This window comes from Triturus cristatus, chromosome 4_1 (genome assembly GCF_964204655.1).
Source record: "Triturus cristatus chromosome 4_1, aTriCri1.1, whole genome shotgun sequence".
In the NCBI taxonomy this organism is placed as follows: domain Eukaryota; kingdom Metazoa; phylum Chordata; class Amphibia; order Caudata; family Salamandridae; genus Triturus; species Triturus cristatus.
In genome coordinates, this window is record NC_140585.1 from 191,378,832 (window position 1) to 191,523,010 (window position 144,179).

Below are 144,179 nucleotides of genomic sequence, written 5' to 3' on the forward strand. Positions count from 1 at the left end.
TAGAGTAGTAGAGAGTGAGCAGTAGACAGTAGTAGAGTGAGTAGTAGAGTGAGTAGCGAGTGAGTAGTAGAGTGAGTAGTAGAGTGAGTAGTAGAGAGTAGCAGAGTTAGTAGAGAGTAGTAGAGAGTGAGTAGTAGAGAGTAGTAGAGAGTGAGTAGTAGAGAGTGAGTAGTAGAGAGTGAGTAGTAGAGAGTGAGTCGTAGAGAGTGAGTCGTAGAGAGTAGTAGAGTGAGTAGTAGGGAGTAAGAGAGTAGTAGAGAGCAGGAGAGAGAGTGGTAGAGTAGTAGAGAGTGAGTAGTAGATAGTAGAGAGTGAGTAGTAGAGTAGTAGAGTGAGTAGTAGAGAGTGAGTAGTAGAGAGTGAGTAGTAAAGAGTGAGTAGAGTAGAGTAGTAGAGAGAGTAGTAGAGAGAGTAGTAGAGAGTAAGTAGTAGAGAGTGAGGAGTAGAGAGTAGAGTAGTAGAGAGTGAGTAGAGTAGAGAATAGTAGAGTGAGTAGTACAGAGGGAGTAGTAGAGAGTAGTAGAGTGAGTACTCGAGAGTAGTAGAGCGAGTAGTAGAGCGAGTAGTAGAGAGAGTAGTAGAGAGTGAGTAGTAGAGAGTAGTAGAGAATGAGTAGTAAACATACCATAAACATTGAAGGACTACCATTAAAAGTGAAAGTTTTCATTATTTTTCTTAATCCAAACGTTTGCGTGTTTTATAACCTGCAGGAGATTGGTTTAATTAGAACACGTCATGCAGAGAGACATTTTCTAGTCAACCCGGTAGCTCCTGTGACTTTTCTTGGGGAGTTATACTCTTGCAGAGATATTTGCAGGATCACTGGAATGTATTTCACAGTGTAATATTGCAAACGTTCTCCACATATCATTACAAAAAAATCGGATACCTATTTCTAAACAAATGTGATAATCATTTATGTATTTTCATTGTGTCGCATTTTAAGCTTGGTGAGAGCATTGATGTGGCAGGAATGGGCCTTCATGCATCTATTTATACATAAACTTTTGCTATTGTTCGATTTCAGTGTGAACAGAGTTCTTTCAGCTGCTCGGTGCCAAAGACAGGATGTAAATATTTGAGCAGATGACAAAAAAAGCGGATGTATCTTTCCAGAATGTGCACAATTTGCGTGTTGGAAAAGCAGTAGCTGCGAGCCCGGGCACAATACATAGCACGAGCAAACAAGACCTTTCACTTTCCTCAATTAGCATTTGTTGATTTGGAAATTTAAAAAAGAAAGATCTAGATTAGCTCCTTGTCATCAGAAACATCCCACTCAAGTACAGTTTTTGTTGGACAAACCAGTGTAATGTGGCACTTTCACTCAATGATGGTGAACAGGGACTACGACTTCCAGATAGGAAGTCTTTGCTACTTGCAAATCCTTGTAAAACAAGCGCGGGCTCTTTACAGGGTGGACAGAAGATGTGCACGAGGGTACTGGCTTTACTGGTGGCGAAAAAAAAAGTCCCCAGAGTGTCACGCCGCCAGTAAAGCATCCAATCCCCACATGCATATCCTTTGTCTTGTTTGTCTCCCCGCATGCACGCTGGAATCGTATAGATTCCAAAAGGTTCTCTGCATGGCAGAGCAGCGCATGCGCTGCTTTTCGCCAGACCGAGACCTAAAAAGGAAGGTTTAGGCCTGGCAAAAGGTATATTTTGGCAAGTCTAAAAGGCAGTTAAAAATTGCACATACAGCCTGCAAAGGCAGGCCTGAAACAGGTTTAAAAGGCTACTTAAGTAGGCTGAACAATCATTTCTGCAGACCCAATAGTAGCAATTAATTTACAGACCCTAGGTATAAATAGTGCCACCCTACTGGGGACTTATAGTTAAATAAAAAGTGGCAATTGGGTGTAAGCCAATCTTACCATGTTTTAGGAGTAGAGCACAAGCACTTTAGCACTGGTTAGCCGTGGTAAAATGCACAAAATAAAGACAGCAAAAACAGAAGAGTGAAGGCAAAATGTTTGGGGGTAACACTGCAGAGACTGCCAAGACCAACAAGGCCTAAATCTATATTGATGTGTATTTAAATCATCCTAGATGTCCAAAAGTGATTTAAGCTAAGACCATTCTCACCTTTACATAATGTTTGATAGCTAAGGTATGTTGGTAATGCCTTTTAATATGGGGGCGGGGGTCAGACTGACTCTTAAAGACATCTAGAAAGCTCTCCTAAGAGGAGGGGTGATATATCAACTGGGTAAAACAAGGTGTAATAAGTAATAAAACAAGCCATGTTTTTAACAACCACTCTAGAAAGTGATGGCCAGTGGGTTTTACTTTTATTTAGGACACTTTCAAAAGTAACGTCATCCACATCCTTAATAAAGAGCCTGGGTTGAGGGAGTTGGTGCTCAGTTTTTGTGTTGCAAATTGTGATGGACTCTCTTTGCCTCTCCCCAGTCACTTAACGTTGCCTGCATGTTAATAACTTAATGGGTGTCATTTAGATTTAAGTCCGAGATCAGACTTTTACGTAAAAGCTGCTAGTTAATAAAGGTTCATTTGGGATTAGTACATGCCTGTATGGTGTAAGACATCCCTTTAGGTTTATTAACTGCCACCTCATTTTTAGGCCTCGCAGACCTAGCGCTGGAGCGCACATGCGCTCCTCGCTCTGCAAGACATATTGGGCTAGAAGAGATTTTAGTAAAGGACTCAAAGCCCCTCCCATCGTTATGATTGGCTAACGTCATCATTTGTGTTAAACGCAAGCATCTGATTCAGGATCAGGGTTTGTTGTTACCGCCCTGTCTCTATTCAGCTCCGCCCATCTGGATTTGATCTTTTACTGGCGGAAAAATACAAGGTGGCTTTATCTGTGGAGTATGCACTATTTTATTTCATTCGTCTTTTTCAAAGGCAGCCGCGTGATCATTTTTTGCATCGCGCTTTCACTAAAGTGAAAGCACAAAGCAAATATAAACAAGCAGCTACTTTTGTTTAATTAAAGTGAAAGCGCGATGGAGCCCTGTGGTTGTACCGCTTAGTCTGGTTGCCGTGTACTTTCAAGTCCACTCATTGAAAGCCCTTTGGTAAATGCGTGCACACACAGCGCTCTCGCCTATAGACTACAGGGCTGAATACCCGGGCAGCGCTTCCACCAGCCTTTAAATGACATGCCTGCTGGGCAGCGCTGCAGGTCCAGACTGCTTCTACAGGGCAGAGTGAGCTTCCGGAGGCGACTGCCTTTGGCACAGAGCTCTCCACAACGCAAAACCAATGTTGGGGCTCGTCCCTCACACAAAATGAACCTAGCGTGCTGGTGATCAAAGAAACTAGGACGTGCTGATTAATAAAAAAGCCATTTAAATCTAAGAACAAGCTGTTCATGTGTTTTCTTTTCATTTAAGGCCAGCATGTCAGTAACCATGTAGTTTTAGACACTAGGTCAACATCCTCCCCATGTGTTATTTTTTTTACTAAAATATTACAGTATTTCAGAAAGACCCGTCACGCTAGCTGGTTGTGTCCGCCCCAGCTGTTCTTCGGGACCCAGCTGCCACAGAGTTTCATTCCTTCCCAGAGGCCGCAGCCGACCTTCCTCCAATCTCTGCTGCCCGGTATAAGCTTCCTCCCTTCGATGTTTCGACCCAGAGGAGTGCATGATTTGCGATGGAGTCACTGCGGGTTTTCATTCAGCGAGCTGCCCTGACTGAGCCCTTGACTCAAGAAATAGGATTTCTTTGAATGATGCGATTCATTTCCATCACCCTTAAGAATCCAACCATTGGTGGATTACACCTTGAAGACTTAAAGTGGTATTCCATACCACCTCCACTGGCTGTTCACTCCCCCCCCCCCCCCCCCCCCCCGGCCTGAAGACCTGCCGTGACTCCATCGCAAATCACGCACTCCTCTGGGTCGAAACGTCGACGTGCCTGTACAATCCATACCCTACCCTCTTCACCTGACGCAAAAAGCAGATTAGGCAATAGGCAGATTGGAGTTTCATGTATTTAGGGACGAATGTCCACTGATTTGAATATTTTAGATACTTCTTGTACAGAACTGTATATATTTCGCTCACTTACAGCACCTTGTCACTTCCAGATGACCTAATCACTTATAAGCTACTTTTGCGTCGTTTTTCAATAATTCTTGTTTGTTTGTGACAGCCATACTATACTATGTTATGTTATGATCAAACTGAAAGAAAATAAGATGTCAATATAGTGATTTTGATTGACTCAATTCCGGTGTGTTTCCTTTCCTTCTGTACATATATTGATGCAACTGTAAAGCAATTCATGTCCTTCTATGGTTCTGCTGTTGTGGGAGTCCCATTAGCAGGTGCCCCTGTTCCTGCTTGGGCCTATGGCTCGGATATTCTACATTACATGACAGCCTCATTCATTGAGTCATTAAGACAAAGGAACCAAATATATATTTTTGCAGCATCCCCTTTGGTTTGGTGACCCCCTGATTTCCTTCATATCTAAGTCCAGCAGGAGCCGCCACATTTACGGTGATGCTACACTCTTTCAGGATGATGCCATCCGGTCTTACACAGGTATGGCTTCTTGTCCCGTGGCTCATCTTACAATCCTCGTGTGTGGTGTTCACTATGTGAGTTGAGTGTATCAGTCTCACCCAGGAGTTGATGTTACTGATGTTAAACATGTGGAAGGCAGACTTCTGAAACACTGGTACAATGCCAGACTGACAGGTGAGACAAACATTTTGAGCTCTCGAGAAGTCAGGTCCAGTTCCAGCTTGCCTGCTTACAATGCCACCTGTGGGTCTGGATAGCACTAGAATTTGGTGGCATAATGCACAGGAGGTAAATGATGGATAATGGTAATGGGGGTTGGCAAGGTGCTTAGGCGCCTGTGTGGAGCGATGCCTGCAGCTGCCTGTGGAGGCAACTGTAATGTATAGTTTATCAGAGCAGTTAAAAGGGTGTTGTGGTGAAGGGCCTTATAAGGATCAACATTGTTTCAAAGTCCCCTGCTAAATACCCATCTGCTGCAATTCATTTAACTCCAGTGGGTCGAAAGCAACAGGAAATAAAGACGAACAAACAAGTAGATGAAAGGGACTGGTAAAGGGCCTGTACCCTACTCATGTGTCCCAGGATTCATGGCACTAATAGCAAAGTCAGTTGTAAATCTGGCTCAGAATGTGAAAGCAAATTGTAGTGATGTCCCTTCTGGGCCCACTTTGGCTCTCATTTAGCTTAGCGTACTAGATGTTTTAGGCTGCTTCTTGTTGCACAGACACACATAACATTTTTGTTTTTGTGACATTATTTTAGAAATACGCTGAACATGTTGTTCTGTTATTCAATGAATCTTCTTGGAATTCAGTCTGCACATTGCATACAAGGACATTTAGAATACATAACACCATGGTGTACTGTTTTCTGCTTGGTCAGCAGCAGCTCCTAACATTTTTGACTTAACACGCTAGCACAGCTGCAGCCTTCCAACACAGCAGTGTTATCTTTTAAACTGTGCCTTGTACCTTTGTGGGCAGAGAGGAGAACTCTATCAGAGAGACCTGCCCGGTAAAGAATGCACGCCAGGTATGGGGTCCTTTGCTGATCCCAGAGATCACTAATATATCCCTTTGCTTACACAGCAGGAATGGGCCTTAACAGATAGATAATGTGCCACGGTTGGGTTGTTAATTGTTTATAGTCTGCTAGTAATGTTGATTACTTTGCTTAGTTGTATTAGTTGTATTTGTCTACTAATCACAGAACATCTGCTAAGGGCATGCATGAGTGAGATACAAAAGGTGATGATCTGTTTCAACGGTTCCCTGGGGGATGAGAGGTTCATGTTCTAAATTTACCAAAATCACCTGATACTCTGGGAAGGTTAGGAGTTCAGGTGAGGCACAGTGAGCTAGCCAGATGTGGGCTGCCAGGTACTGACGTGGTAGAGAGAGACAGTCCCTACATTCTGACATCCTGACATCCCAAGGCACAGTTCTGCTTGCCAGTAGAATCCCTTCGACAAAAAATTGTTTGCCTAATCAATACCCTGGGAAAAACTGCAACTCCTAGGAACTACACTCTTTACTAAGAAAATTAGACCACAAGAAAGACTGAAGTAATGATGTGCATGAAGGGAACTTGCGAGTCAACACAGTAGACCTAAAAGAAGAGATTGCCTGTATATGTGGAGCCAAGAAACCCTAAAACCGGAAGTGCTTCAAATTAATAGTTTGTGAGATGCTCTAATCCAAGCACAAGAACAGATGAGGTGATGGGCGTGCAACTAAAGCTTCCATACAAAAGGAGGCAGATGATAATGAAGCGAAAAAGTAAGTGGAGTACATTTAAGAGTACCAGGCATTTTCACTACCATTTCGGACAGAAGTTAACAGAGAATCCAATCACTGTTAGAAAAGAGAAATGTAGAGAAGGCTCTTTTGCTGTTAGGTGGTGCCAAAATAGTATACAGTTTACTTATTTCAAATCAACCAACTCAACGAAATGTACCAACCAGAGCGTCCCTACTGGATGTATATTTTATGGAAAAGTGCACTGTTTCCTTGAACAGAGAGCAGGAATCCACTAAAAGCGACAGTCCTTGCAATTCTCCCTGGCACAGGAAACCTTGTGCTCCCCCATTTACAGATCACACAACCTAAACCTCTTTTGTAGTGAGTTGACGCCTTATGCTGAACTCGCATTCAATGCTGAATCATTGCAAGAGTCTCAACCAACACATAAAAGAGGGGAGACATTAATGGAAAATTACACCACACCAAAATTGTACAAATCATAATTCTTCCAGGCCACAATGTGAGAGCGTCCTCAGCCACTGAGTCATAGACAGATCCTCCAGCTCCCCCTGCACAATTGCAGGCAGTATGTGATCCTTGCGGAAGGCCTGTGTCGCTGGCGCTGCATCCTCCCATGTGAGCGAAGAGTGCAGACCATCCCCACCAAAGCGCTGGTTGTACCACTTGAAATAGGTCTGCTCTAATACCAGCCCCAGCCCGGGGGCAGTCCGGATCCTCAACCTGTTCTCTGCAGCCACAGATGCAGGCAGAACGTCCTCCGGCACAGCTCCCCGGGACACTGCGAGTGCCAGACCCACCATCTTGCGGATCTGATGCAACAGGAAGCTCTGCCCTGTGAGCTCGATGGTGAGGAACTCATGGCCCCTGTCCAAGTACGGCTCCTGTAAGGTCGCCCTAAAAATGTGGCGGCACACACTGGGGTCCTCAGCAGTCTTGTGTGAGGTGAAATTGTGGTATCGGTGGGTGCCTTGATAGAAAGTGAGAATGTGGTGGAAACGATGAAAGTCCTCTCGGGATAGGCGGAAGCTGGAGTCTGGTTCAGTGCCATGGGCAAGCGCGAAGGTCGGCAGGGTGTATGAATAGGTCCTTGCCTCACACATACTCTTGGAGTTGAAACCTTGGGTGACTTGCTTCACACCTGAAATAAGCAATTAAAGTAAGAATCAGATAAATAATTGGTTACTCCCAAAATTTAGTGCTGGCAAAGGCAAACGGCAATCTTAAAGTCCACAAATAAAGAGGAAAATATTAACAGTAAAATGCAGCAAAAAGTGCACATTCCACAAGATAGGCTGCACAACTTCTCCGTGCATCCCATGTGGGGAATATTCAGCCCAAAACTCTGAACATCATGGCTAAATGTTGTAGAGACGAGGATGTGAAGGTCTAGGCGGGATGGCTTGGAGATTTATATTTATTGGGATTTAGTAAGTTGTTGATACTAAGAGCCATAAAACATATACTCAAAGATTTGTATAGAAAATACACACAATAACATAAAACTGGGCTGTACAAAACATCCTTCCACTAACATATTGAACGACACCTTAACATAATCTCTTAGAGCAGATACAACTTCTTATATTAAACGTTATATTACAGATCATTTAACTATACTTTTCTTTAAAGATATACATCTAATAAATCAATTTCTAAACAACAGTATTATTTTTAAAACTCTAAAAGGGTGACAATGGTTCCTCAAATGAGCAACAATGCTCTGACTAAAGACGCGTGCCTACACTTGTGACTTCCAGTCTTACGCCAACCTTCAGCGCTGATGGACTTTTCCAATGCTGAAGCGGCAGCTTCCAAGGTGCTGTTAAAGTGCTCAACCAAGCAATTTTTCATATAACAATAACCTCCTTGAAGTGTTTTGCACTTCCCACCACTGTGAAATCATAAAAACTGTGTACGATTTTCAGCAGAATCTTACAATGTCAAACGTGGCTTTCCAAAGATAAGGCAAAAGGTCAGACCCTCCAAGCATGTGCCTAAAATCTCCCACTTGATTTCTGCAGATCTAACAGATAATTAATTTTAGTTCAGAAGTCCTTAAAATCGTTTTCTGATGCAGATATATATATAAAAAAAAAAAAAATTAATAATGCCGTAAATGCCACTTAAGGTAATCCAGGCTTGGTCTCCATCCTCTTTCCACACATAGTTTACTTTAATAATCAGATCTCTATCCGTATCCTGAAGGCAACTGTAAAGCAATTTAAATGAATTCTTCTGATCTAGACACAGGAGCGATTTTCTTCTTTTAATTACAGCAATGAACTTTACTCAACTGTAATATACATAACGACCACAAGATGGAAGCAGAGTAAACGAAATCTAAGTGGAAGCAGAGTAAACGAAATCTAAGTGGAAGCAGAGTAAACGAAATCTAAGTGAAAGCATCAGCGGCAAAAAAATGGCAAACCTGTTCGATATATCTCCTCTATTGTAAGGATCACTGCAACCCTGTGTGAGTGCAGGGCCGGCTTTAGAGCAGTGCGGCCGCACCATGGGTGGATGAGTGGGTACACCCACGCTCCACCCATGAAACGCCTCCCTCGGGCAGAGTACCGCAAGGCAGCGATTTACGCAGTCTTGCTTTACTCTAGATTTATTAAGCTATGCAGGGCCACGCAATGTGGCCTCGCGTGACTTGATAAATTTCACTTGGGTTTTGCGACACCTTTCCGCCCTCATGCGTGGCACAAGGGTGATGCAAAACCTTGATAAATCAGGCCCCCAGTTCCTGCACGGGTGTGGAGCACAATTCAGTTTCTCTTAGATATTCATTGGGCTTGGGTGGGACGGGGCCCTTCTGAAGGGTTTGGGGGCCCCATGAAGAGTCACCCCCACAATCCCCCCGACACACACACGCACAAGGCCTGCTTTAGCACTGGTGGCACCCGGTGCGACAATCAGTTTTGGCGCCCCCATGTCCCATGACTGCCTCCTTGGATTCCCTCACTACCACCTGCAAAAGGGCCCCTCATTTTTGCTATCATAAGATATTGCTAAGCACCCCCCGAGGTCACAGTGCCCCCCCTCCACAGGTCAGCGGCCAGATTCCTATATTAACCATTAGTGCTAGACATGGTAATACTCAAAATGCTACGCCTCTCCAGGTGAGGTGTAATGAGGAGCAATATCTTTATTTCTCTTAGTCGTTTCCTCTTTCTACGTATACTGCATCCTGCAGCGCACATAGAGAGAGGAAAATGCCTCTGAGGCTTATTTTGTGCAGAAAGGTGTCCCTTCCTGCACAAAAACAATCCTGCCTACAACACAGGCCCCCGTGCACCATGACGCAAGGGTGTCTGCGTTAATACTGAGCAGCCAAAAGTGCGCCAACTCTAGAAAAGGACAGGTATGCACTGTATAATGTCACATATGGTGCATTCCCGCCCTTTCTCTCTCACGAAGCACAGCAAGGTGGCTTGCTGGTGAAACTGAAAAGATAAGTATAGGCCTGGATTTTTGCGTACGACTTAAATGGTATGACCGCCACTGAATGCAATTTTCATAAACAGCCATCAGCACACAGCCCCTCGACCAATTAGCCTTTAAAGAGAGGAACCTATTTGCAAATATGCAGCCAGCAACCAGTATGCGGTAGTCCGTGGGCAAACCAGCACCTGGACTCAACAGAGCTGCGCTTGAAGGGCTCGTGGGGCCACGGAGCATGCATCACTCAGCACGTGCATGCCAGCTCGCAACCAACAAGCAGAGCTGCCAAGTGTTTAGATTGCTTTGTGTGATGTTTCCATGGGTTCGGTGTGCATGAGTGACAATCTATTGAAATAGAGTGACACTTCGAGTGACACTTTCTTGCGAGTAAAACCAAGCAATGAAGCCCACGTAAAGAAAGAAATGTGCCACTTTTGGGCAATCACTTGAAACTACTGCAAAATGCCTTGAAAGGAAGGTCACTGGCCTCAGTGCTGCACTCACTGAGCCATTTACGGACACTGGCTGCCAATTGGACAGTGCTCCAGCCAGCCTCAACACACTGAGTGTCATTGGCTGCTCTCTGCTGAGGCCCGATAGAAGACGCAAGCTTGAGCCACGGGCTTCATCATTCTGCCCTAAGGGCTCCCGGGCACTATGCCGGTCCGAGGTCCTAATCTCGTGCCTCGAGTCGATGTTCTAATAGTAAGTGTCCGTGCCCCCGGAGTGCTGCTGTGACCGACCGGTCGATGGCAAGTGCCCACTGACTGCCGGTCTGAGTCCTGCAGTCTGTCAGCCTGACTGGACTGCAAGCCATTGATCTGAGGCTCGGTAGAGGAGGCACTCCAGAGAGGTTCATGTCAGACAGGGCCAGAGCCGCGAATGGCCACTCATCACTCAGATGTCCCTTCAGTCTCACCAAACTGCCCATGTTGCTGCTCTCTTTTCAGCTGTCACAGTCGGGCACTCGCCTTGCGACACCAGCCAGTAAGCCCGAGATAGGGACGGCTCTTGTCGTGCCGGCCGGAGGAGGTAGGTACCCTATGCCGCTGATGGTAGGTGTCAGGCTGGTCACACTGGCCTCAGCGGCACCAGTTCATCGCTCCGTCCAGGATGCCACAGAAGGTGCTTTTTGTGCTGCTGCTTGCAGAACTGAGCTCGGGGGCTGCTGGGTTGCAGGTGTGCAGGGCACTTCTTTTAACTCCGGTTTAGACCCCTTATGCACAGAGAGACCTGGCTGTTTCCCTGCTTGCGTGGGGTCTGAAAACAACAGAAGGGGGAGGATCAAAGTGAAGTTGGGTCTGTATTCCAGCTGTTTGTTTTCTGGCAAAAGACGCACAGAGAGGCTACTCCTTCCTGGTGCAAATGTGTCTTTCAAGACTTGGGAGTTAGTGCTTTGGAATATTTTTACACTTCTTACCCCTCCAGATACTCATCCCTCCCTGCCCGGCTGACTCAGTGCGCTCAGAATGTCAGAGCTGGGCAGCAAGCAGTGCAGCATGCTGGCAGTGGCTGCTTTTGTTTTTATACAATGCAGTGCCTCGTCGGTCCTTCCAGGAGCTATAATATGCGTGAATAATGCATCTTAGTGCTGTGATGCGGGCACCAGCCATAATGTGCGCTAGTTTAACCCCTAACGACTGGTACACTGCAGGGCTGAACAAGGGGTTGCTACCCCTAAAAATCCTGCTGCATCAGCCATGGAGCTGCACCAGATGGGCAGACTACAGAAGCAGGTGCAAACTGAGGAGTATCCTTGGTGCAGCCCATTCTTAAAAAGTCACAAACATACAAGGGGAGCCAAGGTTACCGTGGTGTGGCACTAGCACGCATATTCGCGTTTAACACTCTGCTCATAGATGCTCAAAACGTTAATAGAACTGAAATTGAAGCGACAGTCCAATCATTATTTGATTAGAGACTGACTTGCCTCTTTCCCTGAGCTGAGTGATGGACCACATGCCATTTACCAATGCTTTAAAGTTCTTGCTTTTTACTGAATACATGCCGACACGCAAGGAACCTTGACTTACTTGCCCTCTAAATGGAATTGCCCGTGTGGCACCTGTGTTCCTATAAATGCAATGTATATTGGAAGAGCTGTTGATGTGGACATACCTCCACTGATAGACGGGATGCTTTGATTTTAAACACCAGTCTAACCTCCATGCCAAGGGGAAAGCGAGACTGGTTAAGAAGGTAGGGGAGAAGATCTTTGTGAGGTTGGGTTTTATATCACCAGGATATTCCTATCGTAATTTTGATCGACTGTTTATAAACATCTGTGGTTTCTAAGGGCTATTTCAGTTGAATTAGAGCCCAAAGTAGCAGGCGTGGGGGTGAGAAAGTCATATGAGCCTTCGGACGCTTGGCACTCAGCGTGGGGCTCTCAAGCTCGGCTTCCATTCATTGGTTCTGCCTCTTTAGGCCCTGAGGTGAATGGGACCACCTTCTGTTTATAGACACAGCTGGCCACAACTGCCTCACACACAGCAAATTCTATTATGACGATGGGAAGGACACAGCTCAATAAATGAAGCGGTGGGAGCTCCTTGACCAGCACCACAAAGGGAAGAAGAGGCCAAAAGAGAAGTGAAAGCCAATCTCAGAGCCCTGCTGCTGATCACCATTCTGTTTTGAAACCCAACATCTGTACAATGTGACCTGAGCACATCTGGCCAGAGGAGCAGGCACCATCATGCAGGTGTAGGCAGGCAGGGAGGAGGCAGAGGTCGAGCAAAGGTCCATACAAATGTGAGAGCTCGAAGGATAGAACATAAAAAAGGCAGAATGTGGCATGTGTAAAGGGATAAGAAGAGGGTTCAAGGCGCCTGCAGGATGCAGAACTATCTGCACTGACTGACGTCAGCAGTATTGCAGCATCACTTCTAGCTACTGCAATCTTGCATTCCACACGTTATTGTGAAAAATGCAAAGGGCACTTCCACAAAGTGGCCAAATATGCCACCTCTGCAATGATTTCACACTTCCGAGTCCAAGAATTGAAATCAAAGGCAAAATATAAAACAGAGATGGCTTGTGGACTTAACTAGCTGCTGCACCAGACACATGGCCATAGGCCAGGCCAATCACAGAAGTCCAAGGTGCAGCTGTATTAACCTAGCTTGCAGACTCTGATGTTCAAAATCATAATGTTTGCTATCACAAAATAGATATTTCCTATGTACGAAACCCATTTTAGGGTGAGGTAACCTTTTACAGACTTCTAAAACAGGTTTGCCAAATGTTTGCTTATTCGCAATGTAGAAAGTATGTGTTGTGGCATCCCTTCTAATTTGCGAGTCGATACTATAGGTATATTCGGTGTGCTACCGGAATTCTGGTTGCAAACCATTGAAATGTTACAGACTCCCAAGTTGGGATGGTAACATATTTGCAAAAAGGGAAGTAGTCCCCTTTGATCATTTTCCCCTTTGTAAATGTGGGTAAATGTTTCAGGGGCAGTGGTTCAGAGGACCACTGTCAACTCTCTATGTAACTTTATTAAAATATATATATTTAAAGACAGTATTATATATCAATATTGATAATGGTGATAGGCTGCACAATTATGCACTATTTTGCACTTTTTCAGCACTGGCACTTTATTACATGTAATGTTTTTATCTGTCAGCAAATAGGACTTTTATTATGTAAATTAGGAACTTCAGGCGTTGTAATGGACTACAAATGCACTATGAGTTATATGGTCACTTAGAAAGTACTGTATGGTATCTGTGACAATGAGTTTCATGGTACCTGTCAATGAGTATAGTTATGGCAATGAAGATATGCTATTTTATAGTATTTCATGCTAATAATTGGAGACCCCTGAGGTGATTATTTTTATATGATAATCCAAAGAACCACAGTATTTCTTTCATGTCTATTGCTGGTCAGTTATGTTCTCATGAGAAATCCTATTGGTTACTGCACTATTTAATGATCCTAACTGTCCAGCGCGTCATGTGATCAAGACCGCTGTAGCGCGGTCAAAACACGTCAGGCAGGGCACTCGCTATTTTTATTTCAGGAATGCACTAATTTGGCAACAAAAGCACAGCATTAACAATCCACGACGTGGTCTGTACCTGTTTTGTTGCTGAGGGAGAAGGCGACACAAAGATTTTGATTATTTTATTTATTTATTTTTTAAACAGCCCTGTTTTCTTTAAGGATGTTGACTTTATTCAAATTAGTCACACACATGGTAGTCCTTGCAGGCCAGTATCCCAATGATTTTCACCAATATGAGCGAGTCGCAATTTGTATAGTCAATAGCCTGGCTGTAGGGAAGAAATTTTAAGTAAACACCCCTGCTTCTACTGTATCAATCGGAATGCTGCTCAAATTTTGAACGACCCTTTATTTTTTCAGCAATCAAAAAACGTGGATGAGCAGTCCAGAGGAGGACACCTGTCAATGCTACTCATGATTTTGTTGTGTCATCTTCACAATAATTTGTATACTGTATGTGCTTTAGATAACATTTCATTTAATCTAATAATATGAAGTTAAAGTTGTGTACTAATAAGTTTAGGCCATCAACCTAGGACCCATAACACAAAAAACACCATCAAACACTGCGAGTTGCAAAAAAACAGTGAGTGGGTCATGAAATTGCCCAATAACGAGGCTAGAGCAGATGATTTCGTATTGTAAGTAGAACTATTGAGAAAGATAACTACGAGAATTAATTCTAGCTATTTTTGAGCAACAGGCCTTAGAAGAATATGGAACGCACGCTATTGAGAAAACGGATCCACATTTTCTTGGATGTCATACTCTCCTCCAACCACACGATGGCGCGAGAAACCTACAAACCCATTTAAGTTTAAGTCAATGATGCAGTGGTTGACAGCAAAGAACAGATAAAGAATACAATGTGCCGAGGGGTGCGGCACATTGGAGAGACTTAGCAAAAGACCACAGGGTGGCAGACAGGGTCTTCAAGCCACCATTTTACTAATAAATTGCAAAGAAAGGATTGTAGAATATCTCCAAAGGAGTGACGTGAGGAATATTACATTACAGATTGCTACAGGATGCTCAGGTCGAAAACATCTGGTTCTGGTGATCAGGGGTTCGGAGCGATGCCTGCGGCCTGATTTGGTATAAACGCTACTGCTCGGTTAAAGGAGCTGACGCGTTTTTTTGTGAAAAGAAGATGCCATTCTGGAGTTGAATGCAGGGGGCGAGAATTAAGGCACACGGAAATCCCATATACAATAAGTACACAGGGGCTAGAGGTAGCTAGCTAAACCTGCTCTACCTACACCTAGCAAATCTGCTTCAATCTCCAGATTACAAACCCGTGAATTAATAACCTTTAAAATGGGTAACAAAAACGCATGCAGTTCTTTTTTTCACATTTGTAAAGCGCGAACATGTAAGGGTATCACGGCCCCCGGGGAGATTACATGAGCTATTGCCCAGAGTCACATGACGCTGAGCTAAGCTCGAACCGTGAACCCCGTGGTCGGAGTCAACTGCTCTAGCCGCTGCGCCACACCTCTCCCCTTAGCAGGAGCATAATTAAGAAATGCAGCTCCATAAATTGTCGTCATTACTCCAACATGTTTTCAAGAGAATGTCACTTTACCCTAAGTAAAATGGGTTAATCCTGGATGCAGCACCCCCCCCCTTTTCCCCCCCATGCCACACACGACCCCCGGTTTCATACCTAGTATGCGGATGTCAGCAGGGAGGTGGGTGTTGATCCTCTCCATCAGGTCATCGGACTTGAAGAGCCGAACAGAGACCAGCTGCCCCAATGCGGAGACGCCCTGGAGAGAAATGGGTCAAATTAAGGCTCAGGCACCATGCTATCAGGTGGAACTTTAACTCGGCAGTCAACTCTTTTAGTTTCTTCTGCTACATACCCATGCTTTCCATTCCTTCACTCTCCATTCCCTCAATTTGTGTTCTCTCCATTATCCAACAGTTCTCCTAGAAAGCTACCCCATCCGCAATGAGATCCTTTAACCAGCCTCCGGTACCCCATCCTCTCTGAGATCCTTTAACCAGCCTCCTGTACCCCATCCGCTCTGAGATCCTTTAACCAGCCTCCTGTACCCCATCCGCTCTGAGATCCTTTAACCAGCCTCCTGTACCCCATCCGCTGAGATCCTTTAACCAGCCTCCTGTACCCCATCCGCTCTGAGATCCTTTAACCAGCCTCCTGTACCCCATCCTCTCTGAGATCCTTTAACCAGCCTCCTGTACCCCATCCGCTCTGAGATCCTTTAACCAGCCTCCTGTACCCCATCCGCTCTGAGATCATTTAACCAGCCTCCTGTACCCCATCCGCTGAGATCCTTTAACCAGCCTCCTGTACCCCATCCGCTCTGAGATCCTTTAACCAGCCTCCTGTACCCCATCCGCTCTGAGATCATTTAACCAGCCTCCTGTACCCCATCCGCTGAGATCCTTTAACCAGCCTCCTGTACCCCATCCGCTCTGAGATCCTTTAACCAGCCTCCTGTACCCCATCCGCTCTGAGATCCTTTAACCAGCCTCCTGTACCCCATCCGCTCTGAGATCCTTTAACCAGCCTCCTGTACCCCATCTGCTCTGATATCATTTAACCAGCCTCCTGTACCCTATCCGCTCTGAGATCCTTTAATCAGCCTCCTGTAGCCCATCCGCTGAGAGAAATGGGTCAAATTAAGGCTCAGGCACCATGCTATCAGGTGGAACTTTAACTCGGCAGTCAACTCTTTTAGTTTCTTCTGCTACATACCCATGCTTTCCATTCCTTCACTCTCCATTCCCTCAATTTGTGTTCTCTCCATTATCCAACAGTTCTCCTAGAAAGCTACCCCATCCGCAATGAGATCCTTTAACCAGCCTCCTGTACCCCATCCTCTCTGAGATCCTTTAACCAGCCTCCTGTACCCCATCCGCTCTGAGATCCTTTAACCAGCCTCCTGTACCCCATCCGCTCTGAGATCCTTTAACCAGCCTCCTGTACCCCATCCGCTGAGATCCTTTAACCAGCCTCCTGTACCCCATCCGCTCTGAGATCCTTTAACCAGCCTCCTGTATCCCATCCTCTCTGAGATCCTTTAACCAGCCTCCTGTACCCCATCCGCTCTGAGATCCTTTAACCAGCCTCCTGTACCCCATCTGCTCTGAGATCATTTAACCAGCCTCCTGTACCCCATCCGCTGAGATCCTTTAACCAGCCTCCTGTACCCCATCCGCTCTGAGATCCTTTAACCAGCCTCCTGTACCCCATCCGCTCTGAGATCATTTAACCAGCCTCCTGTACCCCATCCGCTGAGATCCTTTAACCAGCCTCCTGTACCCCATCCGCTCTGAGATCCTTTAACCAGCCTCCTGTACCCCATCCGCTCTGAGATCCTTTAACCAGCCTCCTGTACCCCATCTGCTCTGAGATCATTTAACCAGCCTCCTGTACCCCATCTGCTGAGATCCTTTAACCAGCCTCCTGTACCCCATCCGCTCTGAGATCCTTTAACCAGCCTCCTGTACCCCATCCGCTCTGAGATCCTTTAACCAGCCTCCTGTACCCCATCTGCTCTGATATCATTTAACCAGCCTCCTGTACCCTATCCGCTCTGAGATCCTTTAATCAGCCTCCTGTAGCCCATCCGCTGAGAGAAATGGGTCAAATTAAGGCTCAGGCACCATGCTATCAGGTGGAACTTTAACTCGGCAGTCAACTCTTTTAGTTTCTTCTGCTACATACCCATGCTTTCCATTCCTTCACTCTCCATTCCCTCAATTTGTGTTCTCTCCATTATCCAACAGTTCTCCTAGAAAGCTACCCCATCCGCAATGAGATCCTTTAACCAGCCTCCTGTACCCCATCCTCTCTGAGATCCTTTAACCAGCCTCCTGTACCCCATCCGCTCTGAGATCCTTTAACCAGCCTCCTGTACCCCATCCGCTCTGAGATCCTTTAACCAGCCTCCTGTACCCCATCCGCTCTGAGATCCTTTAACCAGCCTCCTGTACCCCATCTGCTCTGATATCATTTAACCAGCCTCCTGTACCCTATCCGCTCTGAGATCCTTTAATCAGCCTCCTTCATCCCATCCAGTCAACAAGTATCTTATGCAAACTATACTCCAATGAAGCAGTCCCACTTCCATGCTGGCTCTCCTGCACCAATCTAATCACCCACAGAAGCAGCGCGGTCACGTTGACCCTTGCACCTTCTCCCCATGATTCTAGGGAATGGGGTGTTGCAGTCGCAGAGTGCACAGTTTGGGTTATAAATGAGTGTCTGATCCAGCAGGGGGGCCAGGCCCACCCAAGGGATCCCAAAGGCCCGCTCAAGAACCAGGCTCTGCTATTTAAGCTTCATGTTTGCTTAATTTCAACACAGTGGCCTACGGCTTAATTTGTCTGCCTAATCACTTCAAGCCCATCTTTAAGGGCTACGAAGAAGTCCATGATAAAGCGGGGTTCAAACACTGACTTTGAAAAAATATATATATTTTTAAATGCCTTTGATAGAGCGTTCATGAGTGATCCAAACGTACATCCGCGAGAACGAAATGTATCCAACATAAAAACAATAAACATTCTCTGCCCTTCCACTCCCTACACACTATGCTATGGACACCTCTTTCCCCAGAATAATCACACATAGTTTCTGCGAGTTCTGCGTCCTCCTTGGTACCACGTCCTCCCTCGTTCCTTATCTCAGCGTTGCAGTGTCACCAAGACACTACTGTAGCGCTGGTAACCTAGGTGGGCAATTCTCCTCGAATCCCCCACCCCCATATCGATAATACTCCACTCCACGTCACTCTGGGTGTCATCTTGGATTCGCTTTCTGTTTCCAGAGTTTAGCAATTACCATTCGTGCTCCGAGTAGTAATTGAAAAGTTAATCTCTGTTTGCCGAGGATGCCACCTTATCATCTCAAAGGTCGCGTGCCCAAAATCATCACATCTGAGTCTTCTGGTATAGGGCGTTCTATGATCTTTTCAGGCTGCCAAGACTTCCTTCTGAAATCTTTGCATCTTGAATAATTCCCATCACACATGTATGGGTGTGCCCACATGCCCACAATCGCTACGTGTGTTTGCAACAGTATGGGCAAGCATCCTATAACGTTTAACTGGTGTTAGATACCACCCCTTCATGAGTGTTTCTGTGTTCCTGTTTTATTTCCTATGTATTGTCTGTATGTTTTAAACATTTATAAGGTTGGCTCATGCAATAATGTGAGCGGAGCCAGTTTTCTGTAAAAGAATGTATATGCAGAACACTTTTATGAAAGGGGAAGTTGGAGCTGAGCAGGAATGAGACAAGCTGCTCAGGGCAGTCATGGAAATCAATCAATCAATCAGGGGTTTTATGAAGCGCCCTACTCACCCATGAGGGTCCCAAGGCGCTGGATCATCCGAGTGGTTGAAGCCCATTGGGATAGAGTGACAACCTGATCAATTAATCGACACATTTCTGGGGAGGGGTAGAATATTTTAGTAAAAAGATGGCACCATCTACTGGTCCACCTTGGTATAGCTATCTTCTAAATAAAAGAAGTGTGAACAGCGAGTGATACGCTTACGAGTATGTTGTGGCATTTTTAACTTGACATACAAAATAGTAGCGTTTTTCACACATTAAAACTTGGGTGCAGATCATTATTAAAGCGATTGACAGGCTTTAAGCCACAGTATAGGATGGAATTCTCCTGCACTGTCAGTAATCGCCACATTTACAAAAGGACAGTGGAAGTTACTGGTGCAGCTTGTGAAATCCGGGCATTTTTAGTGATTAGCACACATGAAAGGCAACACAAGTCATCGTATACAAGTTAACCCCTTCGCCGCGGCGGGAATTCCGCCGCGGCGCTGTGGGGGGGGGGGTTTGGGGGCACTGCGGTGGCGCCGTGTTCATGACGGAACCACTCCGTCATGAGTCACAGTTGAGCTGTGCTCATGACAGAGTGGCTCCGTCATGACTCCGCCCACGGCGCTAATCGCCCGCACAGGCGGGGAATTAGCGCCACGTGGGCGGAGCGGCCGCCAACGGCCGCAGCATGACGGAACCACTCCGTCATGAGCACACGGCACCCGTGGCTCATGACGGAGTGGTTCCGTCATGAGCAGGGAAGGGGTTAATGGTGCACAGCTTAAAGCACAGTATTATTGGAGCAGCTGCTTTAAATGGGGCAGTAATAACATTAGTGCATACACTGTACTGGTTGTATCAGTTCCGCCAATGGTTTTACCTAATCCAGGTGATCCTGCAACTCCATGCGAGGAGTGGATTGATGGTTTTAAAATCTTTATGTTGGCTACTGGCAAGTAAAGAACAGCTGACGATAAAGGGGTCAAAAAAGATCATGTGTGAGGTGTGGCAGTATGAGTCATTGGGCACATGATAAGTCATGTCCTGCACGCAATGTTACATGCAAGAAATTTGTGAGTGACACGAGGTATGGTGACTCAGAGAATGAAGATGGGTATGATGATAACATTTTGTGCATTATTGAGGTCGATGGGGAAGAATACAATGAAGAAGTACTTTGGTCAGTCACTGATTATGATAAAGAGAGACGCTTGGGAGTAAGGGACCCTAAGAGTGTTATTTAAATTGATGGGAATCCTTTCCATATGTTGGTGGAGCTCGATATACCATTATTTCAGAGGAAGATTTTAGGAAGTTTGAGATGTTTAAAGCCCAGCAATTGTGCAAACCAGATGTAAAACTTAAATCATATGGTGGTAAATGCTTAGAAAATGTGGGATTTTTTAGTGCTGAAATTGTGTGTAAGAACAAAATAATTTCAGGAAAAGTGTATGTTGGAAAGAAAGGCGTACCCTTATTTGGTTCGATTCGCCAAACAGCCAAGGGAATGCGGTTACATACTGGCGCCAAGGAACAGATGGTTTTAGCGGGGACTACTGCACAAGAAGGAAGTATAATACCAATGTTTCAAGAGAAATTTGGGCAGTTAAAATGCTTTAAACATCAAATTGTACTACGTAAAGGTTGTAATCAAAAAGTTCATAAGGTACATAGATTACCATTGGCTGACAGGGGTGATATTAAAGCTGAATTAAACAAATTGATTGATGCAGTTATTATTGAGGAAATTGAATCATCCGCGTGGTTGGCGTCCAATGTGGTAGTGCAAAAACGTGATCACTCCATCAGAATGTGCATTGAGTTGAGAGATTTCCACCATGTCATATGGATTGACAGACACCCGCTGCAAAACATCAATGAGATGAATGCCACCACTGGAAAGAACAAATGGTTTTTAACAATTGCCCTATCATCTGCTTACCACCAGATTGAATTGCACAGTGACTACAAACACCTAACATCTTTTGTTACACCTTTGGGGCCATATCATTTTAAGTTTATGCCGTTTGGGTTAGCCTTTGAGGCTTCATAGTTTCAGAGGTTAATGCAAAAAATGTTTGTTTTCAGGATGACATATTGATATGTGGGGAAGATGAGAAAGATGACAGTAAACTAAAAAATTTCCTGGAAAAGTTAAAAAGCAGTGGTCTCGGGGTGAAATCGAAAAAGTGCCAAAATTAAGGTCAATAGCGTGACTTATCTGGAACACACTATTGATGTCAATGGGATAAGACCTCATGAAAAACTGGTAGATAGTATTGTTAAAAGTATGGGACCTAGCAACAAGAATGATGTGAAGTCATTTTTAGGTGTAATCGAATTTAATGCCAAATGTATACAAATAATGTCAAACAAGACCAAGCCAATCAGGAGTTGACTCAAGAAACATTCCAAATTTGAATGGTGTGAAGGGTGTCTAAAGAGATTTGACATCAGGTTGGAAATTACAAATACACCCCATTAAGGTAGTTTTGGTAGGTCCTGCAAGACTCTACTTTCCACTGGTGCCAATGCATATGGATTAGGAGCAGTCCCTTCAAAAATTCAGGAAGGTGAAGAAATTATAATGGCTTATGCTCTTGCATGCTATCTGAAATGGAACAACGCCATTCAGTGATCGAAGGGGAAGCATTAGCTCTTTTTTGGGCAGCCAGATACTATAGAACTTATTTCTGGAACATACATTTTGAAATTAGATCGGATCATAAGCCGTTAATAAATGTTTTTTGAACAAAGGGTTCGAGCATATTGTCACCTAGAATTGCAAGATGGTTGGTCAATCTGGAAGAATTACATTTTGTGATGCAATTTTTTCCAGGTTTGAGAAATATTTTAGCTGATGCTCTATCTAGGAACAAAGCATGCAACTTTTCTGGGGACGATTTGCAGTAATTTTGGTTGGGTTTCAGACTTAGAATGTTTTGATGAAGAATCCATCACAATGAAAGTATGAGCATTCCTTATCGGATCGGTGTTTTGGTGGCAGCCCTCTGGATAGTATGTGTTTGCATTTGTAGATACATAAGAGCTTCCTACACTATCCTACCCCTATGAACTGTCTTTAACTGAACTAGATTGGCTTCTTCCTGTGACAGGTGCCCCCTACTCTAGACTGCATACTCACCTCCAAAGAGAGGAGATTTCTGGTTTTTCACATAGACATGAACCTTGCACCAGTCTGCCAAAGACCAGTTATATCCTAGACCCCACCTTTGTATGGACTGAAACTCTCTACACTCGACTGCAGAGAGGTATTTTTTGTTTTTGTTTATTGCACACATGTATCCTTTGGTTCATGGTGCGGACTCCTCTTAATTACAATTTGAAAAAGCTTACAGAAGTAAAAGAGAATAGATTCCTTGCTCATGGAACAAACAGTACAGCATTCAATGATGTGGAAGCTAAAATAGAAAAACTTCACTCAACTTTATGGAAGATTTACAAGAAATGGTTGAGGCATAACAGAAAAAAACACTATCACCAACATTTGTTATTTTCATTCAAATTAGGTGGTCCAAGAAAGGCAGCCATTACACCTTCCCCCTTAACTGAGAAAACCTCAAGACACATCTTTGCATGACCCAGCATTCTAATTAAAGTTGTTCTTTTCTCTCAAATGTAAAATCAAACCGAATACAGTCTCCAGAAGTATCACGATGATCCACAATCTGAATCAATGACCCATCCTTTACTCACGAATACAATTCCAAACATGATTTTCATTTGTAGCCAAAGCCTATCGCTATATATTGACATATCGCTAGCATAATGTTTTGAGATGAGAAAAACTGTAAGTAGAGTTCTGGGGCACACTTGGATGTCCACCCAACTTCATGTTTCTTCCAAGCAGGAGAACCACCAGCAAATTATATTTAGGAAAGCAGAGAGTAAGAGCAGGGAAATATCTCTGCACTCGATCATTAAGACAGGGGGGAGCAGTGCTGTGCGACAAGCGATGAATTAAGCAAAATAAATTGCATGCTTTTGAGGTAAGTAGCCAACGCAGACCACTAATATAATGAGATGATTGATCAATTTTGTTTGGCTATGGTTTGACCATCGTGGTAGCATTATAAACATGAGTGAGGCTCCAGATCAAATGGAACATGAAACACAACACTTCAAGAATACAAAACTCAACTTATAAAGTGGTTTTCTGAACTGTTTTGAGAAACATCATCGTCGTAGGCACCTTTGAAAAAAAACATAAAATCCTTTTGAATATTTATCAAAAATTTAATAGAAAATGTTGGGATGATTAAAGCCTGGATGGGAATGGCACTCACTAGATGCGGTAAGTATTTAGTGGTGTGAATCACAATATGGTGCTCAGGGAAGAGGCAATCATCCAACACCTCACAAATCAGATCAACATGTTGTAAATTGAAACTACGATGTGATTAAGCATTTACTAAAGACATGAATTCTCCTCCCATAGAACATGTCTCTTTCGTTATGTTGACTGAAGTTTGGACTCCATTTTGTATTGTCATGTCTCCACGTGCTCAACACGAGAAGAGTCCTATCTTCGTGTTAGTTGCTCTTGTAATCTGCCTAGTAACAGTCTATAAATAGTTCCTTTGTCCGCCTGGCGCATGCCCAGGCTTGACCACCATCTGTTATCAGTTAGCCCTTGCTTGACCATGTTTTCGCGGGCTCAAGGAGTATGTCAGCTCCGCCCACATATTGATCTTGTATCGAAAATGTCCATAAAAGGTAACATTCCTTGCCTCATGCTGTATCCACCCACTTATGAGCCCCTCTGTTGTGTATAAAAGGGGACTGTGTACGCAAGTTCTTTGTGCTACTCTATGCAATACTGAAGGGTATTGTATGGATTGTAGGACCACCCTTAAGGGTTAATAAACCTTGTCTTTGTACTTTGCAGTTTCCGTGCCAACTTCCTTATAGATTCCATTGCAGGAGAGCGAACCCTTGTGTCCTGCGGGCCTAGCTGGGGCCTGTATTCATCAATTGGCGCCCGTCACGTGGGGCTCATCGGCGACTCGGATGCTCGAAGGATTGGTCGCGACGAAGGTGAGGAATTTGGCCGGGGATGTGATCACTGCCAGAGGCATTTTAGTCCTGGCATCCCGAGGTTTTTCTTCCTTCCCTTCCGAGCTGACCATCTGGGTGGCGCCGGTCCTCGACTGAGACCTCGTCTGTCGGTCCTGCCGTGACAGCCGTTTGGGCGAATTTTGGAGCTTGGCAGTTAGAATCTGGACTCTTGATTGGTAAGAACCGTTGTACGGTACTTGCTCCGAGTTTTTGAAGCCTGGTTTGGCTATTTGAGTTTGATTTGTGATGACCGGTCATATCTTGTATTGATTATTGTGAGAATATATGCGTTGCAACACATATAGGCAGGTAATGTGGAGATATTTCTCCGGAACTGTGTAACTTTGAACGGCACAACGTTTAAGTGCCATTTTTTTGATAATACTGCATATTCTGCATTATTTTTGAGCATGCCTGCTTTTAGCGCACTCCGTAAGTGGTGCTGCTGCTTTGGAAACCGGTTAAACCTCGAGGAATCTGCTCCAGCTCCCCCAGAAGGGTCTCCTAATAGGGATATGTATGTGAAGCATGGTCTTTCTTCCATAATGTACAGCACAGTATGGAGGAAATATACCAGAAAGGATCCTGAGTTACGGTGGCCGTTGTATGGGTCGTTTGATATGCGTAAGATTGAGTATGTGGAACAGTGTATGTGTAAACGGCGTGCTCGTCAAGACATGTTTGAATGTGTGCGATTGTGGGTGAAGGAAGTGCGTGAGCGAGAGAAACGTGAGAAAGCGCTGTTTGATAAAGAGCAACGGAAGAATGATCATGCAAGAGCACAGGAAGCAAAGCGTCGGGAGGAGAAAGAACAGACGGAGAGGCAAGAGAAAGAGCGTAGGTTGCAAGTCTCGGGTCAATATGCTGTTCGTCAGTCACTTTATCCTGTCCTTGATAATCATGACGATGATTTTTATTTATTAGATCGTTCTCCGCCTCCTTATGTCGGCGCGTCTGCCCCGAGGCCACAAGATTCTGGATCGGGCAAGGTAGACACGCGGTCCATGTTATCGGCTGAGCGAATGGGTGAGCTTCGGCAAGTTTCCTATCATGCACTTAAGGGCAAGTTATCCCTTGCTGAGTTGTTGGATTCTTGGGAGTTGTGGCAGGATAGAGAAAGGTTGTATTTTTTAGGACACTTTTCTGATGAAGTGATTGCTGCTTTCCGGAAATATTCCAGTGTCTTTGAACCGGACGATGTGGTATTAGATGCTAAAGCATTGCGTAATGGTGTTTTCTCTCCCTCTAAGGCGCCTGATGCGGTTCGGCGACTGTTTGCGTTGCGGGATGCGGCGAAAGACCTTAAAGAGAAAGCACGCCAACAACTCGAGGAGGAGAAGCGGTCGGCTTCGCGTACCGGAGATGGCCATTCATCCACCTCTCAATCAGATAAGAGCGAGCTAGTGCATGCTAAACCAATGCGAGAGGCGGCGCCTTTGTATGTTCCTCCTAAAGGAACGGGGACTAGCTCGGATATTACCTCCGCCGATGCTAAGGGATATTTTGTGTATAATTGGGTTTATACTCCCTGGCACAGGGCTGACGTCATGGCGTTAAAGAATGCGTTGCCTGATCCCCGCAAGAATCCAGCGGCCTTTTACGAAGAAGTCGAGGGGGCCTTGAATTCTTGTACTATGACCTTAGCAGATATAGATTTGTTCTTTGGGCTTATTCTACCACCAGATATGTGGCGATCTGTGCGGAAGGTGGACGATGTTGCCGCTTTTAAGGCTCGGTGGTCTGAGCTTGAGGATGAGGATAGGGAGAGAAAGCCCGCGCAGAAACCACCTCAGATTATCTTAGATCTCCCTGCTGCTATTCTGGCTAAGTTGAAGACAATCATTCCCCCTAAAAAGATTGACTGGAATATGCTAGCCTCGTGCAAACAGAAAGTCGATGAATCAGTTGCAGATTTCTTTACGCGCTTTGAGGAGACGTTTCATGATTTTAGTGGTCAGTCACTTACGGATGATACGGGTCGACACCTCTTTGCTGATAAATATGTGGCGAATTTATTACCGGCGATCGCAGCCCGCCTAAAAGCGAGTGAAAGTTCTTGGTCTACTGCGACCCCGACAGCCCTCCTGACTATAGCTCAGTACTATGAGCGCCAGGAGCAAGAAGCGAAGGGGCAGGAGGAGAAGAAATCGAAGGATTTAAAAACGAAGGTGATGTTAGCACAAGTATACGGTCCGCCCCGACGGGGTGTAAATAGAGGTAGGGGAGGAGTTTATGGTCCTCCCTCGGGCCGATCTGATTTGAACAGGAATCAATGTGCGTATTGTAAGCAATCGGGACACTGGGCCAGAGATTGCCCAGCGTTGCATGCTTCGCGTCAGGGACACAATCAGGGTGGCCCGAGAGGTAGAGGGGGTTTCTCGAATTTTAGAGGGAATTCTAATGATCACGCTCGTTTTGACCCTGCCGGGCAGCAACGAGATAGGCCTAATGTTTTCGATCGACAAAACCAGTATCAAGTGTCGGGGACTGACTGTTCTGGGTACCATGATTCTCAGCATGCATAGGAATGCGTTGGATGGGGGTTAGAATCAGTTGAGGTGCCGGTTGATCAGAAGGGTCCTTACGTATCAGCTGAGGTTTTGGGTTCTACTGATCAGTTCCTAGTGGATACAGGAGCGACTCGTAGTGCGCTGTCTAAACAATTGGTTCCGAGGGCTCCCCCATCTGGCTTAATGGTTACATCGGTAGGGTTTGATGGTACACTCTCCCGAAGCCCTCTTTCGCGGCCCCTCACATTTCAGGTTGATTCTTTTTCTGCACCCTGTCCGTTTCTGCTTGCCCCGAACACGCCGGACAATATTATGGGCCTTGATATGTTGAAGCACTTCAGAGCTACGATCCGCTGCTCCCCTGCTGGAGTGCGGGTGATATTAAACGACAATTACCCCCTGTCTGGACGGATGTGTGTGGTTGCAGAAGATGCTGTGTTAGCTACCCTCCCTTGCGCTTTGTGGGCCACCTCGGATACTGATGTGGGACAGATGGTGATTCCGCCTGTTCACATTAGTGTCCAGGAGGGGGCGGTGTTACCACGCCTTCCACAGTATCGTATTTCGCAGGAGGGGGAAGAGGCTCTTATACAGATTGTGCAGGATTTGATTAAGGTGGGAGTAGTGGAAGAAGTTCCCTATAACGTCTGTAATAGCCCGATTCTACCCATTTTGAAAAAGGATACGGATGCCAAAGTCTATCGGTTTATCATTGATTTGAGAGAAGTAAACAAGATCGTGATACCTCAGTACCCAGTGGTTTCTGATATCACGACGTTGCTTACTTTGGTCCCGCCTACGGCGACCACGTTTTCAGTTATTGATTTGAAAAATGCCTTCTTTTCAATTCCTATTCATCCCGATAGTCGATACCTCTTTGGTTTCACTCTCAATAATAGGTCTTACCGATTTTGTAGAATCCCTCAGGGCTACACAGAAAGCCCTAGCATTTACAGTCAAGCTTTGAAAAGACAATTGGACTCCTTTGTTCTGCCTGAGGGTGTCGCCCTCATTCAATATGTCGATGACATCTTGCTGGCGGCCGACACTCCGGAGTTGTGTGAAACGAGTACGTTGTCTTTGCTTTCCTTTTTGGCATCCCACAATCACAAAGTATCTCGGAAAAAGTTGCAATTCTGTAGACCAAAGGTGACTTATCTGGGTCACCTTTTGTCTAAGGAGGGGCGTGCACTCACACCAGATCGTGTCCAAGTAATTCTGGACACGCCGACGCCGTCCACGCAGAAGGACGTGCGTGCATTTTTGGGTCTCGTGTCGTTTTGTAGGCAATGGATACTAGGGTTTTCACACATAGCTAAGCCATTGTTAGCCCTTTTGACAAAAGACACACCTATCCCGCTTCCTTGGACGAATGAGTGTGACACTGCCTTTCAGAAATTGCGACAGGCCCTCTGTTCAGCACCAGTGTTAGGGACTCCTGATTATACCAAACCTTTTTCGCTGTATGTGCATGAGAAAGATGGATGTGCATTATCAGTTTTAGTACAGATGCACGGCGACAAGCAGCGCCCTTGTGCATATTTTTCGGCTGTACTTGATCCTGTTGCCCGAGCATTGCCTGGTTGTTTTCGCTCGGTTGCGGCAACAGCTGTGTCAATACGCCAAAGCGAGGGAATTGTGTTATCTCATAAGCTGTTGGTATTAGTCCCCCATGCTGTTGACGCCTTGCTTAATCAGACAAAGACGCAGCATTTGACCAGTGCCCGTTTAACGGGATATGAGCTGACGCTTTTGGCTCCTCATATTACGTTAAAGAGGTGCGTGACGTTAAATCCGGCCACATTGTTGTCATACCCCGAGACTCAGTCTGAGGCACGGAAAGCACATGATTGTATCCTTGTGACTGAGGAACAAACAAAGGGTCGTATTGATCTCCAGGATACGCCCTTCTCAGATGTAGATGGAGAACTGTGGGTGGACGGGTCATGCCTGAAGCTACCAGATGGTACGACTTCAGCAGCGTATGCAATTACCACATTGCAAACAATAGTGGAGACAGCACGCATACCACAGAAATCAGCTCAAGCAGCGGAACTGATAGCATTAACACGAGCATGTGAGCTCAGTACAGGATTGTGTGTGAATGTTTATACAGATAGCCGCTATGCCTTCGGAGTAGCGCACGATTTCGGCCTGCTCTGGAAGGAGAGAGGGTTTTTAACGTCACATGGAGTACAAATAATGCATGGGGAGTTAGTTCATAATCTTTTAACTGCATTGACATATCCAAAGAAAATTGCCATCATTAAATGTAGCGCCCATAGGAAGGTAGTCGATAAAGTTGGAGAAGGGAATGCGTTAGCAGACCGGGTGGCACGGGAGACTGCGATGCAGCCCGGTGCTACTGCCATGTATGTAGTGAAGTCGCAAGTAGAAAGATGGCACGATGCGAAGGAAGAAGTGCGAGAAATACAGAGGACCGCTTCTGATAAAGAACGGGAGCAATGGTCCAGTGAGGGAGAATTGGATGATGAGGGTTGCTGGAGAAATAAGCAGATGGATAGATGGAAATTACCCACGGCTTTTGTACAACCTATGGTTCAGATGGCACATGGGCTAGCACATGTTGGAGCTTCCGCAATTGTAAAATTGCTTACCCAAGTCTGGGAGCATCCAGAGATTGCTAGCACGGCAAAGAGGGTGGTGCAGACCTGTATGATCTGCCTGAGGTACAACCCAGGAAAGGGTACTCGAACCCCAGCAGGAGGATTTGTAACACCTACTGCACCCTTTGAGGTTCTGCAGATGGATTACATCCAGCTTGAGCGCTGTAACAATTTGAAGTATGTTCTAGTAGTGGTTTGTGCCTTTAGCAAATGGGTTGAGGCATACCCTACGAAAGACAATACTGCAATGACTACCGCCAAGATGCTGTTGAAGGAGTTCTTCCCTCGATATGGCGTTTGTAGACTTCTGTGGAGTGATAACGGACCCCATTTTATAGCGGATGTTATAAAGTATGTTTTGAAGGGTCTGGGCATCACCTAGAAGTTCCACGCAGTATTCCACCCTCAATCTGCAGGACTAGTCGAGAAGTATAATGGTACACTGAAGCTCAAGATCGCTAAAATCACCTGGGGAGCGGGGTAACCGACGCCAAGTTGCATGTTCTGCACCTCAAGCAGGCGGCCTATAGGGCCCTCGTCACGGGGGCGGCCAGGGGCCTCAGTAGAGAGCAACAGGGGCGACTGTATGATGTGGGTGATAAGGCTGGTAAATTGATTGCGTGGTTGGACAAGAGGGAGAGAGCGAGTCGTGTGGTTCCTTTGCTTGAGGGGATGGATGGTGTGCCTGTTACCGAGCCGGAAGCCATTGTCTCCTGCTTCGCGGATTACTTCCGCGAGGTGTACTCCCCGGTTTCTCCCTGCTCGGAGGAAGATTCCCATGCCCTGCTTCGGGACATCGCGCTGCCCTCCCTTACGGTGGAGGACAGGGATTTGCTGGACGCTCCTCCCACCTCGGACGAAATTGCCCTGGCTATTCGCTCGGTCGCATCCGGCAAGGCCATGGGCCCCAATGGTATCCCCATCGAGCTCTACAAGCTACGACCGGATGTACTGGCGCCCCACCTGCGCGCCATGTTCCTGGCGGCCCACTCGCAGGGTTCCCTCCCGCCGGACCAGCGTCTGGCCACAATCGTGGTGATCCACAAGGAGGGGAGACCCCGTGAGCGGGTTACATCCTATAGGCCTATCTCGCTCTTGAACGCGGAGCCCAAAATCCTCGCCAAAGTACTGGCCAACCGGCTGGTTGGCGTGGTGGGCGATTTGGTCCACCAAGACCAATCTGGCTTTATACCCCATCGCAACACGGCTCTTAATCTGCGACGCTTGCATGGGGTGCTCGCGCGTGTCCCGTTCGTGCGGGAGCCGGCCATCTTGGCGTCCTTAGACGCCACCATGGCGTTTGACACGCTTGAATGGCCATACATCTGGGCGATGCTGGCGAAATTTGGATTTGGACCGGGATTCATTAGCTGGGTCAAATTGTTGTATTCGGGCCCATTGGCGCAGGTGGTGGTGAATGGGCGAGTCTCGGCCCCCTTCGCGCTGGGGCGGGGCACGCGTCAGGGTTGCCCCTTGTCACCGCTCCTGTTTGCATTGGCCTTGGAGCCCTTGGCGGAGTGGCTGCGGTGGCACCCCTCCATCCGTGGTCTCCGCTGGACCCCCGAGCATGAGGACCGCGTGTCCCTCTACGCCGATGATATCCTTTTGTATCTCGCCTCCCCGCGTAACTCGCTGATTGTCCTGGTTGATGTTTTGCGCTCCTTCGGTCGTAACTCAGGCCTTGTCATCAACTGGGCGAAATCCTGCGTGTATGTGCTCTCCGGGGAGGCTCCGGCCCTACCACGGGACTGCCCGATCCAGATTGCCTCCCAGGGGTTCCGGTACCTGGGTATATATATTACTCTAGACCCGGAGGTCCGCTACGAGCGGAACTTGCTGCCCCCCCTCCAGCGCTTGCGGGAGGACGTTGCGCGCTGGCGGCGTCTTCCGCTTTCGCCGCTTGGCCGAGCGGCCTTGTTTAAGATGATGTCCTTGCCGCGCTTTCTGTATGCGCTTCAGAATACTATGGACTTGGTTCCGGCGCGCTACTTCCGTGAGGTGGAGAGCCTTCAGCGGCGCCTGTTCTGGGACGGGAGGCCGCGTATTGCTCTGGCTAAATTGACGCTCCCGTGGTACGATGGGGGGGTTGCCCTCCCGGACATTAAACGGTATTACTGGGCCTCCCAGCTAGCTGCAATTAATCATGGCCTTTACGGGCCCGCCTTGAACCCGGCATTTGAAATGGACAAGATGCTCCTGCCCGGTGGCGACTACAATCGAGCGCTCTACTCTGGCGCGCCCGACTCCCGTCTGACGGGACCGACGCGTGTCATGGTGCGTGTCTGGCACGCGGCTAATGCAGCGATGGGGTGGAAGGACCGTTTGACCCGGGCGACACCGCTATATGCGTCTGAGAGGTTGGGCTCCCTGTGGACATCGAAGGGCTTCGAGAAGTGGGACACGATCGGAATCAGCACAGTGGGAGATCTCTGGACGAGGGGGGGATTCAAAACTTTTGAGACGCTGCAGACGGAGTTTCAGCTGCAAGGCAGTGAGTACTTTCGGTACTTACAAGTCCGCCATGCGCTGGGCTCCGTCTTCCCGGATGTCGCGTCCATTCCGGAGTCTTCCCCCCTGGAGGACCGAGTGCTGGATGGCCATGTCCCAGACAGCACGATCTCCCTTATATATAAAAAGCTGATCAACGACAGATCGTGCCTGCTGACTAGTCTCCGCGAGGCCTGGGTTGCCGACGGGTTGGAACTGGACGACGAGGACTGGATCTCCGCGGTGGCCTCTCCGAAGGAGGTGGCCATCCCGGCTCGCCTTCGCTTCGTCCAGCTTAAGATCCTCCACCGGGTTTACGTGACGGGGCCAAGGCTTCTACGTATGGGCTTTGCTGGTGACGGATTGTGTAAGCGTGGCTGTGGTGCTTTGGCAACTTTCATGCATATTCTGTGGGAGTGCCCAAAGGTGGAGCGATTCTGGCGTGGTGTGCATGAGGTCCTGCGTGTGGTTACGCGTGTCGCGCTGTTGCCTGAAGCGAGGAGATGCTTGCTGAATGTGTGGGAACCAAATGACTATTCGGTCCCGCAGAAGCGGTGGGTGACTCTGGGATACATGATAGCTAAGCGTGACATTGCTCAATTGTGGGGATCCCAGAGGCCCCCGGCGGTGTTGGCCTGGAAAGAACATATGGATTGGTGTATGTTTCGTGAAAAGGTAGTGTATGTGGCGAGGGGTAAGCCTGGGGCGTGGGTGAAAATCTGGGGCCCCTGGAACGCCTACCGCGGGGGTATTTGTGAGCTGCCACCGGCCGCCTCACCAGCTCCGTCCCCCTAGCCGACCCCCTCCCCCAGCCGCGGGCATGTGGTTCCCCTGTCCCTGATCTATTCCCATCCCCCTCTTCAGAGTTTGGCTGCTGGTTGGGATCCCCCACTTAAGGAGCACGTGCCGTCACTTTGGATTGCGGATTGCCTTGCGGGTGTGGTTTTTTGTGTTGTTCTGTTTTGAAAAAAAAGGAAACCGTATTGTGGGCTTGGGGTTATGTGGCCTGCGCTATTGATATCTCCTGATTTACCGATCTGCACCGCCAAGAGACTCTTACTGTAGGTATGTCATATGCTTCTGCCACTCTAGCGGCCGGCCGGATGGTTGTAGGCCCATACCTGTAACCTTTTTAACATGTAATAAACGGTTTCAAAAAAAAAAAAAAAAAAAAAGGAAGTGAATTCTTCAGTATCGGGACATGTTGTCAGAACGGCCCTTGGGTTAGTGAAACGGAGAGCCAATGAGGCAAGGGGGGGGGGATCAGCCCTGCATTAGTGTAGTGACACCCGTCTTGGCCCGTTGGTGAAGAAATCGACCGCTGCCCAAGGGGAAGAGTTCTGACAAGCCTTTAGTTTCAGGAAGATATTGATTCTTTATTCTGACATGGAGAAAAAGAAAATTCTTTGTGCAACAGGCTTTATGCTCACAGTAGCTATTGTTGGGATAACCACATGGTTTGTGGAGGATGTGACTCCTGCTCGAGAGTTACTTGTGCTGACCACTCCAGTGCCTGAGGAGCACTACTTCTATACCCTTCAGTATCAAGAATTGAAGCATCGTCAGTCTTATTTGAATAACACTTTCATCCAGATGTTGCATCATACCCACGTTGCCACGAATGCTACGAACTGTTGGATATGTGGTATGATGCCAGCTCATCAGAAGAAAGGAGGAACGCCATTCATACCTCTTCCTTTCTCTCATAATGGCTCTTGTAGAGCATGGTACACTTTGCTTTTTGCCACTCGGAAACCCACAGTGGGACGATTACTCTTCAGACTCAATAAAGAATGTCATCAGGATAAAGATGGATATCCGCAAGCGAATGGGACAATTTGGGAATGGGAAGAGTATCGACCAGACAATGAATCGATTCCTTATGTTTTCACGAACACCAGAGACACTGTGGGAAAAGACAAATTTGTGATTCAAGTGGCACAAGCTCAAGCGGACCTGTGTGTCCAAAGTGTGGGTTATATTCCTGTTGGTGTTAGCGATTGTATTACCATATTAAACATCGACGGGTTGAATAACAGTACCTTCTTAGCATCCCATAATACATACTTCGTATGCGGAAATAAAGGTTATTACCGTTTGCCAGCCGGTTGGTCCGGAGTATGTTATGTAGCATTTCTATTGCCTCCTGTATTTTTGGCACCTGCATCCTATCATAAGGATTTGAAGTTGTTAAATAATGTGACTGTAAATAGGTATAAACGTACTCTATCAATTGATGACGTGGATCAGACTGACACCAGTCTGCAGCAGTACATTGATTTTAATTTAGGATTGTTTTTCTTCGTTGGAGCTGCCCTAAATAGTAGGAAGGTTCGAAGATTAACAAGAGTGGTAGAGGCTGTGACAAACCAAACCGCTGCTGCTCTTGGGAATCTTACGGAAGAATTGCAGATTACCAGAATTGTTGCATTGCAGAATCGTATGGTGTTAGATGTTATGTTAGCTGATCGAGGTGGAGCTTGTAAAATTATTGGGAGTAGTTGCTGTGTGTTTATCCCTGACCACACACCGTCAGTCTATAATGCAATCAACAGGTTGCATAAAATTGCAGCTGAAATCCATACAGAAAACGGCACTTGGTCCTTTTCTGGATGGTTTTGGGCATTGATCACTGCTTGGGGTTGGAAGGTTTTAACTGGTCTCTGTATAATTATAGCAGTTCTGTTTTCTTGCTGCATCTGTGTCCAATGTGGTCCCTTGCTCTGTTCCTTATGTGTATCATTCTGTATCCCCGATAAGAAAGCTATTTCCAATGTCACTTATCAGAAACGTTTAGCCAAAGAAGTGGAAGAAATGATGACAATTGACTTATACGATGATTATCCTAACAAGCCGGATGTCTTCAGTAAATGCTGAAAGGGTCGTCTGTTGTAAATTGAAACTACGATGTGATTAAGCATTTACTAAAGACATGAATTCTCCTCCCATAGAACATGTCTCTTTCGTTATGTTGACTGAAGTTTGGACTCCATTTTGTATTGTCATGTCTCCACGTGCTCAACACGAGAAGAGTCCTATCTTCGTGTTAGTTGCTCTTGTAATCTGCCTAGTAACAGTCTATAAATAGTTCCTTTGTCCGCCTGGCGCATGCCCAGGCTTGACCACCATCTGTTATCAGTTAGCCCTTGCTTGACCATGTTTTCGCGGGCTCAAGGAGTATGTCAGCTCCGCCCACATATTGATCTTGTATCGAAAATGTCCATAAAAGGTAACATTCCTTGCCTCATGCTGTATCCACCCACTTATGAGCCCCTCTGTTGTGTATAAAAGGGAACTGTGTACGCAAGTTCTTTGTGCTACTCTATGCAATACTGAAGGGTATTGTATGGATTGTAGGACCACCCTTAAGGGTTAATAAACCTTGTCTTTGTACTTTGCAGTTTCCGTGCCAACTTCCTTATAGATTCCATTGCAGGAGAGCGAACCCTTGTGTCCTGCGGGCCTAGCTGGGGCCTGTATTCATCAAACAGATCTATAAACAATTTTGAGTCATGCCCCGGCACGCATACATAATCATTGTAGCAAGTAAATAACTTGGAATATCAATATGGATACATGCAAATATGAGTAATTTTAATGCATTTCTTGTTGAGACTCGAGCCAACACGTGTTTCGTCGCTCAGGATAAGACACCGCGACTTCCTCAGGGCTTCCAAAAAGTGCATGAATCTATGCTCCTTCTGACTGGTTATAATTCCATCCCAGCCTAATTGTGGCCGGGCAAAGCAAGAAATATCACAGAAAGTCCAAAAATTATTTAGCATATATCAAGGTCGCACGAGATGAAATAAACTCATGCCAAAAGGAGGGTTTCTTTATCTGAATGACCCCCGACGAGCTGTAAGTAACAACGACAGAGCCTCAATCCGACTCCCGGCTCCTCCGTACGGCCATAGCCGTACGGAGGAGCCGGGAGTCGGATTGAGGCACTGTCGTTGTTACTTCCATCCCAGCCTAATTGTGGCCGGGCAAAGCAAGAACTATCACAGAAAGTCCAAAAATTATTTCGCATATATCAAGGTCGCACAAGATGAAATAAACTCATGCCAAAAGGAGGGTTTCTTTATTTGAATGACCCCCGACGAGCTGTAAGTAACAACGACAGAGCCTCAATCCGGAGGAGCCGGGAGTCGGATTGAGGCTCTGTCGTTGTTACTTACAGCTCGTCGGGGTTCATTCAAATAAAGAAACCCTCCTTTTGGCATGAGTTTATTTCATCTCGTGCGACCTTGATATATGCGAAATAATTATTGGACTTTCTGTGATATTTTTTGCTTTGCCCGGCCACAATTAGGCTAGGATGGAATTATAACCAGTCAGAAGGCGCATAGAATCATGCACTTTTTGGAAGCCCTGAGGAAGTCGCGGGTGTCTTGTCCCGAGCGACAAAACACGTGTTGGCTGGAGTCTCAACAAGAAATGCATTAAAATTACTCATATTTGCATGTATCCATATTGATATTCAAGTTATTTACTTGCTATAATGATTATGTATGTGTGCCGGGGCATGACTCAAAATTTATCAAAATTTGAGCCACTATATAGCCTTGGTGGAGTCTAATGCTCTTGAGGGAGAAGTAGATAGGACGTATGTGGGACTAGTGACAGAAATTACTGTACAGTGATCTACAGTGAACGAAGAAGGCAAACTTTTATGTTCCAGAAACAAATAGTTGTCCCGGAAATAAAATCATAATGATTTACAGAATAGTTCAGAAAACCATCTCACAGACTTAAGAGTTGATATTGTGAATATACACAATGCCCTGCAAGAAATAGTACTTTTTCACCACTCCCCTTGAAGAAAATACCCATAAGAAAAAAAAGTAGAAACATTTTGTCTCTATAATCACCCTTATATGATTCTGGACAAGCGCTTTAAAATTGGCTGACAAAAAAATAATGGATTGTTCTGAAGATGGCCTGTGCAAGTAGCTGGGGGGCTGAAATTGTGTAGCCACAATCCCTCAAGAATCTCCGATTCTACATAGGTAAACTATGGTGTTGTTGTTGGAAGTGTATGTAACAGGTGTCTGGCCAGCAGCCCTCACTACTCCTTGCCACTGTAATGTCTCTATCATCCAAATAAAGTGTCAGCCATTTAATAGTCATTCACCTCCGAACTGTTACAATGCACACCCAAAAAGGAGAGCCAACTTCCACCATGTCGCTTTCAAGGGTCGAAAGAATCTGAGTATTTTGGGCACATGTTTAGGAAGATGAGGCTGTGGGTGGGCAGCAAGAGCTTGAATATAGGTAATATGAATGGAGGAACAAGATGAGTCCTGAGAAATATCAATCTTAATAGAGGTTAGAGGAAGAAAATCGGGGCAAAGAATTAACTTTCCATCAGTCCTCATGGCCACTCGATAGGACAACTAGGTATACTGTCTGAAAATCAGCTTACAGATAGGAGCGCAAAGACATTGACCAAAATGTGATGACTATTTAAGGTTGCCAGGCACAGACACAAACTGTGGATAAACCGAAGCATTAGTAAGGAAGAGGCTAACCTCAGCTGACTTAAGAGTACTCAGCAGAGATCTACAGGCAATATAATAATTAGAGGCGTGAGAACACCTACAATCTGAACCAAAATATTAAGTAACAAAAAAAGATCGGGATTTGACAGGGGTTAGGAATCAATGGCAGATCCTAAGAAACAGTCCCAAGTGAAACAGGTCCATGTTTATTTTACACCACTATTCTTTAATTACTCACTGAAGCATTTAGAATAGATATTATTCAAGTATAGTTATCTTGTTCTCCTGCTGCTCCTGATCTTACTTTATACCAATGCTGACCTTGTGGCTCACCTATCTGTGAATTGCTTAATAATTCCCTAATGTAAGGGTTTGAGCTCTCTATGATGAAATGTACGCAAGTTCTTCAATTGAGAAGTTCACCTAGTCAGTCAGTGCAAGGACCAACATGAGACACAGATCGGTCAGATAGTGATTTTTTTCTGGGACCTACTGATTTATTCTAGTTTGGCTAACAACTTTGCACAGTGGAAGGATTCATATCTATGAAAGCTTTCAGATCTACTTCCTCCCGCCAGTTGATTTCATAAAAGACTTTGTTTGGTGATACCTATCAGTCCTGATGAAGATTCCTTTAAGATACAGTAGGGGGGGTCGAAACATAGACACTATGACATGAAGACTGTCACTAATTGCCATTTGCTCAGATTGTCCTGAATAAATGAGTCAATGTTGAAAATGGTATTGCAAATACGTCTGCATTGCTTTTGTTTTGTACTCTTAATTTAGGGCAGTTATACTCACTTATGTCATGTTCAAAGGAGCACCGATTGTACAATTACTGAGATACACTTTTGTATTTGGATCATTTCTTTATATGCAACTAAAAGTTCATTCTTCTCCGATATTTGTGTGTATGATAATTGTTTAAACAAGGGAGCATATGCTTATGGTTTCCTCCAAGGGAAGCATTGTTTATTGAGTTTAATGTTTACCCAGGTTCTCAGGAATACAGGGGTGCCCCATATTGAGGTCTGGATGATTCCATGTATGACGTTACCTTATTTATGCATGGATTTATAAATAATAACCCACATACATGCCACCCCACATCCTCAGCTAAAGGGAGCACTATTCCATTCAACAGTGTTTCCGAACAAAGAAAAACAACCTTCAGTAAAATTGATACTTATTGGGTGGGTTAGATGGGGGAGTGTTAGACCTAGCATATCTTGGCGTGATTACCCCCGACTTGTTGCCTCTGCCTCCTTTGCAATCTAGATGCTTTGGGTACTTTGCCACTGCGGATCAGTGTCAAAGTACAAGTGTTCCCTATGTAAAATGTAATGGTAATTGGGTGGCCATGATTGGTATGTTTGCCTTACTAGCAAAGTCCCTAGTGATGTGCACTGTGTGTGCCAGGGCTAGTAATGCAAAGGCGCGTGAAGAAGGGAACTCAGGCCTGCAGTGTAGGGCCTGCGTGCAGAATGCTAAGTTAGCATGTTGTCCTGATAAGTGCAACCACTTGTCAGGCCTGACTTTCCGTTTTACATACACATTGGGCACCCCTGTGGTAGGTCCCGGGTAATCCCTGGGCAGGGTGCAGTGTAGGTAAAAGGCAGGACATATCCTAAGGTGTGTGTTATGCTCTGACAGTGAAAAAACATTTTGTTTTTTCACTGCTAAAAGGCCATCCTGCCCATAGGACAGAATGGGGGAGGCTGGGTGTTGTGTTTGTTAGCCTAGTTTCCTGTAAGTTTATAATGGAGAGGTGAAGTTTAGTATATATGAACTCAGTGTCATAACACATCTTTCTGTGAATGTGGTTTTGTCACTGTGTTTTCAGGAACCACTCTTTTAGAAAGTGGCTGAGATTTTTGCTAGGCATTTCTGTGCGTCTCTGCTGACATGTGGATTTTCTGTCAGGATCTGAAAGGTGAGAGGAGCTGGGAGAGGTCTTGACTCAGGGAGGGGTTGAGATGGCACCAGGATGCCCTGCATGTGGAGAGTAGGGGGGAGGAGAAGCCCGGGAGGGGAAAAGGCCTGGGCTGGTGCTATAAACAAATTGACCCACCTCCTGCTGAGTGATTAAGGATCCAGACCCCCAGTATCAAAGGGAGGGAGGTGACACTTGGAGGGAGACACCCAGAACTGATTTAGGGAAGGGTCAGGGACTCCTGAGCACAAACGAACTTCAAAGACAGTAAGGGGTTGTGAGAAATTGGCCTGGCATATGCTGGTCACTAGTTATAGTGGCCACCTTGCACCAGTCCAATTCGACTCTTATGGTAGATAGGTTTAAGACAACCTTTTAAAGAAAGCTATCCTAGTGGTAGCTGTGGAGAGCAGCCTTCAGGCTAAGTCTCAGAGGAATGTAAAGCAGCTTGTTTTACCTTATAATCTCTTGAATTACCAAATGAAAGGATACCACACAGGTATATATATCAAATATATATGTATTTATTTCTAGACACACTCTACTAATCTCTTTATGAGATTAGAAGTCAGGAACACATTCAAATATCAACGTTTCACAATAAGTTAAGCACAAATATGGCTGGGGCCCTAGGGGCGTACCAGACCATATACTAAAAAAGAGGGTTAGGAAAGTCGACTTCCAAAATGACAAGGCCTAGGGCCTGTAGAATCGCTGGGGCTTCACTACTGCAGTGAAAGCAGGTAAGTAACAGACCCACGGGAGACACATGCAGTGTGTGAACACAGCCGCGGGTTCCCTATTGATTATAATGGAGCAAGTCGCGGTTTGATTTTTAAAGTTTTAGGGTACTTCGAGGAAGTCTACAAGCAAGCCACTTACAAGGTAAGTAATTCGAGGGCCAACACACACTAGGGCACCGAAGTGCACAAGTTACCTCACCCAGGGAAGCCGGGAGCATAGGTGTCTTTTGGTGTCGGGTCGCGTCACTGTTTTCTAAGGAGACCAAAGAAGACTTGCTGCTTGCGTCGACTGAAGAAGTGTCCGGTGGAATCCAAGGGTGGATTCAAGATGCAGATGACCTGAAAATTGAAGGGACAGTGTTCACAGTCACTTGCCAGTGACCCGGGGCCAGGAAGATGGATGCCCACGGATGTCGGGTGATTTCAGGTGATCAAGGGTGTTTTGACTCTTCGCTCACGAGGTCTAGGAAGGATTGACAATGACCAGCAGCTGGATTCGGAGTGTCCCACGACGTATGCAGCTGACTGAGGTGTCGGTAACCGGATTAGAGCCAACAAGCCTTGGCAACAGCAAGTCTCGTGTAGAGTGAAGAAAGTCGATGGTGCAGACCAGCAAGGTCTGAGGGACTCACCCAGCGAGGGTGAGTGCGGGCAGGCCTGGAGCAACCAGGGGAGCCCTTTGAGTTGATAAGAAAGTCTTTGGGGGACCCACCAGCCAATGAGCAAGGGATCGCGAAGACACCTCTTGAGGAAATGCTGCACAGGAGCCCACGGTCACTCGGGACGGGGTAGGCCTCTGAATTTCGCTGCAAAACCTGCTGGAGGCTTGGGCCACAAATGGTCCAAAGCACAAGTTCGTAGAACGTCGTGAAGGGGTTGCACTCGACAATAGTGCACGGTACCTGGGTATTGCTGTTCTTCGTCACTCGTGGGGTCCACTCGCCTGAGCTTTGCTGGGGATTCACAATGGCCATCGAGAAGTCAGGAAATCCACTTCCGGGGCTGCTGGGACTTCGAACTCCGGCGGGAGCGGGAAAGTTTGCGACCGTTGATTAGAGTTTCTGGTGCCTGCCAAGCAGGGGAGTCACTCCTTGACTCCAAGGGAGATTCTTCTGTCTTCCAAAGGTAGTGGATCATCGAAGGGCCAGGAGTCTTCTTTGTAGAGCGTCGTCCAGGGTTATCTGTTTTGCAATGGCAAAGATTGCTATCTTATACTGAAGATAGGGGAGGGACTAGCTCTATGACCACTCCTCTGGGAGGGTCAGGGTAGGGGGTGGTTACACCCAATTCCCTTTGTCCAGTTTTGCACCAGAGCAGGGATAGGTAGCCCCTGAACAGGTTTGAGCTGGCATATGCACAGAGGAGCCTACTGCTCCCCCAGTGCAGGACTTCAAAGCACTCTAGAAGTGCACCCACCCAGCTCCAATACACGAAATCCTATCTGGAAGGTGGTGACACCTCCCGGTGACAGGATGCCGATTGTTGGGCCTCCTCCACTGCGAGTGTCAGTCAGCAGCAGGAGGGCAGCCCAGTGTCTGTGCTGGTGGCATCCATTTTGTGATGCCAGGGCTCTTTCAGATTTCTACCGTGTTACCACAGTAGGCACATGTTGTCCCCCCCGAGAAGGGTGGGATCACACTCCCACATCATGGACTGATGTGGGGGTATGATTCCAAGTTGTTTGACACCAAACACGACATGTTTTGATGCAGTCATTCCAAAGTTAGCATTATAATGCACTTAAGAGTATATGGTTTAACCGCATCCACAAACAGCCACAGAGAATAGACTCTGCCAGCTGCAGAGGGGCCCTGCTCATGCAGAGGCACCCCCTCACATTGTAAACCAAGCACCCTGCCCTCAGGATTGATAGGGCCTGCCATAGGGGTGGCTGATAGGTTTATATATGTGTGTGTATGGTGTAATATAGAAACCTATACCTCAGTGAGGAGTGCTAACACTAGCTCACCCAGGCTGCAGTAGCAGGCCTGTGGTGTCAGATTGAGTCTGCTTCCCAGGGGTGGCATAATACATGCTGCAGCCCCTGGTAGGCCTGTGAAGTGCCTATGCCCTAGGTACCTAAGGTACCATATACTAGGGGCTCATAAGATACCACAGTATCCAATCACTAGTGCATCTAATATACACACCAAGTCGTTTAGAGCGAACAGAGAGACTGGGGCCCTGATTAGCAGGGACCCAGCCAGACTATAGCCAGAAACCAGTGTATACATCAGAAAAAAAGTGGGGGCAACATAAGTGCAGATCCTACTCTCCTACAGGGGTATAACTATGAGAGCTGAAACCCCTGAATGTTGGAATAAACAGAAATGGATTGAGACTGAAAAGACTTGGATCTATTCTGTGGTCAAGAGGAACCTCGGCTAAAGAAGGAGCAACTGAAGAGACTGCTGTGGAAAGACCAATCCTTGCTTCGTGATCTGTGGCTGGTCTGCAGTTTGCTGTTCTAACCAAGGGAGAGGCTGTTGGGACTGTGCTTGGAGGCGCTGGATCCCCCTGCTTGAAGAAGACTGTGCTTTGTGCTGTGTTTTGTAATCCCAAGGGCCTGAGGTGAGCTGGCTTCCTGTTTGGAAATACAGGATCATAAACGTTTCCGGAGAAGTCCCAAGCAACGCGGTGTGCATGTGCTTTTGCAGCTTGAAACCCTCAGAAGTTGTGCCTTGTGATCGTGGGCACACAGGAGAAAGCGGAGTCTCAGACTCGCTGGGTGCGTGTCGTGGTGCAGGCCAGGGTGTTGGTGAGGAGTGCCTGGTCGTTGTGTGCACTAAAAGAAGAAGTGAGCCTCAGACGTGCAGCGTGCATGTCGTGGTGCAGCCAGGGCATTGGTGAGGAGCGCCTGGTCATCGTGTGCACCGGGAGAAGAGATGAGACTAGGACACGCAGAGTGCGTGTCGTGGTGCAGGCCAGGGCGTTGGTGAGGAGCGCCTGGTCGGTGTGTGCACCAAAAGAAGAAGGGAGCCTCAGACGTGCAGCGTGTGTCGTGGTGCAGCCAGGGCGTTGGTGAGGAGCGCCTGGACATTGTGTGCACCGGGAGAAGAGGAGAGACTCGGACGCGCAGGGTGTCTGTCGTGGTGCAAGCAGACGCGCTGGTGAAGAGCGCCGGGTCATCGTGAGCACCAGAGAAGAGCCGAGTCTCGGACGTGCAGTGTGCGTGTTGAGGTGCAACCCGAGGCGCTGGTGAGGAGTGCCAGGTAGGGTGTGCACTGAATTTGATGTAAAGTCTCCACAGTGCTGAGGGCGGGTGTCGGGCGTCACTCAGACCGCCGGAAGGAGGGCAAAGTCATTGGGCCCTCGGAGGAAACCAGCAGCAGCCCGGACCGGCAGCCCCAGAGGAGCTGAGCCGCCGGCCTGAGGTCGCCGCACCCCGCGATTGAGTTCTGGATCAAGGCCCAAGTTGCTGATGTCGGAGAGGAGAGTGGGGTCACACCCCCCCAGGTAACGTGGATCACCACTTGAGGTGGGGTGCGGGCCTGGAGCGACACTCTCTCGGCCTCTTGCTTCTGTCAGCTGCGCGAGCCTGTTGCTTCGGCTCGGATCTCAGCCCGTGCTTACCCAAGGAGGGCCAGTACTCTTGCCGGAGTGGGAAGCAGTACTTTTGTGTTATCATTGATCCATATTGGGGGCACTGTAACGGAGCACCTAAACTGTCGTATTACACTTTGCATTATTGCTGCTAACGAACTATCGAACTGTCGTATGACGCCTGACCTCATTTGTGCCGGACGAACTACATGCTTGGTGCGCTACGCACTGCGTTATTTTTCCCTTGCAGATTACCTGATTGTAACGTGGCGCATTGCATTATTTCTTCATTGCACAGTACAGGATTGTAGCATGACGCAATGCTTTGTTTCTTCCTGGTACAGGGCATGCTGGTAGTGATACGCATTGCATTATTCCTTCTATTGCAAAGTACATGACTATGGCGCTACGTATGGCATTGTTTCTCTGTTTCACAGTACAAGAGAATATTGTTACGCAGTGCAGTATTTGTTTTCTTTTGCAACGTGTGTGATTCTAGCAATACGACTGGCCTAACCTCTTGGAAATGGTTAGAAGTGAGGTTAACTGTTGTTTAGAAGCGGTGGGTGGGATTAGAACCCCCACCATAAAGAATACTACCCATTCTTGTATGTTGATTTTGTATCGTGTGGTCATAGCGTATAACCTCTTATTTAAAGTTTATACTCATTTTATAAAAACTTGTGTGGAGTCTATATGTGGTGACATCGTTGGGTTACTGTGAGCGTGGTTGCACATACTGTACACTTGTGCCTTGGAGATAAGCCTGGCTGCTCGTGCCAAGCTACTAAGGGGGTGAGCGGGGCTATCTCAGACAGTGTCCTTAGTTAGCCTAATCTTGAAGCGAGTGGTCGGGGACTCCCTCCTCCAGCATTTAGTGGTGGCGGTAAGCGATAAGGACCCCCACTTCAAACAGAGAGCAACTGTTCTTTCTTAGTCCACATATAAGACACATAAAAGGGGAAACACAACTAGAGCATGAGGACAATAAACTCTTTCAATTTCATCTCTTACTACAAATTGTATGATTCACTATATTATCTATTATCCTATATAGCTACTAAGACACCTATCATTGCACTCATTCAAGGAATGCATCTCACACCTGATGAATCTGACTAATTAAAAAGAGACTGGGTAACTAAAGTCATCCACAGTATAGAATCCAAAGCTGAAATGAACCCAAAAAGGAAGGCAGAGTATCGGCTACATCAAGAAAGTTTGGGGTATCTATTCTCATACATAAATCCATGCAGATCATGATACTAAATATATGGATAGAGCCACTGGAGAGGTACAAATTTGCTAAAGTCAATCAATGCACAGGGATCAATCAAGCTAGTGGGTTCTAAAAATGTCCCAAATAGCTCTAGGGCAACCTTTTCCTCCCCCTTATCGAGACTACTAACAGACTTTGGACCCTCAAGAGTGATAATGGGTGGGGATTGGAATCTAACAACGGACACAGTCATAGATAAACTAATGGGATATATAGAACATTCTTTCATGACCTTGTAAGTGAAAGCAACTCGGTAGAAACTGGGAAAAATATACATCCCAGAGACAAAGAATACACATTTATTTTCTGTGCACACATTACCTGTTCCCAAAGAGATTGTGTCCACATTACATCACTCTTGTGATCTACAAACAAAAGTATAGAAGGAGAGATATCTGCCCCGCCTCATCTGCTACATGTGGTGCCAAACGCTTTTCTACTACCTAACATTGAACAAAGACTCTAACTTTCCCCCAGTCTTTCTGGACTATTGGAAAAGCAGTTTTAAAAAGGATATGATGAGGAACTCGGTACAAAGAAGGTCAAAGAACTTCAGAATACATTAGAAAATTAAATCAAAACCCTCACAGACTATATCCAAAGACATCAACAAGGGAATAAGAGAACAATTGGAAAAGAAAAGGTTTGACGTTAATGCATTATTCAATAGAATGGCATAACATGCCTTCACAAACAAGGATGATGCCATTATGAACAGGGAGAAAAGGTGGGGAGACTCCTACCTGCCCAGCTGAAGTAAAGAAACTCTCAATCGGCTACACCGGCTATTTCCAATGACTCAGACACTATTGTTACACACCCAGTAAAAATTACCACAGCCTTTGCCAGCTTTTCAAAAAGACTATGCAAATGAGACATTATGGGTAGCATCCACACAGAATCCAATTTTATGGATAAGGTACATCTCCTGACCCTTTTAGAAGAAGGGTGAGCACTAACTGTAGGAAAAGTACCATTTGAGAAAATTGGCAAAGTAATTACCGGCCTACCTTAGAGTAAAGCACTGGGAGACAATGGCCTACTGTGCAACTTTTACAAAATCACTAGATCTTTAGCCTCCGGATCCTCAACAATGTTTTAGGCATAGAAGATCTCTGCAGAAAATTTAATAAAGGCATAATCACAATTATTCCAAAACCAGACTGGCACAGATCAGCTAAAACAGGAAACTATAGACCAATTTCCTTTCTCAACATAAATTACGCGATCCTTGCTAGGCTACTAGAGAAGAGTTTCAAAAAGATCATCTCAAGTGAAATACACAAGTCCTAAGCAGGGTTCGACTACAACAAGAGATCATCTACAGTTACTCTCAAATATACTATAGGTGTGAAAGATGACCCAGTCGAAACATTCTCATTTTGATTGGATGCAGCAACTGAGTCAAGTGGGAATACATTTTTTGAGCAATCACCAAGTTTGGGACAGGAACCAAGTTTTTATCTTAAATGAAATGATTATACAAATACCAATAAGCACAAAAAGAGTGTGGAGGTTTTCTATTAAGAATCTTTTCAGTATATAAGGGAACCAGATACAGGTGACCAGTGACTTATTTTGAATAAAATCACTGATAACAATACTAGATGGTATGACTTTTTTTGATATGTTCATCACTGATATGAAGTTGTACTCATGCCTCAGTTAATTTATGAATATAATAATAATGAAATCAGTATAAAAAATAGGAATAAGTAAATTCTTAAAAAAATTATTAACCTATTGCTCCGTTCGTCTATCCACGCATATCCTTGCCTTCTAATCAATCACCTGGGCAATAAAAGCATCTTCCAATAATTTCTTTACACACTAAGCTTTTCATCTCTCAATCCACCAATTTTCCTTCATCTGTTTATTCAGAAACACATCACATTAATCCAAGCAACCAACAATACACAATATGTATTTCGAACTTCACATCTCAACCAATGTATCCATCTACAATTCTTCACAATGTAATCACCATTTGAAAACAAACCGATCCATCCACCAATCTTCCTGCAAAATTAGGCACACAAGCATCCAGTTATCATATAAACCATACTTCCTCACTCACCTTGTCTGTCCTGGCACAACGCTGGAGATGAAGCCATGCACGCTCAGTGGTTGTACAGTCCTTCGGGACACACTGAGCATTTATGAGGGCAGAAATCAGCACCGACTCAACAGTGTGTACCCCAGGGTTTATCTGTAGGTAACACAAAGACAAATTATGAGGCGCTTGGGAGAAAACAAAATAATATTGTCTCTCACTAAAAGGCAATCATAGAGCTTATTAGGTTTGAAACTTATCAATACTTTACATGTTCTGCACTGTTTTCTAAGTCACATGCATATGCCAACAACGTGCGCCATGGAATGAATGGTTCATCTAATTAAGTATTTCAGAGAAAAATGAAATTGGTGGCTAAACGTATATTCGGAACAAGTGAATACATTAGCTTGATTTTCCTTTCAGATAAGGAATGTCCCACTTTACCTCTAATTCCAATACCCCCTGTTGAGTATTCGTGATTTCCCATCGGAAAAGAAATAGACAGATCATTGGTGTATCTAGTAGAGGAGGCACCAAGGGATGGTAGTTGCATGGTTGGACCCAAAAAAACTTCTCCCTCAAGGGAATGATAGAACCGTGCTCTTGACAGGTTCTAGATGAATATAGGAAATTTCAAAGCTGTATGGCATGAAACACAAGACAATGCTATCTATGTGGGCAACTTATTCAGGTAAAAAGTGATCAGCTCTTTCACATTTTTTCCAGAGAGAGAATCAAGGCGGTAATGCAGTGCTACCACACGGGGCTGCCATGCAAAGACAAGACAAGCACTGTTGTACAATTTGCCATTCTATCAGGTCTGACCAGGTACAGGCCTGGAGAGATCTTGACCAGGTTCTGGGATCGACATGGGGGAGATCTAATCACTCGTCATACTTCTGTCAACAGTCCTTACCTCATGCAAAAATAAAGATAGGGATGTAGAACCACCCTTTACTATTCTACCGAAATCCCTGATCAGATACAACCATTTAGTGGGGAATGACATAAACACCTTTAGCCATTATTTCCTAAGGCCTCATCATGTCCTGGCATGGAGAGAGAGGGGAGGATATCTGGATCCCTAGCAGTGGTGGTTCTTTTCTAGAGCATTTGAGAGGTGCCTTGCCACTTCAGACCTGCAACAGACGCTATCAAATGAACCTTTGAACCCATCAAATGTCAGCATTAATTGTCCATATTTACTTTTGGCTGAGTCTGCACATATTGTATGAAGAGTAGCCTTCCTCCTCGCACTGCTAAGGTGAATCAAAGCGGCTTCTGCAAGAAGGTCATGTCAGGCTGGCAAGCATTTGGGCATTACCAAACATGCATGCGTACATTGAAATGGCTTAACTGTCTCCAAGAGCCAGGTGGACAATCACGGCAGCCCCCATTGACCGATGAAGCAATGAGGGGCCCTGGCCCTCAAAATCCAAGGCCGTTCTCATACACTGTTGAAAGGACCTCTTGCTCTTTATTTTAAAGGTCTGCATCAGGATTGGCTGGGCAGGTGGAAAGCAAAAGCTGCGGATCCACGATCAGAAAGAATGAATATCAGCCCAGGTTTGTTCTGCTCATGAGCAAACAGTACTTGTGTCCAACATAAAAGCAGAGTTTGGAAGCACAGCTCCAGAGTCACAGCAGTAAACATATGCCCTCCTAAAAATCTTTCATTTTTAGTATGATGATGTGGTTTTATGTGAACTCATTAACAGGGGAACCAGGGTCGAGTCCCTGCGTCAGCTGAACATCCTGTGATTCTGGGCAAATCCCTTAAGCACTTTATGTCTATAAAGACCAATTTGGACCTTCTATAATTTAACTGGTGCTCATGTAAAGCGCTCCAGTCCAATGTACTTGGTTGGAGTTTGCCCTATATATACAAAATATAGTCATGTTTGCTTGCTCCTTGAACTTTAGAATATTCACCCCACCACTTAAATCTCATCGACCACCACTGATTCCTATTTTTCAGCATTGGCGAATACCGATCATGCATGTGCACTAGGAGTTAAGCCTGCAGTCTTGTTACATCAGGAAGAGGTGCACAAAGCGTTAACCAGGTAGTTGTACAGGGCTTTTGCCATTTCCCACTATTAAGTAGCAAAAGCACGGTGGCTGCAGCATAGAGTGAAAAGGCCTTTTTACTTGTGTCACAGGAGTGAAAATATTGGGCCAATCATGTGAAGTTCTGCACCTCTTTACTTAACTTGCCCTATATCACATTAGTGTGTATTGCAGTGCAGCAAGTGTATGATTGGGTATGTGTCCTACAATGCATGCATGCATCTGTGTGGTAAAGTAGATAGAAAACTGTGGTATTCATATTGGAAGCCAAGGACCTTGAAGAGCCATGTGGAGGCGCCATCCCAGATAGATTTCAGGATTGCCTGCATTCCTGAGAGCTGGGTGGGACACACACTGGAGGAAGAGGGAGCCAGGCTCTCTTGTGCAATTCACAAGGGTTCTTTGATTTTGACAAGTTCACTGGGACCCAGGCTCATCTCAGGAAAGAGATGGGGCTGATACCGGAATCATAAAGAGCAGGGCTGGCTTGGGAACTTTGTAATCTTTCATAGGCATATATCAGTAAGGCTGAAATCCAGGTGGGATCCTCTAGTCACTTGCATGGCCTGTGGCGGGGCTCTGAAGTTTGAAGTAACTCCTGCTGTGACAGACAGCTTCCTGGACAAAGGACAGGACAGAAGAGTGGACATGTCAAAGGAAGCAGGCCACATAACAGGAACTTAAAAAATTCAGACACTAAATCACATCTGTGCCTGGCAATGGATTACAAAAAGGGGAGTTGAGTCTCCCAAACGTTTTAAACTGAAGGTTTACATTAGGGTGAAGAAGCTCAGCAGGATTTCTGTCTGAGATTACCAGAATTGAAGATTATGGTCGCTTATCTCTCTACCAGGTGAGGGGACATCTATAAGAATCAAACCCACTCACCATGGAGCCGGGAGCACCTGCAAATGCCTGCATGTTGAGAGCAGAGGATTCTGGAAGGTGGAGGAGAGCAGAACCTGGAGGGAGTGAGGTCCTGTGGGGATACTGTTGAGTGGATCCCTGAAACAGAGTGAGAAATTCTGGGTCCACTTTAAGTACTGTGGCACTGATCGGTTCATCCGCCTGAGAGCTGTTTGCTACACCCAATACCAGGTAGGGCTGTGGTGAAAACAAGGGCTGTCGCCCTGCTGCCGCACTGTGACAAGAAAGAGATCCATCGCCCCGTGCAGTGTTGTGCCCTTAAGGGACAATCACCCAGTATGCATTGTTCGTGACCCCCGTATGCCTGGAGGAGCCGAGGTGAAAAGAAGAGCCATAGTCCTCGAGCAGCGTACACCACAATAGTGTAGTGGGTTATGACTCATGGGGTAAGAGCATAGATTCAAGCCCCTGAACCCAGTAGCTTCCAGGATCAGCCACCGGACACAGGAAAACTTACCAAACGATCAGAAGAGCTTCGAGGAGGTTTGCGCCTTGCCCGCAACATCCAGACTTCTGCTCACCATCGGGTTGCTGACAAGGTCCTACACCTACCAAACCACAGCTCCAATGAAAGTGAGTAAGAATGACTGACAGAGCACTGAGCCTCTTGGAGAACGTGCTCTGACTACAAGTGCTACGGCGCTGGTACACTAAGTTTTTCAGAAGACACTAGGGAACTGTTAAGACTAGTACTTTCTAGCGGGCCTGACCAGTATGAGTACCTCACGTGACGGGGGATAACTGCTGTCCTTACATAGGAAAGTGAGTAAGGGCCTTGCCCAAATAACACTGAAGAGACACCCTTACGAAGACTGTGTATTATTTATGGTGCGTCTTATTTCACTTTGTGTTCAAACATAAATACAATTTTTCTATATCTAGCTAGAAATTAATTTAATGGGGTTGCTGGGCATGATTTGAGTGGTGAATCAGGGTACACCTCGCATCTACCTACCCCAGCCAAGAAATTTTGGACTGCTCGGCTGGCACTACCATGGAGAGTCAAGTGCTTAAAGGGTTGTTCTTGTGCCAGTTACTCTATCAATATTCTCGCAGTACCTAGGATAACGAGGACCAAGAATGGCAGCTGATCATATGCCTATATAGTACCTAAACTCTGGAATGGACTTCTGCTGAATCTAAGGTAAATTAGATCTGAACCAGCTTTCAGGAAAATGTTAATAAACACCCAGTTCCAATCATTCACTCCGCTGTAGAGTACCTGGTTGTTCTAGTGCGGGGAAGCCTTTACGGGTAGCCATGCACTTTAGAAATCTTTAAGAATAGAATAGAAAAGAATAAAGAGCATGTGGAGTTCTCGGAGGTAGGGGGTAACGAGGGTTCATCTAGGCAGATTCAGGATTGGCTGCGACATTCTGTATGGTCTGTAGTCGTCGTCGGAGGTGAGCTGCGATTAATGCGTAGAGAGTGTTGTTGTAGTCTAGTCGGCTAGAGATGAGGGCCTGGGTAATGGTGTGTCTTGAGCTTTGGGGTAGCCATTTGAATATCTTATGAAGCATGCCTTGGATGAAGAAGCAGGAGGAGGACACTGACTTGACCCGAGTCGTCATGGTTAGCTTGTTGTTAAGAATAATGCCTAGGTTCCTAGCGTGGTCATTGGGGGTAGGAATAGGTCAGAGTTCCCAAGGGCCACCATGATGCGTCCCATGAGAAGCTTTTTGTTTCAGAAAATCAGTAACTCTCTCTTGTCCGCGTTGAGCTTCAGGCAGTTGGCAATGTCTGTCATGCAGTGGTGGAAGTTGGTGCTGATCGCGCCTCTGGAGAGGGAGAAGATGAATTTTGTGTCATCAGTGTAGAATATGATGTTGAGTCGGTGGCTTTTGGTGATGCCGGCCAGAGGTGTCATGTAAGTGTTGAGGAGTGTGGGGCTGAGCGAGGATCCTTGGGGTACTCCAGAGAAGCTTTCCTTGGGTTCAGAGGTGAAAAGGTGAAGGTGGACTTTTTAATCTTCTTTTTCTAGTGAGGAAAGAGGCGATCCATCTGAGAGTGGCTCCTTGGATGCCTATGTTGTGCATCCTTGTGATGAGTGTCTGGTGGGACACCGTTTCGAAGGCTGTGAGATGTCTAGGAGGATCAGAGCCGCGGTCTCTCCTCAGTCGAGTAGGGCTTGGATGTCAATGGCCGGAATGAGGGCTGTCTCGGTGCTGTGGTTGCTGTGGAATCCAGATTGCAAGGAGTCGAGTAGGAGGTTCCTTTTCAGATGTGAGGAGAGTTGCTGGTAATGGCTTCTTCTTATACTTTAGCCGGGAATGGGAGCAGGGAGATTGTTGACTACTCGGGATCCATATTAAGTCGGCTCCCGGGACATCAGGAGTAAATGAAGAATACCCCGCTGTGTGGTCCAGTAGCTCCTGGTTGCCCAATAGCAATTTGGCAGGGGTTCTGACAAAGATATGCTAACTACTTACAGTACAAAATTCTCTTATAAGTAGTTGCCCAAAGGTGAGCTGACCACTTTTAAAGAACTCTCAAAGGTCATAAATGGAGTCAGTCTTCATTAACAAGTTAAGTATTTACCATAGGATATATATAATATATCCTTATTGCTCCCTGACCAGCTTTTGATAAACTTGCCCATGGTAAATACAGAACTTGTTAATCCAGAAATTCACCAGAGCCAACTATAAATTGTGCCCCGCCATGCACTGCTTATGACCTCACATATTACATCACTCATGACATGTTCTATGACATCTTTTATCCCCATATTTATTAAATCAGGCCTCGGGGATGGGGTCCCGAGCGCCAAACACGGTTCAGGGAGGGGGCCATGCGCACCCCTACTTCCCCAAATTAATAAATTGGGACCCACGGGGATGGGGTCCCTAGAGCCAAATACAGCGTGGGAAGGAAGGCTGTGTGCCCCTTCCCCATATTAATACATTCGGGACTCCGGCGATGATTTCTCCTGGGGCAAAAATGTCTCAGGGGATATGTGGATTTTGCGATTTGGGGCCCCTTTTTCTTTCCTCAGCTCCCACTTGATGGATCACCCTGAAATGTTCCATGCACAAACCAGTCTAAAGGTAGCACCTTTTAAAAAGTTTTGTGAAGATTCGTCAAACAGGGACAAAGTTATCAACACAAAAAATGCTTTTCCTATGGAACATTGAAAATTGAATTTTATATCCCCAACAGGAATCTAAGATCCAACAACTCAGCTCTGGCGAAACCCAAGCGCATTTACAAAGTAAGGACTGGTGGACGCGCCTTCTCATACTTGGCGGCTAAAAGATGGAATGAGTTACCTGTGGACCTCAGACATACCACTAACTACCTCCAATTCCGCCAAAAATTAAAAACTCACCTCTTTCCCAAAAACTAACCCCCCAGCACAGTTTCAGTACTCTTCTTTTCTTACAGCGCCGTGATATCCCATGGGATGAGTGTTGCGCTTTATAAATACCAAAAATAAATAAATAAATAAACAGCTGACTTAACTATGACTACCCAGTGGTGACCGCCACTTAGTAATACATATATTTAAAAAAACCAAAAGGTCCAAAGGTTCAAGTGAAGTTATTGTTATAGTTAGATAAAAATCAGTTAAAATATGGCATTTCAGCTAACAAAACTAATTAAATTCACCAGTTATAGTTATCTCAAGTAACTATATCTCATTACCTAAAATAACTACAACTAGCCATGACTTATGTCAATTCAGATGTCATTAAAAATATTATCAATGTAGTCATTCAATATGTCATAAGTGATGTAATATGTGAGGGTACAAGCAGTGCCTGGAGAGACAGTTATAATTATTTTAGAGCACTAGGGTTTGTTCCTAAAAATCTTATTCTTAAATTCTTATTCTTAAAATTGTACATATATATATATATATATATATATATATATATATATATATATATATATATATATATATATATATATATATATATATGTCGAGGGGCTTAGACAAAGCAATTAAAAATTTTGACCCTGGGAAAAAAAAAGTTGGGGAAAACGGAGTTCTGAAGCACTGTGCAAATTATCTTAAGAATTTAATAAGAACTGCCAGGGATTAGATGGAGTTATCACACTAAGCAATTTTATGAAAGGAACGTATTGGATGCTTGTAGGAAGAGCAGACATAATCACACTGAAGAGTTTATATGAAAGCCTGATCGAATGCTGGGAGGGAGAGAGGAGTTATGATCACAATTTGCTGTTTATTTTGGGGATAATCAGAAGCAGGCTAAGAGGGGTATTCAGTCACTATCTGAAAGTCTGGCACGTCTTCATCATACACAGCCAATAACTGATTAAGGAAGTAAAACATTTAAAGAAAGAACAACAATATGAGCAGAAAAATAAATGAAGTCACTCAACGGCAGACCCACAGGAAGATCCTTTTACCTGCATCCCATAATAATCTTTGCCATTATATGCCATCAAGAGGGCATACTTCCTCTTTGGCACTTTGACCTCTTTGATTTCACTTCCTTCTGCACCTGAACATACATCTTGTTTCTCTGGCTCTAGGACATCTGTCTTCAGCAAATCTTCAGCACTCTGTGTAGACTGGAAGAAGGAGCAACAAGAGTATATCTTTTAGAGAGCTACAAAAAGGTCACTTTTCAATGCTTCTGCTCTTTGGCACACAAAAATATGTTTCCTTGTTGCTCCCAAAAATCAAAACTCATTTAAAAGGGAAAACATGGCTTTATCTTTGAAGAGAAATTCTTTACTGCTATAACGCTTGTGAACCTATTATAAGTTATAAAATGGAGTTTAGCCTAATTTTCTCGAGCAAACATTTAATTCCAGAGAATTTGATTGAAAGTCTTAGCGATTATTATTTTATTTGAAGCATATTTAATATTTATTTAATTATATTTATTAAGTATTTAATTTTAAGTTATTCATATTTTTTTCCTGAAAGGGCATGTTATCTTTTGATATGAATGCCATTCATTGACGAACCCACAGTTCCTGAGAACAAAATGACCAATATTCAAAGAGACACATCACACCAAAAGACTAGCACAGCCAACGGCATGTTGAGTCTATCACTGTTGCAGAGGAAGGGATCTGTAGACTGCAATGGATGATTAAAGTCTAGGTGCACATACCACTGCTCTCCTTTGTACTCCATCCGAAACAGATGAGTATGTATGTGCCAAGCTCTGATGTGCTCGTATCCATCTCTGGCATGACCAGATGTTCAACATGCGAACTACCTTCATCTTTTCTTTCATGTTGGTATCATACCACGATACTTCATCTCAAGAAACTTCTACCTAAAAAGAGAAAATAGAATAGATTTACAACTGTGACTTTCTACTGTACTCTTACTTGACTCAGGAAACGCAAGATAGGTCAAATCTCATCTCAGGAGCATTCAGTAACTTATGACCAGAGTTCAGCCTCTGCATAAGTCCATTCTCCTCCACCTTTCCAGGATCCTGCAGGCTGGACTTTAAACTACCTATATCAACGCGCTCCAATTATGGGAAGGGACATAAACCTCCATGGGTTCGGATTTATATTTTCGATGACCAAGGTTGAGCCCATCTTGGCTCATCCATGTCTTCCTCCCAAAGAATTTAGGCTCAAAGATTGTAAAAGGTACACGAATATGACGGACGCATGGTGGACTGCGGGTACCAAGCCAGATGTCTAGATCCAAATTAGTTATTTGACACATGACATAAGCCAGACCGTCACAGCAGTAAAACTTAACAACAAGGAAAACAGATGGTAATTCTCAGTCTGTTTTGCACAAATACCCATCTCAAAGCAAGCAAAGATTCTTGTTCCATTTTATTTTATATACAGAGTGTATACTTGGCAAGGACTGCTTGCAAGGAGGAGTAAAACAGTAATCAAAGGTGATCAGTAACCAACCGCAAGTATTAAATGCAATGCATCGCGGAGACCGGAGCACAAAGGATGCTATTTGAGTAGGACAAGTAAAATGACAGAGTAGAAAAGCAACTGTAAATCTAAAGGCAGCAGCAACAATAGCAAGAACATTTACAAGAGGCTAATGTAGATTCCAAGGTCTTTCTCATCCCAATATGCTCTCAAATATCGTTACATCGTGCTGAATTAGATGAACTCCAGCATGGAGCTCTGAGCATAGCTCCACTTTGGAGGCTACGTATGCTGCCATAATCATTATCTACTGGCAATGATTCATGTCTTTCATCCCTCTTCGTGGAGTGGTCTAACAATCTTTGTAGGGCACCGATAATATTTCAAGGAGAATGCGTCTCACTGTGAGGAAAACCACCCAGCCTGGCAAAAATAACTTCTTAACGGTGAATAAAATCTGCCCACATTTCAAAGTTGACATGGTGCAGCCAAGAACCTTGGATATGTTTCATTGGTTCTGTTAGACCTGATGGCCTTAGGATGGTCTTTGCCCTAATTTTTGCCTGTCACCCCCCATTTATTTGTACTTGTTCTCCAAAGACCTCGCAACTACTAATCAGTGGTAAAGTGCATTTGTTCTCTTTCCATAAATATGCTATGATTGACTAACACCTGGTTGGTATATTTAATTTACCTGTAAGTCCCTTGTAAAGTGGTATACCATATGCCTGGGGCCTATAAATTAAATGCTGCAAGAGGGCCTGCAGCACTGATTGTGCAACCCACACAAGCAGCCTTTCAAACTGTCCCAGACCTGTTATTGCAGGGCCTGTGTGTGCAGTTTACTGCCACTTCGACTTGGCATTTAAAATTACTTACCAAGCCTTAAACTCCCCTTGTATTACATATAAGTCACCCATAAGGAAGGCCCTTGGTAATCCAAAGGAGAGGGTGCTATGTAAGTAAAAGGTAGGACATATACTATTATGTTTTACATGTCCTGGTAGTGACAAACAGCCTATTTTGTTTTTCACTACGGTGAGGTCTACTCCGCTCATAGGCTGGCATTGGGAATTCCCTAATACACTTTTAAGCTGTAATTTAGCTTTTTCAGGTTTCATATGTTTGGAATGATCTTGATAATTCCTCTTTACTAATGAAGTTGGATTTAACATTACTGTTTTAGAAATGCCACTTTTAGAAAGTGGACATTTCTCTGCGCTTAGCTCTTTTGAACCGTACAGCCTGTCTCCAATACACGTCTGGGTTGGGTGACAGCCACAAACACAGGAAGGTGAGCAGGCCTCGAAAAATCTTAAAATGTTACTAGACCTACAAGTCCAGTGACTTAAATAATCTACTCGACCCATTTGTAATGCTCTTGACTCATAAAATGATTTCAAATGATCTGAATGTGGGCAACTATTTCAATTCTTTGAGCTGCCATTTTCTTCAGTATCACATATGAGAGCACCTTCAAATGTGCGAGCTCAGCATGCCTGCTGTACAAAAGACTCTTTTGTTTGATTTAATAGACTAAACTTTTTTTGATATATAATACAAATCTAGCCACAGGATACACATGACCCCTGACTTGCCTCCTAGTTCATTAACAGCATTATTATCATGGCGGGGGCAGGAATATTTCTCAAATCATGTTTAAAAACTATCACTTTTAATGAATACATATTTAAAGCACTGTCATTTGTAATCAGCAGTTTTTACATTGAAATGGCCACAAACTTTCCCACTGACATGCAGATTTAGTGATAAAACTATAAAGTGTACAAACAATAATGTTTGGAAATAGAGATTCTGCAAAGCAAATATGTGTCATTTGCATATCACCAAGTAACGTTTTCTGGTTTGTTTTGCTCCTATTTAACTCTTTGTTTGCATCACACTTCATAATTACAAAAAAAATTGCTTTTATAATTCCCCGATATATTTTGAAATAATTGTAATATTAATTAACAGACTATTTATTTAAATGTCATGTGTTAGAGAAAAATAACTGACATCTTCAGACAGCTCACTTGACAAAAACCTCTAACTCTGGTACGAGAGAGAAACATAGACTCCATTTTCCAAGCAGAGGTTAGTAAAAAGACAAACTGACATTTGACCTCTTTCCTTGAACAGACAGCAAATGTGTCAAGAAAAAAACAAAATGTTATGGTATCTTTATTGCTCATTCACTTTCTGAATGAACAGAACTCCTGCTCCTTTCCAGTCTGAATTCACTCGCCAGATGGGACTAGTACGTGCTAAAAATAGCTCGACCTGATAAAATATTACTCGCAATTGTGAGTGAGCGAGTAGATTTTATGAGGCCTAGTGAGCACACATCTGCTTTCTGAGCACTCAAATGCATTCTTGTGAGACTTCCCGGGCAGAGAAGAATGCGAGGGGCTGGCACTAGGTAGTGTCCTGTCCAAACACAAAGCACTGATTTACACCCCCCTTGGTTAGCCTGGCAGACAGGATTGGGCTGAAAGGGATTGGGTCAGTGCCGGCCTTAGGGGTGTGCAAACTGTGCGGTTGCACAGGGCCCGCAACTTAGGAGGACCCGAAAATGTCCCCGAAAATTTCAGAGAAATTTACTAGCAACGTCACAGTGCTCTAAACTGAAAAAGAGATGGGTGCAGTCAGCTGTGGAGGCAAAAAAAGCACAATGGAGCGAGGAGGCAGAGGGGAGTGTTTGCACCTCAGAAGCCCTGTAAACTGATACGTCTCACAGAAAGCAGGAGGCTTTTTATGGTTTCTGTAAACATTGGCAATGCCACTGCTAGCTCCAAGATTTCAGAACAGTAGCAGGTAATGTAAGGGCACAGTGCATCCATGATTACTGTCAGAACGTGTGCTGGATGCAATGTCATTGTCGTAATCTGCTGCAACGCAGGAAAGGCTGCTGCCTTCCCTACATTGGTCTGTGTGTGTTTTCAAACGCGCATAGAAGGAAAAAAAGCTGCGTACGTGATACATTGTGTTTGGAAGTGGTCAAGGTTATGACAACGGGGCTAATACATTCCAGTGTGTAGAAAAGAATGCTTGTCAGGAACCCCAAAGCAATGTTCATTCCTTATGCTGGTCATTCTCTTAATCCAGTCTTATATGATGCAGCGAAGTCATCAACTACAGAACTGTCTTTCTTTGGGTATTTATAGAGAATATACCACATGTTTGCAGCATCAACAAAAAGATGGGCCATACTTACCTATTGTGTTAGTACGGCAGTTGTAATGAGGCCATCATACACAAGATGGGAGACCAGAATTGAGAGTCTGAAAGTTCAGTTCAACTATGCACCTGATGTTCACAGAGCATTGGTAAAAGTTCTGAATGTGCCTTATCTTGATGGACAGACATTTTCCGAGACACAGAGTTTACAGATTAAGGTTCACTCATTTCCATTTCTTATCACCATTGTTATCTGGCATGAACCTTTAAGCCAAATTAATAAAGTTAACAAAATAATACAAAGTACTGACATGTAGTTAGATGTTGCCATACCTCTGCTGAAAAGTACTGGGGATTACATGAGACAGTATTGTGACACAGGATTTGATAAAGCTACTGAAGTAGCCTCTGAGATAGCCTCAAGGTCTGATGATGCAGTGGAGACCACCTTTGAGATTAAGAAGATGACAAGAAGAAAGAAACGACATTTTAATTATGAAGGAGAAGATGATCTAAAAATTGGAGCATAAAAAAACCTCAAAATTGAATACTTCAATGTCATTGTTGATCAGGCAATCAGCAAACTCGAAGAACGCCATGAATAAATGGTAACATTTAATGACAAATACGGGTTTGTGCACCAAGTCATATCAGGTAAACCCTTGGAAACCGGAGAGTTCGAGAAAAAGTAAGAAAGTTGCAGCTAAATATTTTGAAGAAGACATTGGAGGGGATGAACTCATCACAGAAATTAAAAGCTTTCAGAGTCTGTACAAGAAAAGCCGTCCTGAAACAGAGGCAGCATGTACTGCACCTGCTCGCTCTGTTATCAAATACATGTATGACAACTGCTTGTATGAAATTTATCCCAATTTACACATCATTCTTAGACTATTTTTGACAGTTCCTGTCACAGAAACCTCTGGGGAACAATCCTTCTGAAAGTTGAAAATTGTTAAGAGTTTGTTGGAAAATTGGTTATTAGTAGTGATTAGCAGGGCCTTGCCACTAGTAATAAGGACACAAACACATTAAAAGATTCAGTCAAGGTCTCAATAAATTATTCCCTAGTTAAACCTTGTGTAAAGCATATAAAAACACCAATACTTTAAATAAGTAAGACACAAAACACAATAGAAGTCCATCACCAATTTATAAAAAATAGATTATATTTTTATGAACAGACACCAAAATGGCAAAAATCCAATGTAGGGAACCGGAGATATGAATTTTGAAAGAATAAACACTTTCTAGTGCTTAAGAAATCTATAGCGCCAAATTGGAACATCTGGTCGCGCTTGACCGGAACAAAGTGAAAGTTTGAGGCCAATCTGATGGCGATCCGATACACTAAGCGGGAGTACTCAGTAAAAATATTGCCTTTGAACTTAGTAGTTTTTCTGAAGCTTTTTCACTGGACGTCAAGCGAGGCTCCTCTTCAGGCCGGATTCGCTTCGACATCAGCGGCTTGGTTTTCTGCAAGGCCTCGGTGAAATCCTGGAAGTCTGAAGCTTTCAGGGGGACAAACCCGATATCCAGACCGGGTCGCAGTTGAAAGTCGCCGGCTTGACTCGCGACGTTGAGTTGGTCACCTTATGGAACTTTGTACCAAAAAGTTCCAAAACTTCTGGATCTTCTTCCAGAAGGTCTCCATGAGGGTTCAACGTGTCGACAACACCAATTCAGATGTCTAGAAGTTCAGAGATGGTCCATAGGATGTTGGGACTACAATGCACCTGGCCAAATTCTTAAAAGTCCACTGGACGCACTCCATGATGCGGACTTCTTGGTGGAGGTGATGCAGGTGGGCTCAGTTAACCTGTAGCTTACAGGGAGTTCACTTCTTAATCCTTCTTGAAGCAAGGCAAAGTCCTTAGGGCTGTAGTCCCAGAATGTGCAGCAGGTGCAGTCCTTCACAGTGCAGATCTTTGCGGTGCTGATCAGGTTTCCAGCAGGTCAGTCCTTCTTCTTGAAGTTTCAGGAAGCAGATCTGAGTTGCTTCACAACTGTTCCATATTTATGCTGTGTTCCTGGGCATCAAGCAGGGGGCACCCTTGACCAATGGGATGCAGGGTACCACCCAAGTGTATGACCACTACATATCTACTACTTGTCCCAGAAAGCAATATTCTTTCAAAATTTAACATGGAGGAATTCTCTCCTTGGAGGTTAGATCAGGCTAAGCCAACCCACTGGCGTGACTAAGATTCCCTAACACTCCTCTCCCTAATCTAATTACATGGGCTCCTGTGTGGCTGATGTTGCTGGATGGGGGAGTGAGCCTGTACTGTCCTAAATTGTCATTCTCCCTTTGAAGATCAGTTTGGCCACCCCTCCCTAATCCTGCCTTTTGCTTGTGCAGCTGCAGATCTCCAACCACAGGAAATCCTTTATCTATCCAGCAGATCACCTCAAACCTCATTAAGACAGCTTGGCTCAGCATGGCAGAAACTAGCCAATCGGGAGAGGACAGCTGGAAGGCTGGATTTTAGCTTACAGAAAACAAAATGTAATAAATTATTTTCTGTGATAGTTATAAATCTAACAGTGGCAAGTTGATTTATCATAACTATCATTTGAAGTCCTTGAATGGCATTTTACCTCGCTCCTGTCAATTTTTATATGAAATATTCCAATTTTTGCATATTGAGCTAGTAACCTACAATGGGGAAAACTAATTGGACAGTTGTTCCCTCACCCGGGCTTTTAAACATATTTCATAATGTCTCTGCCTATAGTTACCTGGCACGTTACTCCTGGGGTACCTAGGTGAGACCTTAGGGCTGACATAAGTAAAATTAAGGTAGATTACTACTTTGGAAGTACTTTTAATTCCAAAGACAGATTTGTATATAATGTAATTCTAAAGACAGCCTGCAAAGCAGAGCTGCTTTTAAAATGACAGCAGGTACTACAGCAGTGCACACACCAGTGCAGGAAATCTACTGGGCCTCTAAACCTCCCTGCTCTATCATATACTAGGGACTTATAGGTAGTTTGAATCCCCTTTGCCTTATCTACTAGGGACTTACGAGGGGTTGTCAGTACCAATTGTAATTAGACCTAATTACCATGTATTTTTTAATCACAGCACAGGGCCTGGGTCTGGTTAGCAGAGCACAGGGCACAATCAGAGTCAGAAAACCATCACTTAGTAGTCAAAGAGTAAACAAAAAGAAGGGGGGACATTGAAAACGGATCCAGATTTCTCACAGAATTACTTGCACTCTTCAATGGCCCAGGATCGGCTTGGCACTGATATCAGTTTAATATGAAGTTGGATGAACTCTTGATTACAGTGAATTAATAAATTCATTTGCAGGACAGAAAGCAAGGAAAGTTCCCTTTTTGTGAAGAAGTGTCATTATACATTACTCTATTATAGGTGCACTTGTATAGTTAAATTGTACTTGTTGTATTTGTTAACAATCTATTAAATTAAAATGATTAGCAATGAAAAACGATTTGACTTATGTTCATGGGGGGCCAGTACAGTATTCTCTGCCCAGGGCCCCAAAAATCCTAAGGCTGTACTAATTGGATGCACTCCAGAGGCCCGCCTTTGGTGTCACCTCCACTTCAAAGGCACTTTGGAGAATATGAATTCGGCCCCTGACACTTCTTGATCTTGAACTGAACCTCTCTCAGAAGGACTGCTGCTGGAGCGGGTTTTGCAAAATGTTGTATACCCACCCCATTTTGCATGTCGTTTTATTAATGAGATTAATTAATTAATTATAATCGTACTAATGGTTTGGAGTGATGTGGAAATAATTATTCAACCTTATTAATGACTGAAATACACGTGGAATTTGCATCTGCATGGCCTAATTAATTACGTAAACTAAATTTCGTACGCATATTAATGATAGATAATTAGAACATCGCATGATATATATTGCTTTAGTGATGTAATTGTGATTCGTGCTTTATTTAGTAAGTATAAACCGCATTGAGTGTTGCTTTTGGCTAGATAAATACACACACATATGGGTATTAGCGAGGGAATATCATTTAATTAGTCATTTCTATGTATTAATTACGTTTTTGTGTTTCTTTGGTTAAGTTGACTATTCTGGCCTATCGAATGATGGCTGCTTTTGGTGCCTAACCCGACTGCCAACGCTGAACCAGGCTTGGATGAAGTGCGCCTGCGCTAAGATGAGCAACAATGGCCCCGTCTTGACCCCAGGCAAGCTGTACTTATCAAGGCCACTGGGAATGGTGCCAACGCTACAGACAAAAGACTTTATTAAAGAACCGGAACCAGCAAGTATGCTGACACCATAGACAAAAACCTTATGGGAACGGAGAGGTTGACCCCTGATCAGCCAATCAGAACAATTTAAAACTCAATTTTGTTACATTTTGTTATTGAAATTGTTATAAAACCCCATAGAATAGAGAGGTCGAGAGTCGCTCCTTCGATTTCCTGATGATATGCTGACGGAGAGGACGGTGACACTGCAGGACAGCTGTTAGCCTGAATCTTTGACGGACTGAATTAATGCCCAAGATCCTGATGAACTTAACCTGCTTAAAATTGATGGGCATAGATTTGCGAGACTTCCAGATTTGACATGGAGGACGACTTTAGCCAGAATAGGTAAATATGAATGGCAACTTGATCAAATGAATGATTTAATCTGCAATATTAATGTAAATTTGGATTTGAACATCTACAGAAATGAGTTGGGTTGTTTATTCATTGAAATGTGTTAATGGAAAGGTTAATTAGAGTATTAGAAATTCACTTAAATCTACAACTAACAGATCCGTCCCGGTTATGAGGGAAATACCAAATGTGAAATCCTGGGCCTAATGAGTATAAGAAAGGTTTGTAGGTTTGCTGCTCATTAGGGTAAAGTGGTATCTTCCTCCCTCATTATTCAGCGCTTGGAAGGATAATCGCCTCTCGCACGGACTGATGGTGAGTGTATGTTGGTCTTATGGGCCCCACCAGCGAATGTATGGCTAGTGTGCGTGTGTGAGATCTTTTAGTCCGTGACAGTAGGGAGGGATTTTGCATTCCGCACTGCATCAGTTTTTCTGGTAGCAGAATGATGGTTAGTTATTGTTTGGTTTAGTGATTATTGCTTGTACATCGCTAATTGATTTTGGTTATTGATTGGTATTGATTTATGTACTAACACTCTATGTTGAGTTACGTTGAGTTTAATGTTGTTTGCACGGCTTCTGGGATGTAGGAAGTCGGAAGTTTGTAATGGTTCCGTAGTAGAGCAGAGGTAAGCGCTGCTCTCGGGAAAGACGGAATTGTTGTTGCCCTGTAGGTACACAGGGGAAACGTGTGACAAGTGAAGTTGCACGGCGCATTGTCTGGGTTCGATTCGGTAGCATCGTCGTGTGTTGCATTTAGAGACATTTATTGTGTGAGAGAAGTGTGAATGATAGCGAAGGTTACCTGTGAAGTTCTGGTCTTAGGTACCAGGGATCCAACTGGCATTCCGATAACGCTTATCACTGGAAAGGTAATAGGTACTCTCTGAGCTTGTTAGAAGGACAAAGGAAAGGTAAGCGCTGCTTTGTTAACGCATGACATAATTCTGTAGCAGGAGAGACTGTTCGCTGTTCTCGGGAAAGACAGGATTCTGTGTGAATGTACTAAATTTTTCTTGTGTGAACGAGTGTGAATGCAAAGGCATTTGGGTTGATTGCGAAGCTCTAGGTTTATTTCTCAGGAGCATTGGGTCTCCAACTATGTGTCTTAAATACTAGAGAAACTGTTAGCTAACGCTTGTTAGAAGGGTGAAGTAGAGGGATGTGCTACTTTATCAACGGAAGTAACGATTCCGTAGAAGGGCAGAGGTAAGCGCTGCTCTCGGGAAAGACGGAATTCTCGTGAGAAAGGTCTATTGCTATTCTTTGGTTAGCGAAGCGGACAATGGAGATGTTTTTATGTTGTTACTAACAGAAGTGTAGAAATTGAAACAAAAACTTACTGAGCGGATTTGTAAAGGAGGGGTAGACAGAAGCAGGAGCTGCCGTAGCGGCTGCTGACGTCAGAACGACCGCGCTGGGATTGGACAGTCGGTCAGAACTGTGAAACGCCCCGGATTGGTGCGTTAGTGTACGCCGCGCTAGGATTAGAGAAGAAACAGGGTGACGTAGACGCTCCTTTTTGGTGCGTTAGTGAGAGTCGCGCTAGGATTCGAGGACTGTGACAGTGACATGGACGCTCTGAATAGGTGCGTTAGTGTGAAGTCGCGCTGTGATTGGATAGATTAGCGGTACAGTTGTAAAGAGGGACTAGCGTTGCGCGAAAGACAAGAAAATGTATTACGACCCACCAGAGAAGGAGAAGAAAACCTGGTTAGGGAGAATTAAGAAGTGGTTTAAGAAAGACAAACCATTCAAGACTAGGGAAGGACAGTTACTTCCTCCACCGAAAACCCCTGCATCCTTTATGATTGCGAAATATGGGTATCATACTTGTATTTGGTGAGATAACTGGGTGAGATACACCAAGGACGACTGGCTTTTCCAGAGCATGGTTCATTTAAGTTGGCTGTTTTAAGAAATTTACGGGAAAAGATGATGAATTTGGAACCAAGACCTAGACCGACACAATTTGAGGCTTTGACAGAATGGGAAGACGAAATGTATGAACGAGAAAGACAAAGAAGTGGTAGAGGATATAGGTACTGGTTTGGAAGACCATACGGACACGAAACGCATAGCGATCGAATGAAAAGATGGCGAGATGCGAGCATGACTGAGTGTGTGTTCCCTGTAAGAACTGTAGGAGAGAATGAAGGTCGAAAGTGTGTAGAAAAGAGGCATAATTTAGAATCGAGAGGGTATGGAGCGAATGAGTCTGAGGATGATGTTCTTGATTATATGTTTTATAAAAATCCACCACCGTATCGATCAGAACCAGAAATGTTAACTCCAAGTGCCCCAATGAGAGAAACAATGCGAATTATAAAATCGGAACCAGAATCCCAAAGAAGGAGTAACATATCCAAATGTTCCACAGTATAGATTGACACCTGAAATAATTGAAGGTGTAACTCCTATAATAGAGAAAATGATCAGACAAGGAATCTTGAGATAACTAATGAGTAGTCCATGTAATTCACCGATAATGGGACTGAAAAAGCCTAATGGGAAATTCAGGATAGTGCAAGATTTGAGAAAGGTGAATAAAATTGTGGTATTATGTTGTCCCATTGTACCAAATCCATCAGTGATTTTATATCAGATTCCCCATGATGCAGAATGGTACACAGTAATTGATCTGTGCCATGCTTTCTTTTCCATCCCATTGCACTATGACAGTCAGCAAATTTTTGCATTTCGTTTTGGTGAGCGTATTTTGGCATGGTGCCGAATCCCACAGGGGTATAAAGAGAGCCCCTCCATATTTAATCAGTTATTAAAGAAGTCTTTGGAGAGTCTAGAAATGCCAGAAAGCTCTGTATTGGTTCAATATATGGATAACCTTTTAGTAGCGTCAAAAACACGTGAAGCCTGTGAGGTAGATACAATAGCCTTGCTGAATCATTTGGCAGATGGAGGACTTAAAGTGTCACCCACAAAACTACAGTTTTGTAAAAAGGAAGTGCAGTATCTGGGACACAACATTGAGAAAGGACTAAGGAAAATAACCATAGACAGAATCAGAATAATAAAAGGAATGAGAGCTCCCATGACTCAAAGAGAAGTGAGAATGTTTTTGGGAATGGTAGGGTACTGCCGTCAGTGGATTGGTAACTTTTCCTTGATCGCAAAGCCTTTGGTGCGAATAACGAAAAGTGATGTAAAAGATCCCCTTGAATTAAACAGAGAATAATTGGCAGCATTTAGACAATTGAGAGATGGTTTGTGTGGAGCACCTGCATTAGGCATGCCTGACTATGAAAAAGAATTAGAGTTGTAGTGCAGTGAGAGGAATGGATGTGCACTTTCGGTGTTGACCCAGAAACATGGAAAAATGAGAAGACCAATTGCATATTTTTCATCGATGCTAGAACCAGTAGCTGTAGGTTTACCTGGATGTTTGAAAGCGGTGGCTGCAACATGTCGGAGTTTGGAGCAGAGTGAAGGAATTGTGATGGGATATCCATTGAAAGTGTTTGTACCTCATGATGTAGCGATTCTGTTGGCAAGGAGTCGTACTCAGTATATGACACACAGTCGGCTGACTAAGTATGAGAAGGTCATATTAGGTGCAACTAATGTGAGTCTTGCAAGATGTGTGAATGTGAATCCTGCAACTTTGTTGCCTGATGCTGAGATTGTGGAAGTAAGAGATGAAGTGGATCATGATTGTCTGGATGTACTTGATTTTTGTACAAAACCACGACCAGACATAAAGGATGTACCTTTGCTAGAAAGTGATTTTGTGATGTTCGTTGATGGGTCATGTTTGAGAACAGATGAAGGAGTGCCGAGTGCAGCGTATGCAGTATGCACAGTCGCAGCAGTAATTGAAGCATCATATTTGAAAGGAGTGAAATCAGCCCAGGTAGCTGAACTAGTGGCTTTGACTAGAGCATGCAAGATTGGAAAAAGTGTGAGAGTGACTGTGATAACTGACAGCCAGTATGGCTTTGGAGTCGTCCACGACTTCGGCCAACTATGGCTACAAAGAGGTTTCCTGACCTCGAGTGGAACTCCCATTAAGAATGCAGAAGTGGTTGGAAAATTGCTTGAGGCGATACAGCTGCCTAAACAATTGGCTGTTGTAAAATGTGCTGCACATAGTCAAGGTGGTGATTATATTGCCACTGGGAATAGGTATGCAAATGACATGGCGCAGTATTGAGCACGAAATCAGAATTCGGTCAATCGGGCTAACGAAAGAGAAATGTCTTCTTGCTCATTGATGTTCACTAACATTGTGGGAACTTGGGAAGAGGTAAAACAATTGTAGGATGAGGCAGGAGATGAAGAAATGAGACAGTGGGTAAAAGCAGGATGTGCCCCAAGGGAAAAGGCTCATGTGTGGGTCTATCGAGATGGAAGACCAGTTATGCCTGATAGCATGATGTCTACCATGGCACGGATGTATCATGGTCAGGGACATATTGGGAGAGATGCCATGATCAGGTCATTTAAGCAGACCCGGTACAATGCAAAATTCAGACTTGTGGCAGAAAGTCTTTGTCAGAGATGCTTAATATGTCAGCAGTACAATCCTGGAAGGAAGACAGTAGTGAGTCTGGGAACAATAGGTCGAGAAGGAGGGCCTTTCACCAGAATGCAAGTAGATTTCATTGAGATGCCTCCCTGTAACAGACTGAGGTATGTTTTGGTAGTGGTCTGCCTATTCTCCAGGTGGGTGGAAGCATTCCCAACAAGAAGAAATGATGGGTTGACAGTAGCCAAGCTACTGTTGAGAGAATTCATCCCCAGGTTTGGGTTCCCAGTGACAATTGAGTCAGACCGAGGAGGACATTTCCATAATGATATTGTAGGATTAATTTGTGAAGCATTGAATGTACAACAAAAACTACATTATGCCTACCGACCAGAAGCTTCTGGTGTGGTTGAGCAGATGAATGGTACTATTAAAAATAGAATAGGGAAAATGTGTTTGGCTACAGGTATGAAATGGCCTCATGTCTTGCCTCTAGTACTCATGACATTAAGGGCCATTCCAGACAGAACTACAGGATTGAGTCCTCATGAAATAATCATGGGACGTGCAATGAGACATGTGTTTATACCAGTCAACAAGCTGATGAATATTTCTGATGACATGGTGTTGGAATACTGTAAAGGCCTCTGGCTGACGCAGTTCATTCTGTGTTTCATCAGGTTGGACCAGATGCCACCACACTTGAAAAGAAGCAAGCCCATGATCTGAGCCCAGGTGATTGGGTAAGGATAAAAGTCCACAGAAGAAGAAATTGTCTGGTTCCAAGGTGGGGAAAACCACGACAAGTCATTTTGACCACGACCACAGCTGTGAAGTGTGCTGGACTGAAAAACTGGATTCATGCCAGTCATACATTGAGAATTCCAAATCCGGTGGACAGCACAGGAAAAGAATACTTTGATGAATCAGAATCAAGCACTGAATCAGATGACGAAGGGTCAAAGACACAAGGAAACTCTGAAAGGGGGGAAACAGAACAAAGATCAGCTTTAGTCCCCAGAAGTATCGCTCTGAGAAGAAGATTGCAGATTTCCGAATCCAGCGATTCTGGAAATGAGCAAGAAGCGCAGGGTTCCAAGAAGGAACACAGGAAGAAAAGAGGAAAAAGTACTGAAGACGCAACAAAAGAAATTCGTGAAAAGGAAGTACCAGATGAGAGACTGAGAGAAATTCCACCTGAAATAACAAATCTAAGTGAACAAGGGACAGGTACAGAGAGAGAGGGACAGATTTCTGTGGAAGACCCCCGAGGAGGTGTAGGGAACTGCAACATCCAGTTAGGTGAAGGGACAAGTAGCCAGCAGGAAGATTGCGTGCCGGAGACCCGAGGAGGGACAGAAGTAGGGAAAACAAAACAAGTGGTGGAAGAAGAAGTTGCTGAAAAGACAAAGCAAGTTGAGACAGAGTCTGAAGAGAGTGAAAATGAAATACATGAAGGTCGAGTTCTAAGAAAGAGATATTGGAGGAATGAAAAGAATGACAAAGGAAGTAAAGTAAAAAGGGTTGCAAGAGATGATGTTTGGCCCAATAAAATAAGGAAACTGAGATATCGATTGACAAGAGTGAATTCACCGAGAGCTGAACAGGTGAATGAAGTGACAAGTCAAGAAAAATCAAAAGAAGACGAATTAACTGAAGACAAAGAGAGTAGAAGAACAAGGAAACCTAACCAGAAGTATAAGTCACCAGAATGGACGTACGTGGCTCTGTCTGAACAGGGAGAAGAGGCAGATAGTCAAGGAAATCCAGAGGAGACTGTACTGAAAGTGGTTGAGGATGAAATAAAATCGGAAATCCTGAGAGTTCTCTTGTCCGACATTGGAGAAGAAGAAACGGAAGTTCAGGAAAATCCATTTTTGGAAGATGAGAAGAGAGTGAAGAACGATGAGATGCCAAACTGAATAAGTTAAGAAAACTATTGATGAAGAAAACAGGATATTGAATTAAAGATAGAGACTGGTAGAACCAAATAGGTGTTAGAACCTTAGGTTAGAAAAACTAGTTGTGAAGTAAAAGAGGCTAAGTCAAAAGACACGGTCCATTTTAACAAGATGACTAACATAGAAAGTAGTAAAGGTAGATGTACATTCATGAAAAGATGGTGTAAAATGTGTTGTTGTTGTACAGGATTATTAATGCTTTTATGGAGCATCCTTGCTCTTGTCATTTCCTTTAAGGCTACTATAGACACATTAGAAGGACATAGTGAGAATAAAACTAATATAAGGAAGATTCCAAAAGTAGTTCCAACTAGAATAGATAAAAATTATTTGCATAAAGACAGGTCAATAACAGATTTTTCTAATAATGTGTTTTCAAAATTATTGTATGAATATGTAAAGACAATGGACGTACGGGACTGCTACGTATGTATGCAGTTACCTGCATCTGTTTCTGAGGGAGTGACATATCATCACCTTCCGGCAACGTATGGTATAACATGTAGTGTAATAGCTAGTTTGTTGTATGAGACAGGGAAATTAGAATATTATTTTTCAGATGTAGATAACATTTTTGCGCAAGTGCCTTCTTATAATAAATTGAACAAAGTAAAACCTGCTAAGGTATTAGGTGAATTCTTTTTAGAAACTAAGGAACTAACATTAGAGTACATTTTTAGAAACAATTTAACATGCAGTTTGAAGAAGGAGGAAAAGACATTCCTAGACATTGTTGAGGAAAGGAGATTGAAAATGCAAGGAAAGGCAGCAGAAGGGAAAGTGGAGAAAACAATCTGGGATATAGAGAAAGAAAAACATTTGAAAGGAGAAGCTAGTCCAACTATAGCTTTAGATTGGCCTCAGAAACGAAAATTTTGCATTCGAAGGAATGAAACTGCGTATGATAATAATTTTCTAGGTAATAGTGAGTGCTATGATACATATCGAATCATGGGTGGATGGGGATTCAAAGGTGGAAGAGATCCAGTCTTTCCTGGATTATATTTTATTTGTGGGAACAGGGTATATTATCGTTTGCCAGACCATTGGTATGGCACATGTTATGTAGGCCTGGTCTTTCGGAAAATCTTTCATATGGATAGAGGAGAAGATGGTGTACATAGCTTAAGTAATCATTTAGCTAGAACCAAGAGAGAATCTTGGGCAGAAATTGTAGGTGACATTTTTCAGGCATTGATACCAGCAGTGGGAATAACTCTGAATGCAAACAAATTAGAAAATTATCAACAGTAGTGGATCGCTTGTCAACAAGCACCGCTGGAGGATTTTTATTGGTTAACACTGAGATGGTTGCCATGCGTGCTATGGTAATGCAAAATCAACTTGCCCTTGATATTTTATTGGCAAAAGAGGGGGGAGTCTGTGGAATGCTGAAAGTTCATCATTGTTGTACTTACATTCCTGATGAAAGCAAAGATCTGAAAACTTATATTAAGAATATTACTGAATTGCATGATGAACTTGCACCACTGGAGGTTGAAGGTGTTTGGGATAGAATTGGAAAGAAAATAGCTGCTATTAAGAATTTCTTAGTAAAAATAGGTAGTACTCTTATAGGTAACATTTTGTTTCCATTAACATGTGTAATCTGCATAGTTTTAATGATAAGATTATGTTGTATGTGCTGTAGAAACAAGAAAAATAAGAAAAGAATAAAAAGAGAAAATTCAAAAAGAAAAGATGAGAAACAAGAAAGAGAAATTGAAGAAATAGAATTGGAGGAGTGGAAGGAGAGTATGTATGAATCAGTAAAAAGAGAAGACGTAGGTGAAACTGAATTATGATTAAGAGCAAGAAAACATTTTAAAGATTTCGTAAAGACAGAACAAAATTTTGGGTGTGGTGGTGATAAAATCACCAAAGGGGGGATTGCTGGAGCGGGTTATGCAAAATGTTGTATACCCACCCCATTTTGCACGTTGTTTTATTAATGAGATTAATTAATTAATTATAATCGTACTAATAGTTTGGAGTGATGTGGAAATAATTAATCAACCTTATTAATGACTGAAATACATGTCGGATTTGCATCTGCATGGCCTAATTAATTACGTAAACTAAATTTCGTACGCATATTAATGATAGATAATTAGAACATCGCATGATATATGTTGCTTTAGTGATGTAATTGTGATTCGTGCTTTATTTAGTAAGTATAAACCGCATTGAGTGTTGCTTTTGGCTAGATAAATACACACACATATGGGTATTAGCGAGGGAACATAATTTAATTAGTCATTTCTATGTATTAATTACGTTTTTGTGTTTCTTTGCTTAAGTTGACTATTCTGGCCTATCGAATGACGGCTGCTTTTGGTGCCTAACCCTACTGCCAACGCTGAACCAGCCTTGGGTGAAGTGCGCCTGCGCTAAGATGAGCAACAATGGCCCCGTCCTGACCCCAGGCAAGCTGTACTTATCAGGGCCACTGGGAATGGTTGCTTTAGGACCTGCACAGCTCATGGAAATTGTTATTTCTCTTCGGCTACTGGTATTGTATCCAGATAAATGTAGTCCTAATCCCCTCAAATGTCGAAAACAAACTAAATAACAGCCCACCGTTATCCAACACCTTCACAGAGAGAAGTAAAGAATACTCAAGAAAAAATGAAGGTGAAAAGTGAGTGGGCACCTCACGTACGCAACACCAGGGAGGCTACCAGCCGGTTCTCGCCAGTATGCCCACGTTTTCTCATCATCGGTTGCCCACTCACAAGAGTCAAGAAATTAGAGTCCAGTAAAGAAAAAGAGGGAACAGATCAAGAAAGAGAAATATTTACTGTTCCCAACAAAGAAAAGAAACCCGTGTATTGCGAAGAACCAAATGTCCCAAGCAATATTTAAAATTGAGTTAAAGACTCACTTGCAATAACCCTCTTTATTCAAACCGGTGAGTCTACTCAAACTAAAAGCACTCGATGTTGCTAACCTTTGTAAAGAAGGCCAACATGTTTCATTGCCACTCAACTTTGTTCTGGCAAATTCATCAGGGCAAGGGTTTCAATCAAGCACCTCACTGGACGTATGCTTTTATGTTGCGGGAGGGCTGTTAAAAACAAAGAAGACAAAACAGAATAGCCAATTTCTGTTCCATTGTCAATTGACACACACCAACCAAATGTGTTTGTAGTCACGTAATTTTACACATAAGTTTCTTGTTAAAAATGGGGGTATTTACCATGTAGAGGCGGAGGGCATTCGTACCTGCCTCCACTGTGCCGCACGGGGTTGTATTGAATACTCTTTCCCCGGTTTTTATGGCTGCACTATTGCTAGCTCGTTAATCACCTGTGGAAAGAAGGCGTCAATCAGGCTACGCATCGCACGGTGTAGCACTATGTATATTATATTACAAATAGCGCGAGCCACAAGTAATTCCACGCTCACAAGCTCAGTGCATCGACCACTCATTTAAAAGTAACGAGGTGTTTCTAATTTCAAGTTGTGCCCCAGGCAGCTATGTCTAAAGCCAGTCCAACATGTCCAAATATCGCCCCCACACATGTGCAAGGTCGACATTGCACAGAGCATCACTAAAAGCACTCAACCGCTGACCCACTTCTCTCACCGCAACCGCTATCTGGAAGGGCCGTATTTCTTCCCCGCTTCACTTTTCCGGTGTGTGGCGGCTACTGATATTTTCAAACTAGGGCCCCGCCCCTCTGTTACCAACCCACATCTCGTGGAACAAGCTCACAACACTATGGATCTGAAGCCCTTCCATGGCGGCCATCTTAGAGTGTCTACGGGATTCAATGGACCATCATTTAAACCTGATCTAAAGATACCCTGATCTAAAGATACCCAGTGGAAACAGGACAGCGGTAATATCAGCGTATGTAGTCCGCAGTGACTCAAGTAGAACACGGGTAATGTGCTAGCTCTCCACATAACCACTATGTGACCCCTCAGTCAATCCAGCCAAATGGCCCTCAATCGATTACCCGCCGCGGTGGCCATCTTAAAGTGTGTAATCATACATTATCAAAATAGGGGTCTCAGAGCACCAGAGATCGAGATATCTCTAAGCATATTTGATCAGGAGACTGCAGGGTGGGGTTATTGTGAATTAGTCCATCCATCTTTACAACCCATCTGGCGGGGTGCCTACAACCTGGGATTTCCTGCAATAGAACCCACACAGTTCTTCGCATTGCTATCAAGGGTTCTATTACCTACTGATTTTGTTCCACTCTATGTGGTCGTTTAGCCCCACTTGGTCCACTTTCTCAGAAAAAATCCAGCGCGCTTCTCTGGTTGCTAGGACTTGCTCAATACAGTCATTACTGGCCACTACCTTCTCCAAGACCACCCATTTTAAGGCCTGTATATCATGTTTGGCTTCGCAAAAATGTTGTACCAGGCGTGTGGTAAGTTTCCCAGCTTTGATAGTGCTTAGATGTTCCTGGACCCGAATTTTTATTTTCCTTGTCGTTAGGCCCACATACTGTAACCCACACTGACATGTGAGTCTGTAGATGACATTTGTGGTGTTACAGTTTGAAAGTTTATTCAAATGCCAAATTTTGCCACTGTTGAGAATTACAGACTTAGTTTTGTCCGTCAGGTTACAGACCGAGCAGCTGCCACAAGGGTAGTGTCCGGCCGGTACCGAGGAACTCCTTTGTGTCACCTGTGAACGTGAGTGTACCAATATATCTTTTAAGTTGGTAGCACGCTTGAACGCGAATCTGGGTTGGGACATTTCAAAACAATTCTTGCTCACTATTGACATCGAGTCTCTGTACACTAACATCCCCCAGGAAGCCACGCTGGTGGCAGCAGCGAGGGCCCTGGGGGAACACCCCAGTCGTTTGTGCTCCAATGTATCGAACTTGCCCTCACTCGCAACTATTTTTGCTACAAGGACGAGCTATTTTTACAGGTGTCTGGTACATCTATGGGCGCAACTTTTGCGCCGAGCTTGGCCTGCATTTATGTAGGCCAGTTCGAGGAACATTTTTTGTACCAGTCATCAAATCCTTTCCAGAGACATATTTGTCTCTGGAAAAGATATATTGACGATGTGATATGCATCTGGGAGGGTACTGAGAAGACCCTTCTGCAATTTCTGAATTGGCTTAACAATCTTGACCCCTGTCTTAAATTCACCTGGACAGTGAGTAATGATCATGCGGTGTACCTAGATCTTGACATCAAGGTGCAGGGTAATAAGCTGTTCACGATGGTCCACCAAAAAGGGTCTGATAGGAACTCTTTGCTACACTATCAGTCATATCACCCCAGGGCTCTACGGGATAATTTGTCGGTAGGCCAATTTTTCAGGTATCGCCGCAATTGTTCTACTGTAGAGAGTTTTTCCCAACAGGCAGAGGAGCTCTCGGGGCAAGTTGATCCAGAGAGCTTATCCCAAGAAGATTGTCAGTAGGGCACGCAAAAGGGCCCTTAATACACCACAGGAGGCTCTTTTAGAAAGGAATAAAATAGAATCAGGTGACTGCCTTACTGTGGTGATGACGTATGACCCCTTGGCAACCAAGATAAGACAGTTGATCAGGAGGCATTGGCCATTGTTGTCCACCGCTGATTTTAAAATGCCCCAACCCAGATTCGCATTCAAGCGTGCTACCAACTAAAAAGATAAATTGGTACACTCACGTTCACAGGTGACACAAAGGAGTTCCTCGGTACCGGCCGGACACTACCCTTGTGGCAGCTGCTCGGTCTGTAACCTGACGGACAAAACTAAGTCTGTAATTCTCAACAGCGGCAAAATTTGGCATTTGAATACATTTTCAAACTGTAACACCACAAATGTCATCTACAGACTCACATGTCAGTGTGGGTTACAGTATGTGGGCCTAACGACAAGGAAAATAAAAATTCGGGTCCAGGAACATCTAAGCACTATCAAAGCTGGGAAACTTACCACACGCCTGGTACAACATTTTTGCGAATCCAAACATGGTATACAGGCCTTAAAATGGGTGGTCTTGGAGAAGGTAGTGGCCAGTAATGACTATATTGAGCAAGTCCTAGCAACCAGAGAAGCGCGCTGGATTTTTTCTGAGAAAGTGGACCAAGTGGGGCTAAACGACCACATAGAGTGGAACAAAATCAGTAAGTAATAGAACCCTTGATAGCAATGCGAAGAACTGTGTGGGTTCTATTGCAGGAAATCCCAGGTTGTAGGCACCCCGCCAGATGGGTTGTAAAGATGGATGGACTAATTCACAATAACCCCACCCTGCAGTCTCCTGATCAAATATGCTTAGAGATGTCTCGATCTCTGGTGCTCTGAGACCCCTATTTTGATAATGTATGATTACACACTTTAAGATGGCTGCCGCGGCGGGTAACCGATTGAGGGCCATTTGGCTGGATTGACTGAGGGGTCACATAGTGGTTATGTGGAGAGCTAGCACATTACCCGCGTTATACTTGAGTCACTGCGGACTACATACGCTGATATTACCGCTGTCCTGTCTCCACTGGGTATCTTTAGATCAGGGTATCTTTAGATCATGTTTAAATGATGGTCCATTGAATCCCGTAGACACTCTAAGATGGCCGCCATGGAAGGGCTACAGATCCAAAGTGTTGTGAGCTTGTCCGTGTCAAACTTGAGCCACTGCGGACTACATATGCTGATATTACCGCTGTCCTGTTTCCACTGGGTATCTTTAGATCAGGGTATCTTTAGATCAGGTTTAAATGATGGTCCATTGAATCCCGTAGACACTCTAAGATGGCCGCCATGGAAGGGCTTCAGATCCATAGTGTTGTGAGCTTGTTCCACGAGATGTGGGTTGGTAACAGAGGGGCGGGGCCCTAGTTTGAAAATATCAGTAGCCGCCACACACCGGAAAAGTGAAGCGGGGAAGAAATACGGCCCTTCCAGATAGCGGTTGCGGTGAGAGAAGTGGGTCAGCGGTTGAGTGCTTTTAGTGATGCTCTGTGCAATGTCGACCTTGCACATGTGTGGGGGCGATATTTGGACATGTTGGACTGGCTTTAGACATAGCTGCCTGGGGCACAACTTGAAATTAGAAACACCTCGTTACTTTTAAATGAGTGGTGGATGCACTGAGCTTGTGAGCGTGGAATTACTTGTGGCTCGCGCTATTTGTAATATAATATACATAGTGCTACACCATGCGATGCGTAGTCTGATTGACGCCTTCTTTCCACAGGTGATTAACAAGCTAGCAATAGTGCAGCCATAAAAACCGGGGAAAGAGTATTCAATACAACCCCGTGCGGCATAGTGGAGGCAGGTACGAATGCCCTCCGCCTCTACATGGTAAATACCCCCATTTTTAACAAGAAACTTATGTGTAAAATTACGTGACTACAAACACATTTGGTTGGTGTGTGTCAATTGACAATGGAACAGAAATTGGCTATTCTGTTTTGTCTTCTTTGTTTTTAACAGCCCTCCCGCCACATAAAAGCATACGTCCAGTGAGGTGCTTGATTGAAACCCTTGCCCTGATGAATTTGCCAGAACAAAGTTGAGTGGCAATGAAACATGTTGGCCTTCTTTACAAAGGTTAGCAACATCGAGTGCTTTTAGTTTGAGTAGACTCACTGGTTTGAATAAAGAGGGTTATTGCAAGTGAGTCTTTAACTCAATTTTAAATATTGCTTGGGACATTTGGTTCTTCGCAATACACGGGTTTCTTTTCTTTGTTGGGAACAGTAAATATTTCTCTTTCTTGATCTGTTCCCTCTTTTTCTTTACTGGACTCTAATTTCTTGACTCTTGTGAGTGGGCAACCGATGATGAGAAAACGTGGGCATACTGACGAGAACCGGCTGGTAGCCTCCCTGGTGTTGCGTACGTGAGGTGCCCACTCACTTTTCACCTTCATTTTTTCTTGAGTAGTCTTTACTTCTCTCTGTGAAGGTGTTGGATAATGGTGGGCTGTTATTTAGTTTGTTTTCGACATTTGAGGGGATTAGGACTACATTTATCTGGATACAATACCAGTAGCCAAAGAGAAATAACAATTTCCATGAGCTGTGCAGGTCCTAAAGCAACAATAAAAGTTATATCCCTTCCTAGTGCTAAGCCTTGTTTGGTTTAATGATTATTGAGTGGAGGGCGGCTTGGCACATACCCTCTGTAGCTCCTAATTGTGATGAGCCACTGGGAATGGTGCCAATGCTACAGACAAAAGACTTTATTAAAGAACCGGAACCAGCAAGTATGCTGACACCATGGACAAAAACTTTATGGGAACGGAGAGGTTGACCCCTGATCAGCCAATCAGAACAATTTAAAACTCAATTTTGTTACATTGTGTTTTGAAATTATTATAAAAACCCATAGAATAGAGAGGTCGAGATTCGCTCCTTCGATTTCCTGATGATATGCTGACGGAGAGGACGGTGACACTGCAGGACAGCTGTTAGCCTGAATCTTTGACGGACTGAATTAATGCCCAAGATCCTGATGAACTTAACCTGCTAAAAATTGATGGGCATAGATTTGCGAGACTGCCAGATTTGACATAGAGGACGACTTTAGCCAGAATAGGTAAATATGAATGGCAACTTGATCAAATGAATGATTTAATCTGCAATATTAATATAAATTTGGATTTGAACATCTACAGAAATGAGTTGGGTTGTTTATTCATTGAAATGTGTTAATGGAAAGGTTAATTAGAGTAATAGAAATTCACTTAAATCTACAACTAACAGATCCGTCCCGGTTATGAGGGAAATACCAAATGTGAAATCTAGGGCCTAATGAGTATAAGAAAGGTTTGTAGGTTTGCTGCTCATTAGGGTAAAGTGGTATCTTCCTCCCTCACTATTTAGCGCTTGGAAGGATAATCGCCTCTCGCACGGATTGATGGTGAGTGTATGTTGGTGTTATGGGCCCCACCAGTGAATGTATGGATAGTGTGCGTGTGTGAGATCTTTTAGTCCGTGACAGTAGGGAGGGATTTTGCACTCCGCGCTACATCACTGCCGTGCTGCTCAAATGACTCAACTGGACTGCTTTTCTAGAAGGACTGTTTTTCTGATTGTTGCCCTGCTGCCTGCTGCTTCCCGACTCTGTCTTCCCTCCAAGTGATCTCCAAGGACTTGTCTAAGTCTCAGGGACACAAAAGACTTCCTACAATCCTGCTGGTGCTGCTGGACTTCTGTGAATCCTACCCTTGCCTGATGTGCCCCCTCCAAGTTCTGGGCCTCAGAAGTGGTTTCTGCAGCTGTTTTGATGAAATTGGGTTGTTGGTTGACTGGGGTGTGAGCCCTGGTCAAGCGGCAACTGCAGTCCTTGTCAGGGTAAGGCACAAGCCAACACTAAATTAAACTGTGCTTAACCCTCTTGTAGCTCGGCAGAGCAGACAGGCTTAACTTAAAGGCAATGTGTAAAGCATCTGTGCAACAGTTCAGATAATAATAAAGTGGAAACACCACACAAAACAAATCCCACACCAAGTTAGCATAATAAAAGTGTATTTAATAAATATAAACAAGACCAAAACCATAAAATATCCAATCAGTAGAACTGGAAGTATGTAATTTTAAAGGTTTTAGTGAAAATACCGCCAAAAAGCACGAAGTGCGAACTGTGAATATCTGGTCGCACCAGGCAGGGACAAAGTCACAATTTCGGGCTGACCACAATGGAGCATGGGCCGGCTTCTGGGGACCATGTTAGGCTCGCTGATCAGGGTACCTTAATTCCTGTTTGCGAAGGGTTGCAAGGATCCACGTCAAAGATGTGTGGCGCAGACGAAGTGATGTGTCGGTTCCGAGGTGTGGCAAGGCTGCAATGAGAGGGCCTACGTCGACTGGGCCTACAATGCAAAGTCCGACGTCGGGGATGTGGCACACAGTTGGGATGATGAGTCGGTTCTGAGGAGCTGAAAGGCTGCGTTGTGGAGCCTGGCATCATAGTCGAGGCTGCCGTCAACAAGGGATGCAAGGGCGTGCACAGAGGATGCTCGCGCATCGGCGGTTACGATAGGCTGCGATGCAGGTATTGGCTACGTGTCCAATCCATGCAGCAGCGGCAATGCATCGGTTCAGCTGGAGTTTCTGCTGCGCAGCAGAGGAGATGCGCCGGTTCTGCTGGATCCACAGAGGCTGACATAGCACCTTATCCCCACTTCCAAGTGCCAGGACTGGTGTGGCACCACTTGGCAGAGTAGACCTCACAGATGGCTGAGTCCAGGTGCAGGTGCAAGGTTTTTGGAAGCTTGTTGTGTTCATGAGGCTTCAGATCAGGAGGCCAGCCAACTAGCCCTTGGAGTCAATCTGGCTTCTGGGTTCAAGAGGTCCAGGTCCAGGTCCAGTCCTTCTCACCCCGGCAAGAGGGCAGAGGGTCAGCACAGCAGCGCAGTAGTCCTTTAGAGCAGCAGTTCAGCAGAGTGGCAGTCCTTTCAGCAGCACAGCAGTCCTGCTTCCTGGCACAGTATCCATAGGTCCAGAATTGTACTGAAGAGTTGGTGACTTAGGTCTTGTATTTATACCACGTTGTGCCTTTGAAGTGGGGAGAAGCTTCTAGGGGTAGACCTTTGAAGTGCATGGGTGTCCTGCCTTCCTGGCCCTGGCTCCAGACAAACTACAGGGGGTATGCAGTCCCTTGAGTGGAGACAGGACACAGTCTATTAAAGTGTACGGGGGGCTGGGCCCAGCTCCTCCCGCCATCCTGCCAGTGATGGTCCATTTAGTCACACCTAAGCTCCCCATTGTGTGTAGCTGTCTAGGAGGAATACACAAAGCCTAACTGTCAACTACACAGTCATGTCACCCAGAGAAAGGCTGCAGGCACCAAATGGCTAAGGCAGGAAAACTCAAACTTTTTAAAAAAATTGCATTTTCAAAACTATAATTTAAAATTTGACTTCGCCCTGAATTAGGTTTCTTTATTACAGTTCCAAAACCACCAAACATGACTGCTTACCTGTTCCCATTAGAAAAATACTCTTAATAAATATAATAAGGTAACTCCAATGTTATCCTTTGGGAGAGGTAGGCCTTGCAGTAGTGAAAAACAAATGTAAGAGTTTTTCACTGCCAGGACACGTAAAGAGTTCATGTCCTACTTTTTAAATTCATAACACCCTAACCTTTGGGCTGTCAAGGGCGTACACTAGTGGTGACATATATGTATTAAAAAGGAAGGTTTGGGCATGGTCAAAAGTTTTACTTTGACAGCCGAAATGGCAGTTTAAAACTGTACTCACATAAGCTACAATGGCCACAATCTCCAGAGAACTTTGAGCCTCAATTTGTTTATGATGGTGATACTATTAAATAGCTGATTAGAGTGTGTGAGAGTGAGTGAGAGAGTGTGTGTGTATGAGTGTGTGTGGGTGGGTGTGTGTGTGTGTGTGTGTGTGTGTGTGTGAGAGAGTGAGTGTGTGAGAGTGAGAGTGTGTGTGTGTGAGAGTGAGAGTGTGTGTGTGAGAGAGTGAGAGTGAGTGCGGGTGCGTATGTAAACTGCAACTTATGACAATGGCATTTACAATACGGATGTTAACAAATTGCTCATTCAAATAAAGGATGGGACAGCTTAGAGCCCGGTTTTAAAATATCCCTAACTGACACATTATGCCATCCTCTTCATCTTGTAACAAGCTAACCGCTTTCCGTACAATTCATTGGTCAGCAGAGGATATTATCATCCATGGTAAGTTTGCAAAATATTGTGCAAGATAAGCCTTTAAAAGCATCCAACTCCTCCCTTCCAAAATTGGTGAGGCAGTGAGGATGTGTCGCCTCATGGTTATATGTATTGTGTGCCTTTAGGTTTTCCAGCACAGTGTTAGAAGGTCTGGTAGTTGGATGTGAGGGCTGAGCGTGGAGGAGATCATGGGCTTCCTGGAATCCATTAACACAAAAGTAACTAGATTAAACAAAGTCCAAAAGCTATAGCATAGGTCACTTTTAATCCAAACAAGGATGAAAAATTAGTAAGCAAGTAAAGCAGGACTAAGGATAAATGATGTTCTCTTACATATAAACAGAGAGCAAGATGCAGATCTCTACAGACGTGCTTTGTCATTATCAGGTAGCCTTGGGTTGAATACAATGACAGTTTTTCTGCCTCCTGTCTTTTCCGTCTCATTCCATCCTTCTCCACATGTTCTCCCTAGTCTCTCCTTTTCCATTGTTTGTTCTTTCTTAAATCCCATATCCAAACCCCCTTCCATGCCTGTGGTGTTTGCATTTCAATTTATCCAGCCCAGGGGTTCCCCAACGGTGGGCCGCAAGCCACTTTTTGGTTGGTTGTGAAAATGCAAGCAATAAACGAAGATGCCTTTAAATTCTGTATTTATCTTGTCACATATGTTGCAGTTCAATGACAAAGGTAAAATGTCAAGCTATGTCTTCTGACAAATTGCTTCTTATTTTTTTTTTTTAAATATGAAGATTGATGTTTACAAACTCCTACCACTTTGCAGTCCAAGAAAGCAAAGTAATGTGAATAATGTGACAATCTTGCAGGGGCACAGAGAAAGGAAAAGCAGTAGGATGTCATACAACAACAAAATGTAAATACTTGTAAAAGAACTGTACACATTCAGCAGTTTGGAAAGCAAATATGAAGAAATGTTTTATGTAATTCTAAAATATGATGGTATCAAATGGTTTGATAGGATCAAAACAAATCAAGACACTTGCTCTTAGTGATATGCAAATGATATTCAATGAATAGCGATTTCCTCAAACTAACATTTGTGTTCAATATATCATTATCAGTAAAACTGTATGTATATGCAAATTTAGTGGCCAACCCAAAAGAAAATGTGCTGTCTGTAGATGAAAGGGCACTACCACACGATGCTTTAGTTACACTTAAAAATGTTTTAAAAAGCCTACTTCAAGTTTGTTAATGCTAGGTGGGTCGCAAAGGTTTATCATGCTAAAAAGAGGGTTGTGGTTCTAAAAGGTTCGGGAAACACTGCTCTAGTCCATTTTATCTTTCCTTTCTCTGCTTTTGCCACCCTTCACACTATATATTTTCTAACAATGATTTTCTTTTCTAATCACTCTCTTCCTGTTCTCTTCTCCTCAATTCTGTTTTCTTCCTTGCTCTCCAGTTCACAAGGCTTTCTTCTTGAGCTCTCCTTTCTTAGTGTCCTAATCTCCATACCAGTCCACCCCATTGCCCTCTTTTGCTTCCTCTCTTCTAAATTATCTTCCCTCTTTCTATTCACTCTACTCATTCTCTTCCCCTTCTCTCTACCGTTGTGATTCGTCCTTCATTCTTCCCCTCTACTCTGTTCTCTTTTACTCACATTTTTATTTATTTCAATACATTCTCCTTGCTCTCCCACACTATCTTCTATTTCATGTCTCGGTGTCATTTCCACCTTGTCTAATGTTCCTGTTCTCTCCTCACACCCCAAAATGTCTTGCCCTATTTTGCTATTACACTGTTGGTTCCAAATTTTCTTCACTTCCCAATGCCATCCTTCTACCACCTTTCCTCACAGTTAGCCCTTCATTCACCAACAGTTCTTTCACTGCACCTTTTCATTTACTGTTTTTGCCTGTATCAATGCTTTCTCATTCCTTCCATTCTCATTCCTGCTACTCTCCTCATTCTTTTTTCCTCAGAGCTCTTCCTTTTCCATCACCATGCATTCCCACTTTGTTATATTTTTCTTCTGTGTTCTTATTCTCTTCTCACTTGTACCTATCTCTTCACTGTGTGCTTCTTTTTTGTGAAGCACTCTATGGGAGTGCATGTGCTTTCTTGCTCTCCCTTGAGTGCCCCAAAGCTCATTCTTTGCTTCTTCCACCCATCTCCGTCCACCTTTTGTTGATTTTCTAATCTCCCTCCATTCCCCAAGTTTGTAGATTGCTCTCCTGACCTCTTCTCCAGCCTCTCCGCTGTGTGGCATTGACTGTTCCCTGTTCCTCCCATGCTCATCCACCGTCAACTGTTGACACCGCTCAGCTGTGTTCATTTATCACCACTACCCTCTACACTATTTTTCTCGCACACTCTCCTGGCTGTCGCATTTTCTTATTTTTTCTTTTTAGAAGAGGGCTGGTAGCTGCAATTTACTGTTTTGCAAAAAAATATAAAAGAAACTAATGGGCTTTTCGTCACTTTTGAAAGTTTTTCGTTTACCTATTAAAAATGGGTGGCCACCATCTTGGAACGAGAGATTAAATAAAACGGCTGCCACAACACATACACATCATCATAATGGACACATGTAGCATCATGATGCACACATGCATACATAATGATGCACACACCCAAATACATCATTGTGCTGTGCTTTACTCTTTTCTTTCTTTTTTGTCAAAGCTCTTTCGCATCTGGGGTAGAACACTTTTCTTTGCTGAATCCAAAACCCAATGACAAAATCAAAAGGCAAGACCTATTGGTTTTGCCAATGCTTGTTCATTGCATACTAGTTAAAGGTTGCATCGGTCAGAAACAGCACTGATTCTCTAATGAAGAGCTAATCAGACAACCTTGAACCCTCTTCTTGCTACCATTCATCCTCTCGAGTCCTTAGATACAAAAGTGAATGTTTTGAAGGTGGGTGTCGATGACAAATATATTGAAAGATCAGCGGCGGCTCCTCCGCTATGCCAGAGGAGTCTCACCCCCCCAAAATTGGCAGGAAAGGAAAAATAAACAAAAACACTTGTTTTATTTTTCCTTTCCTGTCGAGTCTTGGGAGCGGGGCCTGGGTGGTGACAGACACTGAGGGGAGTGGTAGGTTCACTGCACATGACGGTATGACCGGCCGTTTCCAAACTGTCATGGGCAGTGAAAGCTCTCTCCAACCCAGCTCCGTTGCTGGGTTTGCGGGAGCAGGCACAGACTCCCAGTCTGTCCGTGATCATAAATCAAGGGCGCCCAGGCCAATGTTGAAGCTGCTCTCATGCATGAGATCAGTGTCAGGATTGGCCACAGGGCAGTCTGGGAGCCTGTACCTGGAGAAAAGGAACAGAAGAGCACAACGGTTGATATTGAAATTTGTATTTTTTTTATATGTGTGTATTGATTTATCATCAGTGGGTCTTTATATCATTGAAACCTGTCAGGAATTCAAGGAAGTGTGTACATGTAGCAGTTAAACAAATGTGGAAGTACACAGTATCTGCTTCATCGTCCACAAAAACTAAATAAGGATAAATACAAATGAAATTAACCTAAAAAATAAATAGGGATACATACCCAAGGAAATGTCAAAAAAATAAATACCACAAAACGGGGAGCCCTAATTATGATGCATATAACTGTTTGACAAATACAGGCAGCACTGATGTTTGTTAAAGTTTTTGAGGCCTGCCGCTGATTATCTGCCCTCCTACTCTCCACCGGCTAAAGCAGAAAAGTTGCAATTTTAATACAGAGCAAATTACCTCATATCATTGACCGCAATCGCACCGTGTTTAAACAATATACCTGCAAACTAACAGTACCTTTTCTCATCTGGTCTATTTATACCACCCGCCATTTGCATGAACTCACGCAGCCCCCACTAGTGATCACACATAATTGCAATTACATTATAAGAAAATGTCTACGAAGTAACTCAGGCATCCCAGTATGCAAAACTGTTTTTAGCAAAAACAGGGCACGGAAAGAATGTCGCACAGATTACTGAACCCAGAAATATTTTACAATTTGTATCATATTTATCCATTTCGGGGAGATTTGTGGGTAAAATTCATCAAGTAGTTCATCTAGTCCCGGTACTTTCTCGGATGTGCAGTCGGGCATTATCGAAAAAAAAACAACCTATAACTCACGAATGCAAAGAAAAGAACCAGGGTGGACTTTGAAAAATAAAGTGTAGGAAGGCGCTACGAACACTGAGTGGTAAGCAAAGTTTAAACGGGTAGTTGTAAATTGTAGAAATAGGTTCGAATATATTTTGTCTGAGAGCGGGAATGAAAGCTGTCCTACCTGCAGTTCAAAACGAGTAATGCTTGAAAGGAAAGGGTGTCCACATACCTCCTGTCCTGTCTGTCCGCTCAGACAACTACAGCAGTCAGCTGCTTGTGCTGTCTCTGCTACTGGCGACCTGTGTGTACATCCGGACGCGCTAGAGAAACAGATCCGGAGACGAATCAGCGGAGACGTTCCCACTCATAGTTCTTTTCCAGAATAGAGCGTGCTGGATATTGTAGTCCTTTCTTCATCATCGCGTTAGTTCTTTGTTGAGAAGCTAGTCAAATGCAGTTCCTACTTTGTTTCCATAGAGGCAAAACAAATAACAGCAAGGATGATAACAATTGAGATACTACTATATGTATTTTGCATAATGCCAACATTTTAGAACAAGAAAGTGGTAGATTATGGGTAAAAACAACAAAAAAAACGGGAAAATGGATTTTCCCCATTGACCTCTTTTGAAGAAGAAGCAATTAAAATAATCAGGAGTATCCCATCTGAATCGGGTCTATTGACGTTGATTGCAAAAGGTGTGTCAGAAAGCCCTTTTAATAATAAATGATGCCAAGAGTAGATACTTGCCAATAGATCCGATTCAGACGAGAGACTCTTGATTTGAAGCAAAAAATGTCTATATTTTGGCTGTCTCCTACCTGAAATTACTTGAGCTTCAATGGTGGGCCCCGGGGGAAGTGAAAGTCGCAGACTAGTCTTCCCCCGGGGTCTTTCGCGCTGGGATGGCCAGGCTGGGCGCCAAGGGGTGTGGTTTGGGTGTGGGTATAAGAATGCAGGGGAGGAAGGTCAGTGGTGCCTTGGTGACGGGACGGCGGCGGAATACGGTATGCGGTCGTCGGACTGCGGCTCCGGACGGGATGGCCGACGTATCGACTGAGCAGGTGAGGGAGGCCCTGAAGGTGCTGGGGCGGGCCGGCCGGGAGGATCTCCTCCGGCCTGGTGTCTTAGAGCAGGCATGGGTGGGGCTTCATCGAGCCCCGAGGGCGGCTTCTGTGGGCGTTTCTGCGGTGGTGGTGGCGTGTATGGATGAATCACCACCGCCAGGGAGAGGCGCGTCGGTTAGGGGGCAGGGCAGGGCAAAGCAGGGAGCGGCACGCGGAGGCCGGCGCAAGAGCCTGCCTCCGCGCCTGTGAGAGACCGGTGGGGGCGCTCCCTCAGACAGAGGTGGCGCGCGGCGCACCACCAGGGTGGCGTTTGATGCGGGAGATGGCAGCTGGGGGGAGAGGGTGGGGGCTCCTTGATGTGTGTGGAGCCGGCTCTGGTGAACAGGCAGCAGGCTGCACGACAGGGGGAAGGGTGGCTTGGCAAGTTACCCTCTGCTGTCGACCTGTTAGAGGTGCACAGTGATGGGGTGAGGCGGCGTGTGAGGAGATTGGGGGCCAGTGGGAGGGCGCTCCTGTGGACCTCTCAAGGGGATCGCGGGTCAACATCCCAGTGCCTTTGGGGGGTGCCATGGCAGGCCGGAATGCAGTTTTGGGGGCGGGGGTTGTGCCAGCCAGTGTGACAAGGGGACACCGTGGGTGCACATGCAGGGTGTGGGCCACGGGGGTAGTGCCCCCCATTGCTCCCCAGGTGGGAGGCCGTGTCATTGGAGGATAGGATCAGGGAGCAGCGCCTTTTAGTACAGGAATCAGAGGCGCGTTGGGCTGAATTGGAGGCGGTCAGGGCTGGGGCAGTCTGGGATGAGGAGGCGGCAGGGCCCCCCATGCCCACCTCAGAGGAGGAGTGGTGGGCAGAGCAGGAGGACAGGGAGAGAGCGGACAGGGCCAGGAGGGAGCAGGCAGGTGGCAGAGTGGGGCAGCAGGGACAGTTAGGGACAGCGAAGACGGTGTTGAGGCCCGACGGTGCCAGAGCCCACTCAGGTTGGAGCGACCTGGGAGGTCGGGGGGGATCCCAGCTGGCGGAAGTCAGCAGAAGGGTGGTAGGCACTGCGGGGCACAAGACGGCCTCAGGACGCCGGCTTATAGCAGCAGGGGGGTCTGCGGCGGCCTTCACTCCAGCGTGGGAGCGGGCAATGGCATCGTGTGTGGGGCGAGAGAGTGGTGATGGTGTGAAGGCGAATAAGGGTGTGAAGAGAGCGGTGCGTGAGGTTATGTGGAAGCCTTTGGAGGATGTACCTGTGTTGGAACTGGATTATGGTACGGCGAGTGACCAGCTGCAGGATGGGGAGGTGAGGAATGACGATGACAGGATGGGGGGGTGCGGAGCAACAGTGGTCTTGGTGTTTTGCAGGCCTCACAAAAGAAGACGGGCAAGACGAAGACGGACACCATCAAAGCTGGCAGTTCTAGAGGACGGTCGGGAGAGACGCGGACAACCTTGACAGGTGAGGGGACTTGGTGGTCAGCTTGGGACGAAGGGCCAAAAGGAGGGAGGAAGAAGACCTGCAGGTCAGTAGGTGTGGGAGATGGGTCATTGAGGGAGGTGGGTGTGCCAGCTCAAGGTGTTTCTGGGGCGGGTACTGGCACGGCAGGGGTAGGTAAGGCTGTGTCGACATCAGGGGTCCAGACTGACATAACGGAGGGGAAGGACGACAAGGGTGAGAAGGGTGAGGACAAACGACAGAAAAAGCTGCCGTATATGGGTTTGGCTATGCCCCTGGGCTCCCATTTATCGGACAAGATTAAGAGCAGGATTTGGAAACACAAATACGTGGATGTGTTCAAGTTGTTGCATAGGGAGGTGCAGGCGAAGGAGGGCTCTAAGGAGGAGGAATGGGAACTGATGAGGGAGCCTAGGGTGCCGGTGATAAATGGAGGATTGGACGTCGGCTTTTCTCATTTACGCAAGTATTTATTGCGAGAAACACTTGGATAAGGCCATACCACTTTTGAAGTACATGGATATTATAAGGAAGGCTCAGTTGCAATTCGGGGGGTTTGCCTGGTTGAGTTACGACGAGGAGTTCTGGGCCCGGGTTAGTGTGAACCCAGACAAGCCGTGGGGGGAAATCGATCAGGAGCTTTGGATGCAATGGATGGCGTTGGCGCACTCGTCGGCGTCCACGCACACAGCCAGTGGTTTGCCAGTTACGTACCGGTCCTTTCTGTCGCGGCCCGCCCAATCTGGGGCGGGAGGGTCTGCCGCACCCACAGGAAACACCAGTCAACCGGCTAAGTCAGGCACCAGCACAACAGGTGCGTGTTGGAGCTACAACAGGGGATATTGCTCTCGTTACCCCTGCAAGTTCAAGCACGAGTGCTCTAAGTGTGGAGGTCGGCATGCCCTCACACAATGCTTTACCTTGCTCACACCTTCAGAGCAGTGGCAAAACTCGAGGGGCAGGGGACAGCCTGGACAGAAGGGCACCTACACCGGTTAGGGTGGAGGCGATGGTCCCGTGGCTCTCGTGTTACCCAGACAGAGAGGCGGCGTTGAAGTTACAGTGGGGTTTCACAGAGGGTTTCCGAGTGGGCTATCAGGGACCTCGGGCGCGGAGATGGGCAGAAAATTTGAAATCAGCCAAGGAATTGCCGGGGGTGGTGGCAGCCAAATTACAGAAGGAGGTTGTGGTAGGAAGGATAGCGGGCCGTTTGTCGACTGGCCGCTTGACAATTTGATTGTCTCCCGTTGGGAGTGGTGCCGAAGAAGGAGGAGGGTGAGTTTCGCATGATCCATCACCTCTCATGGCCGGAGGGACAGTCTGTGAATGATTTCATCGCAGAAGCAGACTCGAGGGTGCGCTATGCATAAGTGGACGATGCGATCCGCCTAGTGAGGGTGTGTGGGCCGGGGGCGGAACTTGCGAAGTGTGATGTTAAATCTACGTTTCGCCTGCTGCCAATACACCTCGCGGATTTCTTTCTGCTGGGGATGCAGTTTGCAGAGGCCATCTACGTGGACAAGGTCTTGCCCATGGGGTGCGCTATTTCCTGCGCGCTTTTCGGGATGTTTAGCGCATTCTTGCAGTGGGCTTTTACACAGATCAGTGGGCATCGGGACGTGACTCACTATCTGGACGACTTCCTCTTTCTGGGGAAGGCTCAATCTGGGGACTGTGGCAGGGCCCTGTCGCAGTTCCAGGAGATGACACAGCGGTTCGGGGTCGCCTTGGCGCCCGAGAAAACAGCTGGGCCCAGCAGCTGTTTGTCATTCTTGGGAATTGAGCTGGACTCCATTCACTGGATAGCTTGGCTCCCTGAGGCGAAAGTAGCAGAAATACAGGCGTGCCTCTTGTGCATGATTGGAAAAAAGAGGATCGCATTGAGGGCGGTACAACAACTGTTGGGTTTTCTGAATTTCGCCTGCAGGGTGGTGAGGGCTGGACGGACGTTCTGCAGACGGCTCGGCATGGTCATGTCGGGGGTAGTTGTACCACACCACAGGATCAGGATTTCCATGGGAGTTTGGGCAGACTTGAGGACATGGCTGACATTCTTGACTGATTTCAATGGGGTGTCACTGAACTTTGAGGACGAGAAGATGGTTTGGCAAATACAAATTTACTCTGACGCAGCAGGGGCAGCAGGTTTTGGCATCTTTTGGGATGGCAGGTGGTGCGCTGAGGAATGGCCGGCTCATTGGGTGAAGCAGGGGAGGAGCATTGCGTTTTTGGAATTTTTTCCCTTTCTGGTGGCGCTGGAGGTGTGGGGGTCTGAGTTTCGGAACAGGTCAGTGATGTTCCATGTGGACAATATGACCGTGGTCGAGTTGGTCAACCAACAGAGGGCAAGAGATCTGAGAGTGCTGCGTTTGTTGCGGAGTTTCATGCTGAAATGTCTGAGATTGAATGTGGTTTTTCGAGCCAAGCATGTCCCTGGGGTGAATAATGACATTGCGGATGCTTTGTCTCGTTCGCAGTGTCAGCGGTTCCGGAGTCTGGCACCTGGAGCGGGTCAGTTCAAGACCAGGCTGCCGGCCGACATCTGGGCCTTGGGGGAGTGAGGGTGTTAAGCCTGGTGGAAAAATCCATAGCCGATTCAACAAGACGGACCTACAGACTCGTGTGGGTGGAGTTTGGATCCTTTATGGGATGGCGAGGGGAGGCTGATTTTGAAGATCGTTCATCTATGGACCAAGGAGTGTTGCAGTTTGTATTGCATTGCATTGACAAAGGGCTGTCTTCCGCGACCATTGCGGGAAAGTTGGCGGATCTGTCTTTTTACTGTAGCTAGTTTTTTGGTTTTGACCCTACGAAAGATGTGATTATAGGTAGGGTGCTCAAAGGGTGGGGCAGGGAGAAAAGGGGGGGAGGGGCGTTGCGGGAGGCCATTACCTTTGACTTGTTGGTCAGTTTGGTCGAGGTTTTGCCGATGTGTTGTTATGACGGTTTTGAGGTTCAAGTTTTCCGTTTATGTTATGTTATGTTACTTTTATTTTATATAGCGCAAATCACCACTGGTCTCTAAGCGCTTTAAAAGAAAAGAACAGATTGCCCGCATGGGAAAGTCCACAAGCAGCGAAGCTGACAATTAAACTAAAGGCAATGTCTTTTTGAACAGGTGAGTCTTCAGAAGCTTTCTGAAGGATAGCAGAACCGGTTCCCGTCGCAAGGTTTCTGGTAGATCATTCCAAATTTGAGGAAGGAGAACGGAGAATGCTCTACCTCCTTTAGTTTTAAATTTATACCTAGAGGAGGTTAGCTTGCAGGCCTTGGAGGAGTGCAAGGCTCTGCCGGGGACATACTTTACCAGTCAGTCTTTGATGTATTTTGGAGCATTCCCATAAATGGCATTATGAGGTATACAAAGGTACTTAAATTGCACGCGATGTTCAATGGGCAGCCAATGCAATTTATGTAATAGAGGGGTGGCTCGTGTTCTCCTCGGGAGTGAAAAAATGAGCTTGGCTGCATCATTTTGAACGACTTGCAATTTCCTGAGGAGCTTCCGAGGGAGGCCCAAATAGAGGGCATTGCCATAGTCCATTTGGGAAATGACAGTGGGGGACACAATAGATTGTAGTGCCGAGACAGAAAGAAGGGGCACAAGTTTCCGCAGTTGCCTAAGTAGACCTATGCATGTGCCTACTACCGCAGAGACCTGGGAGGACATGGACAAATCCGAATCAATTTTTAGTCCCAGGCTCTTTACTACTGTCCCTGGGCTTGGTACAACACCCAGTTCAGGGGGCCAGAAAGGATCACACCAGGGGCTGTTTTGGGTTACAATAGTGAGCACCTCGGTTTTATCCGGGTTGACCTTCAGAAAGTTACTTGCCATCCAATTAACAGTGAATCTAAGTAAATTCTTTACTGATTCTTGGGCCTGGCTGGTATTATCAAGTTGGACCAAAAGTTGGGTATCGTCCGCATAGTTGAAGACTTGGCAGTCTCTTCGTGTTAGCTCTTCCACCAAGGGCTGCAAATAAATGTTAAAAAGGAGGGGGGACAATGCAGAGCCCTGGGGAACACCACAAGTCACTGAGCTGACATTCGACAGCTGATCTCCCATTTGCACTCTCTGAGTGCGGTCAGTTAAAAAGGAGTTTTGCCATTTAAATGCTTGCCAGTTCATACCCATATTAAACAGACGGTTCAGCAAGATGGAATGGCTGACCGTGTCGAATGCTACTGACAAATCTAAAAGAATTAGGGCACTCGGCTGTTTGTTGTCGGCTCCAGCTCTTAGTTCGTCCAAGACAGAAGCCATCACCAGCTCGGTGCTATGGTGTGGTCTAAATCCTGCCTGTCTGAAATGGTGTAATTCATGGTCTTCAAGATACTTCGCAAGAGTTTTCAGGATCTGTTGTTCCAGAATTTTCGCTAAAAAGGTAAGCAGCGAAATGGGCCTATAGTTTTTTTAAACTTTCGTGTCAGCCCCTACTTTTTTCAGGAGGGGAATTACCCTAGCTTCCTTCAGATTATCTGGCAAATATCCCAGGTCCAAGGACTCATTAAGTAAATCCAGCGTCTGCTTTTCCAATCCCGGCTGGGCCATTTGAAATAGCCTCGGGGGACAGGGATCCAATCTGGAGCCAGATTTGATCTGTTTTGCTATTGCAGCCAGGCTATCCGAGTCAAGGCTGGGAAAGCTACTCAAATTGCTGCTCGGGCAAGGGGGGCTGGGTGAATCTAGTAAGCTTAAATCAGTCGAGGTTGTGGTAATTTCTAAAACAATATCCAAAACTTTCTGGAGGAAGAACTCCTGGAATGTGTCACAATTCGGGAGATCGTTTATCGACACTTTACCCCCTATTTGAGTAAGTTCCTTCAAAGTGGCAAAGATCTCTTTTTGTTTATTTCCAGCCCGACCAATCCTATCCTCATAGAATGCTGCCTTCCTGAGTAGGACAGCTGATTTATGCCTAGCAAAGAGGGCTTTATAGGTCTCAAGATCCCCCGGCTTATAATTGAGTCTCCGCCTCCTCTCTGCTTGGCGGAGAAGTTGTTTTTCCTTCCTTAGTATAGCATCAAACCAGGGAGTCCCTTTCCCTTTATCTCTAACTCTCTCTTTCCGTTCAGGTGCCAATACATCAATTGCCGCCTGAAGCCGAGACACTAAGGCTGCGCTTTTTTGGTCCAAGTTATCCTCACACATCTCTGGGAGAGGGATTGAGTGGAGCAGAGTGACTAAAGGGTCGACCTCCACTTTCCTCCATGATCTAACCATCCTCCACAAGGGTGATGTCAGCATGGGTGGACAGTCGCACGGGACCCAACATCTTAACAATGAATGGTCTGACCAAGCACAAGGATTGATATCCGTTATCTCTGCCCGAGGTTGAGAGGACCAGATTAAATCCAAAATATGGCCTTTAATATGAGTAGGGCAGGTTACCAATTGTCGCAAATCCAAAGAGGTCATATTTGTTTCAAACATAGCCTCTGCCGACTCTCTATGTATCTTGTCCCAATGATAGTTGAAATCCCCCACCACTAGGCGGTATTTGTATCTGGAGCCAAGATCGGTTATAAGCTCCAGGAAATCATCATTGAAGTCAGGGGTACATCTAGGGGGACGGTACACAACCAGCAGTACAATGCAGGAGGATTTCAGGGAGATTTGTATTCCCAAAAGCTCCACACTATCACAGTTTTCTGCCACAATTTTAGTCACCATGAGGCTCTTTTTAAATAGGACTGCAACTCCCCCACCCCTAGAGTCCCCAGGTTGATTATGCCAAAATACATCAAAATCTGTTGGCAATGCTGCCAGGATATCTGGGGTAGATGTATCCCCCAACCAGGTTTCAGTGAGAGCTAAAATATCAATGTCACCTTCAAGTAGAAGGGAGAACACTTCAAGATGGTGTTTCTGCAAGGAGCGGGTGTTAAGCACTGCTACCTTCAGCCCATTTATCATAGTCGAGACCATGTAGCTACCTCCCCTTCCAAATTAGAGGCCTTCAATAGTGACTCAGCACGCAGCCTAACTAGCACACTTTCCTCCAGCACATAATTACCCGTCTTAAGTGCCCAGAGTGTCTCTGCCGTGTAGGTGTGGCTCTGTTTTCGCACAGGGGTCCTGGCCCCTGGGCCCGGCTGGGCGTGGACGGGCACAGACGGCCTTGCCTTTGGCACGCCTCCGGCGTGCCAGCAGCGCGCCCGCTGCGCGCTTGCATCCCTTGTCCTTAAGTAGCGTTGGTGCTGGTTCCCACCAACACTAGTGCGCAACCCAAGATGGCGACTTGGGAGTGTGCAGGAGCCCCTGGTCCCTCACCCAAAATGGCGGCCGGGAGTGAAGAGGGCAGGAAGTCTCACCAAAATGGTGAGATGTGCAAAATAGCAATTTTAAGTGCAAGCAATGCGGACCTGACAGGTAGGACGCTAAGTAAAGACTAGTGATTTTTAAAAGTAAAGGCTAAATACAGATTAAGATTCCTTGTTAAAAACAATTCAGCGCTAAGCAATGTGCAGAGTTTCCCAGCGTAATTAACAGCGTGTTGCAGTTCCTATACTAAATGACTGCGCTTAAATCCCTTGTCCTTAAGTAGCGTTGGTGCTAGTTCCCACCAACACTAGTGCGCAACCCAAGATGGCGACTTGGGAGCGTGCAGGAGCCCCTGGTCCCTCACCCAAAATGGCGGCCGGGAGTGAAGAGGGCAGGAAGTCTCACCAAAATGGTGAGATGTGCAAAATAGCAATTTTAAGTGCAAGCAATGCGGACCTGACAGGTAGGACGCTAAGAAAAGACTAGTGGTTTTTAAAAGTAAAGGCAAAATACAGATTAAGATTCCTTGTTAAAAACAATTCAACGCTAAGCAATGTGCAGAGTTTCCCAGCGTAATTACCAGCGTGTTGCAGTTCTTATACTAAAAAGCCTGGTATGGATGTTTTTTGGGGCCTTTCAAGTCTCCGAGTTGCTGAGGACGAAGGCGTTGTTCGGCAGGAGGTATGAGGAGGTCAGATTGGATGCGGGTCACCTGGGGATTTGGTTGGGACAGTCCAAAACGTATCAGTTGGGGAAAGTGGGTTTGGTTGAGTGAGAATGGTTGTGTGGGAGTGTGTCCGGTGGCTGAATGGAAGGACTTTCTGTGGATCACAAGGGCCACGACTGGGGACATTTTTTGTCATGCGTCTGTGGCAAAGGTGACGGCGGCACAGTTGTTGGTGGATTTGCGCATTGCATTGGCCCGACTAGGAGTGAATCCGGCGGGTTTTGGGACGCATTCTTTCCGCATTCGAGCGCCAACGGCGGCAGCATGGCTGGGTTGGTCTTGGGATAGGATTTGGCAGATTGGCAGGTGGAGGTCTAGGAGTTGTGAGCGTTATGTCCGTAAATGAAGCCCCTTTTGACCTGGAGTTTGTCGCTACAGGGTGGGGGGGGGGGCTAGTGGTGATGTGTTTCAGGATGTTTTCTAATTCCTTTTTCTCCTCGTAGATTGCGGGGTGGCCCGGGGGCCAAGATGGTCACATGGACTGTGGGGCATTCGTTCGTGCACTGAGCCTCCAAGTATGCAGAACGACAGGTGTACGGCCGTAACCTGGGACTCAAACGACAACAACATGAGGTGCATTGGTGGGGAAAAGGGGGGATGCGATGGGGGGCACTATTGCCCTGGCTCGCAAAGATGGTCCCTCAGAAAGGATGCCCTGATCTGTTGATAATCCATTTGGGTGAGAATTATTTGATTTGGCTGTTGGGTTTGGCGCGCTTACAGCTGATGCAAAGAGACTTGGAGGAGCTGAAACAAAGACTGGCTGGGACTTGTACTGCATGGACGGAGTTTGTCCCTAGGAGGATTTGGAAGGGGGCAATCAAACATGGGGCCATTGAAAAGGCTCGCCGGAAATTAAACAGAGCTATGAGGGTTATTTGTGCAGAGAAGGACATTAAAGTGATAGCTCATCCTGGACTGTGACTGGAAGAACCTCTACTCTTTAGGGATGACAGTGAGCATCTTTCGACAATGGGGAACGCATATTACATGATGGAGATGAGAGATGTGGTCAGCAAGTTGTGGAACAAGGTGATACGGTGTCACAGTAATGCTTGAGTGGATTGGGGGCGAAAGATGCACAGTGGGACCCCGAGAAGGGGGGGTAGGTAACCGCCCTAAAGGGGGTTCCCTGGTTAGCGGTACTTGGGAGGGGTGAGGGAGTTACTAGCGGGTGCACCCATCCCTCGTGGGGGAAAAGAGTGAATGATGGGGAGGACTGGATGCATGAGTGTAATGCCAGGTGATACCGGGGAGGATGCTAAGAGAGATCTGAAGAAATGGATGAAGAACGGAATGGGTCATGGAGTGGAATGGATGGTGAGTCTGGAGTGTATGGAGGTGGAGTTAATGTTGGGGGTTGTTGTTGGTTAACGTTTATTTGGTTGTTGTCTATGTTGTACAGCCTGGTCCTAATAAATGGCCTTTTACGCTTAAAGACATCAGTGTGGCCTGTTTATTGCACAATGGTGGGCCCTGGGGGAAGTGAAAGTCGCAAACTAGTCTTCCCCCGGGGTCTTTTGCGTTGGGAGTGCCAGGCTGGGGGTCAAGGGGTGTGGTTTGGGGGTGGGTATAAGAATGCAGGGGAGGAAGGCGACTTCCTCTTCCTGCATTCTGGCATCGCCAGGTGGGAGAGTTTAGTAAAGGCCACCCACACACCCTACAGTTATTAGGGTTCAGGGGTAGGGTTGGCAGAGCGTGCCAGTTTCAGATGGGCTGCAGGGTTGGCGGTACTTGGGAGTGGGGGGGAGTTACTAGCAGGCACAACCATCCCTCGTGGGGGGGAGGGGAAGAGTGTATGATGGGGGGGACTGGAGGCATGAGTGTAATGCCAGGTGATACCGGGGAGGATGCTAAGAGAGATCTGAAGAAATGGATGAAGAACGGAATGGGTCATGGAGTGGAATGGATGGTGAGTCTGAAGTGTATGGAGGTGGAGTTGATGGTTGGGGGGTTGTTGTTGGTTAATGCTTATTTGGTTGGTGTCTATGTTGTGCAGCCTGGTCCTAATAAATGGCCTTGTACGCTTAAAGACATCAGTGTGGCCTGTTTATTGCACGATAGTAGTCTTTGTGGGAAATAGAATCTCCGGATTCCTTTTTTTAAATTTTCCCACCTTCCAGTTCTAAAAAGTTGGCACGTATGCTACTCGCTTGTGAGTCAGGATTGGGTTTGCCACCAGCCATTATTTTACTATACTTAGACCTTCTATTTCACACAGCACAACCATATGTCACATGATATACCAACATTCTTCACACAGTGTCCCATTGAAGAACCAATGTCACCCAGTGTCGCCTAGAGTGAGAATGAAACCCTTGGGCGTCGATTCACCAAAATCACCTTTACCCTGATATATTTTGGAAGTCATGTCACATGACCCTTACATCACAATCATGGATAATTGTGGATTTTAAAGAACAATTTTCAAGTAAATTAGTTAAAATGCTATAGGAAATGAAAGGGCAATCATTAAATGTTCACATTCTTTCATGGTGTGCTAAGCCATCAAAAACTGACATTTTTTCAGGCGTTAACCCAATTATTTTCAAAATGTGGTAAGGGTTACATGTCAAAAATTACCCTCCATTGTACCAGGACAAGCATTTTGGCATAGGTGCTTCCATGTTCCATGGGTGCCCTCTTATATAAAAAATGACATAAGGTATGCAGTTGCCAGAATATTTTGAATTTATGCCAACCCTATACCATACATATAGTGTATGGGTTTGGCATAATATCATGACATGATATCCTTGCTTCCAGCAATAACACACACAACATACATTTAAAACCATTTTTACTCATCACAGCTGCAGCAGTCCCGTTCCAGCTATGAGTGCTCCATTTTTTATTATAGTATTGTGACTACAGCTCTTGTAAAGAAGAACCGCGCCGGGGGAACATGGCGGCCGCTAGCTAAACGGTCGCGGCCGCGTCTCACCTCGGGCTCATACCTGGAGAATGATAGAGGGCTGTGTTTCTTTTGCCGATTGACTCCTTTTTGATTTTTTCTTTTCTGTTCTCCTCTCCGGCCCCTCACCCTGCAATGCGGACGGATTCCGATGGATTTTACCTCGAGGCGCTGCAGGCTTGGGAGCTCCGTGGCTGGAGGTGGGAGGAGGCGGCGAGGCATCGGAGACGCCGAGACGCCGCCTGCTTCTGGTTCCGGGTCGCGGGGGTGGAGACAACATCCGCGGCGGCTGGCGAGGTCCGTGAGTTCTCGGAGCCTTTGGGTGACAGCTGCTGGAGACGCGCAGCAGCATTGACAGAAGAGGGGGGTGCACCCCAGACTAACGGCGTAGGTGCTGTTTTGACCCCGGGGGGGGGTTACATGTACCGGTAAGAGTATCTGCTAGTTTGCTGTATGGTGGTTTATTGCCCAGGGAAATCAACACCGGTCGCTTTGGTCACTGCATGGAGGTGAAAGAAGGCGGATTTCTAGAGGTTAAGGAAATATCTTCGCCTCCTAGGCTGGGCCGTTATACTTTGACAACTAGGGCAGCCTACTCATTACAGAAGTCTGAAATCATCCAACCAATTGTGACCCCTAACAATACTTGTGCAGTAAATAAAACTAAGGTGAAAACAAGGAGGCTGGGGGCCAATTTTGGCGAAGAAGAAGAGTTTAAACAAAGAGTGACTCCCAAAATCAAAACTAGAGCAAAAAAGAAACCTGCATATATTACTAAAATAACCCCTTCTCTAAAATCATATTATAGAGTTATGGCTTCTACCGCAGAGCTAAAGGGAACTACAGCGGCAGACTTGGAAGAAACGGAGGGGGTTTTCACCAAAGTAAAGTCTAAATCTAAACATAGAACCACTGTAAGCGACGAGAGTGTTTCCTCTCCTATGACTCCTTTTTTGCAATGCAAACAGAGGGGGCCTAAGCAAACTACTAAGCAAATTACCGATAACCCGGTCCCTTCGGCCCGCATCAAGCCGTGACCCTCTCAAATAGGTTCAATGCCCTAGGCGTCCATGATGCCCAGGAATCGCCTGATTCTGTTCAAGATCTCCCCAAAGGAAAAACAAACGGAAGGGATCATACAGAAAGGTGTATTAACGGGAGGCGCGACCGGGGGCCGTGGTGTTGATGCCGTAGAGGGTTTGGAAGTACGATCTTTGTCTGACATATTGACCACCATGAAAAAGGAGATGCTAAGTGGGTTCAAGGTGTCAGAGCTAAATCAGGCTGAGCTTGCCAGCAGGTTCTCGGTCTCCAAAGCAAATCAGGCGGCAATTAAAGCATCTTGTGAAGCCCTGTCTCAGAGACTTGACGAGGTGGCGGTAAGGACTGATCATTTAGAGGCTGAAATTCCGGGCATTAAAGAAGCTATTAGCGGGGCAGTCAAGGACGTAGTAAAGCTAACTCTACAACAAAAGGCTCTGAAAGATGATATTGAAAGGTTGGAAAATCACTCTAGGAAGAACAATCTAAGACTCCTTAATGTCCCTGAGAATCTAGAAGGATCGGATATAAAGGGGTTTGTTATTTCTATACTACAGGGGTCGGTTTTGAAGAATCTGCCAGAAATTGATCTGTTATCAGAGATTCAAAGAATTCATCGAGATCCCTATAGGAAGAATCCGAGCAAACAGAAACCCTGGAAGATATTGGTGAATTTCCTTTCCTACTCCGTGAAGGAACAAATATTGTCTATTGGTCTTAAGGAGGGGTCTGTGACTTTTTCTCCCGATGGTTTGGATCCAATTACTTTTCAGATCCGGTCAGACATATCCCACATAACGGCTACAAGGCAGTGGGAGATGGGGGGTAGGTTGGAGGAGTTGAGGAGCTTGGGAGTCAAGGCACAATTGAAGTTTCCGGCGCAGTTGCGTGCTATGTATAACAATCAGATGCATCTGTTTCATACAGTTGAAGAGCTGGACTCCTTTTTGACAAGCTTAAGGAAAGCAAATTGAATTACAATCAAGATGTGTCTGTAACAGTGTAAAACACACTTTTCGTAATCTTTTCGGCCCCCCTTTCATTCTCTTCTCTTTTTTTGTTTATTAGTTAAAAGCCCGAGGTGAGGGCGACCAAATGGGTTCGCCTATCCGTAAGGGAGGGTTCCTCAAGGGGTAATGGGGGTGCACACGGGACTGCAGGAGGGAGTCGGGAGATGTGGGGGAGCACTGGGTGGGGGATTAAAGGGGTGGGGAGAAAATAAAAAGAGAAAAAAAAACTCATTTCACTTTAAGTATTTAATAAATGGCTGGATAATCATGGGACAGGGACTTGTGAACGGATGGTAGGTATGGTAACAGCTCAGGCTGGCTTGAGTTTTATCTCCTAGAACGTAAATGGTTTAAGATGCATACGGAGGCAGAGACTAATAATGAAATATTTGGAGCTTGCAGAAGCACGGGTTTGCCTCCTGCAGGAAACTCACTTGACTGCTGGGGAGTCTAATAAACTATTTTCCGGTATACCCTGGATTAATGCTTACTGTGTCTCAGATCAAAATATTAATAGTCGTGGAGTGGCAGTTCTGGTCAAGCGGGGGTTAACTTGTTCGATCAAATCTATCCAGTCCGATCAATCGGGGAGGTGGGTAATTGCGCAGCTGGATTTTGGGGGCACCGTTTTAATGTGTGCTTCATTTTACGGCCCGAATGTCGATGACCCCTCCTATATTGTTAGGCTACAGTCTAGGCTTATGTTGGAAACCCCTCCTATAATCGTAGGAGGAGATTTTAATGTCTTGCTAGACCCCCACAAAGATAGGTCAAATCAGGGGCGTTACACTGGGACACCCTTGATTCGACGTGCAATGAAGAATCTAATCCATGATTTAGGTCTGGCAGATATTTGAAGGTATATGAAGGGGGACAGGGCTGGGTTTACATTTCACAGTAAGAAATACCATCATTCTTCCAGGATTGATTACCTGTTAGCCAGTAAGAGTTTACTCGACAAAAGATCAGATATCTCTATCCTTCCCAGTCATCTATCGGACCATGCTCCGGTTTTGTGTGTGTTTAAAAACCTAACTAAAAAAATTCAACCCAGATGGACACTTAGCAGGGTAAAACTAGATGATCCAGAAATAATTCAGGCTATTAAAATGTCATCTTTGGAGTTTTTTGCCTTCAACATAGGCTCAGTAGCTAAAGAGGTTGTTTGGGATGCCTTTAAGGTCTGAGAGGCCGATTACACAGCCTCATTAGCTCTAAGAATCGTGTTGAAGGTCGGGAATTGAAATTAGGAGAGGAAAAGATTGGCTTATTAGAACTTGAGCTCCCTGAATCATCAAAGTTCCCTGAAAGACAAGATAAGGTGCGGATGGAACTTGAACAGACTAGACAAAATTATAGAGGAATACTAGAAAAGAAGTGTAAGGCCCAATGGGAAAGGAAGAAAATGGAGAACTACGAATATGGGTAGAAGGCTGGTGGTCTCCTGGCATGGAAAGCTAGATCTGATCGCTCGAAAAACGACATCGGCGAGCTGGAGATAAATAGTCAAGGGGACAAATCGACCAATACAGATGACATACAAAATTCCCTGCTCACTTTATTCTCGGATCTCTATAGGGAGAATTTATTCCCCTCCAAACAACAAATTCGTGCTTGGCTGAGCACAAAATCACTCTCCTCATTAACTCAGGCTAGTAGAGATTTCCTCGACTCTCTGATTGCGTTGGAGAAGATGAGAACTCAAATTAAGATCTCTAAAAACAACAAAGCCTCTGGTACAGATGCCCTGCCAAATGAAGTATACAAGTTCCTCTCAGAAGAAGTAACCCCAGTTTTGGGATCCCTGTTGTTGTAAATAAAACAGCGATATGATTAAGCATTCACTGAAGACATGTGCTCTTCATGTCTGAATTAAGTTTTCTGCTTTATATTGACTAATGTTCAGACTCCATTTTGCTTAGCCATCCGCCATTTTCTATGGCCATGAAACCACGTGCTCTGCACGAGAAGAGTCTTACCTCTTCATTAGTCACTCCCGAGATCTGCCTAGCAACAGTCTATGAATAACTCCTTTGTGCGTTTAGTGCATGTTCAGAACTGACCACATCTGTCACTGATTAGGCTTTGCTTGAATGTGTTTTTGCAGGTCTCAAGAACTGTTAACTCCACCCATGTATTGATCATGCACTGAACATGTCCATATAAGGCCATAAATCTTGCTTCATGTTGTATCCGCCTACTTATTAGCCCCCCTATTGTGTATAAAAGGGGACCATGTGCACAAGTTCTTTGTGCTACTCTGTGCAATACTGTAAAGTGTTGTATAGGTTGTAGGACCACCTTTGAAGGTTAATAAACTTTGTCTTTGTATTTGCAGTTTCCGTGCCAACTTCCCTATAGTACTTTGTACACAGAAGGGCGAACCCTTTGTACTTGCGGGCCTAGCTGGGGCCTGTACTCATCAATTGGCGCCCGTCACGTGGGGCTCATCGGCGACTCGGATGCTCGAAGGACTGGTCGTGACGAAGGAGTGGAACCTTGCCGGGGACGTGATCACTGCCAGCGGCGTTTTTAGTCCTGGCATCCCGAGCCTTTCTTCCTTCCCTTCCGAGCTGACCATCTGGGTGGCGCCGGTCCTCGACTGAGACCCCTTCTGTCGGTTTTGCCGTGCAATGGCCGTTTGGGCGAATTTGGAACTTGGCAGTTGGAATCTGGACGCTCTTGATTGGTAAGAACCGCTGTACGGTACTTGCTGCGAGCTTTTGTGAAGCCTGGGTTGGCAAGGATTTGATTTGATTTGTGATGACCGGTCATATTTTGAAATAAGTAATGTGAATATATATGCGTTGCAACACATATAGGCAGGTAATGTGGAGATATTTCTCCAGGGCTGTTTGAATTTGAACGGCGCAACGTTTAAGTGCCATTTTCGGATAATATTGCATATTTTGCACTATTCTTGAACATGCCTGCTTTGAGCGCACTCCGTAAGTGGTGCTGCTGTTTTGGAAACCGGTTAAGTCTTGAGGAACCTGAACCAGCCCCCCCAGAGGGGACTCCTAATAGGGACATGTACGTGAAGCACGGTCTTTCCCCTATAATGTACAGCACATTGTGGAGGAAATATACCAAGAAGGATCCTGAGTTGCGATGGCCTTTGTATGGATCGTTTGATATGCGTAAGATTGAGTATGTGGAACAGTGTATATGTAAGCGGCGTGCAAGACAAGACATGTTTGAATGTATACGATTGTGGGTGAAAGACGTGCGTGAGCGCGAGAAACGTGAAAAAGCGCTGAGTGACAAAGAACAACAGAAAAAGGACCATGTGAAAGCACAGGAAGCGAAAAAGCGTGAGGAAAAAGAACGGGCGGAAAAACAGGAGATAGAGCACAGGTTGCAAATATCGGGTCAATATGCTGTTCGGCAGCCTCTTTATCCTGTCCTTACTAATCTTGAAGATGATTTTTCTCTATTAGATCGTTCTCCGCCACCTTATGTAGGCCCGTCCGCTCCGGGAGTCAAGGATTCTGGATTGCTCAAGGAGAAGGTAGACACGCGGTCCATGTTATCAACTGATCGCATGGGTGAGCTTCGGAAAGTTTCTTTTCGTGCGCTTAAAAATAAACTATCTCTCGCTGAATTATTGTCGTCTTTGGAAGGATGGCAGGATAGGGAAAAGTTATACTTTGCTGAAACCTTTTCTTATGAAGTGGTTACTGCTTTTCGGAAATACTCTGATGTCTTTGAGCCTGATGATATAGTATTAGATTCTAAAGCATTACGTAAGGGTGTCCTTTCTCCCTCTAAGGTACCCGATGCGGTTCGACAGCTGTTTGCGTTACGGGACGCGATGTTTCAACTCAAAGAAAAAGCGCGCCAAAAGAAAGAGGAGGAGGAGCAATCGAATCCAAATGCAGGCGGAAAGCAGTCGTCTATCATTCATTCAGATAAGATTGAACTAGTGCATGCTAAGCCGATGCGAGAGGCAGCGCCTCTGTACGTTCCTCCTAAGGGAGCGGGAACTAGTTCGGATATGTCTTCCCCGATGCTAGAGGATATTTTGTGTACAATTGGGTTTATACTCCTTGGCATAGGGCTGATGTTATGGCGTTGAAGAATGCACTACCTGATCCCCGAAAGAATCCTGCCACCTTTTATGAGGAAGTTGAGGGGGCTTTAAATTCTTGTACTATGACCTTAGCAGATATAGATTTGTTCTTTGGGCTTATTTTACCACCGGATATGTGGAGATCCGTACGAAAAGTAGATGATCTAGCTGTTTTTAAAGTGAAATGGTCTGACATTGAAGATGAGGATAGAGAGAGAAAACCCGCGCAAAAGCCACCCCAGGTTATTTTAGATCTCCCAGCTGCTATTTTGACTAAGTTAAAAACGATTATCCCCCCTAAAAAGATCGATTGGAATATACTAGCCTCATGCAAACAGAAGGTTGATGAATCAGTTTCTGATTTCTTTACGCGGTTTGAGGAAACATTTCATGATTTTAGCGGTCAGTCACTTACGGATGATACGGGTCGACACCTTTTTGTTGATAAATATGTGTCGAATTTATTGCCAGGAGTAGCAGCTCGATTAAAAGCGAGTGAAAGCTCTTGGACAACATCGTCTCCGGCATCCCTCCTGACGATGGCTTAGTATTACGAGCATCAGGAACAAAAAGCGAAGGGTAACGAAGAGAAGAAGTCGAAAGATTTAAAAACAAAGGTGATGTTGGCGCAAGTGTATGGTCCGCCTCGCCGGGGTTCTGAGAGAGGTGGAAGAGGATTTTTGGGTCCCCCTTTTGGTCGCCCAGATGTAACTAAGGATCAATGTGCGTATTTCAAACAGTTGGGTCATTGGGCCAGGGATTGTCCGGTATTACACGCACAGCGCCAGGGGCGTGGTCAGGGGCCGGTGAGAGATAGAGGGGTTTTTTCGGGCCCTAGAGGACATTCAAATGATCGTGCTCGATTTGATTCTAATATGCGGCCACGTGATGGGTCTAATGTGTTTGATCGACGAAACCAGTATCAAATGTCCGATTATGAACGCCCTGGGTATCACGATTCGCAACATGCATAGGATTGCGTAGGATGGGGGGAGGAATCAGTTGAAGTGCCAGTAGATCAGAGGGGTCCCTATGTTACAGCACATGTTTTGGGTTCTACTGATCGGTTTTTGGTTGATACAGGAGCTACTCGTAGCGCTCTGTCCAAACAATTGGTTCCAAGGGCTCCCCTGTCTGGCTTAACGGTTACATCGATAGGGTTCGATGGCACACCTTCACTTAGCCCATTATCACAACCCCTTGCCTTTCATGTTAATACGTTTTCTACACTCTGTCCGTTTTTGCTTTCCCCGAACACGCCTGATAACATTGTGGGTCTGGATATGCTCAAACATTTCAGAGCCACAATCCGTTGCTCCCCTGAAGGAGTGCGTGTGATTTTAAACAATAACTATTCCATGACAGGAAGGATGTGTGTGGTGGCAGAGGATACCGCATTGGCTTCTCTACCCCGTACTCTGTGGGCCACCTCGGACACTGATGTGGGACAGATGGTTATCCCACCGGTACACATTAGGGTGAAGGAGGGAGCTGTGTTACCACGCCTACCTCAATATCGCATTTCACAGGAGGGGAGGAGGCACTCACGCAGATAGTGCAGGATCTCATTAAGGTGGGGGTGGTGGAGGAAGTTCCATACAATGTCTGCAATAGTCCTATCCTTCCGATTTTGAAGAAAGACACTGATACTAAGATTTATCGTTTTATTATTGATTTGAGGGAGGTGAATAAGATAGTGATCCCTCAATACCCAGTGGTTTCTGACATCACGACATTGCTTACTCTGGTCCCGCCAACGGCGACCACGTTCTCTGTTATCGACTTGAAAAATGCTTTCTTTTCGATTCCTATTCATCCTGATAGCCGATACCTTTTCGGCTTCACTTTGAATAATCGTTCATATCGATTTTGTAGAGTTCCTCAAGGCTACACAGAAAGTCCTAGCATTTACAGTCAAGCATTGAAACAACAGTTGGATTCCTTTGTTTTACCTGAAGTGGTGGCCCTCATACAATATGTCGATGACATCTTGTTGGCGGCCGATACTCCTGAGCAATGTGAGAAGTGCACGATATCCTTGCTTTCCTTTTTGGCATCGCACAATCACAAAGTATCAAATAAAAAATTACAATTCTGTAGACCAAAGGTAACCTACCTAGGTCACCTTTTGTCTAAGGAGGGGCGTGCACTCACATTAGATTGCATTCAAGCAATTTTGGACACACCAGTACCTCCCACACAGAAGGACGTGCGTGCATTTTTGGGACTCACTTCTTTTTGTAGGCAATGGATACTGGGTTTTTCACACATAGTTAAACCGCTGTTGGCACTTTTGACGAATGACACTCCAACTCCCCTTACCTGGTCAGACGAGTGTGGAAATGCTTTTCAACAATTACGACAAGCCATTTGTTCAGCACCAGTGTTAGGCACCCCTGATTATACGAAGCCCTTTACATTGTATGTACATGAAAGAGATGGATGTGCGTTATCAGTTTTAGTGCAGATGCACGGCGACAAGCAGTGCCCTTGTGCATATTTTTCGGCAGTACTTGATCCTGTTGCCCAAACGTTGCCTGGTTGTTTTCGCTCGGTTGCGGCGACAGCTGTGTCAATACACCAAAGCGAAGGAATTGTGTTATCTCATAAGCTATTGGTGCTGGTCCCCCATGCTGTTGATGCCCTGTTGAATCAGACAAAGACGCAGCACTTAACTAGTGCTCGTCTAACAGGATATGAGCTGACGTTGTTGGCTCCTCATATCGCATTGAAGAGATGCGCAACACTAAACCCAGCCACATTGTTGCCATTTCCGGAGACTCAGCCTGAGGCACAAGAAGCACATGATTGCATCTTTGTAACTGAGGAACAGACAAAGGGTCGTATTGATCTCCAGGATACACCCTTTACAGATGTAGATGGAGAACTGTGGGTGGATGGGTCGTGCCTGAAGCTACCAGATGGTACGACTTCAGCGGCGTATGCAATCACCACGTTACAAACAGTAATGGAGACAGCACGCATACCACAGAAATCAGCTCAAGCAGCGGAACTGATAGCATTAACACGAGCATGTGAGCTTAGTGCAGGATTGTGTGTGAAGGTCTATACAGATAGCCGCTATGCCTTCGGGGTAGCGCACGATTTCGGCCTACTCTGGAAGGAGAGAGGGTTTCTAACGTCACATGGAGCACAGATAATGAACGAAGAGTTAGTTCACAACCTCTTGACTGCATTAACATAGCCAAAGAAGATTGCCATAGTTAAATGCAATGCACATAAAAAAGTGATAGATAAAGTGGGAGAAGGGAATGCTCTGGCAGATCGAGTAGCACGAGATACTGCGATGCAGCCTGACTCCACTGCAATGTATGTTGTGAAGTCTCAGGCAGAAAGATGGCACGATGCTAGGAGAGAAGTGTTAGAGATACAGAGGACAGCTTCTGATAAAGAACGGGAGCAATGGTCTAATGACGGAGAATTGGACGATGAAGGTTGTTGGAGAAATAAGCAGATGGATAAATGGAAGTTACCCATAGCTTTTGTACAACCTATGGTTCAGATGGCACATGGGCTAGCTCATGTTGGAGCTTCCGCAATTGTAAAATTGCTCACACGAGTTTGGGAGCATCCAGAGATTGCTAGCACGGCAAAGAGAGCGGTGCAGACTTGCATGATTTGCCTAAAGTACAATCCAGGAAAAGGGACACGAACTCCAGCAGGAGGATTTGCAACACCCACTGCACCTTTTGAAGTTTTGCAAATGGAATATATTCAGCTTGAACGCTGTAATAATCTGAAGTATGTCCTAGTGTCAAGAATTCCTGTCATACAAGGGAAACACGCCCTTATGTAAACAGGAGAGCTGTTACATAACTCAAGGGAAACACGCCCTTATGTAAACAGGAGAGCTGTTACATAACTCAAGGGAAACACGCCCTTATGTAAACAGGAGAGCTGTTACATAACTCAAGGGAAACACGCCCTTATGTAAACAGGAGAGCTGTTACATAACTCAAGGAAAACACGCCCTATAAAGGGAGGAACCGGGAGGTACAAGGCTGTCGGATATTGTGTTTACACCGACGTACCTGCTTCGTGAAGAGCAGTGTTCCGGAGTGGTGCTCCAGTAAGGCAAGAACGGAGGTAGGTCGAGTCGTTACTCCCTGGGCCGTGTCTTGCCCCATCGTCACCTGTGAAGGACCCGGAAGCTCTACCGGTCAACCATTGAGATTCGCTTTTTGACTCGGCTGAGTCCAAGCGCAGTGGCGCTTTTGCTGGTTGGAGTCGTAACTCCCAGCCCGACCAGAGACACAGGGACTGCCAGCTGTAACGCACACCAGGAGGTGTTTGCCGCGTTACAGACTCGGAAGTCCACAGGATCGATCGAGCGGCTGCTCTCGGTTCAGTCTTCTTGCTTGTGATTGGGGTATCGGTGACGCATCACCAGGAGGTGACTCCGCGTCCTGGTGCAGTCGGAGGAAGAGGTTGAGCGGCTGCTCCCTTCAGGTAGAGACCCCGGCTGGGTGTTTCCCAGACTCCTCGATTCTCCCCAACACTCTTCGTGCCCCTCACAGCCTACCGATTGGCATTGTCGGCCATTTCATTTCTGCCCTCTGTTGGCATACGCCGGGATCGGCGTATATGCAGAGGACGGTTAGGACCATCCGTGCTGTGGGCTGGTAACGTACTTAGCCTGGAGGATTCCAGTGACTATAACTTTTGTTTGTTCTTTGTATTTTATTTGCCTTCATTAAAAGAACTAACCCTTCACAAGTGGTTGCGTCCTCATTGTCGTGTCTGTTAAACGATCCTGAGACGTTCAGGGCGTTACAAAATATCCGACCTTAATAACACTAACTGTCTCCCGGTCGATAACAGACATGGCAACACTTGATGATGTGCTGGCTGCTTTAGCGGCCATGCAAGTTGAAGTGGCTGCCTCTAGGCAAGAAACAGCCGATGTAAAAGCCAGACTGGATGCTATCCAAATGGACCCGCTCACGCCCAGCACCTCCCTCACGAACCAGACCCCTGCGGTAGTAGTGGAAATGCCGGTAGCCATCCCCTTGGCAACACCAGAGAGGTACAGTGGGGATCCTAACACAGTGCAGGTATTCCTCACACAAGTGGCGCTACATTTATCGTGCAAACCAAAGGCGTTCCCCACGAGTCAGGCTCGTGTGGCTTTCCTTATATCCTATTTGGCTGGAAACGCGGCACAATGGGCCGTACCTCTGGTGAGCAGGGACGACCCCCTCTTATGTGATTGGGGTGCTTTTCGCGAGGAATTCCTGAAGGTATTCGACAGAAGGGCTGACTCGTACACGGCGGACCGTGAAATGCTTGAGTTGAGACAGGGATCCAACGACCTGGTGCAGTATCTCAACGCGTTCCGAAGGCTGGTTGCGGAAACGAAGTGGCCTGTTGCTAAACAGACGGCGCTCTTCCATCAAGGGCTGTGCGATGAGCTCAAGGACGCCGTGGCTCATATTGACCCTCAACCCAAGACATGTGAGGGCCTTATCAACCTGGTATTACGGCTGGAACATAGGCTAAGTGAAAGAAAGGGGGATCATGGGAGAAAAGGAAAATCCCTTCCATCCTATGTGACGGTGGGAAGTCCTGAAACTTCCACCGCATCCAAGGGAGAACCCATGGACATCAGCGCAATACGAGCGAGCCTCACAGCCACGGAGAAAGAGTCACGCCGTAAACAAGGATTGTGCCTATATTGTGGCAAAAAAGGCCACTACGTACGTGAATGCCCTGCCAAACCGAAGACGTCACGTTATCGGGCCAACCGGTCGGTAACAGCCGTGGTGGACATACCGGCGGAAAACTAGAGGACTCCAAGACCAGAGAAGGGGCATCTCGGAGTCACTCATCCATCCCTTCACTTTCCAACTCGGTCACTAAGGGACAACGACACCTGTTTATCACGGTGCACGTGGGAGTGCATGACCAGTGGATACCCGTTGTGGCCATGGTGGATTCAGGGGCCACTGGCATGTTTATGGACCACAACGAGGCATGCAGGCTAGGGCTAGTGCTTCTTCCCAAAGCAGTACCCGAAGACGTCTATGCGGTAGACGGAAGGCGATTGGTGACGGGGCCCATCGGACAGCACACGGGGGTCCTTCCGATGAGATATGGGAGGAACCATTTGGAACAAATCGATTTTAACATCATCCGAGCGCCCCAATATGGCGTCATATTGGGATTGCCGTGGCTACAGAAACACAACCCCTTTGTGGATTGGCCAACACATCGCATCGAAATGACGTCACCGTATTGCATCCTGCATTGTGGAATAAGAACGGAATCCCTTGACGCAGATGAGAGCGGGAGTCAGACGGTGGCTACAGCGGCAGAAAAAGATGTGGCTCTCCCCCAGGCTTATCACAGTTTTGAGGATGTATTTGATGAGGTGAAGGCGGAAGTGCTACCACCACATAGACAGTTTGACTGCCAGATCGACCTGGTGCCAGGGGCCAGCGTTCCCAGCGGCAGGCTGTATGCCCTGACGGAGCCTGAAAACGTGCATCTCCGGGGGTACCTGGATAAACTCCTCAAGCTAGGATTCATCCGCCCGTCCAAGTCTCCGGCCGCCTCGCCACTCTTCTTCATCCCGAAGGCTAATGGGGAGCTGAGAGCCTGTGTGGACTTTAGGGCATTGAATGCGATAACCATAAAAAATCGGTACCCCTTGCCTCTCATCAGTGTACTTCTGGAACAGGTCAAGAAAGCTCGTATCTACACCAAGTTGGATTTGAAAGGGGCATACCATCTGGTGCGCATGAGGGACGGAGACGAGTGGAAGACCGCCTTTAAGACCAGGTTCGGCCTTTTTGAGTACCTCGTCATGCCGTTCGGTCTGTGCAACGCCCCGGCAGCCTTTCAGTACTTTTTGAATGAGGTATTCAGAGAGGAGTTGGATATCTACGTGGTCGTATATATCGACGACATCCTCATCTATTCGTCCAGTGTGGAGGAGCACGTACACCACGTCAAAGCTGTGCTCCAAAAGCTGAGGGAAAACATGCTGTTTTGTAAACTCAGCAAGTGTGACTTCCACGTCACATCCGTGGAATTCCTCGGAGTGATGCTGAGTCCAGAGGGACAGGAGATGGCAGAACGAAAGATCAAGGCGGTGAAAGAATGGCCGGTGCCCCAAAGCGTGAAGGACGTCCAAAGTTTCATTGGCTTCGCCAACTTTTACAGGCGGTTTATAGATGGATTTTCAGGAGTGGTGGCCCCAATCACACAGCTACTGAGGAAGTCCAAGGAGTTTGTCTGGTCCCCTGAAGCGAACAAAGCCTTTGAGGCCCTGAAAAGCGCCTTTGGTAAGGCGCCGGTGTTGGCTCACCCCGATCCGGATCTCCCCTACGTGGTGGAAGCGGACGCGTCGGATGTGGCGCTGGGGGCTATCTTGTCCCAACGCAACCACGACACAGGGGTGCTTCATCCCGTTGCGTACATGTCCCGCAAACTCAACGACGCCGAACGCAACTACCATATTGCGGAGAAGGAGCTTCTCGCAATCAAGGATGCCTTCACCGAATGGAGGCATTGGTTGATGGGGGCAAGACATGTGGTATCGGTGTACACGGACCATCGGAACCTACAGTTCATGACGGCCACTAGACACCTTTCTCCCAGGCAGCTGCGGTGGATGATCTTCTTTGCGGGGTTCAACTTCCGCATCACATATCGTCCGGGGACGGAAAACCGGAAGGCGGACGCCCTGTCCCGTCAATCTGCAGTTAAGGAACCATTGCCTGCAACCGAGCGTTCCATCATTTCCCCGAGGATGGTATTGGGGGTTATCCAACCGGATACTTTCCTGAGGGGAATAAAGAGAGGGATCAGGTCATTCGCATGGCGGAGGTGGCTCCTCAGTCACAGAGAATGGCAGCTGAAGGACGGGATACCCCTGAAGGGCAGGTGCCTATTGATACCCACGCCTAGGCTAAGGAAACAAGCATTCATCTGGTGCCATGACTCTCCATGCGCAGGTCATTTGGGCTTTGAAAAAACGGTGGCTAGCATGGGACGGCATTTCTGGTGGCCAACCATGAGAGTGGATGTCAGGAGGTGGGGACAGGAGTGTCCTACGTGTGCTACCATGAAGGCCGACCATGGCCGAACCCAAGGGCTCTTACATCCACTTCCGACCCCGGATAGACCATGGGATAGCATATCACTGGACTTCGTGGTGGGCCTACCGGTAGACCAGGGGATGACGGCAATACTGGTGGTGGTGGATTACTTGACGAAAATGGGGCACTTCATCCCCTGCAAGAGAGTCCCTACGGCCGGGGAATTGGCGTCACTACTCCTAAAGAATGTGGTACGACTGCATGGATTACCTGGGGTGATCGTGTCGGACCGGGGGTCGCAGTTTACTGCGCAATTCTGGAAGACTTGGTGCACTGCGCTGCATGTTAAGACCGCCCTGTCCACCAGCTACCACCCTCAAACGGACGGCCAAACCGAGCGCCTGAACCAAACGCTCAAACAGTATCTGCGATGTTTTGTGGACCAGGGCAGGGAAGAATGGGTCGACTTGCTATGGGTTGCAGAGATAGCCTATAACAACGCCACTCACAGCTCCACACAGTCATCTCCGTTCTATAGCAACTATGGCCAACATCCCAGGTTCTTGCCATTTCTACATCCGTTCAGAGAGGACAGGATTCCCGCCACAGCGGACAGGGTGGCACACATAAAAGACACGTTGATGCGCTCAAGGGCTGTCCTAATAGAGGCCAAGAGAAGATACAAGGCTGCGGCAGATAGGAAGAGAAGGCCCGGGCCACTGTACCGCACTGGAGACTACGTCTGGATATCCACAAGAAACATGAGGTTTCGAAAGAACAGTGTGTTCCATCCCAAGTACATGGGCCCCTATCGAATTACCAAGTGTATGGGTCCCGTGAACGTGAAGGTGTGCTTGCCCCAGTCATTGCGGATCCACCTGTCTTTCATGTATCATTGCTCAAACCAGCACCCTCCAAGCCATCTGGGACACCTAGGCCGGTATGCGTGGAGTCGGAGGTGGAGTATGAAGTGTCGGGCATACGGGCGTCCAAATGGCGCAGGGGGAAGCTGTGGTACCTGGTTGCGTGGAAAGGCTATGGCCCGGAGGAGCATTCATGGGAACCGGCTGAAGGGGTTCATGCTCCGCGCTTGGTCTCCTTGTTCCATCGGCGTTTTCCTGCCAGCGCTGGACCCGTGGGGAGCCGCTGAGAGGGAGGATGTACTGTCAAGAATTCCTGTCATACAAGGGAAACACGCCCTTATGTAAACAGGAGAGCTGTTACATAACTCAAGGGAAACACGCCCTTATGTAAACAGGAGAGCTGTTACATAACTCAAGGGAAACACGCCCTTATGTAAACAGGAGAGCTGTTACATAACTCAAGGGAAACACGCCCTTATGTAAACAGGAGAGCTGTTACATAACTCAAGGAAAACACGCCCTATAAAGGGAGGAACCGGGAGGTACAAGGCTGTCGGATATTGTGTTTACACCGACGTACCTGCTTCGTGAAGAGCAGTGTTCCGGAGTGGTGCTCCAGTAAGGCAAGAACGGAGGTAGGTCGAGTCGTTACTCCCTGGGCCGTGTCTTGCCCCATCGTCACCTGTGAAGGACCCGGAAGCTCTACCGGTCAACCATTGAGCTTCGCTTTTTGACTCGGCTGAGTCCAAGCGCAGTGGCGCTTTTGCTGGTTGGAGTCGTAACTCCCAGCCCGACCAGAGACACAGGGACTGCCAGCTGTAACGCACACCAGGAGGTGTTTGCCGCGTTACAGACTCGGAAGTCCACAGGATCGATCGAGCGGCTGCTCTCGGTTCAGTCTTCTTGCTTGTGATTGGGGTATCGGTGACGCATCACCAGGAGGTGACTCCGCGTCCCGGTGCAGTCGGAGGAAGAGGTTGAGCGGCTGCTCCCTTCAGGTAGAGACCCCGGCTGGGTGTTTCCCTGACTCCTCGATTCTCCCCAACACTCTTCGTGCCCCTCACAGCCTACCGATTGGCATTGTCGGCCATTTCATTTCTGCCCTCTGTTGGCATACGCCGGGATCGGCGTATATGCAGAGGACGGTTAGGACCATCCGTGCTGTGGGCTGGTAACGTACTTAGCCTGGAGGATTCCAGTGACTATAACTTTTGTTTGTTCTTTGTATTTTATTTGCCTTCATTAAAAGAACTAACCCTTCACAAGTGGTTGCGTCCTCATTGTCGTGTCTGTTAAACGATCCTGAGACGTTCAGGGCGTTACACCTAGTAGTGGTTTGTGCCTTCAGCAAATGGATTGAGGCATACCCTACGAAAGACAATACTGCAATTACTACAGCCAAGGTGTTATTGAAGGAGTTCTTCCCTCGATATGGGGTTTGTAGATTGTTATGGAGTGATAACGGACCTCATTTTATAGCAGACGTTATCAAGTATGTCCTGAAAGGATTGGGAATCACACAGAAATTCCACGCAGTGTTTCACCCTCAGTCTGCGGGATTGGTTGAGAAGTACAACGGCACTCTGAAGCTTAAGATAGCGAAAATACAAGCTTCCACTTCTCTGACTTGGCCGGATGCTTTACCTCTGGCATTATTGTCAATCAGATCAGTACCGCATTCTCGAACCGGTCTCACGCCATATGAGATCGTGTTTGGACGTCCGATGAACATTTGGGGCCCACCGAAACCAAAGTCAGTGTATGATGTACCTTGTGTAATGATGAGTGATTATCTGGCACAGTTAACTGATAAGTTGGTCTCTATTCATCAACAGGTTCGAGAAGCGCTCCCTGACCGGTCCACAGGTGAAGGCCACGATCTCCGGCCCGGAGATTTTGTTTTGGTGAAATCGTTTGAGAGAGCGAGCAGTTTAGAGCCGAGGTGGTGCGGTCCCGAGCAGATCTTGCTTGCCACAAGAACGGCTGTCCGGGTCTCCAACCGCAAAAATTGGATCCACTCTATACACTGTCGTAGAGTGCCACCCGGATTGGTGGAGCCTGCTGTATTGACCGACCATCGAGAAATCCTGACTGCGAAGAAAGGCCGTGCTGTGGAACCGGACGACACTGAGGAGCTCTTCCCGGACCAAGCGACCCCTGGAGTAAGAAGATATCACCTCAGACCGAGGAAGTGAATTTCTGAGTATCAAAATACGTTGTCAGAGCAGCCCCTGGGTTAGTGAAACGGAGAGCCGATGAGGCAAGGGGGGGGGATCAGCCCTGCATTAGTGTAGCGACACCCGTCTTGGCCCGATGGTGAAGAAATCAACCGCTGCCTAGGGGGTAGAGTTCTGACAACCTTTCTAGTTTCGGGAAGATATTGATATTTGTTTGAAAATGGAGAAGAAGAAAATTTTTTGTGTGATAGGTTTCGTTGTTGCTATAGCAATTGCTGCTACAACCACGTGGTTTGTTGAGGATGTAATTTCTGCCCGTGAGTTGCTTGTTGTGTCTACTCCAGTGCCTGAGGAGCACTACTTCTACACCCTTCCATACCAAGAATTGAAGCATCGCCAGTCCTATCTGAATAATACTTTCATCCAGATGCTGCATCATACCCACGTTGCTACAAATGCTACAAACTGTTGGATATGTGGTATGATGCCAGCCCATCAGAAGAAAGGGGGAAAACCATTTATACCTCTCCCTTTCTCCCATAATGGCTCTTGTAGAGCATGGTACACTTTGCTTTTTGCCACACGAAAACCTACAGTGGGACGATTACTCTTCAGACTTAACAAAGAGTGTCATCAGGATAAAGAAGGCTACCCACAAGCCAATGGAACAATATGGGAATGGGAAGAATATCGACCAGACAATGAATCGATTCCCTACATCTTTACGAATACTAGAGACACTAATGGAAACGAGAAATTTGTAATTTCAGTGGCACAAGCCCAAGCGGACATGTGTATCCAAAGCGTTGGTCATATTCCTGTTGGTGTTAGTGATTGTATTGTTGTACTAAATATAGACGGATTAAATAACAGTACATTTCTGGCCTCCCACAATACCTATTTTGTGTGTGGTAATAAAGGTTACTATCGTTTGCCTGCTGGATGGTCCGGGGTATGTTATGTGGCATTTTTATTACCCCCTGTATTCTTAGCAGCTGCGTCTTATCATAAAGACTTGAAGTTATTAAACAATGTAACCATAAATAGGTATAAACGCACTCTATCTGTTGATGACGTTGACCAGACGGATACCAGTTTGCAACAGTATATTGATTTTAATCTAGGACTGTTTTTCTTTGTTGGAGCTGCCCTGAATAGTAGGAAGGTTCGACGATTAACTAGGGTTGTAGAGGCTGTGACGAATCAAACTGCTGCTGCTCTCGGGAACATTACGGAAGAATTGCAGATCACCAGAATTTTTGCATTACAGAATCGTATGGTATTAGACGTTATGTTAGCAGATAGAGGTGGAGCATGTAGAATTATAGGAAGTAGTAGTTGTGTGTTCATCCCTGATCACACACCATCAGTTTATAAAGCTATTAATAAATTGCATAAAATTGCTGCTGACATTCATACAGAAAATGGCACTTGGACCTTTTCTGGATGGTTTTGGACCTTAATTATTACATGGGGATGGAAAGATCTTACTGGTCTATGTATTATTGTAGCAATTTTGTTCACATGTTGTATGTGTATTCAATGTGGTCCTATGATATGTTCCCTATGTGTTTCATTCTGTATCCCCAATAAGAAAGCTGTTGCCGATGTCACCTATCAAAAGAGCATAAACAAATAAATAACTGAGATGATGAGAATCGATATAAATGATGATTATCTCGATTATCCTAGCAAGCCGAATGTCTTCAGCAAATGCTGAAAGGGTCGTCTGTTGTAAATAAAACAGCGATATGATTTAGCATTCACTGAAGACATGTGCTCTTCATGTCTGAATTACGTTTTCTGCTTTATATTGACTAATGTTCAGACTCCATTTTGCTTAGCCATCCGCCATTTTGTATGGCCATGAAACCACGTGCTCTGCACGAGAAGAGTCTTACCTCTTCATTAGTCACTCCCGAGATCTGCCTAGCAACAGTCTATGAATAACTGCTTTGTGCGTTTAGTGCATGTTCAGAACTGACCACATCTGTCACTGATTAGGCTTTGCTTGAATGTGTTTTCGCGGGTCTCAGGAACTGTTAACTCCACCCATGTATTGATCATGCACTGAACATGTCCATATAAGGCCATAAATTTTGCTTCATGTTGTATCCGCCTACTTATTAGACCCCTATTGTGTATAAAAGGGGACCATGTGCACAAGTTCTTTGTGCTACTCTTCCGTGCCAACTTCCCTCTAGTACTTTGTACACGGAAGGGCGAACCCTTTGTACTTGCGGGCCTAGCTGGGGCCTGTACTCATCACTGTTTGGTTCAATCTATAGTCTAACAGGTCAAATCCCAAGTTCCTGGAGGGCGGCAACTATTGTGTTAATTCTCAAGCCTGGGAAGGATCCTGTAAAAGCGGATTCCTACCGCCCGATCTCCCTGCTGAATGCAGATTACAAGATCTTTATGGGCATTTGTTCTGCTTGGGTTTTCGGATCAGATAGAACCCGCTCAGCAGAGCCTCTCTAACTCAAACCAGAACGTTACCCCCTCCCTAGGGCCTATTCACACCTAAATAACCACATATATGTACCACCTAAGGACAGGGAATTCCTACTATATATACCAAGACCTACAAGTCACAGCCTCGCGGTCCCAAACGGACCCAGGACTTCCTGCCCAGACGGCAGCCACAGACTTCCTGCCCAGACGGCAGTCACAGCCTCGCGGTCCCAAATGGACCCAGGACTTCCTGCCCAGACGGCAGCCACAGCCTCGCGGTCCCAAACGGACCCAGGACTTCCTGCCCAGACGGCAGCCACAGCCTCGCGGTCCCAAACGGACCCAGGACTTCCTGCCCAGACGGCAGCCACAGCCTCGCGGTCCCAAACGGACCCAGGACTTCCTGCCCAGACGGCAGCCACAGCCTCGCGGTCCCAAACGGACCCAGGACTTCCTGCCCAGACGGCAGCCTTAGACAAGTCACAGCCTCGCGGTCCCAAACGGACCCAGGACTTCCTGCCCAGACGGCAGCCACAGACTTCCTGCCCAGACGGCAGTCACAGCCTCGCGGTCCCAAACGGACCCAGGACTTCCTGCCCAGACGGCAGCCTTAGCACGAGTTCATCCTATAATTACCACGACATACAACAAGGGAATCAGTGTTACTATATATCAGATCACACAAAGACAGCTAGTTGAGCACAACTTGTTCCCCAGTTCGAAGGGCTCCTTTCTCCCTTATTCAGTTACCACCTACCTGATCAGGATTAACATCTGTTCATGTCAAGTCACAGCTGACTAGAAGAATAGGTTACCCTCTTACACAAGAACACGTAGCACATATTGCTTTACTACAAACTGAATACTTTATTGAGTTATTACATGCACACTCACGGAACATAATACATATCACATAACCTGCAAAGAAAAGTGAAAGATTAAGTTGTACACTCTAATAGTAAGGGGTTGACATCACCTTGGTCGTATGTAGCCTGCACTCAATGGTCATCTAGGTTCCCTTCTCGTCTGCGCCTCGGCTTCGCCTGGAAGTCACACCTCCGCAATCACGGGTTTACTCCCGTCTCCCTCTCCGAGTCACTGGGACCTCTTCCTCATCGGCTACTCTCTTCTCTTTGGAATATCTATTTCTCGGTTTTTCTCCACCTCCAAGTTTGTCATCTGTCTTCCCTGGAATAAGTAGCAGCTTTACTACTAACGGCCAGGTGCCGCCCATGGACTAGAAGCAAGTGCCAGCATCTGCCTCAGACTTTCACTAATATAGAGGTGCATTTTCTCATGGAAAATTCCAGCCCGTAACCTGCCGCCCACCAAATTCTTGTACCTCCCCGTGCCAAGGACACGTTCCCAGCCGGCCGGCCTGATGTAGTGTCTTCGGCATGAAGAAAAATACAATCCTTCGATAAGGGCCGGCCTGAACCGGTTCTCTCCAAGCGAATAACACCTCATAACTAAAACATCCCCTTTAACCTAGAAGCATCTCAAGCTGCCGGAGCAGAAAGAAAGATGGAGTCTCTCCCGTTTGAGGCCTACCAGGCCTGCATTCAGCAAGGCTCCATGAAATACCCTCACTACAGGACAGGTTATCCCTAATGCTAACGAATCTATCCCCTAGGCTATATGTGCAAGCCCTGATCTATGGGGAAGAGCACAGAATCATGTCGAAGTGCCTAGTAAATAGGCTCCATTCACTACTCTAACCCTTAGACTTGAATGGAAAGAGACTGAAGTCACCTAAATCACCCTTCAACACAATAAGACCGGAAAAATCGAGCAGTACATTTCACCCTTGACTTCAGTCTATTATACATTCATTAAATGGAGCTAACATCTGTGGAAGAATAATATGAAACAAAGCTAACTGATCTATGTCTAGTACCAAGTGTGCAGAATTGAAATAATGAAGGAATACACTGAATAAAGCAACAGATAGAAATCAAAACAGCAACAGCAATCAAAATACCACCTAATATTTGGCGTAGCAAGTGTATATCAGGTAACCAATTAAAGAGCCAGTCAAACCAGCCCTGGTCAATGTGTTTTCTAACTTCTTCTGTTAAGTCACGCAACTTGTCGATGTGAGCACGAATGGATTGTGTATGGTCAGACAAGTTAAAACAACAGAGACCTTCGAAGTCCGATCAATCATGTCCATGTTTAAGCAAAAGATAATCAATGGCTGCTCTATTTTGCAAAATGGCCCTACGTTCACCCTGGGCGTCTAATAGCATGTCAGACAAAATTGTAGAAGTATGATTAATAGATTTCACCATCCAGCAGGCCATTTTCCCAATAGATTTGGCATTATAAACCGCCAAAGCAGGAACACCAATAATTGAAACAGCTAAGCTAAGGTATTCAGACTTGGAATATAAATGCAAAGATGGGTCACAATCCTCCTGTAACATTACAGTATCTCGAAGCACACGAGAGTTGGCATTCGGATGCGATGCGAACATCAACAAACTGAGTCTCGTAATGGCACAAGGGCCTCCGGAAATGTTTGCAGGGACAAATGGCCAGGAAGTATTACCACATGAGAAAAGCCATCCGGCAGGTAGTAACATCGTGCGATAGTGACTGGGGGTAACTACCAAACTATTACAAGTCATATTGTTCTGAACTGAAACACATGTGGTCGGTGTCCTTTGAAAGCACAAAGTCCGTTCGTGAGTTGTAAACGAAGTGGCGCCTTTTAGTTTTAGGCGCAGACATTCAGAGATCGCACTAGGATTACACGTAAGAAAGAAGCACAAATCACCTTGTGTGATATTATAAGTAAGTATTTGGGACTGGATGGGGGTTTGCTCGTTCGGCAATTCAATACATAGGGGGCAATATACATGGGTAGCAAAATCACCCAGGAGAATATTGGGACGGGCCTTCGAGACATTAAAAATATGAGTTAAAGTTTCCAATGAGGCGGGGACAGCAACCAGGCAGGTCGCCAGAATGTCATGTACAGATCTCATCGGTGTCAAACAGAAGTGAGGGGCGTCAGTCACCCTCTTAGCAAGTGCGGTCCAAAAGTTCGATGATGAATCCCATGCAGCGAAGGAACGCAACACTCGGGTTCCCAGTTCATCCCGGGTTGATAGGATCCCTCCTTTCTCGTCGTACCAGTCCGAAAACAGTCCGGCTCCGACACATCCTGCAGCAACAATCCAAAGAATGATCTGAAAGAGAACCAAATACAGGCATTAATCATTCTCGTAAATAACATTTATCAGCCGGGACCGCTTCCCAGCTATCTTTCCCTGGTCTCATAACCAAAATGGTATTATCCTGACCGGTGGCAATGACCTCTGCTTGTTCAGGGGGATTCTTAGGCGACTGCACCCAAACTCTGGCCCCAGGATTATCCGTGGAGCCAAAACCTTTCTGGCCACGTACAGTTAGCAACGTTGGAGCAGTGCCTTTCATTAATACACCACTGAAAACAGGCATTATGAGTAATTGAGCCACTCGGTCAGTGCGATGTATCAGTAAGTCAACCTCACTGCTATTCAGCAGGAGCACCTTAATCTCTCCCTGATAATCACTGTCGATAATTCCTCCAAGCACCTGAATGCCTTTTACAGCCAACCCCGATCTAGGGGCGATCAATCCGAAATTTCCAGGTGGTATCTGAACACCAACACCTGTCTCTATGATGACTCGATCTCTACTTTTTATAACAATGTCATCCATAGCATGCAAGTCTAAACCTGCCGACCCTGGGGTCGCTCTACATGGAGCCAAAGCTCCGGGAGTAATTTCCCAATACATCACAGTTTCTCTGATTTCATTAGGCATAGCCTCAGCATTCGGGGGAAACAAACGCATAAGTGGAGATTCAGCATTTAAAAAAGGACGATTATTCAAAATCAATAGTGCTTGGGGCAAAAAGTCTCGCCAATTTTTATACTTGTCATCCGTTAACTTACGCAGCTGGTCCTTTAGCAGGCCATTCAATCTCTCCACCAGGCCCGAGGCCTGTGGGTAGTAGGGGATATGGAATATCCATTCAATATTGTTTTCCGCACAGAATTCCTGTACCAATCTTCCACGAAAATGGGATGCATTATCAGATTGAATTTGGAATGGCACACCATAGTACATCATAATTAATTCTAATGTTTTAATGGTATTCAATTGGGTAGCTTGCTTACAGGGAAGGGCTACCAGCAGGCCACTGTATGTATCAACAATAGTGCAAACATATTGACAATTCCTACTCATGGGAAGTGGACCAATGTAATCGATCTGCCAAATTTGAGCGGGCAGTTTGCCGCGATGTAAATGACCTTTAACAATTTGGGGCACCTTACGCCGTCTGATATGCTGACAAACGGGGCAGTGTAAAATAACATTTTTGATTAAATCTAAGGGAATATAAATTCCTCGATCAGCAGCCCACCTGCTAGTGGCCTTCTCTCCAAAATGTCCTGCCTTCTGGTGTGCCCATTTCGCCAATCCCGCAATATCAGAATCTTGCCTGTCCACCACTGCCTCAGCAATTTTAGACTTCTCATCTGCAATGTTATGAAAAAATTTGTCAAGAGAATCTATCGGGGTGTGAGCGTCCACATGGAAGATTGTAACAGTACTCTGTGGGAGCATCTCCCAAATTCTTGCCATAACTCTTTTCCCCATAATTCTTTGGAATGTAACTTCCAATTATGGGAATGCCAAGTTGGCAACCAAACAGCCAGTCCATTGGCAGTAGACCAAGAATCAGTGAAAATATGACATGTACCAGGTAACTCTTGTTTCAAAACTTGGTAAACAGCGTAAAGCTCGGCAAATTGGCTGCTTTTACCTTCACCAGTTGTGCTCAACAATTTCTGTGTGACCGGATTATAGGACACCGCCTTCCAGTGCCGTGTCATCCCTATAAACCTCGCTGAACCATCAGTGAACCAAACATGGTTTCTTTCTGCTGCGGACAAATCATCAAAAGGCTTACCCCACTTGACAGGAGACTCCTGTGCTAAAGGTACGGAACATTCACTCTCAGTCTCAGTCGATGGCGCTCGCGCCACCTGCTCATGTAAAGAAGCAACTCCTTTCGGGCCCACACGTGCCCTGTCTTGTATGTACCATTTCCATTTAATCACACTCGCCTCTTGAGCGTGTCCAATTCGGTGAGTTTTCGGCGAACTCAGAACCCACTGCATGATAGGAATTTCCGGACGCAGAACTATATCATGTTCCAAAGTCAATTGCTCGGTATCCACCAGAGCCCAATAACAAGCAAGTAACTGTTTCTCAAAGGGTGTGTAACGCTCACCAGCATCAGGTAACTTTTTGGTCCAAAAACCTAACGGTACTTTACTCCTGCCTTGTTTCTGCCACAAACTCCAATTTGCATAAAGGCCCTGTACAGACACATTCAAATCCACGTCACCATCACGTACAGGCCATAAATCCAGAGCATGTTGAATTGCCTCTTTTGCCAGACTAAACGCATCTTGCTGTGGTTTATCCCATTCAAATGCATTCTTTTTACGCGTGACCCGGTACAAGGGGGCCAATATTTGACTCAAATGAGGAATATGCTGGCGCCAGAAGCCAAACAGACCAATGAAGCTCTGGGCTTCTTTCCTATTTCTAGGAACTGCAAAATCAAGAATCTTCTGTTTAACCTGAGGGATCACTTCACGGTGCCCTTCATGCCAATTAATACCCAAAAATTTTACAGCCTGGGACGGACCTTGCAATTTATCTGGGTTGATTTCCCAACCTTTCTCACGCAGGCACTCAATGACTCTGTCTAATTGGGTCTGAACTTCCTCTTGTGTTTCGCCTTGGATCAAAACATCATCAATATAATGACATATCTGAATTTGGGGATGAACCGGTACCTCAGCCAAATGCTCTGCCACCAGCCGGTGACATATCGTAGGACTATGCACATAGCCCTGGGGAAGACTTCTAAACGTCATCTGACGCCCGTTCCACGTAAAACTGAATTGTTCCTGACACTCTGGGGCAATCGGAATTGAAAAGAAAGCATTAGCAATATCAATGGACGCGTACCATGTACCTGGATGCTTTTGGATTCTCTCAATTAGTGTAATAACATCCGGTACTGCAACAGTCAAAGAGGGTGTGTGCTTGTTCAATTCTCGATAATCAACGGTCATGCGCCAAGAGTTATCACTCTTACGCACCGGCCAAACAGGATTATTCCAAGCAGAAGTAACTGGGGTTATGACTCCTGCATCCACTAACTCCTGAATAGTGGTACTAATCTCCTCATGACCACCTGGAATACGATACTGCTTCTGACAAACCACTTTTGTCGCATGGGGAACTTGTATGGGGGGCATTCTTAAACGACCAACCAGTATAGGTCTGGACGATATATAATGCGTTGTTCCAAATTGGTAACATCCGTCATCTAGATGCAAAGTCATTCCTCTCAAAATGTCAATCCCAATTATGAATTCTAGAAGTGGCACTACTAGTACAGAATACTCTTTTCTAGGAATTCTACCTATTCTCATTTCAAGCAAAGTTTGAACTGCAGGGGTTTCTTTTCCACCTAATCCGGTAATAGTAAAAGGCTGACCTGAAAACTTCTTCGATTTTCCATGAATAAGAGTGGCCTCCGCTCCTGTATCTACCAATGCTCGGGCCCTTTGGATATTACGATGTCTCCAATAAATGTCAATATCTACATAGGGTCTATTATCTCTGTGAGCCCATCTGTGTACCGGAGCTTGACCTCTTTCCTAATCATTCTTACTGCATTCTGTATACCAGGATAAATCAGGATAAAGACTCTCACGCTTCTTAGGTATCGGTACCTCCTGTTCATATCCATTCCCAGTACGGAACGGATTCGTATCTTCTGCATTGTACTGCGGGTTACGATCGACCAAACTGTGACGATCCTCTCTCCTCCTCAACTCAGGGGATTGATCCCTATCATCTCTACGTCTGCTGTAAACATAGTCAGTTCTCCCCCTTTCTCTTTCCCCCTCTCTCTCCCTGTCTCTCTCTCGACGGGGGGACACATCACGTGCAGAACGTCGATCATCACGACGAACAGAGCGCCCACGGCGGTCGTCATCACCGCTACCGTCAGAACCACCACGATCGCACTCAGTGGTCCGAACACGCCGGGCACCCTCCTTTCGATCCAAGCCACGTTTGCGAAACAACTCCCACAAACGAGCGGTAGTCTCACCATCAATGTCCTCCCTCCGCACACCATCAGCCAGAAGACCAGAAAAAATATCACGTCTAGTAAGTTTATTTTCACCAGGAGTACGAGTGTCAGGCCGGGACTGACGTTCAGGTTTAAACCACTCACCCAACTCACCGAGTTGGCGCACGGATTCCAAAACCGTAGATAACACGTTACCAGTTTGATTAATCAATAAAGTCATCATGACCTGCTTATAGGCAACAGGGGAAGATCGAATGATACGGTTCCGCACAGAAGATGTCAACGAACCATCAAGCAACCTGTCAGCAGTACCCAGAAAAATTGCCGTTTTCATCACCTCCTCTTTGAGACGTTGAGCAGCATCACGCAACGTATACCACGGCTTGTCATTCACAGGCCAGTCAGATTCAGTAGGATATTTTAGATTACAACCCTCAGTCGCCAATTGGAGTAAAGAAATCTGACCAACACCATTATAGTTACGAAAATGATCCTGCACAGTAGAATCCAAACTCAAGGAACAGAACTTTAAACAATCGCCAGTATCCAACATAATACCAGCAGCGCCCAGTTCATAAAGGCGCACCATCCATGTGAGCAAGGACTCACCAGCTCGCTGCCGAAATCGCTGCAAAATATCACTAATTTCCTGCTGAGTAAAGTCTTCTAAACAGTCCAAAGAAATACCCTGCGGAGCATTGGGAGACTGCTGCAACTTCCGACGGAAAACTGGATGCGCAGAAACCGCGGGACGAGCATCACAAGGAGCCCGATCAGTACTCGTAGAGGGACAATCAGTGCAAGAAGCATTGATCCCACTCGAAGAACGAGCGTAATCACGGGGTGCACCATCAAAGGTGCAAGAAGCAGACTTACAATCATGGCGGGAGCGAGAAGACTCGCGCTTGGCAGACTCCTCACCCGAGGAACAAGAATCAGTCGAGTTCCAGATATTACCATCCCATTCATCAGGATTCCAATCCAGCCCGGCTGTCGCCACGACCAGACGCACCTTTCGCATCGAAACCCGACCGCGCCTGTTCTTGTATTTATAACGAGCAATTCGCACAGCCGCCCGTTCGGCAATAGTTTGGTAAGTCTCAAGTTTATCAGCAAGCAACTTATTTTGACACCGCAACAAAGTATGAGAATTCTGAATCTCAACAAAGTGCGCTTCCACATCTTTAAGAGATATCTGTAATTTCAACAATCTCTCATGCAGAATCCTGTATGCAGACAAAAGAATCCAACCTCTGCGCCCCAAAATGGGAATCTCCTCACCCTTCGATACGGGTGCCTTCTGCAAACAAGCAATCACATCAGCCGGCTCTGCCAGCTCCAAAGAAGAATTCCAATTCTCACTCAAACCAGTGGAATCAGCCCACTCACGGGCCAAGGCTTCATAAGGCGTTGAATCCCATCCGGGAATATCAACGGGCAACTTAAAAGTAGATTTAGACCTTCTAGAAAACATCGTGAAAAAGGAAAAAGAAGAAAAGAAGAAAAAGAAAAGAAGGAAGAAAAATAAAAACTATACACAGAAATATACAAAAATAAAATGCAAACAAAACCACGCACGCGCCGAAAGCAAACACAAGACAACCACAACGCACACAGGTTTCGTAAACGGTTTGTGACGCCAAATGTTCTGCTTGGGTTTTCGGATCAGATAGAACCCGCTCAGCAGAGCCTCTCTAACCCAAACCAGAACGTTACCCCCTCCCTAGGGCCTATTCACACCTAAATAACCACATATATGTACCACCTAAGGACAGGGAATTCCTACTATATATACCAAGACCTACAAGTCACAGCCTCGCGGTCCCAAACGGACCCAGGACTTCCTGCCCAGACGGCAGCCACAGACTTCCTGCCCAGACGGCAGTCACAGCCTCGCGGTCCCAAATGGACCCAGGACTTCCTGCCCAGACGGCAGCCACAGCCTCGCGGTCCCAAACGGACCCAGGACTTCCTGCCCAGACGGCAGCCACAGCCTCGCGGTCCCAAACGGACCCAGGACTTCCTGCCCAGATGGCAGCCACAGCCTCGCGGTCCCAAACGGACCCAGGACTTCCTGCCCAGACGGCAGCCACAGCCTCGCGGTCCCAAACGGACCCAGGACTTCCTGCCCAGACGGCAGCCACAGCCTCGCGGTCCCAAACGGACCCAGGACTTCCTGCCCAGACGGCAGCCTTAGACAAGTCACAGCCTCGCGGTCCCAAACGGACCCAGGACTTCCTGCCCAGACGGCAGCCACAGACTTCCTGCCCAGACGGCAGTCACAGCCTCGTGGTCCCAAACGGACCCAGGACTTCCTGCCCAGACGGCAGCCTTAGCACGAGTTCATCCTATAATTACCACGACATACAACAAGGGAATCAGTGTTACTATATATCAGATCACACAAAGACAGCTAGTTGAGCACAACTTGTTCCCCAGTTCGAAGGGCTCCTTTCTCCCTTATTCAGTTACCACCTACCTGATCAGGATTAACATCTGTTCATGTCAAGTCACAGCTGACTAGAAGAATAGGTTACCCTCTTACACAAGAACACGTAGCACATATTGCTTTACTACAAACTGAATACTTTATTGAGTTATTACATGCACACTCACGGAACATAATACATATCACATAACCTGCAAAGAAAAGTGAAAGATTAAGTTGTACACTCTAATAGTAAGGGGTTGACATCACCTTGGTCGTATGTAGCCTGCACTCAATGGTCATCTAGGTTCCCTTCTCGTCTGCGCCTCGGCTTCGCCTGGAAGTCACACCTCCGCAATCACGGGTTTACTCCCGTCTCCCTCTCCGAGTCACTGGGACCTCTTCCTCATCGGCTACTCTCTTCTCTTTGGAATATCTATTTCTCGGTTTTTCTCCACCTCCAAGTTTGTCATCTGTCTTCCCTGGAATAAGTAGCAGCTTTACTACTAACGGCCAGGTGCCGCCCATGGACTAGAAGCAAGTGCCAGCATCTGCCTCAGACTTTCACTAATATAGAGGTGCATTTTCTCATGGAAAATTCCAGCCCGTAACCTGCCGCCCACCAAATTCTTGTACCTCCCCGTGCCAAGGACACGTTCCCAGCCGGCCGGCCTGATGTAGTGTCTTCGGCATGAAGAAAAATACAATCCTTCGATAGGGGCCGGCCTGAACCGGTTCTCTCCAAGCGAATAACACCTCATAACTAAAACATCCCCTTTAACCTAGAAGCATCTCAAGCTGCCGGAGCAGAAAGAAAGATGGAGTCTCTCCCGTTTGAGGCCTACCAGGCCTGCATTCAGCACGGCTCCATGAAATACCCTCACTACAGGACAGGTTATCCCTAATGCTAACGAATCTATCCCCTAGGCTATATGTGCAAGCCCTGATCTATGGGGAAGAGCACAGAATCATGTCGAAGTGCCTAGTAAATAGGCTCCATTCACTACTCTAACCCTTAGACTTGAATGGAAAGAGACTGAAGTCACCTAAATCACCCTTCAACACAATAAGACCGGAAAAATCGAGCAGTACAGCATTCTGGCAGGGAGACTGGGCAAATTAGCTTCGGGACTGATCAATACAGACCAGAAAGGGTTTATTAATGGGAGATATATTCAGGAACAGACTCAGCTCCTTGTTGGAAATATCGATTTGGCAACTACACGGACGGAACCCTTGGCAGTGGTCGCGTTAGACGCTGCCAAGGCTTTCAATAGGGTGTGTTGGACCTATCTCTGGGAAATATTGGAGGAAATAGGTTTCGGTCCAATTTTTATCCACACCCTGAGAGGATGTTACCAGGGAGCTTCAGCAAAAATTCTTATTAATGGCTTACTTTCTTCCAGTTTTGAAATTCAAAGAGGGACTAGGCAGGGCTGCCCTATTTCACCCCTGCTGTTTGATTTGTATATTGAGCCTTTGGCCCAGGCTATAAGGTTAGACGAGTCCATCCCTCCGTTTAAGACTCAGCAATATCAGTCCAAAATTGCACTATATGCGGACGACATAATTATATATACAAATAATCCTGAAATAACAATGTCAAAGGTTGGGCTTTTACTGGAGGAGTTTGGTTTAATTTCCGGCTATTTGGCTAATCCCACCAAGACTGAAGTTATGTGTTGGAATATTGATCAGTGGAGTGGGGCTACTAGTAAAAAATTTAAATATCTTGGTATTACAATAGTGGAAAATCTTGAAAAAATTCCACTGATCAATCTGGATAAAATTTTAAAGGAATTAGACCAGCTTTTTGGTAGGTGGAGGAACCTTCCCTTAACCATCTTCGGGAAGGTGAACCTAGTAAAAATGATCATTCTCCCTCAGTTAACATATTTGTTTAATGCGGTTCCCCTGAGGTTTCCCAAGCATTCTATTTCCAAGGCGCAAAGTAAAATCGGGAGTTTCATTTGGGGGGAGAAGGGCGTGAGGTTATCGTGGAAAAAACTGCGGCGCTGCTTAGCCAAAGGGGGACTGGCCCTTCCTGACATTCGTTGGTATTTGGCTGCTTTTCAATTTAAAGCTATCAGGATGCTTTTGATCGAACCAACAGCAAGTGCTTGGGGTAAACTGTTAGGGGAGTCGGTCACTACTGAAGGAGGGGGTTTCTCTATAAGTTGGGTTCACCAAAATTTTTCAAAAGAGTAAGGCTGAAGGTCCTCAAAAACGCTCTGGAAGTTTGGTATAACATCCGCTCCAGATGTGGGATAGGCTACTATTCCGATCAGGCTCCGATATGGGACTCCCCCGGGACTCCACTCTGTCTTCAGGATAGTCTGGCTGTTCCTATAAAAAGAGCGGGAGTCTCAATATGGTCGGATTTGGGGGATGAAAATGGCATACACCCCTGGGAGTTATTAAAAGTAAGAATAGGCTTGGGGTTATCAAAATGTAAGTTTATTCAATTAAAATCTTGGTTTGAAACGGAAAAGGAACATTTTAGGGGTAACGGGGAGGTGGAGGCCATGCTTAAAGCTACTCAACATCTGAAGAAGGAAATTTCAATCTGGTATAGGTTTTTGATAAACGCAGATGATGCGGATATTCCACAGCAGGCATCAGTATGGAATGACTCTGCCTTTGAAGCGGATATAGGGCATCTTCTGGAACCTTCTTTAAATTTGCTTTATAAATATGCTAAATCAGCCAGCCTGAAGAAAAACCATTTTTTTGTTACCAATCGAATTTATTATACCCCGGAAAAAATCTCGAAGTTTGCATCCACCCCCGAACCGAAATGCCCCAGGTGTTTGATCCCCAAGGCCAACGATATACACATCTTCTATGAATGTTCGAAATTGGAAGTTTATTGGACAGGGGTGTGTATGTATCTATGTAAGACCTTTGAAACCGATATTGTTCTGAATGCATCTTTGATCTTTTTTGCTAACGATCGGGTGTCCACTGCATGTTTGGTACAGCCGCAAAGAGGTTTGCTGTTGTGTCTGATATTGCTGGCTCGTAGGGAAATATGTTTTAAATAGAAAGATCCCTCCCCCCCCGAAAACTGAAGATTGGTTAAAATCTGCTCTTGCAATGGCCCGACTAGAAACAATAGGAACTAGTTCCAGCTCCCCCAATCACTGGTTACCATTCATAAAAATGGGTAGAGAATTGAGACTACTTTGAAACACATTGTTGATTAGGAACATGGTCCTATGATTAACCCCTAAATTTCAGATAGTAAAGGGGATTGGTTGGATAACCTAAACAAGTGCAGGCGGTCGGAGGGTGCCTCGTTAGTTACAAAGGCCGGATAAGATCTGCAAGTTGTTTATAGGTGAGATGAGGACAAAAAAAAAAGAAATAGTATTGTGACTACTAGAATATAAATAATATTCTATTATTCACTATGACTGTAATTATTACTGTATTGCTATAATGAAAAAAACGCCCAAAAAATAAAGAATGTGGAGTTGCCCCACTGTTCTTTTCATTGATCTTGCCTCTGAGATCACGGTTCGCATAGGCAGTGCTAGGGATCGCAAGGGGTAGCCAGGCAAGCAGCTGCGATCCCTATCAATCACTAAATGACATCCATGATGGAAACCCTGCAGAAAGCAGGTTTCCAGCTCATTATGTTGAGGCTAATACAGTCGATGTCCAGCAGGAATTTTGCAACCTCCTCAGGACTTTGACAGCAGCCTAAAAAATGTTTGTAATTTTTCGGTCGAGCCTGGGCAGCGCGCATGTGCTGTCTGGAAGACCTGCTGTAATCACTATGGAGTGTAATCCCGCCTGCTGCTTGGCATTGGTTCACACATGCTTCACTATTGTTTGTTAGCTCCTCATTGGGTGGTGCTTCTGATGCATCACTTCCATTTTTCGGTCAGGAGCTCTGCCCAACTAGAGTTTACCTACACCGTGGGTGTTCATATGTTCATTTGGGGACTACTTTTCTGCCCATGTTACACTGTGGGTGCTTATTCCTAGTACCATGCACCCACTTTTATGTTTCTTGTTTCCTTTCTTTTCGCCTACAACCATGTTTTCTGAAGCTATGTGTGTGCCTTTATATTGTTGATTTTTACAGGACGTACCATGTATGCTTATGTAGATGAACAGGTATCCTATATAAACAAACTTGGGTTAATTATATTTTTATGGCACCCATGTGGCTTTTTTTTATATCAGCACCGTGGCCGCTTCACGGATGCCTCGCATCTGCTTTCATATACATTTTGTTAGGTGGTATGTAATTAGGCAGAGGTCGTTGGTTATCCGGCACATTGTTGCATGACGACGCCTCGACCAGGACCGTAAGTGTAGGAAGGTGACACTTTTCTGTAGCTTTTCTAGGCTCTTTGTTTACAGCATGCCTGATTGTGTATCTCAGCGCGTGTCACTCATAGCTGGTATTGTGTTGCAGGGATCGGCGTGTATAAGGCCCACTATCCGCTGTTGGCAAGATACCTGTTCTTCTCCTGCTATTCCCGGTTTGCTAGGGCTGCAACTAGTTTAGTTTTATACATTTATAAAGTGCATGGTTACACCGTATCGGTGTGTCCCCGCGCTGTGACACAGGAGAAGAGATTACAGGGGAGAGGAGCGCTCGCTATGAGTCTATGAGAAAGCCGCCCGGTTGAATAGCCATGTTTTGAGCTTTTTGCGGAAAAGTGTTTCGGAGGTCTCTGTTCTTAAGTTTATTGGCAGCGTATTCCAGGTTTTTGCTGCTAGATATCTGAAGGAGCGGGCTCCTAATCTGGCTTTATATATCCTGGGTACTTTAGCCAAGGCCATGCCAGAGGATCGCAAAGTCCGCCCCGGTTTGTATTCCATTAGTAGAGAATGCAGATATTTGGGGCCGGACTTCATAAAGATGCGATGGCTGTAGCATAAAGCCTTAAAAAAGACCCTTTTTTCCACTGGCAGCCAGTGAAGTTTTTCCAGGGCCTTTTCTGAATTTTCTCTTCTGGGTAAGCCAAGTACTAGACGGGCAGCGGCATTTTGTACCCTCTGAAGTTTAGCTATTCCTCCCTTCGTGGTACCAAGATATAGGACATTGCCGTAGTCCAGTTGAGATGTTATTGTGGCATGGACAATGGTTTTTCTGGCTTTGGAAGGTAGGAGATTGAGAATTTTTCTCAGAATCTTAATAGCTCCATAGCATTTGCCTGCAAACCTATGTATTTGGTTGATAAAGCTCAACTCAGAGTCAAAGTAAAATCCGAGATTTTTTACTTCAGTTTTAGGGTTGGGTGGATGACCCAGGGAAGTTGGCCACCAAGCTGATGACCAAATGGTTGGTTGTCTACCCACAATCATAACCTCCGTTTTGCTCCCATTTAGTTTAAGGCAGTGGTTAGACATCCACTCCGCCACCTCTGATAGACATTTAGAGAAGCGAGTAGCTGCTTGTTCCTCCTTTTGTGACAGTAGGACTATTAGCTGCGTATCATCAGCATATGAGACAATTGATACATTATGTTGTTCTACATGCTCAGCCAGGGGGCTTACATATAGATTAAAGAGGGTGGGACTCAATATCGAGCCCTGAGGAACCCCCTGTTCAAGGGGCATACTCTTTGATATGTGAGATTTCTGAGCCACTCTAAAGCTGCGTTCAGAGAGAAAAGACCTCAGCCAATGCAGGGCCTTATCCCTAATGCCGCATGCTTCCAGTCTTTGTAGGAGCAGCTGATGTGATACCGTGTCAAATGCCGCACTGAGATCAAGAAGGATCAGTGCAGCAGTGTCCCCTTCATCGGCATGTTTCCTCAGCGCTTCAGTGGCATAGAGTAGTGCCGATTCAGTTGAGTGAGCGCTTCTGAAGCCTGATTGAGAAAGGTGAAGTAAATTGTATTTATTTATATGATCAGTATGTTGTTTATTCGTAATTTTCTCCGCAATCTTAGCTACAAATGGCAGTAGGGAGATTGGGCGTAGATTTTCAAGTATTGTATGTTTTATTAGAGGGTTCTTTTTCAAAGGTTTAACAATGGCCTGTTTCCATTTCGTAGGGACTAGACCTTCTTGGAACGAGCGAGAGATGATGTCTAAAATATGCGGCATAATCGGATTGGCACCTTCCATGATTATGTCCGGTCTAGTCGCATCACAGGGGGACCCGGATTTTATTCCTTTAGCTATAGCCGTAAGTGTCTCTAGACTGTGTATGGTAAATATGTCCAGTGTTCCTGCTGCGTAAGCTTTATTATTAGAGTCAATGGTCCTAGTTCCTGTTCTGGCCTCTATAGGAAAAGAGTTGTAGATGTTCTTGACCTTAGTGGCAAAGAACTCTGCAATATTATCACAATTCTCTCTGGAGGTAGGATGATCATCCTGCTCTTTATGAGTTTTAAGCGATTTCAAAATGGTGAATAATTCTTTAGGGGCATTCTTGGCTCTGTTAATTTTATTTGTATAGTATATTCCTCTGACTTTCTTAATTTGTGAGTGATATTGTTTAAGCCCGTATTTATAGTCTTCTCTAGCCTTGTTGCAATAGTTAATCCTCCATTTTCGTTCAAGCTTTTTGCAATTCTTTTTGGCTTCAGCCAATTCTTTATTAAACCATGGTGCAGTAGCACCCAACCTTTTAGGGGTCCTTGTGGTCCATGGTGCTATTTCATTAAGTGTCTCGGAGATCCACGAATCCAGTTGGTCATTTGCCCGATTTATGTCCTTGTCCAATCTGGGTTCCTTTCCTATTAATGCCTGAGAGAAGGAAGTGGAGTTAAATCCACTCCAATTCCTAGTAATTATTTTTTGATTGGGCTGATTCAGGATTTTCCTGACTAAAGGTATAGAAAAAGGAACTAAATAATGGTCTGACCAAGGAATAGGGCATGGAGGTCCGACCATTACGTCTTCGCAATTAGTGAAGATTGGGTCAAGTATATGACCCTTTTGGTGTGTATGCGTTATAACCTTTTGAGCCAGATTCAGTGTCAGAAGGTCCTTACATAACAGATTTATATCCTCGTCTTGTATATTATCAAAGTGGATATTTAAGTCACCAAGCACCATAAAGTTGTTGTGTCTAAGGGCTAGTTGTACAACTGTGTCTACCAGACTTATCATGAATTTAGTAGCTGGGCCCGGTGGTCTATAAATTAGAGCTCCAGCTAATATGGTGCCATCTGTAGTTGATAAAGTAAATGAGAAGGCTTCACAGTTGTCTATGTCCAGTTGTTTGACCTCACATGTCAAATTGCTCTTATGTATTATGGCTATCCCTCCTCCAGTTCGACCTAAGCGGTCTTGTCTTATTATCCTGTATTCCTCATTAATGGCATCAAGAACATCAGGGGTGGAGTGCTCATTAAGCCAAGTTTCTGTCAGGAATAGGGCATCTAGCCTTTGATCGTCTAATAGGTCCTTAATTTCATGTTTGTGCTTAGCTAGTGATCTACAATTAAGCAGAGCTAGGAGTAATGTAGGATCATTAATGACCTGAGTGTCTGACCTGAAGTTGGTATGGCAGTACCAGCACTTCATAGTGTTTTTATCTACGCTCATCCTGTGTTTGCAGGCAGGATTAGATAGTTTAGATAATTTCATTAGTTCACATCTGGTGTATATAATCCTATCTTTAGGAGTTTTAGGGGCCGGGGACATGGCCCCTGGGCCCGGACCGGCGCGGACGGGCGCAGACGGGCTTGCCTTAGGCGCGCCTTCGGCGCGCCAGCGGCGCGCCCGCTGCGCGCGGTCGCTTCCACATGCAGTTAAGTAGAGGAGTGAAGTTAGCTCCTCCCCTTTTCCCCGGAAATGCGTCTGCCTGCCCGGCCGCGCCCTCCACACAATCGGCACAGGCCGTGATGGACCGGGGCGGGCGGAGCAGCAGCGCTTAAAGCAGGTGAGAGATTAATGAAAGATTCCACAGAAATAAAAACAAGACGTTCCTTTTAAAAAGCGCTACCTCGTTCCTAAAACCGAGTGTCTCTGTGCTGTCTTAAAATAGTCTCATTAAAAACAAACATGTCAATAAAAGCAGAGCGCATAAAACAACATTAAAAGCACATACTCTCGTGTACTCTCTCCTTGTGTTAGTGCGCGATCGCTTCCACATGCAGTTAAGTAGAGGAGTGAAGTTAGCTCCTCCCCTTTTTCCCGGAAATGCGTCTGCCTGCCCGGCCGCGCCCTCCACACAATCGGCACAGGCCGTGATGGACCGGGGCGGGCGGAGCAGCAGCGCTTAAAGCAGGTGAGAGATTAATGAAAGATTCCACAGAAATAAAAACAAGACGTTCCTTTTAAAAAGCGCTACCTCGTTCCTAAAACCGAGTGTCTCTGCGCTGTCTTAAAATAGTCTCATTAAAAACAAACATGTCAATAAAAGCAGAGCGCATAAAACAGCATTAAAAGCACATACTCTCGTGTACTCTCTCCTTGTGTTAGTGCGCGATCGCTTCCACATGCAGTTAAGTAGAGGAGTGAAGTTAGCTCCTCCCCTTTTTTCCCGGAAATGCGTCTGCCTGCCTGGCCGCGCCCTCCACACAATCGGCACAGGCCGTGATGGACCGGGGCGGGCGGAGCAGCAGCGCTTAAAGCAGGTGAGAGATTAATGAAAGATTCCACAGAAATAAAAACAAGACGTTCCTTTTAAAAAGCGCTACCTCGTTCCTAAAACCGAGTGTCTCTGCGCTGTCTTAAAATAGTCTCATTAAAAACAAACATGTCAATAAAAGCAGAGCGCATAAAACAACATTAAAAGCACATACTCTCGTGTACTCTCTCCTTGTGTTAGAACTAGCTCCACCTCTCTCCCTGACCTGCCTGGGTCACTAACATTTAGGTACTTGTGGAAGTCAGAGCTAAAGGCAAGGGATAAAACACCACGAATGCTGGTGTTTCCGGAAATAGTCTTGTTTGGAAGTGATTTACATTAGCCCTCTAAGGTGGCCCTCATTTAATCATAGTTGTACTATGGCCTCATGTCACGAGAGTGACTCTATGACTGTTGTGTTTTGTCTAATTAGAAACAGCTAGCAAGCTGGTAGTGGCAGTTTTGCTCTTCTTGTTTTAACTATTGTCCTACAGCTCCCAGCCTGCTTAGTGCTGGTATCTAAAAACCAGGCCTGGCTAAAAGTTATTTGCCTGTTAAAGGTTTAGTTGGCAACTAAGTTTCCTCTAATTTTTCAGGGTATGAAATAGTTTCTGCTTGAGTTTCACCAACATGTTGATCAAATCCAATGCTGTGTCCTCAAGTCTATATACTTCGGAGGAAGACTAAAACTTCTCATTTCCAGGCTTAGCCCTGTGGGCAGTGCCATTACATGCACAGTGAGAGTTTGAGTTGGACCGTCAATTTATCTTTTTATGGATTTTGTTTGTGTTTCTTAAGTGAAAAACATTCCCTGTCAGGGACACTTCGGAATGAGTTTACATTTGTACACACTGTATTGGTGTAACTACTGTATTGGTGTAACTTTAAAGGTAATGTTTTACATTTCCAGTTCACTGCAGCGGAAAAAAATGACAGTGAGATTTATGAAAGATCATTAAAGTGAAGAGGGAAATATGGGGTTTTAGACGGGTTCTTGTTCTAGACACCAGGGGGCAGAGTTTGGCCATTTAAGGATTATGAGTTCACTGCGTAATAGAGTACCCTTATTACCATAGCTATAATCAAAGTACAGTACAAAGATGCATATTCCTATATTTGAAGGTTGTGTTCTGTGAGTCACTATTGCAGTTCCTGAAACATTTAATTTCTCTGTCACGGGCTCTACTGGAGACATCCAACCTTTTGCTCTTTCCAAGGCCCTCATACCTCTCTCCTAACTAAAACTGTCCAAACCTAATTATTGACTTCTGCCATTTGTACCCTCCCTTTTATGATACTGTGGCCATGTCCTTTCCCTGCCTTGCCTCTTCTGCTTCCATATTCCTGTCCAGCCACTTACATGCTTACTGATGGTTTTACTTAATGCACTACTGAAGGGCAAGGTCTTTTTGTTGTTGTTTTTGATTGAAAATTCTGTTTGTCCAAGCGACACAATGCCTCAGAAATCTACTTATCCCACTTGGTGCAATACAATAAGGTAACAAATTACGGCATTGCTCATTTGTATCAGAAGTCTGATAGCCGCCTCTCTGATTGTGCCAGGGCCTATATTACATACATGCCAACATTTTAGAAGAGGAAAGTGGGAGGTTTTAGAAAAATAATAGGTAGAACGTGTTTCTCCCATTGACTATATCGAGGCCTGAATCAGGTGTGTTGCCATGTATGAAACTTGAAAGTGTGCTGCGCAGGATAGGATATCAGAAATGCAGATTCATGTTTTTTTCACCTTACCTTTCAGGAGCATGGAGAAAGCGCCAAGGCAGACAGAGAGCGTATGACAAAAATGCTGTGCACTGGCTGCAGGAGCAGGTCACTGGCAGTGAATACTACGATTCACTAGAACTGTCCCGGTCGCAGACACGCGTCGAGGTATCGGGTTTGTGAATGCAGGAATCGGGAGGCAGGAGACCTGTGCTTTAAATGGGCCGGTACTCGCTGGTACGGAGTACCGGCACTTCCGATTTTGTTTGCCGTCAGTACTGGCACTTCTCTGTAGCCAAGGAGAGTACCGGTACCCTGATCCACGCACGGCAGGCGCATATTGAGTTTCTCCTCAAGTGCAGGGCGGATGAACCAAGTTGTGAAGTAGCCTTTTGCAGAGTTGCTGCGCCCATTTGAACGTCCCCAAACTGCAGGGGTTTGATATGGGAAGCCGTTCACGTCAAAATTACAGATCCCCATATACGACTCCTTCTGAAATGCATATTGTGATGCAAAATGATTATGGAACACACCAGAATGATAGTAATATCTGTCAAGGTAAATATGATACCTGGCAGAGTGAATCTGACTTGAACCAAAACAAATATGAAACCTGGCAGAGTGAATATACTCCTTAGTGATTAATATGAATAACACACACTCTGAATTGAATAAGAGATATATTGAAATATACATCAATGGTACTTTAATGAGTATGGCCCTCACTATAAAAAATGTAGCAATCAGTGAAACAAATACAATATGCATCAAAAAGAATGGGACATTCCTTGAAATGACTGACACATGCCAAGAGGAATATGACATACATTAAAATTAATATGACAGATTGAAATGAATGCACGTTACTGAAATGAATATATTATATTCTGAAAAGAATATAATGCATAATGAAATTGTAATAACATACAATGAAATGAACATAACACATGTTGCAATTAATATAAATTGAGTTGAAATGAATATTACCTAGATTGCAATGAACATGAGATATACAGAAAACAATAGGAGATGATTTCAAATGAATATGGCTTCTGTTAAAAGGAATATAAGCCCATTGAACTGAATTTGACATGCCATAAAATGAGTATGAACAAAGCTGAAATTCTCATGACATTTGTCAAAATTAATATGACATGCATTGAAATTAATATGATACATATTTAAATGAATATGATATATGTTAAAATGGATAAGTTGCATCTTAAAATGAATATGACAAGTGTTAATATGAATAAAACATCGACTGAAATAAATATAACATTGATTGAAAAAAATCTAAAACATGTTAAAATGAATATGAAATGAGTTGAAATTAATATGAGGTCCATTAAAATTAATTTGACATGTTTTAAAATGAATACGAGTAACATCAAAATGAACATGACATTTATGAAAACTAATACAGCTTGCTTTGAAAGTAATTTGATACACATTGACATGATTATGATAGGTGTTGAAATGGATATGATTCATGTTAAATTAATGTAAGATGTATTATTTTGAATGAGACATCTATTGAAAGAAATATGATATATGCTAAGATGAATAGGACATGCATTGAAATGAATATGAGCCCCATTAAAATTGATTCAAAATGCCTTAAAATGAATATGACCAATACTGAAAATAAAATGAAATTTGTCAAAATGAATATGTTATCCTTTAAAATTAATATGATATACATCAAAATGAATATTTCATGCATTGAAATGAATATGACCTATGTTGAAATAGATGTGACCCATGTTAAAATTATTCTGACAGGTGTTAAGGTGAATCTGACATCTATTGAAATGAATATGACATTCATTGAAAGGAATATGACACATGTTAAGATGAATATGAACCACTTTGAAATGAATATGACACCTGTTGAAATTAATATGGCCACATCAAAATGAATATGGCATTTATTAAAATGAATATGGCATTTTATGAAATGAATATGAAACTATTTGAGATCAATGTAGCATGCTTTGAAATAATAAGCACACATCGAAATGAACACAAGACATGTTTAAATGAATATGACCCCTGTTCAAATGAATATGGCTTGCAATGAACTTATGTTGATTTACTTTAAAATTAGCATTTCATATAGAATTGAATATTACATATTCTGAAAGAATATGATAAGGACTAAATTGAATTAACTAAAATTAATAGAACACAAATTTAATAGAATATAAAACAAGGAACCAGCCTTTACCATGCATCCATTACATCCATCCATTTGCAACGCAGGTAAGTATTCTACATTTGTCTCACTGTACTTATCACATAGGTAAGTAGTTTTGTAAAAAACACAATTTTTTTTTGTGGGCGGAGAGGTAAAGGGAGGTAAGGATGATTTTAGGGTTTAGTGATGGTTAGAGGTAGAAGGAGGTAAGAATAATATTTGGTTTTAGGGGTGGTAGAGGTAAAGGGAGGTAATGGTGATTTTGGGGTTTATGAATTGTTTTGATGTAAAGGGGGGTAAGGAATAAAAAAGGGTCTCTCATGTACAAAATAAAAAGAAAACCCTCACACATATACATTTATATATATTTACATATATATCCATATACATGAGCGTGCACACAAATGTATATATCTTTATCGTTTGAGGATTAGAATGCCGTCTAAATTATGCAAAAGAGGAAGCAGAGAACTCTGGGTAGTTCCCAAGTTTATATGGAGTTTAGCTCCTTTCTATGGAGCACTCTACAACACCACTGAATCTGCTCACCTCAAATGTCCATTTTTCTAGCAAAGTTTCTAAGCATAGGATTTGTACAGTGTGATCCACTCCAAGCTAGAAAGTGACTAAGGGCCTGATTACGACTTTGGCAGTCTTGGATCGGGCTGCCACACCAGCGCCATGCTCCAAGACCGCCAAACCCATAGTCTGGCCACTCGCCGTATTCCCCTTGGAATACAGGTCGGGCAGTCCTGCGGCAGCTGGCCGGCCCACAGCGGTGCCTATCAAAGACTCATATGTGAACCTTAGAAAGCCAGCGCAGTGTAACTGCCACAGCGCGTTCCAGCACGTCATGGACTGTGAAGTTTATGTTGTGCTGGAACAGGGGGCGCATGCAGACAGGGGTGGAAACCATGTGCCCCCCTGCCTGCATTCCCTGGCCCAGAGGCAACAGGGGGCGCCCTCAGTTTCCACACTTTTCATGGTGGGCTTACCGCCATGAAAACCGTAGCGGTGAGGGAAATTCGTAATATGCTTGGCAGTGCCACAGCAGCACCACCAGCATATTGTGGGCATCAGACCACTGCAAGACTGACAGGGATTGTGGATCCCTGTGGTAACAGCAGTCCTATGGGCAGTCTGAACGTCAAACTCGCAATACGGCAATTGGACCACTGGTAGCCCACCGCCTCCGCGGGTTTGGTGGTCCATCAGACTGCCAAATTCTTAATCAGACCCTAAGTCTTTTGTCATTTTTAGAACAACGTTTTTAAACATAGGATTAGCTAGCGCCATCCATGCCGAGATATAAAATAACCAAGGCGTTTTACCACTTCAGGTACTGTATCACAACTTTGAATTAAATAAAAGCAACCCTTGACACATGAGTCAATCAGTCAATCATGTGACTTGTAACGCGCAACTACTCACCCATAAGGGTCTCAAGGCGCTGGGGGTGTGTGGGGAGAAGACTGCTGATCTGTCGAAGGCACTGTGGTTCAGTCGAAGAGCCAGCTCTTGAGGTCCTTTCTGAATCGAGGCAGTGATGATGATTGCCTGAGGTGGAGATGTACTGTTTTCCTAGTCTTTACTGGAGGAGAAGGATCTTCTTCCAGCCGTGGTCTTATGGATACGTGACCAGGGCCAGTTGAGCTGATCGGAGGTCTCTGGTGGTTGACTGGAATGCGAGACGGTGGTTGAGTTACGCAGGTCCCACGTCATGTAGGGCTTTGCAGGCGCGTGTGAGGAGCTTGAAGGTGATTCTTTTGTTGAGTGGGACCAGTGGAGGTCTCTAAGTTGGTGGGTGATGTGGTTGTGGTGGGGGATATTGTGGATGAGTGGCAGAGACGTTCTGAATGTTCTGCAGTTTCTTGAGGAGTTTCTAATTGATGCCGGCTTAGAGTGTTTTGCCGTAATTGAGTCTGCTGCTGATGAGTGTGTGGGTGAACATCTTTCTGGACTTGGTGGGGATCCACTTGAAGATCCTTCGGAGCAGGTGTAGCATGTGGAAGCAGGATGATGAGACTGTGTTGATCTGGTGGCGAAAGGTGAGCGAGGAGTCCAGAATGATGCAGAGGTTTCGTGTGTGATCTGTGAGTGTGGGGGGGATCCAAAATCTGTGGGCCACCAGGAGTCGTCCCAGGCAGAGGGGGTGGAGACCAGGATGAGGATTTCAGTCTTCTCTGAGTTGAGCTTGAGGCAGCTGTCCTTAATCCAGGTGGTGACAGCTTTCATCCCGTCATTGAAGTTGTTCTTGGCGACTGTGGGTTCATTGGTGAGGGAGAGGATCAGCTGGGTGTTGTGGGCGTAGGCAAAGATGTTGAGTTTGTGGTTCCTGATGATGGCTGCGAGTGGGTCCATGTAGCTGTTGAAGAGAGTGGGGCCCAGGGAGGATCCCTGAGGCACTCTGCATCTGATCTCTGTGGGTTCAGAGTGTAACTGTGGTAGTCTGACTCTCTGTGTTTTATCAGTGAGGAAGAAGCGGATCCCTTCCAGGGCTTTGTGACCGATGCTGGCTTCATGGAGTCTTGTGCATAGGGTGTGGTGGGAGATGGTGTCGAAGATGGCCGAGAGGTCCAGGAGGATGAGGGCTGCAGTTTCGCCTTGGTCAAGGAGGGTGCAGACGTCATCTGTGGCTGTGAAGAGTGAGGTCTTGGTGCTGTGGTTGCTTCAGAAGATGTATTGGGAGAGGTCCAGGATGTGGTTCTCTTCAATGAACTCAGAAAGTTGGGCGTTGATTGCCTTCTCGATGACCTTGGCTAAGAAAGGGAGCAGAGAGATGGGTCTGAAGTTCTTGAGGTCCTTCGGGTCAGCAGAGGGTTTCTTCAGCAAGGGGTTGATATCTGAGTGTTTCCAGTCTTTCAGGAAGGTGTCAGAGTTGATGGAGCAGTTGATGATGCACCAGAGTTCGGGGCGATGGAGGTGGCGGCTCTATTGAAGATGTGGTTCAGGCATGGGTCCGAGAAGGCTCCAGACAGAATGCTCTTCATGATCTTGAGGGTGTTTTCAGCAATAAGGGGAGTCCCACTGAGCAGGGTCTGCTGGGGTCCGGTGTCATTTGGCGTGGTGGTTGCGGGTGGGGTGAGAGGGTCTTGGGTATTGAGGCTATTGTAGATCTACTTAATCTTGCAGTGGAGGAAGTGTCGGGTTCGCGGCGGTTGCCGTTCCCCGACATCCTGTAAACACACACAACACTGCCGGGATACTCACTTCCAGTTGGAAGATGAGCCCCGGTCTAGTTCCTGCAGAGCACTGAAGCACTTCCGGGGGAAACGCAGATCAGCAGTCTTCTCCCCACACACCCCCAGCGCCTTGAGACCCTTATGGGTGAGTAGTTGCGCGTTACAAGTCACATGATTGACTGATTGACTCATAGATTCTTGTTCTGTTTTCCAGTTGTCCCCGGGATATCCTGCGCAGCACCTTCCACGCATTATCACCTCATCCCCGTTTTCTGGCTCCTTTCCTTGCGTCCATCTCATCCCTGTTGGGTCCTGGTCCCAGGGGAGGTCAGGTGGGGACAAGGACGGGTGCTCCTGTCGTCTCTGCGGAATCACTTCGCAAGCAAAAGTAAGTCTTGTGGGGTACCCGACAGGAAGGTGCTGCGGATGTTGCAAAGGTCTTGGGAGGGTGGGATGTCTGCTGTCTCTGTGCTGGGTTTGGCACATTTTTTGACCATGGCAAAAATGTATTTGCTATTCAGTGCGTTGTTGTTGATCCTTTCTTGTAGGGCAGCTTTCTTTGTTCTAATGAGGCGGTGGTGTGCGATGACAGCGGTTTTGAAGACTGAGTGTTCCTCTGGGGTCTTGCTGCTCCTTCATCTCTTCTCAAGTCATCTACAGGTGCGTCTGGACTCATGAAAGGCGGGAAAGAACCAGCTGGCTTTTTGGAGTGTTGCTTGCCTGAGGTTTTCTTGAGGGTAGCCAGTGTGTCGGCGCAGTTGGAGATCCATCGGTGGTTGCGTGCTGAGGTATTAGTGTCCGCAGATGTCGAAGGTGGGGTTTCGTTGAGGGAGGTGGTGAGCTGTTCTTCGTGACCTTGTTCCAATTTCTGCAAGAGTTTCGGGGGGTCACAGTGGTGTACGGTGGGTTTGGATGCAGCGGTGGTCAGTCCAAAGGAGCTCCGAGGTGTGGCTGAGGGTGATGTTGCCATTTGCGGAGAGGATGGGGTTGAGCGTGTGTCCTGCTGAGTAGGTTGGGGAGGTGACCCGTAGTTTGAGTCCGACAGTGATGAGGTCCTCCAGCAGGGATGATGTGTTGTTAGGGTTGTACAGGTGAAAGTTGAGGTCACCGAAGAGGATCCAGTCTGCGGAGGCCAGAGCGTGTGGTGCGTTGAGGTCGATGATGGAGTCGCTGAAGGGAGGACAGGGTCCGTGGGGGGGGTCTGTAGATGAGGGTGC

General features: G+C 45.6%; 1 protein-coding gene and 1 long non-coding RNA gene across 3 annotated transcripts; one reads left to right on the plus strand and one right to left on the minus strand.

Annotated features, from left to right (window-relative positions):
- Positions 1 to 5,173: 5,173 nt before the first annotated feature.
- Positions 5,174 to 86,066, minus strand: LOC146853936 (pseudouridylate synthase 1 homolog). 2 transcript variants are annotated; one of them, XM_085651845.1, is made up of 7 exons: positions 85,836 to 85,862; positions 59,165 to 59,279; positions 54,907 to 55,074; positions 54,191 to 54,355; positions 46,838 to 46,969; positions 15,400 to 15,502; positions 5,174 to 7,407 (listed from the first exon to the last, which is right to left on the minus strand). In XM_085651845.1, exons 3-7 carry the CDS (start codon positions 55,030 to 55,032, stop codon positions 6,746 to 6,748), a joined length of 1,188 nt encoding a protein of 395 aa, XP_085507971.1. In that variant the 5' UTR covers positions 55,033 to 55,074; positions 59,165 to 59,279; positions 85,836 to 85,862; the 3' UTR covers positions 5,174 to 6,745. The 2 variants fall into 2 exon arrangements, with proteins under 2 accessions (XP_085507971.1, XP_085507969.1); XM_085651843.1 differs by lacking the exon at positions 59,165 to 59,279 and having other exon boundaries at positions 85,836 to 86,066.
- Positions 86,067 to 135,769: 49,703 nt separating this feature from the next.
- LOC146853937 (uncharacterized) lies at positions 135,770 to 139,252 on the plus strand. Its single transcript, XR_014981155.1, has 2 exons — positions 135,770 to 135,862; positions 137,618 to 139,252. It is a non-coding gene; the product is annotated as an uncharacterized LOC146853937 (long non-coding RNA).
- The last annotated feature ends 4,927 nt before the right edge of the window (positions 139,253 to 144,179 follow it).

Bases quoted from the DNA above. Each gene is read 5' to 3' on its own strand.
- LOC146853936 (XM_085651843.1), bottom strand. From the start codon at position 55,032: ATGAAAGAAAAGATGAAGGTAGTTCGCATGTTGAACATCTGGTCATGC. The intron at 15,503-46,837 runs GTGAGTGAGGAA...ATTTCTCTCCAG, and splicing joins GTTGTGCCAGGACAGACAAG to GGCGTCTCCGCATTGGGGCA. The intron at 7,408-15,399 runs GTATGAAACCGG...TGCTTATTTCAG, and splicing joins TGCTGACATCCGCATACTAG to GTGTGAAGCAAGTCACCCAA.